A 120719-nucleotide genomic window follows, 5' to 3' on the forward strand; every position below is an offset into this window, starting at 1 on the left:
AAATGCTTTTTATATTTCATCTTCTCTTTGTTATTTGATCTTCTTGCACGCTGATTTTTTAGACTATTATCAAGATGTGGCGATACACGAAGCGCAGTCGCGATAACGATCGAAAACGGTCCGATGAATTATAGTTGCTTAACGAATTAATTCCGCTGGTAATAATTATTGATAGCAAAGAAACCGATGGAGAGGAGGAGGAGATTCTTAACTGCAGGAGATACAGGTGTACAGTTAAAAACAATCGAGGAACTTGTTGCGAACGCATATCGAGGGTCATATCTACGAGATACTATCGGCCGATCGAGCTCGATAAATCTTTCGCGACGCCAATGCACGCCGCTATAAAGCACCGATGCTAACGAGAAGTTGCAATTCGTTCAAAACACAACAAGTAATTGCCAACTTTACCGATGAGCATTTGTGCTTATACTTATATGGTAAATTCTTTTAATAGTAGTAAATAAAAACTCACATTCTAGTGCTTCCCGCCAGAATGCATCATGGCGCGAATCTACCTGCAATTAGTTACGACGACAATGGTCTTTTGTTCGGTTGCACGATGCGTGTTACTTTCTTTCCGTACTTCACACGATTTTTACGAAGATATTTGTGCTTATCTACTTTTTTAACAACTCTGGTCTGAGGTGTGAATAGTTACACGATCGCTCGATTTATGACAATAAAAAAGGACGTGGCAAAAATGGAAACGTGGAAGACGAGAATAAGAGGGCACTTCCGGTGGCGCAAGAAATATCAATAGTCTTGAAACGTGGATGTTTTTGTAAGAGCCTATACAAACGCGTCTGCCACGCCACGCATCGCTTGCGTCGAGATAATAAACTAATCGTTCTATTTATTTTATTTTTAAACTCACGATGGAATTATTGCTACTTGCAACATAAGATTATCTTTAGCATACAATAAGTATTAAACGATGAATACTGAAGCTTATTAATAGAATAGTTTTGTGATCTCTGCGAAATGGAACAAGAAACGAAAGTATTCATATAGCAGAGAAATATAGAAATATAAATCATTTTCTACATTATTTCACATATTCAAATATACCTATGTAACTGTATACTACATATAGTGCTATAGGAATAAATATACTCGAGTTAAAATAAAGTTAATTACTTCTATAACTGCAACAATCTGTATATTATACACTTACATACGTTTGAATATAAAATATTTAATGATACAGAAAATATTCCAATTGTTCGAATACTTTGTGTTTACTGTATACACTTGCACTAAATATCTTACAATCTCTATATACCAAGCCTAATGAAATTTCAAAATGTTTCATGCAACACATATAATGTATTAATAAAAGGTATCTACAAGTGTTCGAGTACTTTCGTCAATGATTGTACATAACCACGAACGTACACATAGTATCGTACAATTGTAACGTATAGCATCGTGCAATTGTATCGCGAACGAAACGAAACTTCTGGAACGAAGTTTCTAACCAGACCAGGGTTTGGCTTTTGTCGCGAACGCGAACGGATCCGTGCTTTGACGGAGAAACTCGCTCGCTTTGGCTGGAAAAGAATGCGAATCGCAGGGGTGGTAGTTGGGATCCGAGCGAGGAATTGACGGCTAATTTTCGCTAAAAAGCGTTGAATAGTGGTAGGTCGCAGCGGGAGCAGGGCTTCGAAGAATGGAGGAACACTGGAATGGGGAGAAACGGAAGGAACAGAGGGAAATAGGGAAACGGTTGAATATCGGGGAAACGGTTATGCGTTTAATGAAAAACCGTGTGGCTGCATCGCGTGCACGTTCCCCTGTACTCGCATTATCTTACAAGTTTATTCATCCGGCGGTAGCGAAGAAAACAGTACGCGTTCCCGGTTTAATTCGCAGTATCGCGGCCGCGCTGCATTCAGATTGGCTAATTAATCAAGCTAATAATTAAAAACGTGTGCGTGCCGCGCGCGCCCGAGTCACCCGCCAACTTTTCCATTCGTGTTTGCCAACGAATTGTTTCACGCGGTCCCATAATTCCTACAGTGATCATTTTGTTCTGAAAACTATTATACTTGAATGCTATTCTCGTTGAACAACTTTATTTTCGAACTATACTGTATGTAGCTTTAAAAATGTTTCCAAAGTATCGGTATGTGATAAAGTTTAGGAATGTTTAGATTATTTCATGTTCCGCGGTCCTATGATTTAAAAGACAGAGTATTATAATTTATGCAAATTGTTTCGGCTCACCTGTCGATAAAACCATCTCCGTCGCCGTCGCATGCTTGGAACAGCTTCCTGACGCGTTCCTCGTCGCAGATGGAGCCTGCTTCACTTTCAGCATCCGCGGTTTGTGACATCTTCACTTTTCCTCTTGTTTATCCATTGTAACTAACTATTGGCGCACTATCCAGCTGCTTCGTGTCCATCTTTCTTCAACTGCTTTTCCCTGTCACGTTCAAAAGGTGATGGTCACCTCTATACCGCTGTTCAATTTTCCTTCTAGGAGCCCCGTTACATACTTCAGAACTCGATTCACGCATCGATCACGCACCGATGGTCCGAAGTTCTCGATAACGTTCTCAGGTTCCTGAACTTGCGTCAAATACGTAGGACCAACACGGTGGATCGTTAAGTCACGTGTTGCATCGCGATCTCTCGTTAATCGATCCTGAGATGTAAACTCGAGCTGTCGACCGCCTCCGCGATTACGTTCAGGGAAAAGGTCTACGAACCTCGGTGGAAGCAACAGCTATTTTTAGACCGCTTAAAATACGTAGATTCCCTTGTTCCACAAGATTTTGTTGATACATAGTGCATAAACAGATCGACTAGATAAGCCATTCTCTCGCGAATGTATTTTCAGCGCACGAATTTTACGGAGATTTTACAACGCGAAATCGTGTGGGCGTTCGTCTTGTCACTGGATCGTCAAAAAGGGTGAGACAGTTGCGTTTTTTCCGGTGTGGCTGTGCACGCACGAGAACCTGTGTCCGCCGTTTCCAGTGTCACCGAGTCACTAACCCTAACCTCAAAACCGGACCCGAGACTCACCCACCCTCGCGAGCCGTACAGCGGCAATAAAAACTATCGATTGAGCGTTCCGCGGTCAAAAAACTTTGACATCTCGCGCCATCTTGAAATTTTCGAGCACGACGAAAACAAAGATGGCGGTCGCCGAACCGGGAGCCGGCAAGCGGAATGTTCTAGTTCCGTCGTCAGATGTCGTCACTAGAGGCGCCAAATTTATCGCTCCTAAATACGTAAGTCGTATGAAATATTGAAAATAAATTATCTTTATTATCAGTATCGTTGAACAAAAATACAACTAAAATGTTTTGTACATATAATGGTAACTTAAGTATATAAGTTGTGGATATTAATACGTATTCGTAGGATAATTTTGTTTAAGATTTTAGCTTCTCAGCCAGGGTAGGCACAAGTTTTTTGAGTTTGCCAGCGTCGTGACTGAATGCCCACATTATACATCGAGTATGTTCTTCGCTTGGAAAACCACAAAGTTCTTCGTCTGTCTCGAACCATTGAATATTCTTTTCTTTGATTCGGTCTACTAGACTTCGTAAATTCTTATTCCTTTCTATGTCCCAAGTAACACTCGAGTCTGGTACTTGAACGTTCCTCAGTTTCTTGTAATCTCCCTCCACTTCCTCATACGCTCTGTAGGATATACCGAAGAATGTTGCAATATATATTTTTACCATAAATAATATTCTATTCCCTAATAATAACGATATAGCATATATTAATAATAATTAGATTACGGATATTTACGCATATCCATATTTTTATGAATATAATGGAATTTGGAATTGTTTTATCTATTAAATATTGTAAAAAGTACTGTACCTTCTATACTTCTTATACATTTCTTTATATTATACGCATTCTGTGTATTTTTGCACCTTTTCCCATAAACACGTACAAATCCGTAGTCTAACAATAATTATACATGTATATATATAGATGATAAAAAATGTACTTACTTAAGAAATCCATTGTCTTCGATTTTGTATCTGTCGGCCAACGGCTTGAAGGCTTGCACCAAGTCAATGGGTAAATAATTGAAGTTCTCCTTAGCTCGGCCATTCACGTTATAATCCGTGATCCAATTCTCGAACACTTCCACGGCTTCCTTCATGTTCTTGATCTTTTGCTCGTCCTTTGTGCACGATATCACCCGCTCAGCTCTTTTCACCAGGCCAGTGATCGCATGATACTGATAACTTACGTCCCTGCCCTCCAACGATTCTATACTCAGCAAAGCTTTCTCCTTATCTTTGAAACTGAGTCCGCTTTCCTCCTTTTCAGTCTTCTCTTCTTCAGATGAATGTTTCGCTACCTTTTTTTTCGGTTCGTTGTCCTCCTCCTCTTCGTTGCTGGACGAACTGCTGTATCTTCTTTTCACGCTTTTACCCTTGTCGTCTTTATCAACCTCCATGTCTTCGTTATTCTCAGATGGAAATTTTTCTTCCACCTGGGTCATGAGTTTCTTCAACTTGGTCGGCTCTGGACTATAGCCCAGCAGAATGCACCGAACGTGTTCCTTGGTTGGGAGTCCCCGGAAGAGACCCACATCGGTCTCGTACCATTGCATGTGCTTCTGTTTGATCTTATCGATGATCTCCTTCAACCTTCGATTCCTTTCGATGTCCCAAGTGGTCTCTCCGCTTGGAATTTTAACAGCACGCAGACCTTTGTAATCGCCTTTCTCCTTCTTGTACGCGCTGAAAATTCGGAAACACGTGAAATACAGAAATAGATCTATACCGAATACCTAGATATTGAATGAATCAAAAAAATATTGAAGTAAACGCAAGTAAATGATCACGTGTAACATTGACATTAAATTAAGGAAACACACCAATGACCTCTTTCTTGGATCATACTTGGTCACAATAATTTACTTTACTGTACTTAATGTTAAAACATACACATATTTTATCTTTGCTTAATATGATATGGTTTTTGATAAAATTGATCATTAATTATTTTCACCGCGTTAAATGTAAAACGCTAAACAATCTAGAAGATACTTTAAAAATAAGCGTTCTATTGCAACGGTGCCAGTAATAAACAAGAAGGTAGTAAACAACGTAATAAAACTGAAAACTGCTAATATTCGGTACCTTGAGTTACACCTAGATTCTGGTGTAATTGAATTGGTGTAAAATCAATTGGAATTGGTTTAAACAAAGCTACACCGAATCAAATTAACTTTCGAGAACTAATTCGTATTGCGCTAAGTGAAAAAATAATCGGTCATTGAATTTGAAAAGACTCGCTGAAAGAACTATACTTGCGAAGAAAATGTTGATATTTACTTGTAGAATTCCTCCTCCAGAACATCGTACTCTTTGGCAAGATTCCTGAAGCCTTTTATAGTCTCGATTGGCAAATAAGCAAGGTTTTCTTTGCTGCGATTGTTCTCCTTGTAATCAGTCAACCAATCCTCGAACACTTTCAAAGCCTCGCGAAGATTGGCCAGCTTCTCCTCGTCTCTGGTGATCTGCAGCGTCCGTTTCGAGCGACTCACGAAACTAGAGATCACGTGGTACTGATAACTGATATCACGACCTTCCAAAGCCTTCAGCGTGTCCAAGGCCTTCTGCTTGTCCTTGAAGCCCATCGCAGACTCTTCCGGTTCCGTGGATTTGCTTCGGCCCATTGCTGAAAATCAACACGTTCATCGTCCTCTATATACGTACGTATAATCGAGCGAGATCGCGTGCAACGCGTGGCAGGCACGTGAGACGCGACGCAAATTCACGCGATCGATTGAACGGTATGGCCAATCATTAGGTATGGCAAACAGAGGCGGAGAAACACTCGACGAGAGTGTGACGCCAGCATGTCAGTTTTATCGTTGACGTAATTATTGGTTTATGGAAGGATCGATACAAGCCGGACTATGGTCGAAATTGTATATTTGTGCAAACTGCAATTTGAACGCCGCGCTTTTTTGTCGATCCAAATAGCAGCGTCGAAATAGCACCGCTTAAAAAATAGCTGGCATATCGTCCAGACTATTCGATAAAAAACAACGCGATGAGAAAACTTCGCGGTTTTCGTCGATCCAAATAACAAGGTGGAAACAGCGACGGTTAGAGAATAGATCACGTGTGATCGATAGTATCAGATAAAAGATAACGAGATAAGAAAACTTCGACAGACACTTACCAAAACTATGCAGGCGATATCAATTTCCTTTGGTGTGCAATTAATCTGATCGGATCAATGACACTGTTCCTAACACGACGATAGACCGTATCGCGTAGTAGTTGCAAGAAACCGAATGGACTTTTAGATTCTAACGTTGAAACTGCGCGACTGACAGTGGCAGACAGATTTACCGGGACCCGGCTTTGGTCGGCGATGTTCACCAACGATACAACTGCTCACGGATGAACAAGGATAGACGATTTGAGAGTCGGCGGAAAAGAGAGGGGCCGACATAAACATATCTACTATGTGTCACAGCCCGAAATACGCAGCCGACCTCAGTCCGTAGTCTTTGGTTTGCGTCACTAACTGCTAATACAACGGCGAAAAGAAGGATCGACATGGAAAGTCTCTGCGCACGATCACGTACGATTCGTCTGTGTGTAACTCATGCTCGCATAACCGTTTACACTCGTACTAATTCGCATATCGAGCATTCCACCGCATTTACTTTTAGTAAGACGACGGTGATTTCTTGCGCATCTTTCTCGATAATACAGGAAAATAAACTTGCTAATGACGCTGTTTAGGAACCTTGGATACATAGACTGCGTTTTTACGTTTCGATAGATTTATTTGGTATTTACAGAAGTTACAGTATCCTGGTGAACTACTCGGACACGCGCAATGTAACAACGATCACAAGCGATTGGATCTGCCGAGCTAAAGGGTTCTTAGTCGATCCGAACCATCATACATACGCCTTCGAATTTCGCTATTTACAAGATTCGTGGTACGCGCGATTCGAGTCTCGATTCTGAAATACGTTTGTCAATGGTCGCGTAATGAGTCGATATTGAGCGTCTATTTTTAGGAAACTCAGTTCTATTTTTCTCCGATATTGCTATTAATTCTTGATTAATTTAAGACATCGTGACATATTGTTACCAAATTTTGTCTGACCATATAACACGTACATCGATAGATCGTTTTAGGCATTGATTCTTATAAATTCAAATTACAGTGTCTTATACCGAAATATGCATATTTATACCGAAATATGTATATGTATACCTTACGAAAGATGTATCGTACACACAGTTTCATTTTCATCTTTCCTTTAACAAGAAATTCGATAAGTTTTCGTTAGTCAACCGATGGAAAATTTGTGCTTCAAGAGGTTGAACTAAGATATAGTATGAGTTATTGCGTATATACGTATATACGTATAGCGTAACTATTGCTACTAATTGTTGTTTAAATTAAGACATTTAGCAACATTGTAAGTAATTCTTGTTTAAATTAAGACATCGTGCGTTATTGCTACCTATCCTTGTTTAAATTAACATCGTACAACATTATCATCCGCTTAAGTCAAGTTATTGTGCGATGTTGCAACTAATTTCTGTATAAATTAAGACACTGTACGACCATGGACGAACGCTGCTTGACATTCAAACCGTGCGTTCCATTAACACCTACACGTTATACTTAAGCCACCTATACAATCGTATAACGTGTAAGCACGTAGTACGGGGTAATCTATGACTAGAGATTTTCTCGAGAGTCAATTCTCGATGCGTATGACTTTCCGTCTTCCGATAAAGTTGAGACTGTTGAGAGAGATTCAGCAGACGCAGCTGCCTACGCCGAGGCAGGCGTACGAAGTTTGCTCGATCTTCGAGCTGGTGGTGGTAGCGTCTAGCAAGGTTGGTTGGGAAAGCGTTGGAGCAGCCGGTAATTGCGTTCTCTGCACGCCATCGTACAAAATCGATGACGCTTCTCGTTCTCTGCCGATACCTTCTGTTTCCTGTGCGTACGGAATTCTCGCGAGTTCTTGGCTCCTCGATTCTGTCGGAGCATCGTGGGACGACAAGCGACCGTAGTTTAGGAAGGTCTCTGTGTAGCTCGAGGGCGGATGGTGGTGACTTCCGTTGTACTCATGCGAGTAATGGGAATGGTATCTGTTCGATGGTGCCTTGAAACCCTCGTTGCCACCGAGGTACTGGTGCAGGTGATGCAAACTGGATGGCCCATACACTGTTGATCGCAAATCCAATTTTACAGATTGATCGTTGTTTGCAATCTTTATCACTACAATGTGTTTGTTTAAATCCCAATAGAGACTTTTTTTCTTTTTCATTAATTCTAAAAGGTTATCGCGTATAATAACATACATTGCTATTTCATGTAATGTCTTGTACAATTAGGAAACTGTGTATAGTATGATAGTGCGTCACGTTTCATCCGTAGGTGAATGGACTAAGAATTGTTTAATTAACTGCTTAGTGTCTAGAACTCTGTAATTGAACCAACGTAATATGTGTGTCAGTTCCAACGAATGTGATATGCCTTTTGGTATACTATCTTTCGAATGAACTGTGTTGCGCATCTACGTGTTGCTAGTTGCTTGCAAAAAGATGACCACATCATTGACAGATATAATTTAAAGCGTATATTAGATGGCGATCTGCTTGCAAACTGTTCGCGATAGTAGTGTAAACTCGATATTAATTACGATGTATATATATTGAGCTACCGACCTGCTGCGGTATTCGAGTACATGGCAAGAACTGCATCACCGTAGCCACTGGTGGGATGTTTTGCTAAATCAGAAACATCGTTCGTAGATGAGATCTTGCTGGATATCGATTGACTTCGAACGCCGTTTTGTACTTCGCTGGGGAGACCAGCCGATCCTGCGGAGCCGTATGCCATGTTGAAAAGTGCTTCCGGATCGCACACGAACTTATACACGTATCTCTCTCCAGCCACCTTTTGCATTATCCCTTTCTCGTAATAGTACCTCAATGATCTGCTTAATTTATCGTAATTCATTGCCGGTCGATTCTTTTGAACTCCCCATCTTCGAGCTACCTGAAGAAAATGAAATATATCACTTTACCGTTTGATGCTTAAGCGAGACGTCCTTTGTGACTAGACTGTTGATATTTTTACCTCAAAAAATTGATAAAAAACCGAACGATGTAAAATTGTGCAGAATTCACACATAGGAAATACTGAAGAAAGAAGAAAGTGAATATCGAATACCGAGGAAAATACTCGAAAGAAAAATACACGTTACGTCTAATAGACAAATAAATCTAAATACACTTAGGTTTCATATTTTTTGGGCAATGATCGTAAAAATATAAATTGAGGAGCATTAAATTTGTAATAGCAATGCAATCTACCTCTTCCGGTTCGATTAGCTTGAATTCCATTCCACGACCAGTCCACGCAATGCAAGGTGCGTTCGCAGGATCGTCCAACAAGGTGACTAAAAACTGCCACAATTGAAGAGAACCTCTTCGTTGTTGTTGATAGCCAACAGACATTTCGCTCCAAGGTGACACTCCCGTCGCCGAAGATGGCCTCTTGCTACTATACTCTGTGTTCCACGAGCTAGGAGATCCTTTCTTTTGATAACAATTACTCTGTCTCTCCCACGATGGATTCCTGCCTTCTAATTGAACTCCCAGCTCGGTCCATGTGGGCGTCACGCTTCTCTTACCGTACACTTCCGAGCTCCAATTCTCTTGTCGCGGAAAGAAAGCTTCGCCAGGAGCTGGAATCGTCGATTGCCATTGAGAAGCTGCGGAGGAAGTGCTGGCTGGCCGACTAGGCGATGGCGAACCTCTGGCGTTTCTCGTTCCGCTTCCGTATTGCTGCTGTTGCTGGTAGACCATGCTGTTGCCTGCGGGAATTTGCATCATCGAGTTGAAGAGATTTTCAGGTTTCCGTATTCCAAAATTTCTCATTCTCGTTTTGGAAAACAAAAAACAAGGGTTTTCATGTTTTAGGAAAATGTTTAACATTTAACTCGTTAAGTTGAAAGAGAAATATATTACTATAATTTATATCGATAGATGTTCATACGGAAATATATTAATTTATATGTTAACTGATGGGATTTTAAGGTATTCTAATGAAAATTTAAATTTTGATTTGTAGTTTATAATGATAGGATTCAACCTAATCGAAGATTAGTGAAATTCCGCATTATGTGTACGTTTCTGTATGTGAGGTATTCCAGGATGCCACAGTAGCAATCGAGAGTTCATATGGTATCGCAACGAGTAATCGTATATACGAGTAACAATTTTTTCATATTTTCATCTTCGATATATCCTTTAACGTTAGAAAGATACAATTATTATATCGAGGATGAATGAACAGTTTATAATTTCGTCGTTTCGTTCGTCTGAACGACAGTTCATCGAAACACGCTGACAATATCCAGCGTAAACATAGTCTACGGTAGAAGAAGAACGGACAAGGACGAAATGGACAAGAGAAATTTCTCGGATGCACGAGAAAGAACGAAACGCAAGCAACGTATTAGCGATTGCACTCACGCGCGGTTGCCGGTGAAGTGCTCGTCACACAAATATCGGCAGGAAATTGGTTGATATTCAAAGCCCACGGGGTTGTCGGGATGGCGGAGCTCGCGGATAGCGGCACCGCCTGAAATACCGCGTAGAGCTCGCGCGATATGTATATTAATCGGGTGCTCTCCTCACAGGGAGCATCCACCACCGCCGGCATCCCGCTGATGCCGTGGTCCCTCGAGCCGAAAAAGCTATTCTCGAACCATAATCCGGTTACGTTCCAAGTCGTGTACCGGGAATATTGAAAAATTGAGAAGCCCCTTGCCGATACCGAGCCGGAACGCGACGCTGTCAGCCGTGATGCAGTCCATCTTTTTGCTCGTCGATTAAAAAACCTGTAACTTCGTTCGTTCGTGGAAAAAGAAACGTACTAACTTCGCAGGATGTGCAACGTATGTACATGGAATATTCTATTCGATAGGGCTTGCGGTTGGAAATCAAGGTATACACCGTGTACCCGATATTAATGGGAAATCTCAGTCATCGAGGTGAAATTAAGAGGAGGAAGGGCCGGGAAAGTTAATCGTGTCGGCAAGTTAGCTTTAGCTTCCTAGCTGGCAAACGTCGGTCGGATCCCGATCTCGTGTAGACGAGACAGACAGGAATCGCGGGGAGGAGGGTTGAAAGCTACGGGCCAATCTGGCACTCTCTCTCTCCGAAGAGGGGCGAAAGGGGTTGACCTCAACGTGCAAGCGAGGGCAGAGGCTTTGCGGGTAGTTTTAGATTAAAATTAATCGCGAGCTGATGAAACCGGTGGCGATGTACCAAACAGGAAAAGGGTTGAAGCCAGGACTGGTCAGGGGCGGCGCGCAGAAGGGTTGCACGGAAAAGAGGACGGCCTCCACTCGTCCACTCTCAGACGAGGAGCTTCGGTTCTTTTCTCTCTTTCCCTTCTTCCCTCTCTCATTTACTCTCGCCATCTCTTGTTTCCCTTCCACTCTCTCGCTCATCCTCCCTCTTCTCTTCTCATTTTCTTCTCCATCCCTGTCTTTATCCTGCTATCTCTGTCTCCCTGAACCCCGAATTCCGGAGTAGAGGCTGGTTAATAATGCAAGGTCCATTTTCCACCCACCTGACGCGCTGAAATGACCTTCTTTGCTTTCTGCTCATTCACAGGAGGCAGATTCTGCCGATCCTGGGATCGAATCGATTCGCAACGACTGTTTATTCATGCATATCGTTTACGTTTAACTCTAAGTTGTTGAATACAGCAGTATAGAATACAGGAGGACCGATTGTAATCCTCGTGAGCCGGGTACTGGCATTAATTAGCGAAATGGTGACCAATCTGCCTCACCCATTAACAGGTTATTACTATTCCACCCGCTATATTGGTCAACGACTGGTCGATTTAGTGGACTAGGGAGACAGAAACGTTTAACATGCTCCCTTGGCAGTCTGCATAAGCGATCATCGGTCGTTTCGTTGAAATTTTCAAAAAATTGTACTTTTTTAAAGATTAAATTTAATTAGAGGGAACAAGCGACGATTGTGAAACGAGTTTCGTCAATGGAAACTGATCATTTTATTATCAGATTTCCGACGTACGTAATACCGTTTCAGGAATTAAATTCATTGAAGAGGAGCACGCGTTTCACGAGTGAGAACGCACTGAAACTATACGTGTCAGGGTGTATCAATATCGATAGGTATGGTCTTATTATTAACCTAAACTGCGTGTAAATAATTGAAACGGCTTAATGGGAGGGAGAATTACGCGAAGAGACGTAGTAGAAGCATAATTCCCGGGTGACTTGGAAGTAAATGGGTATACGCGCACGGTGTCGGCCAACGAATATAGCAGCGGAGTTCCTAAAGGATTCGTTTGGTGTACGTGCGTGAATAAAGGAAGACTAATCGGTCTGATTACAAAGCATGAGCTTGCAAACCCTTCGTCGGCTCTACCTTTTACGTTATACGTGTAGATTGCATAGCCTCGAAGACTATTAAGCAATGCTCTATAAATCTAGCGTGAAACTTCCCTTTGAAAGCTTCGAGAATTTTATCAAGCTGATCACTGAGCCTCGAAGAGTATTTTTCATTGAAAAATCTGCAATATCAACTGTATCCTGAATGCAAGAGAAAGCTTTCGCGACTTGCAATCTCCCTCGGGAGAGAATTCTATGCTCTTTCCTTCGTTTAGCAGCTTTCGCTGGATTCTACGAAGCGCTTCTCCGTAGCTTTCGAGTTGAAAGCATTCTTCAATTATTCACTTACGTATACTTAGTCACGCGTGAGCGAGTCCAGTGTACCAGCGACGAACTTCGTCAGGGATTATTAAGGAATTTCGCATTAAAACGTCGCTGAAAATTTATTAGCCGGCTTCCGTACGAATCGTTTGACCCAGAATCAAAATCGTTCCCTCTAGACTCTACGCGAAATCAATCCGTCGTGACTCTCAAATTAAATATAACAACAAAGTATGACGAGATACGATCGATATGATCGTGCTAATGCAATTTCGAAATGATTCGTATAACACAGATAATAGAATCACGAAAGATGTCTACGTACAAGTGGTCGAATACTTTTGCATTACGTCAAATAAATTAAATCATTGTTACACATACACGATCGTTTATATGTATACCGAGTGACAATTAATTTATTATTACACCGTATGGAAGAATACCTTTGTATTCGTGATAAGGCAAAACGTTTGCAATCTACTTAAATCACTCGTGCGCTCATCGTTTGTAATTTAGGGAAAAAATTCAAGCTGTTTAATAAAATAACAAAGACGTTAGAGCAGTGCACGCATGCTGGAGAAAATATGAGCTGTAATGAAGACAAATCGTAAGTTATTAACACGTTTGTCTGTAAAACGTTAGTAACTCTTGTTCGAACATTTTGCTATTTGATTTCTTCGATTTTTCTAAAAAACCAAGAAATATCGGAAGTTTTGAATGGTCCTAATTGGATGAACAGGAATTGTAATGATAATGAAGAGGGAGATAAAATATAAGACGATGAATTTCGGGTCGCCAAGGCGCTCTAAAAACAGAGACCGGAAGAGCAACTCGAGCTAGAGCTCGATTAATGGATGGAACACCGAGTACTTCCCTCGTGCTCCAGTTATTTATGGGATCTATAGGGTAGTAAAGCGCCACGTGGATCTATTGTCAAGAGATTTGTCACGGTGCACGTTCGAAAAGAGGGTATCATCGGTTCGGAAATCTCGTTGTTCCAAACAGCTCCTGAGAGCGAGCTAAGAATATTATCTATCGAATTGTACGTTCCATTTGTCCAACAAATCATAGATTTCTTACTATTTCGAGTGTCCTGAGCTGTTGATGTGGGGATGCTCGTCACGGAAATCGGCTCCCCATATCCTCTGTCCGCTGGTTCTTCCTTCACCGCTACGTTCTTCGTGGCCTCGCTTGTCCTCGAGCTCATCTTAGTATTTCTATACACGAACAAATACAAACGACTCTAGATTTTCAATTCATAAACAATTTACGCATCAATTTCTTAATTTTTGTAAATGGAAATATTGCGAATATCTATGCGAGTACGTATCTTCATAGATGATCAAAAAATAACTATGGATAACTAGAGATAAGAAAAGAAACGTAACCCAAGTAGAAAATTGTTTTATACGTTGGATATCATAGTGTATTTCGGGTATTTTATATAGATACATTAAGCTAGGCCAGATATTAGAATATCTTCCGTATAAGAATAACGTGTGTATTTGGTGCAAGTTTTTTTACTTTCGTTACTTTTATTACGCGTTTATTCGCTTGTTTCGTACATTTTATATACAACGTAAAGTCTTAAACAATTAAAAATTTCTCAATTTCATGAGAAACGTGCAGCGAATAGATGTTTTAATATTTACGAATGGCAGTGTGTCTTTGCATACTACGTATACACGCTGCATGCATTTCCGTGCTTTCAGATTGCCCATAGATGCAGAAGAAACAGCAGGTTATTTGAAATTTCCATTGCTGGATATATTTGTCCTCCTTACCCGAAGCAATTACTGCGATTCTCCGGATCGAGATCGAGGAACGTGCTACCTTGCGACATTGGCGTTTGATACTGTGAGTAATTAGTATCATCGATTCTTCTGCAATTCGCTGATTCCTGTTTGACATTGGCGTCTGTAAAAACCAGTGTACCGTATACTGTAACATTTTAGCGATCGAACGCTGAACATTAGTCAAAGACGATCGATATCGTCGTTTCTTAAAATTATCCTTTACATTGTTTGTTGCTCTATCTTTAAACAAAACAGACAATCAGCGCTATATAACGCGGTATAACGTGTTAAAATTCTAGTTACACTTCGAAAGTGAAAGTTAAGTTACACGTTGAATTTTTATATACGTCGATCGGTATCAACGTTAAATTTTATCCTACGAAATTGCAAGAATGCGAAGCTGTACATTAGCCAGAAGCAGCAAGGGTGAATAGACATTTAGATGCAAAAAATGTCTTTGGGGAGGGATAGAGTCGCGGATGTACAGACGAACGGTCAATGATTTTAACGATCGAACGAGGATCGTTTCTTGGGACGAAGATCGGCAGGGCGAGGATATAAAAGCGCGTGTCGTTGCGGAAGCGAAGGCGCATCGTTGCAACGGCACGTGGGGATAGATTCGCTTCCTAATGGGGCTGCCGACGATTTTACGCGGCCGGGGGTGCGCCCTCGATAAATCAAACAGGCTCTGGCCGTGGGAAGCATAAGTCAGAGGCCTCGGGCAATCATTGTATTTGCAAACATCGGAAGTTTACTCGCTGAGAGAACAGCCGCGCCGACCCTACGGTACGAAAAAATCGTACGGTTTCACGTGGAACTTATGAACATCTCGTTTCGCGGCGGAAAACAATGTTTACACGACTAGAAACGATGTTGGATAACAGCCAGTTTCAATCGAAGAGTATAAAGATGCAAAACACACGAGAAGATAATTTTTGTTAATTTTCTCATATTTCTGTCATTCGATAGCTGAAAGAAATTAGTGGTATTTTAATGTGGAATATTCGAAGAAGGGAAAGTAGTATGACAAATTCGAAAATATCTCTTGAAAATACAGAGACTCGCGAAAGTATCGCAATACTTGTTGACGCTTTTACGAGCATATTGTACGTGCTGTACAAATTTCTCCATTTCGAAGTCTCATCGATACTGTCACGAGACTCGATTAGTATAACCGTATTGATAACGTCTAGAACAAATTCGAGAATATACATAGGAGTTACAAGATGACACAAGAACATATTTAACCACAGGACCAAACGCAAAGATAGCTTCTACGTGCAACTGGTTGGCAACGTATCGAATTTAAAAACTGCTCTACAAAAGAGTTTTTACAATCGTATTTTTCACCCGTAGTCTTCGATCGGATAACTACAAAACAATTGTATTTTTCAGCCTGATCTTTTTTCCATAAAGTAATCAACACTCCATGTATCCCGGTTTATGACGATTATTCACTCTGTTCCGAATGAAGCTAAATCTATCGTTTAACGATAACAACGTGAACAACCTCATCTCATTTAACGATGTATATTGACCCAGAGAGAGAGAGAGAAAGAGAGAGAGAGAGAGAGAGAGAAAGAGAGAGAGAGAGAGAGAGAGAAAGAAACACGGACAGTCTTTTTTCCAACTTTACACTGATACAACGGGCGTAACAACATCCGGTAAACAAAGCCTGGAATAAAAGTTTATTGGCAAATCTGAACCCGCCCATCGGCCTGTGTACCTCGAACAGGGTTCCCTCTGATTGTTTGCATACGTATTACGTGTGCAAATGAACGAGCTGAATCTCGCGCGAGTCCAGCAACGGATAAAATTAACAGGTGAAGAGCAAATTTGATGTACGGCATCGTACGGGAGGCTGCCAGGTTGCAATTGTGCAAATTACGGTGGAAATTGAACGAGTCGAGTTGGCAAGTGTATCGAGCACGATATAGAGAACGATATAACGATCGTGTGCAATACGAAATTTTCTTTATCGAGTTAACACACGAACGATAGGAGAACACGCGTATGCATGCAAGTATATAGACATTATCCGCCATTCCCCCTGGCCGTTTGCTCGCCGATTCGACGCGTCTCGAAATATTTGCCAGATTTTCCAACGCGTACACATACGGATAGAGCCTGGGAATTTTCTTAAGAATTTCGCGATAACCGAACGAATCGGATCGTTCCGAGAAACTTAACGAAAATTTCGAAGTGATATATTTTTATTAGAAATTTATGAAACTAAAACTATGTGGCTTCGTGGCGGATGTTCGAAAAGTTATTTTCCACCGCGAATTATTTAAGGTAGTTTTCACAGATGCCTGGGTTATTGAATTTTCTATCATTGGACCGCGGTTTTTTTATGAAAAAGTGCATAGAATATTCAGAATAGAATACTTGTTGTAGTAATTAACAAACGAAACGTGTGCCTATTTCAGTTCCATTCTTTTTTCGTTATGTCCGTAGAAATGTGAAATTGCTTGAAAATCCAAGGTACACTTTTCGCGAATAAATTTCATAAAGACCAAAAACGCAACGAACTTCCGAGCAACCCAATAAGATGAAGAGGAAGCTCCTTTTTTTACGTACGATATTAAAACAGCTTTGATAAACGGCGCGGTTGTGTAGAGAGACGCTAATCAGCCAGAGGTTGAAGAAAGGGGAGAAAAGAAGCCTTTAAGACTTAATATAAAGTGCTTCCTCGTGTAATGCGATATCGATAATCGACGGCAGTTTTCTGCTCACTCTATCTTGCTGCTTTAAAAACACTGGCCTCGGGCGATTTATCGGCTTTTTTTAATATCCTCGTCAATATTGCCCCTCCGAAAAAATTTCATTGTCAACGAACGAAGATTGCAAGATCTTCAATATGATTTTCAAGATATTTTGTAATAATTAGACTGCGGATTTTTATGCATTTACCTTAACTAATTAAGCATTTATATATTTGCATATCTTCCTATAGAAACTTATACACGCATAGGTAAGAGCGAAACAAACGATGGTACAATTTTTCAACAAAATTTATAATAAAATATTATACACTACTGGAAAGTTATTTATTTCCAGACTTCCAAACAGGTGAGATAAGGAAAACTCTTTCAAGCTTATGTTGTGATTAATTCAAGCAATAATCTTTAATTGAAATTGCTGGAAACATCGGTTAATCGCGTTTAAAACATTTTATTCTATAAGAAGATGATAGGTACGATGCGTTACTTTTGATCATTCGTTTCTCATTGATTTATATATTTTATCGCGTATCCTTCCTACAAATCGGTTAAAATATTCAGATTCTTAGCGGGGGCAGTATGGAAAATATATAAAATATGCAGATTAGGGTACTCGTTATAATATTCAATGGGTGAAATTTCTGCTTATGTTGCATTCACAAAAATTTGTCTCTACATAAATATCCTCAGTCGAGTAATAATGTTTCGGTACTGTATGATTAGAGGTTTGTCATAAACGCGAGTCGCGAAATCGCAAGAGTCGCGAAATCGCAAATTCGTAGTTTCCTATTCGCGTAAATTGTATCGAGCTACTTTCTAAATTGACACTTGAATTGCATATGCGATACATTTCCGTGCAGCTTCCGTTTCGATCGAGATTGACTTCCTTCGTGTTACGCGGTTCGTCAAGCATTTGACACGATTGGAACATAGCACGTAATTAGGTGAATCTCGGGAAATCGCGAGTTGCCTCGGCTGATCGAAGATGTTAGAGGAATAAATTTCTGCCACACTAACTTGTCATCCGATGGAACTCTGGCACGTACTGCTCGCTGTCCTCCGTTTCGCAGCTGCTGCCTGTAACATAATAATTTACAAATTTATCGTTAAGAAACGATCGTTCGCGTGAGAAAATCGCTAGAACTGCAAATGAAATAGCGTTATTCGATACTAAATTGCTGCATAAATTCTGTCAGCCTGTTCGTTCGTACGGAACAGTTCCCCGAGTCAAACACTTAGACTGCACGTCGTTTCTTTAAAAAGTAATTTCCAAATTATCCGAGATACTTTCTCAGCAAATATTAATTATCAGTTTTAAAATTCAAAAATTCTTAGAACGGAGCCGTTAATAGCTTATTTACAGATTTTACAGATTATTTTATTTACAGATTTTTATTTACAGATTTTTAAAAATAATTTATGTATTAAAAAATTGACTGAGTCATTGGCAAATAACAAAATATAGCGTGAATGTATCTCTTGAACTGCTTTTCCTCGAATAATATCACGGAATCAATGATTGATAATAATTAATACTCTGGCGGATAAAACTTGAATTCAAACTAATATTAATAGGAGAGAAAGATCATCGTAAGATGTAAAATAATGGTTCGCTAGGTTCGCCTGGTGGGTAGCCAGTCGCTCCACTGACAGTGGCAGAAGGTCCCCTCGTTATCGTGATTATTACACTGCATCCATCGTGCATTACATTCCAGTTTGTCAAAGTAATCAAAATTAATGTTCCGAATAGTCAGGCCACTGCGTGTAATCATCTTCGTGGAAGATTTACGAACTGTTCGATAAATGGATAGTTTCCCGGTTCATTTTGCAAGGAATAACGTTTATAAGAATTTTACCGTGGGTTTTTAGTTTACGGAAACTCTGGGCTGTTCTACTGAAAGGAAAGTGGAACGGAAGCCGAGTATTTCAAAGCGGCTGTACTCGTCTTTGCTCTTGTAATTCAATCAAGTTAATGGAACCTATTATAACGATTTCTCTGCGAATGAAAAGATATAATAATTTTTATATTTTTAGGGCAATATTAAATGATATTGATCGATTTGATGGTAAAATAAAAAATAAATTCGCCCGAACAGGGACTCGAACCCTGGACCCTCAGATTAAAAGTCTGATGCTCTACCGACTGAGCTATCCAGGCAGTTGATACTTCAACCCTTCGCAATTTTAGAAAACATTATTTTTATTTATAGTAGGATTTTTCGGCTTTTATATTTCTGATAGAAGTTATTTATAACAAAACTTACCATCTTGAAGCCATGGCTCTTGTCTGTATTCCTGTGTGGGGTATATTTCATTCTCTGAAATCAAGTTTTACATTGATTTTTTAAGTGACTTCTTTTTTAAAACGTAACAGTATTATTGCAAATTCTTCATTTTCCAAGAGCAATGAAATTTTGATTTTATACATTAATATTTTACTTGAATAAATAGAATGTTTAAAATATTCTACTAATTTCTTATCTACAGCGTTACAAAGATAGCCTACGTTTATATAGGTCAATCGATAAGAAATTACGAAAAGAATGCTATATTGTTATTCTATACTGACAGAGATGCGACAAGATCTAAACGTTATCTTTCTTATTTCATACATTTACTTTACGAGCCAAGCAAGGAATTACTTGGTGGTATAATGATTTATGGTTACTCGGGGATAATTATCCCAGCCTGAAATTAATGCCTCACATATTCTACCGTATTACTTCGTCAAATCCAATGAACGTCCATTATCGTCAAAAATAATACGAGCATGTTAGATGATAATTATTCGAACGATGTACGATGCTCGAAACATCGAAAGAATTGCTTGCCCTGTCACTTTGATTTTTATTCTCGGTACTTATATTTGTATTTTTCTTTACAATTGTGTAAAAACATATTTTTATTACAATATGGTACGAACACCATATCCATTAAGCCTATAAAATTTCTTTATTTCTATTTATTTTTGACTCACAAGGAAAGGTCACGATTGATTCCGCCCCGATTTGGATGAAACTTTATAAGTTTGATATAAATAGTCAAAATAATAGATAATATATAATAATAATAGATATAATAATAGCCAAAAATAATAGATACTTTCTTTTTAACTGCAGTAACACAGGTTGGAGGGGTGTGAAATTACCCGTCGAAATTCGACCCCTGAAGAGCTAATTCAGAAACCGTTACAGATAAAAGAAAATCTATCTTCCGAACCTCCACCGAGACTTTCACCCAGACTCTTGACCAGCCCTTCTTCGTCGGATATATCCGAATTTGTTGTTGCGTTTTCTAAGATACATACATTATGCCTTTATTAAAGGTTTAAACTTTTGTATTGTTGCTAGTTGACGTCAGAAAGATGAATCGTTCCAGAGGATACTGGATAATATAGGAATTGCAAAATATAAAATTACCTTTTAGTCATCCTTCCGGAAGGGTAATCAAACGAGTTAAGCGTATATTCTTTGGGGTGTAAAACGATTTCTGGATAATTATGTCATGATGAAACACGATGTCTGAGCTGTAATAAGATTCGGCGAAAGAGCCATAAGACGGAACAAAGACTGAATGTTGGGGGATGAATCAGTAGCAAAAACAACCCCTTTCAATGCAGGCATGTACATAAGAATGCGGCAGAGATGTATGTTACGTGGGGTCTGTTTAATGGGCCTCTAGGATTCGCCACGGGTAGCCACTTGTCAGTAACCTTGTTTTGTTCATAATCACAATCCAGTCTGACGAATCGAATTTACTTGGCTTCATAGTTCGTGGGTAATAACGCGTTTTGTCGCGAGTTGTAATAACGATGCGTACGACCCAAAATTTGAGAAACCTATCGAGAAATGGTAGACTCGAGATTGGATACTTATAGACGAAAAATAATATCGTTAAGATATATTCAGCCACTTGGAAATTTTAAGACATCTATCTTTAATAAATCTTTGCTATTTTTGTCGTAGATTCTGAATTTTAAATTGCTATATATTATATATAACATATTTTCTTTGTTATAAAAAATGTCCTTTTCTGTCTCCCTCTTTATTACGTTTGAGATAAATCGAGTTACGACAAGGATGGTTTCGTAGATGACGTAAATTTTTATCCGTATCGATTGCCTTATTTAGATACAGACTATTGACGGCATCGGCAAGTTAATTACTCATTCTCTTTCTTTTATTTGTTGATATCGTTTTTCCATATCCGTAAGAAGAAGTAAAATAAATTTTATAAGTTTGCGTCGTATTTTAAGTCACTCTAATAGCTATCGTCAACGGAATATTCCTGTCGCAATTCTGCTTCCATTTCTCGCGAGGAGAAGAACCGTTCGAGTCTCGAAAACGAGAGGAGAAAGCTAGAAGGTTCGTTCTTTCGTGTCGACGTTTCAATATATTTCTTCGCGACGAATCGTCGCCGAAAAGTGGATGGGGAGGCTGGGTAGGGCGTAACGTGATTACGATAGAGAAATTGCAGCATTATAGGCAGTGATTGAGTTAGGTGGAGGCGGACCATCCTGACTGGTGGTTCACACCACGGCATGCCAATGTTAGATATAAAGTGTCAATCACTGTGCCCAGACGCTGCTAGGGTGGTTACGAATCCTATGGGGGTACGACTGGCTCCAACTACCCCATGGGGCTCTTTGCGGCGATAACACGTTGCTTATTGAATTCGTCCTGAGGCTTCCCGTCGTGGTGTCACGTTTCTAGGTCAAGGCTGCAAGTAAAACTGCCGACACCGGAGGGATTAATTGACCGATGGTGCAAATTTCACTCGTCCTCTTCATTAGGTCATCGAGCAAATTGATACGACTCTGTGGTCATACGTTTCTATTAATTTCAAATCTTAATTCACATTTTCGCGATCAATTAGAAATTTATAGAAGCGTATACGAAACCGTGCGTAATTATTATGTAAGATAGTCGGTGTAGATAGTCATGTTATCGCACAACGAAGTAATTTTCTGTATTTGTTAAGAGAACAAGATCGACCTTATGGCCACAGCTTTTTTTCTTTCTGCCCCAACGTAAGCATGAGAAAATTAGTGATAACTAGACTGGAAATTTTTTCCATATATTTACACGAAATTTAAAGGTGCACAGAATGCATATTATACAGAAATACTATATATAAAGCATGCAGAATAGAGTGCCCGCTATAGTTTCTAATACGTAAAACAAATTTCTATCTAAATCGAAACTATAAAAATGTAAATTTGTATAAAAATTCTCAGTCCAGTCGTAACTATATTTTCCTCCAAAACGTTAAGTCGTAGTAACACAGAACAAAGAACGTCGATTCATTACAATTCCTATGTTAATCGATCTGTATTGCCCTGACAAACAAAGTCTAGAAATCGTCAGCCCCTTGAAATACTTTCTACCGTTTCGTGCGGCCTTAAAACGTAATTGCACCGTAGAAAATAATATCATCCCTGATCCGACTATATAAAGATATTGACTCGACTGCCTGTCGGTGACAGGCTCTCTTCGGGGGGTGGTTCCCCCTTCGCCCCGTTGTACACAGTTCGCGAACATCCTGCACGTGCTTCGGGCCGCGCTACGCTTTCTTGCTTGCGTGGATCTCTTTCGTGTACAGTGTACGTGTACGTGTTTGCACGAAGACGCAGTCGAGACTCCATGTCAAGACGGAGGCCCGGTGTTCCCGAGCAACATCGTATCAAAGAGCTTCAAAATCGTCGAGCGGGGGATGGTGACCCGTACGGACCGCCCTCGACTTTCTCGTCTCTCGATTTCGTTCAGGAAAAGTCTCATTGAATAATTCGAAACTGATCGAAATATCGAACGACTTCCATTCGCTATAGCGTTTGATGTCTTCTCTATGTTTCATGCGTTTTGATATGGTAGGTGGAAACGATATATAGTAAGATAGTAAAATCGGTTAGTAGTAAAAGTTTACAAGTTTCGATAATCGAGACAAGATAAATAAGACAGATAGATAGAAGATAGATTCATTAGAACACATATTCATTACATTGGGTAAGTTTTATCTGAAATGAAGTGACAGATTTATAATAAAGTAACTAGGAAATATAAAAGCAGTGAATTCGTATTAAATATCGTACTTGTGACCGGCAAGTATAATGTTAACTCAATTCTTCGTTTGCAGTATATCTAACGAAAGTCTTCTTAAAAGAGGAGGATGGTTTTCTATCTGATTTATACATAGAATATGAATTGATACCTTCTCGTTTCTAACTTTTAAAAATTCGATGTAGTCGTAGAAAATACGTACGGCTCTGGGTACGGTTAGATCAATTAGTGACCCTACTTAGTGCTTTACTTTACGACCTTGCTATATCGCTCCCACCTAAAATACATGTTCTACTTACCAGGGTGCAGCTTCTCCTCGGTACTTGGTTGTGTCACGGAGTAGTTACTGGGACAGTATCCTGTGGTAACTGTTTGAAGTGGTTCGTTCAGCCTGTTGAATTCTTCGTTTGGCTGGAAAGATAGATGTCTGTGTTAAAATAGCGCTTTGTAGTAGCAAACGTTCGTTTCTATACGAAGCAGTATTAATCGGGTATTTTTCCTGTGATCCTTAAATATTCTCTTCGTTCAATTTCCAGTGGATATTATTTCATTCTTTGTTAAACTGTAAAACGAAGACGGCGATCTTTATGTACGTACGTACTTGACTTCAATCGTAGTTTAATATTTCCACATTTTATCGTAGAAAGCCAGCGTTCTGCATTTTAATTTCATCATTTCAAATATCGGGAGTCGGGAGTGAAAAGTCTTTCTCGTTTGCGAGCGTTCTATCGGGCGAGGAAAAAAGACGAAGACAATCAACGCAGAACTGATGTAAAATTGCAAGAAGAAAGGAAAGAGAACGAAGCGATTTGGAGCAGAAAGGAATAGCGAGGAACGAGATTTTAAGTAAAGTAGTGTATAGCAGGCACAATGAGAAAGAGGAAGAGAGAGAGTGAGAACGTGCGAGAGAAGAGGCAAGGAGGACATCCGGTGAACGATTGGATGGTTTCCTCCTTGCGGAGCAATCTAGTGGTAAAGCCGGTTACCGGTTTTGGAAATTCCAATAACGCCGTGTCGCCGTCTGCTTTTCCTTTATAAAGTTTCACTGCGGTCTCTCAGCCGATCGCTTACACTTTAAAATCGAAAGACATCGTACTTGATTTTAAGAAAACTTCAAACATGCTCAGTATCCTCTTCAATCTTCTTATTAACTTTGTTGCAGCCCTCGGATTTCTCTGTCTCGATCTTACTCTTGTTTCAACAAATAAAGGGACTTTCAACGTCTTAAGACAATTTTTAATATGAGATTAAAATAAGAAATCATGTACATCGATTTTTTCATATTTTAATCAAATTTAGAAGATATAAATTTAGGAATGAAAAACTTGATTGAGTGGGAAATGATTTGAAGAACGTAATAGAGTTAACAGGATACCTTTTTAGATACCTTCCCGTTAATTTTTGAAATATATCTAATCGCATAAATTCACGATAAAAATATATCGTTGACGATAAACGTAATAATAAAATAATCACTTTATTGCTAAATTATCCATCATTTTTCTTTTATAGTTAATTCGACAGGATATTATCATTTATAGAGACGTAATCAACTTCCTCTTTCACAGTTTCATAGGTTAGTCTTACGTTCATTGCCTCGTCCCTTGGATTTTCCTCTGATTGCAATTAATAGTCATTTATAATTAGTCGCCGTGATGGTTCAGCACTTGTAATCCACAAGCTGTGCCCTCTAATATAAATTTTAATTACATTCCCCGATATTACGTTCAATCTTTAATCCCGCCAACCCGATATCAAATGATATTTAGCGGCACGACAGCGTTAAATAAGGGATAAAGAATGTATCGTGCGGTTTTATGCGTAGCCCACCCTTTCTTATCAAATTTGACCAAATTTTCTTGTTCGAAAAGTTCGTAACATATTTGACAGTGAATTGCATTCTGCATTGAATTTGATTGTATCAGAAAATGAATATTTATCAGAAATTTTTGCCAAGTACGTGGATATGATATAATTATTTGGACGCTAATTGGAATATTACACTATAGCATAATATCATAATTATTTGATTCGTATTCTTATAAAATTTTTTCTAATATCTATTTGGAGAAGTCTACTTGATCCATAACATCAAAAGAAACAGGTCATATATTATTCCATGAAATGTTGCTTCTGTTTTTCTTTATATAAAACCTACGTTTATTATTAATAATTAATAAAAAAATTTCTCCACAGCAAAAAACATTCTAAAAAAAACATCCTAAAAAATTGAATCCTTTTTATTTTATAATCTTTCCGAACAATTCAATATATTTGCACATTCTCGATCTTCGTCTTATTTTGAGTCATAAAATTTCCCTATCTTGACAATGTGCGCGTTTTACAGATCCTCCAATGCTACTTTAGCCGATCAGGGGTTAATCGAGTGCATTCACGATGCAATGACTCGTAAGGAAAACGCGCAAACACGGTCGCGTGTCGTTTAACTTTTTCCGTAGGTTCACCTTTCTTCGCCATTCCTCCCCCTGACCTTTCCCATCGGGAACGCGTCTCCGTGTAAAAGACGCGCTTGTAAGTGGATCGTTTGGGGTACGTGTGTCATGTACGAACAAACGCACTCGTACGTTTGTATCTAGTGAAAACGAGATACCCATGAATCGTGGGGAACGCCCCATCGTTCCTGATGATGCTGCGAGGGGTCGTCACCCCAATTCCCTTCGTACACCACCCTCGTAATTGCGCACTTCGGTTCGGTTTATAATAAAGTCATCGAGCAGACAACACGTTCCAAACGGACTCCCCTTTCTATCAGCGGATCTTGTCGATTTCGTTCATCGATTTGTGTAAAAACCGAAAAGGCTCTTATGAGATTTGATACACCGGTTTGGACGAGGATCGTTGGATTAAGACGTGAAACTTTCATTTGATGAAGTACAGAGTGTATTCTTCGGACGTAGCAAGGATGAAAGTAAGATTTTCACTTCATTAAAGATCGTCCAATTTCAACAAAGAGTCGTCGTCCAATTTGATCAATTAGGAGAAGCGAAAGGCGTTGCCACTTTGACGAGAAAACCTCGCCCTTTTTTCTTTCCGTCGCTTTCTTCGACGAGGGTGCGAAGACAATGATGGTTTCGAAGGACAGAATACGAACAATACCGTGGATGACAGCGGGACTCGCAATTACAATGTGTCGCCGACGGAGTCTATCTACTAATTGCTCTCTCGATACACGCATTGACTTTCCGGTTTTCCTAAGAAAAAAACAATTCATCCATGTATCTTTGTACTTCTCAATGCAATCCACGAATATTATCCATAATATTATACAATGCCGTGGTTTATGGTTGTAATGTTAGGCTACGGTTACACTGCATGTGTATCCTGATGAACTATCGTCCCGGCGAATGAAACATCTGACATTTAGTTGCTCTAACGTAATTGCCCGAATAACAATTCGGCAGAATACGCATCCGCTGTAATCATAGTCTCATACAATCCCAGAATACTATCTTCGTATTCTTTGAAAGAACAAAAGTATCTTGTATCATCGTTAAACCGCGGTTTTATGGGAAATTAGAAAATGCAAAATTACACAGAACACATATAATACGAAAAAAAATATCCAAAGAGCAGTGCCGTCTATGATATTTGGTAGATAAATCAATTTTCTACCAAGATCCTACTTTTTAACTGATATTCTCAAAAATATGAATTTGCATTAGAATCCGCAATCTAATCATCATCGAAACGTCCCAGGTAAATTCACATGGTGGTAAACGCGCCCCGTCGAAGAAGAGGCTTTTAATCATGGGAAACTCGAGTGTCAGCATATGTTGCTGATACAGAGGAGTAAATTAAGCGGCGGATCCGTGCAGCGGGGCTGGTGTGTGGGAATCGAGTGATTTTTAGAATCAACAAACATAAATCAAGTGTTTCCGCGAGCGAGTGCTTCACGTCGTCTCTCCCTTCGTTCTTACGAAGGGTGTCCGACGACCACCCACGGCTCACCGGTGTCATAGTCACGGTGGTAGCCCCGTGCACGGGGGTATCCCGCACCGGAGAGACCAGGAGGGTTGAATGGTGGCGACAATTACGTGTTTAGGGGGCACAAAGGGGTGGCACCCGTGGGACGAACCATCGGAGCGTGGTGGCGCGTGCCAAGGCAATTCGACACTCGAGGATCATCGCGCGAGTACGATGCATTATGCGTTCATTGACTTTGACTATGCTCACTGTCCACGCTTACGACTCCATTGTATCGCCATGGGGAGAAAACCGGAAATGGGAGTCACGTTGATCAAGTTGTTGTCTATCTGGTCGACTTTTTAACTTTTACGATGGACAAACACTAACTGTATCTCGTAATTATTGGGTTGTTTATGGTGTTGTTTGAATATGTAATGATGGATACAACAGAGCGATGAAACGTTGATGGGCTTGAAGTATACTTCGGTAACAGAAGAGTTTCACGTATAAAATAGATCGTTAATAATTATCATTATTCCTACACTTGGCAAGGGAAGTATCGTTTCTTCTTAGACATAGAAGAGCAATTATTGCGTTGTTTGATTGAAGTAGCACCTGCCTGTGTATATCTGCCAGTCAGACACGCGGGTCTTAAGATTACCAGTGTAATTATTGTATTGTATGATATAAATAGTATTCGTCCGTGTGGGTCAGATACGCTCATGTCTTAAAGTTATCAATGCGATTATTGCACTGTTTAATCGAAGTTGTATTTGCCTGTGTAGGTTAAATACGCGTATTTATTATTATGTAATGAACGTTTCCAAATTCTTATGTATAGTGAAAGTATGGAACAATAAGGTAGTACCATTGTATATTTTTTATCTTACCAGCCTAGCCAAATCTGTAGTCGTGGCTGGTACTTCTTGATCCTGATTCATACTTGTTACCCAACTCTTCTTCTGATTCCTTTTTGTCGAAGAAAAACGTTCGTCACCAGATTCCACGAAAATGACACGGGTAAAAGTATTGATAAACGAACAGATCACACGAACTGTCGCGTAATTTTAAAGTCACGTTGCTGCACCGTCAAGATCAAAGATAGGACTGAGACGAGTGATTTGATCTCGCTGAACAGTGAAAAGACAGGGTATATGCATCGGGGGTTGTGTCTACGGTACGTCTACGCCCACAACGTGGTATAGAAATCAGCCCTGCGCGAGCTACTCGAGCGACTAGGGGTTGCTTCCAACCCCTGCTTGGTAGGCGGGGCCTCGAAATCATTGGTAACCTTCTCTTATACCAGGAAGCTTTGTGCTTCGATAACACCTACGAGAACACCTCTCTTCGTTGAGATTCTTTGCTTTCGTAACTCCGTGATATTGCATGTTCTGAATGGCATTTCTGTGGCGACCGACTTTTACAAAAGGATTTGAACTTCTTTTTAATAAGTGAATTCTTGGTTGAAATTAAATTATCAGGTTTTCAAGTATTTCAAAAATGTATGATATATTAAAAGTTTCTATGAGAGGGATGATTTTGATGAGTGTTGAATTGAATATGTTAGAATGTTATGTGGGAAAGTAATGACAAATTTAATTTTTTCTGATTTTGCAATACTTTATTGCACTATTGCCAGAACTTGTACATGTTGTATGATAATTTAGGAATCCTTCTGAATATTTTCCTTTAGCTGATAAGCCTTCATTGGAAAATTCATTCTTAATTGATTAGCTTTAATCAAATGATTTTGTGTGAATAGTGCACATATTAGAACGTAATATCAATAGATAAGAAAATATAAATAGAAAAGGAAGATAAAGAATTATCACATGATATACATACATACTAAAATTTCCGTATCCTAGATATCCTAGTTTATGTTAAAACCATTACATGGGATTTTGTTTCTCTCGTTCTGAAATACCGACCCTGAAAAAGATCAGTGTATTTCTTACGCTCTCTGTAATTTGCTATGGCCTCCTACGACGAATATAGGAATTACATAATATGCATTTACTAAATACAGGATAGACCAGACATTATGTATATTTATATATCATTGCAGGACACGAAAATCATTACATGTCACGTCGATCTTGTACCTCGTTTGTGTCGTGACACATGTTCTGCAATACCGACCATTCAGAGGTTTTATTACGCCCTCTACGATCTATAACGTTGTATAGAATGTAATTAATCCGTTTGAACAGGCTCCATTTACTTAAACAAAATTTTAATTAGTGCTTGGTTAAGAAAACTTTTGATGATTGAATTCATTTATCCATGAACTACTATTGTATGAGCGAGAACTCGTATATATTATAGTAAGAAGAATTGTAATCTTATTATATGAAGTATTTGCCCCGCGTTCAATATTTCAATTTCTCGTGCCAATTTCGATCGAAAAGAAACTGCACCGCCTCGACCAATCAGAAGTTAGTTAGTCGAATATTTGGCGGGATAAAGCATCAGTTTAGTGTCGGAAAGCATGGCGTTTGCATGTATCATCCCGTTCGAAGTGCGATATTCACCAGGTAGTAATTCTTCACTTTTTATAAACTACTATCAGGTTTATTTAATTAATATACGTTTATTTAATAATTTGTCGTCAGACAGTACTATATCAAAATGAAGTAGTTTCTTAAATTCGTCTTATTCGTGTTTCGTTGGTTTCCTACTTGACTGTCAAGATCACCAATAGCTAGCATTGTAACCTTTCGCAGAAATATAATTTGAGTTTAGATATTGCTTTATATTAATATGTGGTTGTTTCTTTTGTACAAATCATTCATTAATTGTGAATGATAATTCATAAATTGTCTGTTGAAAATTTTATTTATTTTATTTATAGTGGTCTTGCTCTACTTTCATAATTTTTTCTCTTTTCTCTCATCCCTCTTCTCATTTCCCTTTTCCCTTTCTCTTGCCCTTTACTCCTTGTTCTTGACATTTCTCCTTCCTGACTTTTCCCTGTCATAATATAATTTTTCGATAAAAATATTATTCTATTTCGATCTAAAATTTATCATCCTTAGGCTTTCTATATATTAATTCATTTTTATATATTATATTAAATTTCTAAGTGCAGGTATCTCTATGTTTTAAATTTATACATTTAGTTCGTTGAAATTATGTTAGGCCACAGGTGTTTAATAGAAAGTAAACATGTGCATCTGATCTTTCAGTTTGTTTTTCTTTCGAATATATTATGCTACTGAATTGCTACCGAAAACATCTCTCTCCAGAAATTGGACGTGCTCGTTCTCGATTTACTGACGAGATCCCCTCCCTTCCCATTCCTCGACTTTGAAATTCGTAGGGCAAACTGCGGTGAAGGGCGTCAGTTTAATGTTGAAAATCGGAGTGATTAGATGTGTGTTCATCACTCCGCGACAAGTGTCAATATCCTTCTTACGTAATATTTTCATTCACATTTTCATCGCTTAAATCGACGCTGTTGTTAACTTCGTATAATTAACGTACGTTTTTATTTAATAATTCATTACAATCTAGTATTTAATTATCTTTTTTCTTTGTTTACTTTCTGTTTGTCCCCTTTGTTGATAGATCATATAATAAACTTTCGAGGTAATTTGATCTTTATCATTGTTTTATTTCCATATAATTTATTCGTTTTATTGGATTCTCTGTGATAAGATTGTCATTTTGTCTTTTTTAAATAATTTCTATACATTCTAGAAAGAACGTTAGCATAGATAGGTTTGAACGCGTTCTGCGCATCGAATATTTTTCGTACTGCGCAGCTTTATTTAATGTCGTGAAAAGTACGCCATATTTTGTTATTACAAAGTCACGTACGAAGCATGTCGAATAAGTGTATATATGTATTTCAAATAGTAATGCCGGACATTTAGTTTGGCGGGCAATTTTTATAAATCACTCGTGAAATATTTATAATTACGTAACAGTGTAGTAGGAAATACTTTGTAATGCTCAAAAATATTTGAAATATATTAAATATATATTTTTTGTTATAATCTTAATATAATATCTTTTTATCTGTGGTCAATGAATAATAATTAGTTTTTTATTTTTGAAAAGCAGTATTTTCATGAAGACTCGATAGAAGAAAGGAGAGAAATATGTAAAATAGCCCTAAAGTACCACCGTTATCCCTTAATAAAGTTCTTTCCCAGAAAATTTTTGTGATCACGCGCAATGCGGTCGGAAGAATCAGTGTTTGATGCGGTATGTGTATAATTTTTAATATTTGTTAGAGCATAATGTCTCTCATTAAAGTCAACGGTAATGCTCAGGCGCGAAAATAGAGTCAGCGTGTTCGCCGATTGTTATTTAAACGAACGCGTTGATAGTCTTTTATTTTTCTTTTTTTTTTGTACATTTCTTTTTTTAAATATTCGCTTTCGGTGCTAGAGTCGCAGGTCTCATAAGAAGATAAAGCCTCTCCTGGAGCTCAAGAATGTAAGTACTTTCTTATATTGTACCCTATTTTAATATTCGTATTTTATTTAAACTGTTATTAAACTGAAATAAAATTTTTGCTATTATTAAAATTTAAACTTTAAATAGACTCTTATTTTTCACTATCCTAAACTTTATAAGCAAAAATTACTTTATTTTCGAGAACAAATTATAATATTTCACATGTTTTGTTTCAGGTTTTTCAACTTCCACTTTTTTCAGATTTTCGGGAAGGATGTAGTGGTGCTTCAAAACTAAGCATGTAAGAATTTTTACATATTTTACTATTAAATGATTATTATTTAATTGTGATATTACGTTAACTATTATTAATTAAAAAATAAGATATGATTTTAAATTTTATATTAGAATTACTAGCTTTTATAGAGTTTTATATTTTATTATTTGAAATGCTTTGAACAATAAGCATTGTTTTTTTCAAAACAAATTATTATAATCCATATCTTGTTAAAGGTTTTTCACTCCTTCCTCTTCTTTCTGTTGCCTGGAATGGATGTTGTGGTGCTTTAAAAGCCAAAAATGTAAGTAACCTTGTATTGTATTTCATTTAATTTTATTCCTCTATTATGAATTAGAAAACATGATTTGAACATTTTTAAAAAAGCTTTTATTATTTAAAACTTTCCACATAAGAAACAATGTCTTTGAAAATTAATGGTAATATTCTCTGCTTTGTTTGTTTGTTTCCAAAGATAAGTTAAGTTTTGATAAAGGAATCGCCTGAGGTTATTTATATTAATATTTCATTGAGACTATGTTTATTATTATACATTGAATTTATTACTATTTGTATTATTATTCTAATAATATTATTTATTTATATATATTATATTTTATATAGCTATACTTTATATTTCATATAACTTATACGTTATTTTTTATTTTGCGATTAGAAAGACTCGAGCCTAGATTTAAGTTTCAGCGGGCATTGCGCCCGAAGAAAGAAGGAAGAGGCTATGAGCCGAAGAGGCCCGGCAAACTGCCGTTCAAGAGGGCAACTACCAATACCTCTTCATCCTCTGGGTCATCCAGAGCATGGAAAGTTATTCTCGTTACTACTTTGTCACTATGCTTGCTTTTAGTATTTGTAGTAGTAGTAGTAGCTCTTTTTTTTTGGCTGATGTATATATCGGTCCATCATCACATTGGGCAAATCGCGGTTTCTTTTTATTAGTGTTGCGAGAGATTAATTACGGCTTGAATTAGGGTTACGAAATAATATCGCGGCTTTCTATTAGTATCGCGAGAGACTGATTATGGTTCGAATTAGAGTTGCGAAAAAATTATAATCCTGTTTGTTTTAGTGTTGCGAATTATGACATCACGATAGTCCTTAGCAATCTTTATCATGAATTGTCAGAATTTCTTAGAGAGTAGTATGTACATATTAAAGTCTTTCTTGTTTCCTTTAAAGTTTCTTCCTTTATTCAAAGTTGTATGTAGAAATATTAACATTTCATTAATTTTATAGTATTGCAGTTTGTAGCAACATAATATTTGAAATATCTTTTTTTCATATATGTATACATATTAATTTAATTTTTGATTTAAGAATTAGTGTTGCGATTGTCTATCGCGATTGTTTTAATTGCTTTTATAAGTAGAGTTGCGCTGATGAACGATCGCGTTTTTTGAAGTAGTGTTGCGTCTATATCATGCTCAATTTTTTTCCACTGGACTGTGGAAGCAGATTCCTGTTTTTGGATGGTAGTCTTCCATGTGGCTGCCTGTATATTCTTCGTCATTTTATGGTAAAATTTATTTTTAATTCCAACTATAGCTAATGTAATTTTCTTTAATGAGTTACTAAAGAATTCATTAGGTGCTCTCTTGAGCTTATACGTTTAATCAATGAAGAGCTTTTCTAGTTACTGGTTCCATTGCGTTCGAAGATTGAGTTGAATATAATTTTTCTGTTTGTTGTAGCAAATTCGGGTACGTATCTCAGAAAGTGAGACGCGAAGTCTACATGATATGTAGTACATATATTTGCATAATGTCGAATCTATCTTTTGCTTTAATAAACCTCTATATATGTATTTTAGTCAATGTTGCAATTTAAAGATACCACGAGCGGCATCTCCCGGTGTCTTTTGATCTTGGTACGATAATGTTTCACAAGTTCACTCATGGATTCCGCTACTTGCTATGCGAATATTTTTACACATGCGTAGAATCATGAATCATAAGAAAATTTAGATCAGACTATCAGATTTTCATAAACACTTCTTTATCTCATGCGTTTAACTTTTTACTTAAACCAATGATTATAAGCTACTGATTGGAACTAAAATAGTTCTACGCATTGCATAATATAAGAATGTATTGGGTTAGGATAAATTCATGATACTGTGGAAGATTGTTATTTCTATTGTAATATAGCTATTAATGATGTTATGACCACTGGAAGAGTTCCATTATTATATCAAGTATTGCATCTCTGTAAGTTATAACAGTGTATGACTTTCTAAACCTTCGTCGATTGATAATTTTTATATTTATTTTTGTTGGCAATGACCTTTGAGTTGTGACTATGGTAGTGAAGTTTTTATTCAAATATATTTATAATGTTATTGTTGCATTGTGGTTGTAGTTCATTATAAAATTAACTAGAGACTTTATTTAAATGAATTATCTCTGTTCTCTATATAGTATGACAAATTGGATATATGATAAATAGATGATAGTATATGAAACAGCTCTGACAAATTTGAAGTGCGTTTGTTCTATTACTACCTCGTGTGACAAAGTTTCTTGGAAGGTTATTTCTTTGTAGTGCTAAATAATTTTAAAAGCATAAAGTAGAAAAAATATACTTACATAAACATTTTTCTCTTATCAGTTTTGTAAATGATTTGGGTATTAATTCCCAAAAAATATCAATGAGATATGCAGCATCAAATTAAACAGAGGAACCCACAATCCTTACTGCATAAGTGTTATAATTATAGTGGATTTAATAGTGTCATAAAATTACAAGATGTCTGCAGTAGAAACGCCACATTTCATACGTACCATCGAATGGGAAATGATGGATAAGACCAAATTTTTCCCATTGAGCATGCTCTCATCATTTTCTGTGCGTTGCTGTCTATATCCCTTAACAGTAATTAAAACCCGCTTACAAGTTCAGAAACATAACAACATGTACAATGGTAAATTTTTAAATACAATTTAATTAAAATGATAAAGTATTAAATATCAACATCTTCCAGGAATGCTAGATGCTTGCAGAAAGATTTACAAGGTAGAAGGTATAGGTGGTCTGTATAGAGGATTTTGGATAAGTTCTATACAAACTGTATCTGGTGTATTTTATGTATCTACTTACGAAGGAATGCGTCATATACTTGGACAGAACAATGTTATAGGTAATATAGACTCACGAGTAAAAGCACTAATTGCTGGTGGAGCTGCTAGTTTGGTAGGACAGACAATAGTAGTTCCCTTTGATGTTCTAAGTCAGCACTTAATGGTTCTGGGGATCAATTATAATAAACATGGAAGATATATAGATCAGGTAAATGCGAGGATAAAAATATGAATATTCATTTATTTTATTTTTTATCTTTCACATGTCATTTACAGATGGGTATAAATCCATTGGGTTTAATTCTTGAGCCAGGAAAATCCCGGACTCAAATTTCGACAGATATTATCAGGTTAATTTATCGGAGAGATGGCTATAGAGGTTTTTATAGAGGATATGTTGCATCATTGTGCGCTTATGTTCCCAATAGTGCTCTTTGGTGGGGCTTATATACATCATACCAGGGTAATTGCTTTAAAATGATAGCATGAAAAATAAATTGAATTTAGATAATAACTTTTTTCATTTTTGTCGATAGATGAGCTTATAAAATTGTTCCCAGAGTGGGTCTCTCACTTGTTTATTCAAGCTCTTGCTGGTACATTAGGAGGATTTACCACAACAATTATTACAAATCCTTTAGATATCGTACGGGCAAGGTTACAAGTACAAAGATTAGATAGTATGTTTAATACATTCAAAGTTTTATGGATGGAAGAAAGATTGCAAATGTTCACAAAGGGACTTTCCGCGCGCCTTGTACAGTCTGCTTGTTTTAGTTTTTCAATAATTCTAGGATATGAAACTATTAAAAGATTCAGCATAATCGAAGAGTACAAAGGTTACATTAGATGGTGAATTTATTCTTTAAAACTTGTAATAGTTGTTTTCTTGTCATGCATTTTTCGACAAACTCTGCTGTATTTTAAGCAAAAGCAACTGAGATACGCACCAAAGAGAAAAGAACAAGATCATTAATGATCTTAGCGATTTATAAACTATATTCATAATAGTACATTTTAATGCAATGTAATTGCAATCGTGGTTAATAGGTATGATGAAAACACGACGAAATGTTTATTTTAAATAATAAAAGTAATTATAAATTTTAACGAGAATATAATTACGTGTTAATCGTATTTGCAATATCTTTCCTAGTGTTTATATATCATCCAGAGCTTCCCAACATCTTTAAAAGAATAGGAATGTATTTTGTATTATTTTTTTTTTTCATACATCATACAACGTATGAATTTTGTAGTTTAGTAAGTGTCAGACATATTGTTGTGATAAAATATAAAGAGAGTATGTTTCTATAACATAAAATTAAATATGTGAAATAAATAAATTTGTTAGCTACGTCGAATTGTACGTGTATCCTGTTGTTCATCATTTATTTTATTAATTCATGATAAAGGATAGGTAAAAAGAGAATAATATCTTTCTCATTTCCATTTTATTATAAAGGACAGCATATTGATAGACACATTTTTTTCGAAGGTACTTAAGTGGTCTTGATAATGTGACTCTTGTATATGAACTGATACTTTTCGAGTATGCACGTTATCTATCTCTTAAAAATTAAATATGACGACGATTCATCACATTCTCTATATTATGTGTACAGGCCAGGGAATTCTTAGTCTATACAATATAATGCGTAATGCATACGCATTCACATTCGTTCAATCTCTTCGTTCATGCTTATATGTATGATGATTTGGTAATAGTTTGTGAAATGCAAGTTTTTATAGTGTACTATTAAACGTAGTATCCAGTTTCTGAATAACAAAAGTTGCGTGTACATATAGAAATACTTTGTGAAAACAGTGTTTTCCAACGAAAGTATTACGGATTAATTAAGAATTTGCTATTATTTCATGCATTTTTAACACAGCAAGAATATGTATATGCTTGAATCAATGACGTGAGTTTTACAAGTAGAAAGTTACGAATAGCGTTTGAATTTGACGCTCAAATTTCTAATATATACAAAGCGCCCTCTATTCAAGGCTGTGAAAAACACTTTTAGAGCGGGATTTACGATTTTCTTTTCTGATTATTTGTTCCATCTTTTTCTTTTTTATTAAATTTTCGAGCTTCAACGAACTTACAGTACAGTATGTACAATGACTAGACTTGTTAAGACGCCAACCAATTACGCGCTATTTTCTTCGTGCGAACGAATTTTCTAAAATGAAAGGGATTATGTTAGCAGACGTTCTTATACCGTGATTTTGAAAGTTTATAAATGAAAATAAGTATAATATAAAATGTTGCTTCGAAAACGGAACTTAATGGATTTACAAGAAAACAGCATAATCACTATTGGATGGTACAAGACTAGACTAGTTTTCGTTGGTTTGAAATCCGAGGTAAAACATTTGTTTATTTTAACATTAACACCTTTTTAATCTTTTCTTTCTTCTATTGTATCGTACAATATTCAGATTTTTAGTTTTACATGCAAAGAGTTAATATGTCACAGCTAAAACAAGCAGATGACATAACTTTTCATGAATAGCGAATGTTCGATCTGATTTTCTTCGTAGTTTCTTTTTTTTTCTTTAGTGAGATAGGATTATTGAATTAATATTGAATATATTTTTTACCCGAGAAAACGTTTGTATATATTCCTACCGATACACGCATTGTTACAGTTTCTCATACATTATATACGTTTCACATAAGTTGATGTCACAATGTTCTAATATTTACAATTGCACGATAATCGTTTTATGTACAACAACAAATGCCTATGTTAAGATAATCTTTGTAAAATAAATAATCGCTCTGCAAAAATATCCGCCAGTGAAAGTAGAAGTATCTATCTATCGAATAAAGATTGTCCGATACGATGTATTACGTTGAATAGATTTTATGAATGGAGGAAACGACTTTGGAGTATTTAAATTAACAATATGTATACAGAGCTTAATTCGATCAATTAATCTCCAACCGAATCAAACTATTTATTTTTACTTTTTGAAATTGGCGATCAACGTTTGTGAATTTGAAATCGTGCTTTTTTAAAACATTAACCAGACTATAACTTTGTTATTTTATTCATCGATTAAGTTACATTGGCCTTGGTATCAGTTTAGTTTCGCAGAATCCTGTTCGTCAATTCGAGGAAAATACTTTTCGATTTTGCCAGTCTTGTGTCGGTCGAGGAAACTTTAAATTAACTTTCGTTCAATCTAGACAGTGGTTACCACACCGAATCCATTCGAGTATGTGTATTTAGCGATCAACGTTACTGGAAGAGCGGTACAGTAGGTACGCGCATATTGAATTTTCGCAGGTGAATACAATTTTTTCCGAGGGAACGCTGTTAATTTTTCGCAAGTATTCTATTTTTTTCACGTGTTCCCTTTGTTTTCTCTTTGTTGATCGACAGGCAGCTTCGAGCGGTAATATTCGTTCCTCGTTATTTTAACTTTGTGCATACTTTTCGTTCATACAGTCGCCTGTCAATGCACCGACACGAGAGATCGCCGGTCCCTGGAAATTCAAAGTATATCAATCTCATATTACGTTAAACGTTTCCAAACGTTCAATCGTCAGTCTTCTAAACGCGCAACGCACACAGGAACAAAGTGTATTATCGTGTATTTTCTATCTCGAAATTCGGCTCACGATCTCCAGGGAACGGTAACGGATTTAATTGTATCGAAAGAAAACGGTATACGATTTGCTTGGTGCATTGAGATGGAGGAATCGAGGAATCGAGGAAAGATACGCTAAACTCGCCGTGTAACCAACAGCGCATCGCCGCTGCTCGATTTACGATTCCGTGTACGGAGGTTCGTTAAAAGGCTACAAAGTATCGAAGGTATCCGAACGTAAAAACGGTAACGAGCCATCTGACTCGATATACGGTACTGTCCTTCCCCGCAATTCAATTTTCACCAGATCTTTCGCCGGAGGTACAAAACGCGAGATTACTGTTGCTTTTTCTATACAGGAAATTGTTGCGGGTCGCGCGTCACGCTTCTTCGTGGTCCACATTTCGTCACCGATGAAGCTCGACGATAAGGAGGAACGGAAACACGTCGCTTATCCTTATATCCTTATCCACGACGAGATCCACGGTTTGTTCTGTCGGAAGCACACACGGGGGCCGGTGAACGGTCGTTTTGGTTTTCCTCGTCTCTTGGCTCGATTCTACTTTTGAAACGAGTACTTCCGAGACAAAATGATGAAAAAATCTATCCATAAGCGAACCTACAATCACGTGTCCCGGAAACGGATGGCGCGTTCTCGTCGAGGCCCAGACCGGGCCCCCGTGTGTCGTCACATCCCGCCGCTGGGTAGTATAGTTCCAGCACCACCATCGCTGCTTTGACTAACGCTACTGTAGCTGACGCGGCTCGCCTCGCCGCTGGTATTCGCTCCGGAAACGTACTGTAATCAGAACAATTATATTCTCAAAAAATATATGTCGTTGCTGAGAGATACGTTCACCGTGTGCTCGGTGCGCGTATGTACAATTGAGAGGTAGAATTGGATCGTGATCGAGTTAGCCTTAATCCGGTGTTAGATTAGAAAAGGTGCCGTATTTTCTCTGCCCTCTAAAGCCTGGGAAATATCCACTTCCTCTCCCTTTAAATCCGATCTTTACATTACGCTAGCCCGTAAAGTATGTTTGTAGTGGTTGAGAGTACCTACGAGACTTACATAGAAATCATGGAGAATATTGTTTATACCACACAGAGCTTGTAAATTAGCTGGTTTAGGAAAGGAGGATGTAGGTCAATCGGTTTCGGATGCGCGTTTCCGTCGCTTGGATGTTTCAGTTGGAGGAAACAGGGGAAAATGGACTCTAGAAGAGAGTAAAAAATGAAATCGAACAATGGCGCAACGAATGTGCCGGTTAATGCTTCTCGTGCATTAGGACGAATTATCTTGCATCGTTCGTGTAACTCGCGAACGCTATTGATGCATACAAGCCCGCATTGCCTGCTTTCCGTAATCCGTTGTGTTTGTTTTATCGGCCAGTTATACGCTCTATCTCTTCATCGGTTTTTATATATGCTCCGTATCATAGATGGCCTTTCCTTTACGTTGGAATTAGAAAAGTGTTGGTTTCCTATGCTGGAAAAAGGGCAGATCGAATTTTCTTCTCGTTGTTTGCTGAAAAGAGCGTTGAGAACAACTTTATCCGGTATTTTTATGAAACTCGAACTTCCACCTTTCTCAGCTTTTACGCATCGATCGTTTTCCTCTTCACTTTTCCTCTTGGAATGCATCCAATTCTCGTAAGAACGAAACGTTATCTACAGAACGTATTTATCACTGCCAAGTTTCTCTTTGATATTCGAAAAGAATCGTTCTTCTTAAAACAGATTATTCTTTTGTCGCTCGATGCTTCAGGACAGAGTTCTGTTTTAATCTCGAAGAGAAACTCGCGATCGTCGTCGAATCGATAGATTTCCACGGAGGATGTAGCAGCCTTCGTTTCTTTTTTAAAGGTCACAACGGATCAACGGAGAAAGGTTTCCGGTTCACGCTCACGCTCAATGTAGTCGCGCCTTTGCGTCGAATCCGGAGAGGAGAGAGTCCGGATGAATCGCGAATAGGCGGTTCGATAGAGCAGCACATGACAATGAAACGATTTTCGATGGCTCTGGTGCCCATAAACCAAATAACTCAATACCCGAGCCGAAGCGGTGGGCCATGGAAAAATTGTCACCGCAAATACCGTATCGACTAGCAGGCAGATTTCGCGGATGAAACATTGCGCTGAATTTACCGCTGGTTTTGTCCCAATAGGGGTGTCTTTAAGTGAATTAATCGCTCAATTTTCCACAAATTCAGTTAGCTTTTACGCCTCGCTTATATACACTGTTGTTCATGGGTATTAAACTCTTGGCTAAATTCATGGCTGTGTAATAAATTCGTCGCCACTCGATATTTCCTTTTGACGATACAAAAATGTTGCATGCGCTAGTTGCAATGAACAACATAGGACAGATATAATGAATTGTTTGTAATTGCGTCATTTAGTAAGAACAATGAAAAACGAACGTTATGAGTGTTTGCTGCTATAAAACAGATTTTATTCATGACACAGCAGAAATATCGGATTTACCAAATGTATTTCAGATTATTGGAACATTTGTTGTATTAATAATATCGGAATATATTCATTATTCCAATATTTGTAGGACGTTTTCACGACTAGTCATTGCATAATGTAAAAAATGTAAAAATACACATATTGGCATCTTTTGATAGAAGAACAAAAGTTTTGGAGTAATTCAACAAGTGAGTTATTTAACCTGCTTGTAAATAAATAAAAAAAATTCCTTTTTTCAGTCTAAATTTAACACATTTGATCATCCCAGTTATAACAGGGACTAAGAATTTGACAGCGAAAAAAGAAACGTTCTTCTCTCGTAGAATTGAAAATATAATAAAAAAATCAACTTTTTGATTGAATTATACCTGATGTACAAATACTCAAAACGTTCATACTTGTCTTTAAGTCCAATTTGTTATCCGCTTGAGTTTATTGTATGAAAAACACGATAAGTCACGTTTTCTATTGACTTTCCTTTTTCTACTATTTATAAAGCGAGTTTTAAAATCCATTATGCTCTCAATCAATCATACGTTATCAAAATTGTCTTTCCTGGGTTTAGAGGTAACCATATATTTTTCCGTCCTCTTCAAAAATGTCAACCATCAAAATCTTAATCAAAATCAACAAAGATGTACATATTATGTTTTCATCCTGTTATCTTCACATGTAATATCGTGTTCTCTAGTTATAGTGCCTTGATCTTGAAGATTTTGAGGGAAATTTGTATGAATTTATAAATCTTGAGAAAAATTTGTGTGAATTTGAAGATCTTGAGGAAGATTTATAAGAATTTGAAGATCCCCATGACTTGTTAGTAGTTTCTTTGAGGTGCACTCATTTTACTCATTTTACGAGGTGCACTGTTGCCTTTAGATTCTGTTTCTTGAGAACAGTCGAGCTGGCAGTTGTCTACCGAAGAGAGGATAATTGGAATCTCAGCGCGACACAAGAAATTCATCTTCGCAATGATGTTTCATTCGTTTGATCTCGAGGGGTGACTAGCGTGTCAACGCAAAAGTTTCCTCGTTTATCTTATCAAACCTTGAAATCTCCGGAGGATTGACCGGATCGGTTTCCTGTTTCTTCTCAGCTTTTTCTCTGGGTTTTATAGTTCCGTCTTTCATCCCCTGGCGGTTTAACGAAACTAAAAGTATCTAGGTCAACTTCCACCCAGATCTGGTTACAATCGGTCGCGGGATCGTTTCTGTGTTTTTTTTTTCGCGATACTTTCCTCTGCTAACGTATTTTATCGGTATAACTAGTAGTAAAGCTCGACTTTTTTGTGCGTCTTTTTACGTTGGTCACGATCGATCGCGTTACTGAACTTGAGGAAGGCGTATGGACGGCAATCGGTTTATTAAATCGTTTAGTCAACGAATATCGAATCTCAGGGTTTGTTGTGATTGTTCTTTCATTTTGAAGGGATAGTAACACGGAAAAAAAGGAGAAAAATTTACAAATATGAACACGAGTGGGAATGTATAAAAAAAAGCTTTTTCAAATGGTGTGCTAACGGTGTTACATGTTCCTGTCCATTTCCCTTTCGCGTACACGAATAGAAATCGAGATTTCGCGTGATTGAATTTATAGTCGAAAGCGAGAGGGAGACAATCAAAAACCTGGCCTGTAGGTGTTAAATCGTACAAAATGCAACGTCACGAATTTTCGCCGCCTCTCGACGGTTCATTTTCGTGATTACAATGCCGCGTCGAATCTCGACCGAGCCAAGTTGTCGTCGTTGACTTCGTGCTTATTTCCGGACAATGCAATTCGATTAAAAGCGCGTTTCGTGCCTACATCAGCTCGCGAGGAGCTCTCCGAGTTCTATCTCGTCATTGTACATATCTTGTCTTTATTTCTCTATCGTGTCGGTCTCAGGGAAATTAGTTAATTAACGGCAGACGGATCGATGATTCAAGCACGAGAACGTCGAAGCACGAAACGTTTGACCAAGAGTTTTCGAAAAAGTATGCAAGTCGATATTTAAACCGGTACAATAAAGGAATTTAATTAAAGTCAAACGTCCTGGCCTCGATAATTCTACTCGTATTCCGACGCCCGTTACGACACGCGTTACGGGAAAAATTCATCGTGAATAATGGGGAAACGTAATTAAAATGCGGCAAACATGTGTTTTAATTAGCCAATCGAAGCAACATGACCGAAATATGATTCGTCGAGGTTCAATCGATGGGAAAAGGAGAGGGACAAATACATCGATGTCGAAGAATTTCGTGACACGTTAATTAGAGTAGCAGTGGTAGTTGGAGTAGTTACGAGTAGCCAGGCTAGGCCCGTCTAATTCTGAACGAGAGATTTAAACTTTTCTCGATTTTCTATTTCTATTGAGTTCGCGTGAAATGATTTCAAGTCGTGGTTTCCTAGTCATCGTTGAATTTATATTACGATAGACATTTACACTTTGACTAATATACAGTACAACTGACTAATTTTCAAATTAATTTCAAAGATCAATATAATCGCGACACTCATGCCACATCACAGTGATAATGTAATTTTACATTTCCTATAACACGATATGGACATAAGAGATTCCTAGGACAAAGTGTTCAAATACTAATGTTACTATATACAATATACATATTTATATGTATAAGCGTAACCGGACATACGCGCGAGCGATTTACAATCGTGAATTCCGCTAGAAATATGTATATATATTTATATTGTATCACAGCGTAGACACCGTGACTGACCAACGTTCAACACGATAAACCTCCTTTTGGCTATTGGAATAAATCACCCCTTTTCTACCTGAAAATCGAGCAAAGCGTTATTCTATTTTTCGTTTCCGTTAAATTGCCATGTTCTGTGTCGCAAGTTCCTTCGAGCGAACTTTGCTGGCCGACGGCGATAATCCCAGTAGCGACGCCTCGTTTCCTTTTTTTCTCTCCGGGATGGCAATAAAAATCGCGAGAGGAAAGATATCGACGCGAAAATACGACAGGCCGTAAAGTCGACGTTGAACAAGATGTCCAGGGCAATCGGGCGTCGAGCGATTGATGAGGATCCGTAGATCGCCTCGGTGATTTATTATTCTTTTTCTAAATTGTTATTTGGAAAATGGCGATCTCGAGGGTTATGGAGTGGGCCGGCAAGGGATGGACAGCTCCGCCCGTTTCCGACATTTATATCTCTTCCGGCGACAGACACCGCTCGTAATTCATGTCCCCTTGCTTTTCGGGACTTTCATGCCGACATTCGCAGTTCGTACCGTTATACATTCCTTGAACCCTCGTTCATGAGAAACGGCACAGCCGTGTCACGTTTGCCTGACATATTGTAAAGTTTCCCAGGGAATTGAGCTAATTCACTGACCCGAGATGCGCCAATCTCGCGGTTAAACCGAACTAGATGGCTATCGGTTTCGATGTTTTCGGAAACTAGTCAGCAGGATTAACTCGTTCGTTTAGATCGTGTTCCTCTCTGAAAGTAGTTTAACCTCTTCAGCACGTCGCTTACTTCGTCACGTACTGTCACTTACTATCGACGGTAATCGTAATGCGTATTTCAAGTGATTGGAGTAATGATAATTATTTAAATTGAGATATTGCGCAAGAAGCGATAAACTAATGGAGACAAAGCTGGAAAGACGACTAGGGTACTCACTGGTCTCTATTGCTTATCGTCGCGCGTTGCTGTACATATTGTTTTATTCGTACACGTGATATTTTCGGCCAATAATCATGATTATCTTTGCGATTGTGTCGAATCTACCGGAAATAACCAATCAGATCCGCATTTCTTTGACTAGTCATCTTTTTAGCTCTCTCTTTCTCTCTCTCTCTCTCTCTCTCTCTCTCTCTCTATTACGTTTATAACGAAGTGCTCAGGGCGATTAAAGAGGACGTAAAACAGTCGAGAGATGTTAGAAAGCTGTTGTGTTTATGTATGTTTTTGGTGATTATTGATTCTAATACAATAGAAAGAAGTGAAACTCGACTTGCGACTTTTGTTCTCAGCAGCTAATACAGGGTCAACCTGCAGCTGTAAGTTTCCCAACTGGAAAGTTGGACGAGTCGCAGGAACACGCGGTGCCGCGTTTCGTCGACGTTTTATGGAGGTATGTAAAATCTCGAGAGAGAGAATGGGTGTATGCAAGCTGGTGCTGCGCGTCTAACGAAATAAGATAAGGGCGAATTTCACAAGGGTGGCTTGAAGCTCCGGGAACGTTCGCTCGCAAAATGAAGTAGCGCAGATGAATCGTAAACGCGATCGTGATTGCACCCAGAAAACAGGATTAATGCGGCGAATAGATGCGTTCGAGTTTCAAAGTGGTTTGCAAGTGTAATGTATTGGCTCAGCTTGAAGGAACTGATCGTTTTCATTATAGTAGCTGGCGCGTGGTAAAATTCATCAAAAAATATAAAAACGATTTTTTAAAATATTCCGTACGCTTCTTATTCAGATCGAGGATACCATCGATCGTGCAGGCTGTTGCAGTTTTATCGTTTATTTATACATATTTTCATTTGCTTTCCTGGCTTATTTTGTTTATATTCTATTACGTTTATTTATATATTTTCGTTGAATGAAGGTTTCAGCATATATCCGTTGAGTTTTCGTCGGTGAATTACTAAAATCACTGGATTTATTCGAAAATGGCAATTCTAATTCTTGTTAATGCTATTTATTTCTCGGTGTAGTATGATACGAGCATTTCATTTGATCCGATTACACGCTGTAACGCAATTGCACGTTAATCGAACATGTGCGCCGCATCCAGCTCGGAATTTTCTTTTCGATCCATCATGGAAAAAACGTTCGATCCTACGGCAAATTCCAAGCCAGGAGGAGACGGTCCTTACTCTATTACTTCGGGCAGATCGATTACATTACATCGTGCGGGTAATTTAATTTAGCTGCATTGATAAATGAACGGCTGCGATCGCGAGACTTGAAGCGAATTAGGTGATTGATTTCGAATTGTTACGCGTTGTCTGCCAGCGAACAGTAATACGCTTGCTGCAAATTGGATGATAAATTAAATGAATCGCGTCATGCGCGAAGGGTGCGCCAATCCTTTCAGAGGGTCGCATTAATTGTCGGCCATTTGGACTTTCTTTCGTCCGCGGCCAAGCATGTTCCGCGCATAGAAAATTTATGTACGCGTATTTTCGTGGCAGAGAAGTTGCGCGACATTCGTTGCATCGATTGCAGGAACGCCGCTTCATCATTGTTCACTAGCCAGATGTTATTCCCTTGCGAGCAATGTGATATTTCTCCTATTTTCTTTCCGCATCTTTTTTTTTGCGTTTTTATTTTTTCATCATATCACAATTTCCGCTCGAAGCACAAAAACTCTAAATAATGTCCCTGTAATTTTTATCAATGTCCTCGTGCCAGTTGCGCTTTTCGACTCTCTCGCCAAAAATTGTTCAAATGTATGGCATGAATCTTCCGAGGAAAAGGGGTAAAACTTTGTGAGATGTCTTTCTACTCGGGATAATCGTAATCAGGGGTGCACAGATGTCTCGAAACGTACATAGATTGGAGGTGCTACGTGTACCTAAGCATACCAAACACGTGCACTGTCGTCGCATACGGTGCTACTGGTGCAAGTGCTCGTATACGTGTAGCAGATGTGATGTATGTGTGTGTGTGCGTGCGTGTCAGTGATCGATAAATCCATTCACTAATCAACATACCGAGACTATGTTATATGGGATGGTGACAGAGTCCTTCGTCGATAATCTCTGTACCAAGTGTCTCCGGGCGATTACTGGGTTAGGATTTGTCTCAGGGAGGACGATGCTTCGATGGTAACGAATGGAAGGACAAGGAGGAAGCTAGAAAGGTTTCGAGGAGGTGTCCAACAATTGACGACAATCCACACCGCGGCGATATCCCATCGTTAAATGTAGGTTTGCTCGCACGAACTCTCTCGGCTGCTTCGCACGTGGTGGAGCGAATAAGCGGAGTAGTACCTTCCCGATGCGAATCTCTGAAAAAACATTAATACACTCGACTCCGTGTCCATCCGTACCCTTTCATCTTGCAGCCTTCTCCTTGCCTCAGTAGCATACTCGTTCTGCGCTATACATTGAACAGGATTAATCGATCAGAGTCGACGAAGTTATAGTCGATCTAAAATCCTAGGCTGTTGTAACTCAATATGCGCAGACCCTTTGTTTCGAATAAACGGTGCATATTTACGTAGGAGAGAGGCACGATTAATAGGTTTTCTGTGAATTCGAGATTCGTCTAACGCGATATAAAGGTAAACGATGTAGATAAAGTTTTCACGAACGGCTTTCGAGGAAACCACTAGTCAGGAAACGGGTGTACACGAAGTAACTAGTAAAGGAATTATATCAGGAATAGAACATTGTTGCGTATACCTAATCGAAGTGGCTTCGAAGCTTGGAAGTTTTCGACCTGATATCACGACTTGAACTCGCGCAAACTACATATTTGTTCAACCGTACCAGCGGAAGCGCCACACGAAATGCGGCATGATATTATATGGAAATCGAACGCAAACAGTAAATTTAACTGGTGAAAATTACGTTTACGTGTCACGTGAACGAGCATCGGCATTTTTCCTTTCCTTTCTGCGCCGTCTGACTACTTGCAACTTTTTCCACTTAATAAACAAGAAAAGTTCCGCCCGCAGACTGTGAACACGATGCGTCGTGGGGATGGATGAAGTTTCGTGAAGTAAAGAGAACCAATATGTTTCGACGATAGTATCGAACAACTTCATCTTTTTCATCTTGTATTCGCATTTTTTCCTACGCATCGGACTCGGCCAGCGAGCCTTCCATATTTCCCTTGACAGTTCGAAACGCATTTATATTCGGTGTTGATAGATACGTTTACAGAGATATTCACTTGAATTCCGTTTCAAAAGCGAGGCCTGTCGTTCATATGGAAAATCCACGAAATAGCTCGCATGATTTTAGGAAAGAAGAGGTGGCTTCAGCTAGTTCATTCAATAAGTTCGTGCTTCGATAAGTTCATGCTATGATAATTCTTATGAATACAGAACGATGAACGATCAAGATGACCAATCCAAAGACTAGTGAATAAGCATTTCAAAGATTAAGTGAACTGTATGAAGATTGCGAGTTAGAAACGCGATGAGCCTCGTTTTTCGTTTTTTATAGAAAGCTAACGTTGAAATTCGATAACGTTGCCAATCAATTCCACGTTAAAATTATTTTCACATTTGATTTTGGAATTAAATACGTGTTACGTCACCTTAATATATTTGCAGTATATTACTAAAGTATTATTATATACGTAGATTTAATATTAATTAAGTTGAACTAATAACAGTTAAATGTAAGATTGTTTGCTTCTTACAAAACATTGTGAATTTGTTATCTATTTCCAAAGGATTTATAACCGTTAATAAACGAATAAATAAATAATATTAAAATGAGAATGGTATCAAATTTAGAAGTTTTTAGGTAATGAAGACATGAAAAGCGCGTACTTACTGAACGATCTAATACAAAAAGAACCGTTTATTCAAAGCAGAACGTAGACGTTCTTAAACTTGTTGGTAGGTTAAGCCGACGGCGTTATCAGAGAAGACTTCAGAGGAATCTTCTCGAGATGAAAACTTTAGTAATCGAAATAATAAATTTCTTCCTCTTGGCGAGCTTTCAAAACCGCGTTATGCGATTATATAACTCGATACAGCCCTTTACCGCATTCCCTTGACCGCTTTATACTTGGCTTGAAACCATTCTCTCGCCTTGGCGTTGCTTATTGTCCTAATAAATCCTGCGAATTGGTTTGCAACACAGTCTCGAAGGGTTCGACATTTGTCTTCGCCTGTTGCTCCCTCGAGCCTGAACGTGCCGGGAAAATGGTACAAAAGCAAGCCTAATTTCTTCTGGAACTCGAAGCAAACTTACAGAGGTTGTTTCCATCTTTGGAAAAATCACGGTCTCCGTGCCTTCACGGAGATGAATGATTCATCACGATATGCTGTGATATCGTGACATAGTTTAGAAGGTCTGAAATTAAGCATTCATAGAAAATTCATTGATATCGATCAGCGAGAAGGAAGCTCGTATTACTCGACGATCTCTATCTTCGAAGTTAGTCCACCTAGCTTAATGGATCGCGCAGATGAGAGAGCTGGATGTTTTTGTCATGGTTCCGGAATAGCAGATGGAATGATAACGAGATTTTGCTCGTGGAAAGGACAGACTATCTTAGTCGAGCGTTATGTATCGACTTTGAGAAGAAATCTAATCGTTCCGACATTCTGTAGCTTCGTACAAATTACAGGTGAAGACAACAGAGCGAATGGCTATCTAGATTGTATGTACAAAATGTTTGCAGACCTGGTGGAACTTTGAACGATGTTCTTCTTAATAAGTGAGAGAGTAATCGTGGCCATGTAATAGCTGGCTTTGAAATAACTGACTTCCTCTTTTTCTGCTCATGTCAAGAGGGAGGGCGCTTTCGCTGAGTCGAATACGAATACAACTGACCGGTCATTGCATTTTCCGAGATAAAACCGAGGAACGTGACTCGGTGGCAATTTATGGTATCCTCCAACAGGGTTGTTTTCCGTAGATGGGGGTTTCGGGCCGGTAGAAAACGGGAACAACGAACTGGCCGAACGGGCACATATTTTGTACGCGCAAATCGTACACAATTTGTACGAGAGGTATGAATATTTCATACTCACTTGACTTGGTTTACATCTGAATGCCGGCTGATATCGCCGCCTTACTCGCCCCGGGCAGCAAGCACACAGGATCCTCACGAATGCTCTGCAAAAGAAAAGAAGTGCGTGGCTGAGTCAGATAATCATTATTTCGAACGTTACAGTTTTGTCTTCCTCATTTTTAATCCACCGTGATATCCTTTATAAGTATTTAAATACTTCGAAATTTCTGGAAAGAAGGATAGTGTACAAGATGTTTTCTTTATCTCGCTATGCTGGATTATCTCGTGCGGCATTGAATTTATCAAAAAGCTGTTTTCTTGAAAAGTTGTTTGGCGTAAAGAGGGGCATCATATGGTGCAAATTGTTTTTTTACAAGTCGAGTGATGGCGTGGAAATTTCAAAGTCGAATCACTTTTCGAATAGTACCACATGTGTTTGATTTCGATTTCAAACTTCGATATAGAACAGCCTCGGAGAAGATAGACTAGAAAACATTAGATTATCTTGAAATGTAATGGCCGAGAAGTTCAAAGTAGGCATCCTCGTTGATCCAAGGAAATACACGTCCAATAATACGACCTCGAAAGTTGATCACGTCATGGTGCGCGTTTTTAACGTTATGATTGCATGACTGAAATGTTGTTTCGAATATCGCTGGCGCGCTGCAAGTATTTGCATAGGCTCTATTGCATCGTGGATGCGACATGCGACTGCTACGCAAACAGAGGAATTTCATTTTCGACTGGGAAAATAGTCTTGCTCCAGGGACCGGTCCTCCGACTCGTTACATCTACATCGACGGGAGATAAATTTTGTTTCGTGGACAAAATGAGTCTTCACCATGTATGTTGATCAAAGTTCGTTATCGTTTCACGGTGTATTGTGTAATAAGTTCACGGTCGCTTTGGCGATTGGTATCTGACAGAGAACATGGAGTCCTTGATTATCTTGCTTGCTCACGAGTGAACCACTCACAAAGAGCAGTACAGCCTTTGTCCTCGTGGAAACTTCACAGGAATGTCGCTCTCTCGGTCGTGCCTTCGCCGTTTTACCGTGCTTCTCTTCGTTTTTACTTTCTTACATCTCACGTGGCCCATCGTCGTACCTCAAACCTATTCCGACGTGTACGAAAAGAAAAATAAACCAGGTCATCGAAGATTGATCATCGAAAGTCTGTTAGACGAGGAGAATCAACGAGAAGAATTTTTAACGTCGATACCTTGCATCAACAGTTTCTTGGAAAAGTACGTACACAGACCAGATAGAATCTCTTTCGTAGCAATAGATAACGAAGAAAGTATCCAGAACATAGTTCAGTCGTTCGTGAGAAGTCTTTACAATTATTCCGCATTCTTCAAACACACTGTAGACCTGGACTTCGAGACACACGAATCCGCCTTGAGCACGATCGTCCTGATGCAGAACGCTAACAGTCTCGAGGACAATCATTACATACTCGAACCTTGCGATCGCGCTTGTCCTTTTATTACGATATTAATAAGCTCGTTTCAAGACGAAGAAAGCTTCCTCGAGCACGCTGACGTTGTAATGCAATCGATGTGGTCCCGAAGAATCGCTACTGTCGTCATCCTAGCAAAAGTTGGTGATTCTGTCCTCGCTGCTGGTAGCCTCACTTTTCAACCCGGTAAAATATGCACCGTATCTCCTCCAGTTATCTTGGACAGATGTGAAGGAAATTCTTGGAGTAAATTGAAACACATCAGTGCGCCGAAGACGAACGGTTGTGTTTTGAAGGTAGCCTACTTCGAACAGTCTCCATATGTGATAGTTGGAAATGATTCAAAGCGTTTATCGGGGTTCGAGGGAGCATTGACAGAGGAAGCGTTAAGAGGCCAGGAAATCGAGCGAGAAAAAGTCGTGTGGAACGATAATACCAGCTATGCGGAACAGGTGCAAATGTACATCTATAACGATATTAACGCCGACTTCGTTATTGGACGTATTCTACAGCAGTCTTACGAGGATATAGATTACTCGAGCTCGTATGACACGTCGAAAGTGGTGTGGCTAGTCCCAAAGGTTCCTAACGTGTCACTGAAAGGACTGGTTCAGCCATTTCAGCAGTACGTCTGGGCAGCAGTAGGAGGATCTATACTATTGGGTTGCGTCGTCAAAATCTTCTTATTTCGTGATCTCTCCTTTTTAGATATATTTGCTCTGATAATTGGAGTCTCCACTGCGCGTCAGCCCACCAGACTTTCAACTAAAATTCACTTCCTCGCGTGGTGCATCTTCGGTTTATTTCTCACGCAACTTTACGTGGATTCTTTGGCCGATCAACTGATCAATATGTCCGACCTGAAGCTCGAAACGATGAAAGAGCTGATCTCATCGTCGTTTCAAATCGGCGGGACAGCGGCATTCGCGAGATTGTTCGAAATATTTGACCAGGATGAAATTGTTGAAAGTGTACGAAAAAAATTTGTGATATTTGATCAAGATGCGTACCTAAAGCAATATTACGATCTTTTGGACGGAACGAATTCCTCTTTTGCGTTGGTCATAGTGTTAAATTCTTCACGCAGTGATGCCATCGAGACGACACAGGCGTACACCATAACCACAGATGTGATATGCAGTTTTCCTCTGGCTTTGGCTACCTGGAAGGGATCCCCGTATTTGGAACACCTCAACGAAGAGATCAACAAATACATCGATTTTGGAATATTAGATTTTCTGATCCAGAGTGCTTTAGAAAAGAACTTGCGCGCTATGTTATCGCAAACTGCACAGGACGAAGAATACAAAACAGAACTTCACTTGCAGCAATTCGTTCCAGCATTTTTATTAGTCGCCATTGGGTTCTCCAGTGGTTTCTTGTTCATCATTCTCGAAGTCGTGCTCTATCCTTCCAAGCTTCTTCAGTAATCTCGAAAGATGCGACAAAAAGAAGTTCCGACAGTTTGGAATCTCAATATTAAATTATATATTTATCGATAGACGTTCATTTGATATGGGAAATTGTGAAATCGAGCACCAGTCAAATTGTCATCGATCGCAAAAAGTGTCGAGTGGGTGGATATCGTTCTACCGTGGATTATCGGCTTTCGCTTTTTAAATTATAGATGGATATTGGGCTGCGGCTGGATGGGCGCGCAAATTAGATATAATCCTCTTGCTGAATCTATCAAAATAGACAATTTACGTCATAGATTTATGTCTTAGTTTTAATCGCGCAATACGTAGACGTCACAAGCGGTTAGTGTTTTTCAATTCTTTTTAAGTTGCGATACCCTTTCATGATAATTAAATATCCTCTCTCTCTCCTATCCAAGAAAAGCATTTTTATGATTAATTTTACATCTATGTGTAGCCATAGTATACGTTTGACAGTGTGGCCTAATACTTGCACAAATAGTAATTGCAGAAAAAGATGTGGAACGCATTATTTTGTTAGATTTGATGGTTGTGGTGTTAAAATATACAATTTAATTTCAAACTTTTGTATGTATGTTTGCATTCTGAAATAATCTTCGATAATAAAGGTTTGAAGTTTCCGTTTAATTCCTACGTGCACGAAGTTTCAGTTTTCTTGCGATCTTTTCAAAGAATAGCAAAGGAAGTCGGAGATTTCCCGGAAGAATGTGTCAATACTAAACTTCATCCCTTATCCAACTCCGAAAATAATCCTCGTACAGTCATTTGGTTCATTCCTGATCGGATCGAATCATTCTTTTCGTAATCGAAGGAGAGTTAACGGTCCTAACAGGAGACGAACTGTCGCGTATCGTAAGGTGAATTTCTTCGATCGATTAGCTACAATTTATATGGATAAAAGCGGATCATAAAGATCTCAAATGACGATTGAACGTATTACGTTCTTAGTTGGTGGTATTTCAGGCAAAATCCGCGAGGGGGTAACGTAATTACCGTATTATTCTCAACGATCCACGCGGAATTTCGAGCTGTTAGTTTTAATTTTACAGGCTATAAAGTTTGGCTATTTCGTTGGATTATACTGTCGATTGTATAATATGTGGTTAAGGTTATATTGCATCATATTTTTATATCATCAACTTTGTGCATCAATTCCATTCCAGCTAATGTTATTCTCGAATTCTTATTACTAGTAGAATGTTGTGACAACTTGGAATTGAAAGCTGTTTTCATTTGAGAAATGTATTGGAATATTCGATCTGTCTTTATATAGCGTTCTATCGTGTGTTGAAAATTTAAATGAACCAAAACGTACAGAATTTATATAACATGTCAGAATACAGGAAATACAAGTTATAATATTTAGAGGATAAAGGAAATTTCTTTAGTGATTATTCATAACAATCTAAATTTAAACAAGCATCCGCAATATATGAATAAACGAACACGATATCAACGTCGCAAATGTATGATACTTTAAGATTAATTTATATGTAATTTTCAACTTTGAAATTACTTAATAAAATATATTATATTATCAACAAACTACGTATCTCTATGTAATTATGGGAAATTAAGGGATGCAAAAATGACTAAGCTGGGTATAACATACAAAAATACATGAAATATCCAAAGTATAGTACTCTTTATAACGTCCAGTGAATAAAATAAATTTCTATTTAGGTTCCATTTCTACAGTCTGTTATATTTTATTTAATATAGTAATATATGTACATACGTGCATGAATATATAAAGACACTTTATACAAAGAAGGAAACATGATCTTGATGGACGTTTTGCCCCAATTCGTCATTGTAACGAACGTGTTAACAAATCTTAATAAATCCTTTAAACATCACAGTAGATATAAATCGTATGAATGCATGGCAGCAAAGATTTGCATTTCGTTCTTATATCACGATTATCAGCTTTTCGAAGGAATTTGTTCGTCGCGTCTGGCAGCGTCAAGCTCATCCTTGCGAAACTAAAAATCCGCTTACGTGACTCGTACGCTTATTCCAAACATGCAGTCGACGGAATATCGCGCCGACTATCCTTGACGTTTCATCTCCTGTTTTCGCATCGCACTTGGATTTTCGGGATGATCGTCGTTCATGCTATCTAATCGTTCGGTACACGTTTAAATCTTAATTTGTTCTTTCCTTGAAATTGAAAGAAGCTCTCGAGGCTCTGAGACACACAAGTCGGGAAGGCAACTGAATCAGGCGAAAAGTGAGTCGTCAGAATGGGAGTCTTAGTTTTTTGCAATTGATGCCTTCATGGATGAATGTTAGTATCGGCTTGTTTCTTATCGTAGACACTAGAAATTGTTGACCCTTATTACTTGAAAGCACTAACGAGCCTCTAAATTGCTGCCATTGAACGTCTTTTTCAGGCCTCTGCAATTTCGTTCAGCTTAATAAATCTCGTTTACGTACGTTTCTTTTACGTTACGGTACGTTTTCTTTTGGATGAATTTTTCGTTTCGTGAAACACGAATTTATTTTTCATTTATTGTTTATTCGACGATAAGTCGAGATACAAATTATGTCTTATAATGCAGTCCCTGGCTATCAAATTGGAACTGGCCAGCTGCGATACTGTGTCATAAATGACAAACTGTCGTTGCCTAAAATATTCGAGGAGTGAAAAAAGGTAAAAAATTTGACATGCTCCAAGACAAAGTTCGACGTTTTTTGTTTTGAGTTTTCGTCGCAAATTTCTTTCGAAAGATAATCCGTCGATGTATTTACGGTCGAGCCAAGGAACAGAATTTCGTACTCGATCCGGTTTCCTTTTATTCTCTTTTTATTTCTTATCTAGAGCGGCGAAGGGATAGATTATGTATTCGCGTGATCCCATTACTCCAGCCGCCTATAACCGAAAGGAAAACTGTTTTCGTGCTCGGAGGGAAATGCAATGAAACTTCATTTCGGTGCTAGATTATCGTGTTATCGTTGTTTGCCGAGAACTTGCTACGTGTTGCGAGAAAAAAGAACGATCCTCGGTTTTGGTTGGATTTTTGCTTCCAAACAACGAGTTTATAATAATTATCGACAACCATGTTTGGTACGCGATATTGATTCAGTAAATTTCTTCAATCTGTGGCATTGCATTTATACGATTGGTCTGAACAGGATATGATATTTTCCGATTGACGTCGACTCCTATTGTTTGCAACTAGGCGGCACATAATGAAACGATGCTGTCGTAAAAGCGACGCACGACAATTTGTCGGCTACGTATGCGCATAACAAACGCCGAACATAAATGGTACAGGGTATTTGTTTCATTTCTCTATTTATGACGGAAATTGATTGTAAAGCGCGATCGTATAATATTGGGTTGGCAACTAAGTGATTGCGGATTTTGTCATTACCACCTAATGACAAAATCCGCAATCACTTAATTGCCAACCCAATACATAAAAATTGGAATTCAGAAGTCGTAGTATAGTATATCAATACTTAATGTTGTGTGCGAAAATTTCGATGTGTTTTTAACAATATATTTATTCTATTAGTATATTTCGTGTATTGCAGATTTATTATTTGTTACGTACTTTCGCGAACTGCTGTTTGACGAATACCGTTCTCAGTTGGAAATCAATCAAAGGAAGGAATTTGACAGTGGTCAATAGGAGGAATGTCGTTTTCCGATAAAAGGGATAGAAAATTTGTACTCGACGAAATATCTATTGAAGCAAGAATTTATCGAATCGTCTGTGCAAATATCGTGCACTAGTGTGGTTATGTATTCCTTATTTATGCAAATATTTATGCTGTACTCTAGTCATGTGCTCTTTGTGTGTAGAAATATTATCGATGCTTGTGCAGCTAAAATGGAGCTTGCACGAGGTTTCAAGTGCTTAATAAATGAAAAAGTATATGCTGCGAAACAGTAATCATCGAAACGAAGCAAAGAGCATTGGGATTCACCGCCCACGAACAGCAAACGCGCAGTGAGCATTTGTTTATTCCTTAATTAAATTATCGTAAACGAGAGACTCGAAGGAAATGTAATTTGTAGACGCGGCTTCTTTATGCGATCGCTATTACGGGATTGCCAAGCGGCCATGAAAATTCATCTGGTCCGTGAAAATCTTGTTAAGGGCGAGCGACGAATTTGGATCGCGCCAGTCGATAACTTTATATTCTGGCTGCCAGCGTCCCCTCTGAATGCTTATGTCATCTCTCTTCCTATATATATATATATATATACATAAAAATACACATACACGTATTTACACATGTACATGCACATAGACGTGTACATATATGTGACCATATTTCTTTTCTTTTTACGGCAGCATATTGAAATGCAGGGCAATACGGTGCATCGATTTTCGCGTCGTTGGTTGCATGTGGCCTACGAGAAACATATCCACTCACGATAGACCGTGTCTCAAAAGGACCCTTTAAATCGGTTCTCGCGGCGTTTTGCCGAGAATCGTTTACCTCTTGACAGGCACGAAGCACAGAGAAGGCAGGAACAAGGGGTAGAAACGTGCCTTGCGTTTCACGAGTATCCACCGTCTTCCCTCGTTTCCCACTTTGGACGGTTCGTTCGTCGTGATCCTGGCTTCGTCTGCTAGAATCACCGACTTCAACCCACCATAATATCATTCGTATAAAATTGAAAACTTTAGACGTGGTTTGAGATTTTGTGCGAACGAGGAAATCGCATCTGCTACTTGCGCCGTTTCTTCCACTGCAGCAAGCTCTTCGAGAAATAGTTGCGTAATTGGCGTCGAGGATAGCTACGTGGAATCATTTCTGAGAGACTTTCTTCTTTCGAGATATACCTACATATATATTTATATTTTCATTCATATTATAATATTGTAATATTGGTACATTTGTCAGTCTCATATGACACGTGATAATCGATTGTCAGGGAAGTAAGTAATTGGTTACAATTTTTCAATTTTCGGAATTGTCAAGGTGCCTGAATCTGCGTTATAAAGTCGCTAATGTATTATATAGTATATATGGAATCGAACAACGAGAAATACGAATAATACGAATAATAATATGAATGTAAAAATTAAGGAGAATAGTTATCAAAAGACGCAATAAACGTTTCAATAATTTGCCAGATTTACTGAAATTTTCGCAAGTATTGCAGTACTTACTTATGAATGGAGGTGAATATATTTTATGAAACTACTCGGGTTGCGCGGGAAACATGTTAATTCGATAAAAGAAAAAGCGGCTGTAGACACAAGGTATAACGATGGGATTCTTGTACCGCATTATAAACGATAAGTAGAGTGCTCGTTAAATTCTATTTGTGTTCTCGACGATACTCGAACCTACGGAGAAATTCTTGCAAAAAAACGGAAAGCAGGTGCAACGACGTAAAAACTAAAGCAGAAGAAACATATTGGTTTCATCGAGAAAACACGAGCAGGAAATTTTGTGCGACGGCGTGTAAAGCATTCTCTCTTGTTCTGTATTTTTGCAAGCGCTTGACATTGGAAAAACATTACTAATTTCTCTTACACAGAGTTACACCTTAATTTCTCAAGTTTAATCGAACTTTATTTATTATTTATCCATTCTAGAACAATTTCTCAAAATCGTAAGCGTCACAAATAGACTGCAGATGTTTACCCATTTTTATGAACGTAATTAAAGAATTGGGAGTCGAATAGAAATTCGTTCTACAATAGACAATATCCATTCTGCGAATGTTTGCACTTTGAAATTTCCCAAAGATATAAAAATATCCGCGATTTAATCGTAAAATGAAATCTTTTAGAATGTAAAAGTCAGTTTTCGAGGATTTCCGTTCTTTTTCTAGAAAATCCGGTAGTTTAATAGAATTCGGCCTGGAAACTTTGCTAATTAACTCTTTAATGCTCGATCTCTTTTCACGATTGCACCGGGTCGTTGTGTTGGAGAGTTCTTTTCGAATCGCAATCGTTTGATTACGAATCGTGAAGAAGTTGCAGCTCCGATTTATGGGCTGAGAACATCAGCTTCTTTCTTCCCTTCGAAGCACGAAACGAGAGAAATCTTTATAAAACAATTCAATGCTCTGTGTATTATTCATTCCGATTTGATTTTAATCGATAAGTTGTTGAGCTGCTACGTATCGGAAACTGATCTTAGCGGGGCAGCTTGCATTATTCAAGTACGATTTTAATCGTTATTCGAGATCTTGAATTTGAAGGAGAATAGAGGGGAAAATATTTAACATTTACGATGAACGAACGTTTGTAAAGCAAATTCAATGAAAACGAACATTGACATTATATTACGGTTTATGTAAATTATTCGTTGGATAATAGTCTCTTCAAACTGACACGGTGTATTAATTCAATCTTTATTCTTCGTCGAAGTTGCACATCGTTTCGAATAAACATTAGTCGATGCGTTATTTACTTTTAACGTGCTGGTTATCAATGATGCTTCTTATGATTTCTGGGCTTTATATTTTGCAATATTATATCACAGTTTATTTGGAGATTTCCACAAATTAAATATACTTTAATCAGCAGAACACAAATTATAAAAAAATGATGTAGTAGTATGAAAAAAATTCAACAGTAGTGAAATAAATTTGAATAAAAACAACTGAATCGGTGAGTTGAAATGTAGCACGTGTCCAAAAACGACACTTTGAAACGTTTGATAAAGTAGGTTTAGCTAAATTCGTTCCTAACTTTCTCTGAAATTAATTTCAATTATCAACACATTTTGATGTGAACCTAGTAATGCCTACCCGGATAAACCTTCAAATATATCCAATTATAATTAAATCCTTTTCATACATTTCCGATAGTAGAAATAAAATTACATCGAAAACTTGATTTTACCGTTACAATTTCTTCGATCGATTCCTTTCCTTCGAAAGAAGAAAAACGATAGAACTCCCCAGTGAACCTAATAGTTGTTTCAGACACGATCACGAGCTAGAAATTATTGGCTTGTACTTCCACGTAATTACGCAAAAAATCTTTCGTGCATTTTATGACGTAAAGGTGCCCAGATTATTATTAATAAATTTTTATTATTATTAAGCAGAAGCAATTTGTAATCTGTCTCTGTTTTTAACGCGAAACAAACGGGAGATTAATAAAACGAAGCGAGGTCGGGGACTATCGTAAAAGGGGATTTATCAATGCCTGGGTTTACGTGCTGTTGGCCAGGAAGTCGGGCTATATAGAAGACGACGTCTTTAGGGGAAGTTTCTATGTTTCCTCTGCACTCTCTGAACTGTTGATTAATGTTACCCCTTGCACTTTCTCTTCCGATTCCTTTTTGTTTCCCTGTCCATGTATTCATTTGTTTCCACGAGCTCCAACTCGTAGTAATCCGCAACTACTCTACGAACAATTGTTGAAGTATGCCATTGACCTTCACCTCCACTAATCAACCAAGAACGCTTTCATCGAATTGCCAATTTAGTATAGCAAGTCCATATCCCAGATGGAGAACTTCTCCCTCCTTGATCATTCTATTTATATCTATGCAGCTCGCTGCACACGAGAATTAAGATCACTGACATCGTGTCATTTTTTTAATACCTTTACTTTATTGCCACGATTATTCTCAATGATGTATAGCTTGGGTCGAGACAGCGAGATCGTAAATTAAAGAATCATTCTCAAGGATTGACATGGACTTGATCTTACCGTAATTAAGACCGTCTTTACACTGCATCGGTTTCTAGAGCTTCGTATAATAAACGAATGACGCCTATAAATGGTGCCGTGAAAGAGAAACAACGCACCAAAATTTCAGACCAGTTCAATTTCAGACCAATTATTAACTTAGCAAATAAATCTTTTGAGCAGGATTTTCGAAGATGGAAAGAGAATAGATAGTAAAAATCCCATATATGCCGTTGAATTTTTGTTATTAATTAAATTTGTAAACACCTAATTATATTCAATTAACGAATTCAATTTTACGTACATTTCTGACCCATTTTACAATCTGGTTATACCTTGACTCGGACTATACGAATGGTACATCCGTGAAGAAAGATCGAATCCCGTTCAAGATGCCAGCAAAGTCCCATCAAGGATGAAAGGCCTGGTCCGTTAACGAAACAGGAACCGAACGTGATTTCCGGTCATTGTTGCCGCTAGAGGGGACGGTTGTAGCGAGGGTCGAAACGAACAAGCGGAAGATTCTCCTCTGATTGGGCTGACGCTCGTAAATGAGCTATCGGAGTTTACGTTCTAATGACAGCGAAACGTGCGCCGAATGCATTTCTGTTTGGCAATCGGGTCAGCGTGCGCGACATGCCAAACCGGAAATCGATGGCCGTTCAACAACGGCGCGGCGTCGGGGTGAATTTGCACGCGGGGAATCGGCGAAACGCCAATTGCCGAGGCAGATCCACGTTAAAAAGTTTATCGCGGCCTGCTACCGTCCGATACGCGACCGGAAATGCACTCATGACGCTCGTACTCGTTCAAACGAACGGCATTAAACGATCAATCGCGTTACCCACCGGCGCCCCAGATCAAACACGAAAGAAGTCGTGCGCTTTTTCGATATCGTTTCGGAAACTGCATGATTCGAGCTTAGTGGTCGACGATTGATGGCTTTAGTTACAATGGAAGTCAAGATTTTGAGAACTTCTGTTTGGTCACACGTATTTCTACTTAAAGATATCATTTATTTTGTCGAGTAATTAAGTTTCCCGTGATTTGGTAAAGGGTAATGAATTTCTTATAATAATAAATTTAGGAATTTTATGGAAAGTAGCCGTGAACTGACCCGTACGATTACGGTAGTGAGTCCTGCAATCGTAAGAAATTATCGGGAAATATTTGATCTCGACGAAGTGGTATAGAGAATAATATTTAGAATCAGGTACGGGGTGATTCTTCGTGAAAAACTAAGAGAGAAACATAGAATAATAGAATAAAATTCTGTGAAAATCCACTGCGTGCATACACTGTTGTCCATAAGTATTAGGACACTTCTTGTCACATATTTGATGCATTCGGGCGATGCTGTAAAAAGTGGTGGGTCGATAAGTCAATAGAGGAACGAGCGAAAAATCGTGCACCGCAAGCGTGATCAAACAGAATCATCGGGTGGCTTTCTCAGAGCATCGCATTCGCGGGCACATCACGTTAAATTACTAAATGGGGAAAAAGGCTTGGAGCAACTAATACCTCTGATAAACTGTCGAGGCAATCTAGAAAGGGCAAGAAATCTCATTATTGCTGGAATCCTAAAACGTCATCGTAAGACAAGAAGAGCTTCGTTTGACGTCATCGGTGTTGCCCACAGAATAGAATGCCCAGAAAGTTCGTCTTCTTCCATCGGTTTTCCTATCTTTGTAGTCTCCTTTTATGTGTGACGTAAAATGATAGATTTCCTTTTTCCTTCTCCTCTATCGGCGACGCTTGATAGTTCATAATTATCCAATAGCTAGAACGTGGTGCATAAACGTACCGCAAGGATTAACGTGACGTCTCTAATCCATCATCGTCGCAGTTGCAGCTACTGCATCGTGGTCGACGACGTCAGTATGTGACGTCAAAGACGGCAACACGTGGTGAACGCGAGGCAGTGTGTACGCGAATGCGGATGAGTCAACGAGACTCAACGACGAAACGACAGAGAAAAGATGGGGACTCGTGGCAAAACAGTTGCGTGGCTCGCTCGATTTATATCTGGCTTTGGATACGAGGTGGAGAATCGTCTACGGAGAGCTTTCTCTCTGATGGTCTTTGGAGGTTTGCAGACGTCTCGGCGCCAAACGTCCCGACGTCGGGGCAAGGCCTTGGCGACCGGTGACCGTGTCTTTTCTCGGCGAATTTACGCCACGCTCTAGTTTCCGTACGGTCAATGACGAATGAAAATACCAATGGGGTTGAATGGCTGGGGACAAGATTGCAGTTAACGCGTTCTCCTTCTATCTATTCTCCTCTCTAAAACTATATCCGTAATTGTGCAATCGTTAAATGGAAGACTAAGCTGCTGTTGCAGGGATGTACAGTGACGGAAAGAAGAAAATTTCAGTTTTGTACTCTCTGAATGCCGGCAACGATAATCTATTTTAGTGTGTAATTCACTCATTATTCTTTTCGAATATAATTCCACTTTGTAAAATTATGGTATCCTTTGGTACCATTTATCTCTTAAACTAGTTTGTCCCATCACAAACTTTAACTTTTCCTTTTTCCCCCCTATTCATCTTTTATCGTTTTTCTTTCCTCTTTGTTGTTACTTGTTTATTCTGTGTCTTCTTACGACTTTGTATGCCATACTTTGTATACTAAAATGGGTATTTAATCCGCTTGATAAATTAAATTAAAACATGAAATTAACTTGAAAAATGAAATGAAATGAAATTTCTTTTCGTACGCTACTGTAAATGCTTCGCGCCCGATTTTATAGCATTTGGTAAGATTAACTTTTCTCGACTTTCTAGGAATCTCGACAGATAGTCATTCGCAACACTTTACTAACACACGTTGCTCCTTCTGCGTTTCTAGCGAGGATAATTTATTGGTTATCACGCATGGTCGACGATGAATTAAACGTTTAATATGGTTACTCGGTGGACCAGAGATAGATTTCATCCTTTTCATGCCGGTCAAAGATCCGAGGATCATCCACCACAGACAAATTCCTTCAGAATAACCGCGCGAGAAAGGAAGATATTGATAACGTGTCAGAGGCGGTCAGAGCAAAATGCAAATTTGACTTTTCGCGCGATAACAAAGGGATCGTTAACAGAAAGCCGATCTACACTCGTTCCGTGCCTCTGCTCATCTTTTTTCCGTTCTTTCTTTTGCCTTTCTCGGATCATTTGCGACGCGGCGAATCGTAATTTACTTTAATGCACGGCTTTGAGCCGTAATTCACCCAGGGCCAAGAGTTTCTAACCCATTCTTCCACGTTACTCGAGTAAACCATGGTTCGCGGATCCAAATTGCCCTCCATTCCCCGTCTGAATTTTGCTTGACGACCGATCAACTTTATACCGAGATAATTTGTTACACGAAAGAATTATTATTCTCTTCCGCTTTCATAAGGCTACGGCTTCTTTGACCAGATATGTAGAAGAGTAGATTTTGTTGCAATTCACGCCTTCGTATAAATGGATAAGCAGTTACGGTCGCTGGCAATCGAAAGAGCATCATGCGAAACATTCGATGTTTTTTGTCTTTTAATTCTCATGTATGCAGATGTATTTTATGTTGATTACTTCCTAAATTCTGTTTGCGTATTGTTATTCTATCGAACTATGGTTAATTGCTGAAACGTCAATAATTTGTGTTTTTCTTTTGTCTTTATTATAGCTCATATTCATTTCAATAAACTTCGCGTATACTTGCGTTAGAAACGTTTACATTCTCATTACTTTGGGAAACATTTTAAGGCTTAACTGTCCGTAATCCGATTCTATGTATATTTCCCTACCTTTCCTCAAACGATCGTTAAAATGTTCCTTTAACGCCATATGACATTTGCATATCACATGTGCCGGTGATTGTGAAAGTGGCCTAAGTCATACATTTTTCGTTTTGAGTTATTTGTAGTTTTGTGTATGACGCAATTGAATTCTATTTAACGATGCAACAAACAAGTCAGTCCAAAGGTTTAGTTTCTGCTATTTTGCAATAATGGTTTCAGATTATTGCAATAAATGCAACGAAAAATAGGCGATGCACTTAGTTTGTTTGGATTCCTTACTTTTAGGATACTTTCATAACCATCAGTATACATGTAACAATTACGTACATATATTTGAGTAATAAAGAAAATATTTTTCTTTTTACGTCTACAATGAACTAGCTGTACGAATACTTTTGTTTCCCGCTGTGTAACGATCGTAAAGGACAAAATCATTGCAGTTTGATTTATTCGTAATTTTATATATGTATATGCATTTTAAAATGCATCTTGTCTTGTCGGATACTTTCGAACGATATAGGTACATACGACAGACCATAATTCAAGAAGTGAAATTTCTGCATGTGATCCTAATGGCCAGGAACTACGAGTTATTCAATAAAAAAAATAACAATAATATATAGCGTCTTATTATGTGCTCGTCAAATATCAAAATTAAAAGCTTGCTTTCACATTCATGTTTTCACGTTCATCGCCATGAGATACTGCTTTGTGACTTCAAAGCGACAATTGCACAAACGCGCGCGTCGCTCTGACAAACAAACGCGCGCACGAGAATTTAGTAATACTAAAGGTGAAAATTTGCGTAGAATTGGACACGCGTTGGATTTATTTAATTTACAACAACGCAGAAACCACGGAATACGTTGAATTCCCCTGGAAATTGCTGCTCGACCGCTACAACGGAGCAGGGGGTCGCGTTAAATGAAACCGCCGCTCTACTAAATATCGAATTGGCCGTATAAAAGCGAAACGCCTCGTTGATATCGTTTCTTTCTAGTTGATTCTCCACGGAAGTTGTATATATATAGTTTTATTTCGAGTTGTTTCGTTATCTTTGAAACATATTACGCGGTACGTGTCCGTTTGACAAGTTATTTCCTATGTTTCTTGGATGCAAGTTATCAAACTTTGCCCCCAAGGCGCAAGCGGTCTGAAACGCACTGTACCATGACCTAGTGCAAGAGATATTACTAGGAAGCAACAAGCATAAAACAACTTATGAAAGACTCTCCGGCTCGTTCTTGGAAGCGTACACTTTACTAAAAGATTTACTCGATGGAGCAACTAATCAAAGTTTCTTCAATTTAAGTTGTTTTTACTTTCGACGCCTGGACCCGTTTGCAATAATTTATCAGCTAATAAAGAGTTATTGAGTTACAAGTTATAGGTTATACGTACTTTTTATACGACTTTGCAGCAACAGAAACAACCCATAGATGGCACGAAACATAAAAGGAAAGTAATATAATGCTACGGAATTACTAATTTTTAAAAAAATTTCCAGCTTGTCAATTGAGAAAGATTGGAAGGAAGCAGGATTAGAAATTAATTATTATTAAATTGATTATTGAAATTTATTATATTATTAAATTATAATAAATTATGTATCTTTATACATGACAGGCAGCAATAATTTTAGTCGTTCGATTATCAGAAAACTTGGATTCTCCGGTATGCCCCAAAATTGATTAATATTGTTAATCGAGATCTTATTATATTTGTACAGTAGACATCTCTTGTTCATATAACAGAATATTCAAATACTAGAACGTTCGGATATTGGGACATTCAGATAATCGAGGTTCGGGTACTGTACAGATAATTTGTAAAATGTCAGTAATATCAATTCAATCGCAAGAGGACTTGGCTAGAGGAACAGCCATTATACGTAAATTTTCATCTGTCATTCAACGATTCAATCTTCGCAAAAATTAAACCTTCTTGAATTCGCCAAATTTTGTGACGACAGAGTAACACGCTCATAAGGAAGACGCATCACTGATGAATTATTCATCTTGAAAGCTACATCTCCATCCCGCTTTTGAGGAGAGTGGTAAAGCGGAACACGGATGAAAAATTTTCAGATTTTCGGATGTGGCCTCGCTTAGATTTTCGGCTTCCCCAACTCCTGCAGAATTAATCTCTGATCACTCTGTAATGCTCCCTTTGTGCAAGTAACCTTTAACTTTTGCGGTGGTCGTTTCTTACCATTAGATATAGCAACGTATACGTGTAGTCACGAAACGTTCACAGAAGTTTACGGTAAATTTTCAGACCCTAGGGAACACGGAGAAATTTAAACTATCCTCGTGTATATTTCAGGGACTATTCACTCTGTTTGGCAGAAACCCGACCAGTGCAAGTATTTTTAACTGTTTCTGCACGTGTCTGATTCTGTCATTGATTTGAAACTTTCAAACGTTATAACTGACCGGCAGCATCTCGCTACTCCATTCAATATACCGAATCATCCCCACGGTCTAATTTTGATTTCACAGCGTGACCTCTCTCTTGGATTTCACATTAAGGGCGTATTCTAATATAGAGTATCATTTTTCAGATCTACTTTACGATTTCTTTCTAAATAGATCGTAGAAGCTTTTGGTGCCAGATTTTGTACATGTATTTACCTATGGTTGAAGAATATTCACCATTTTCTTTGAATAAAAATAGTTACAGTTACGCGAATCTTGACGCGTTTCTTGAATTGTAGTCGATATCGTGTCTCATTTCATTCTTTTTATTTCGGTGTATAAAATCGATTACTTTATACCCAGACTTAATTTGATTGAGACACAACAAAGTGGAATTTAATTTAGTTTAATTTAACCGACGGAGTATGATCCAATTGCGGTAAAATGTCCAATATAAATCGAATTGCAAAGGGTTAAAAGATTTTTGCTTGCCATCCTACTTATCTAAATTGAGAAAAGCAAAAGAATTTTTAATTAGTATAAGTATAGTTATGTAATTCTGTTACATAGCTTCAAGTTGTGGACTAGAATATCCCCTTAAGAGGCCGTTTCCTTTAACTTCTATAGCTTCATTAACTTCAGTAATGTGAAGAAATCCTTTTAAAGACATGGTTTCGAAAACTTGTGTTTTAGGAAAAGTATAAAAGGAAAAACAACGTTTTGAAAGTTCTACGCCAGAACAGTTCTTTAAAATTCCGTTTCATTCACGCGTTCTCGTCTTTCGTTTATTCGAATGGCCCCTTCCCGTCCTTCTGCATTCTCGTCTAAATACTCGCCATTCTCCAGCGTACCGTCAACATTTCTAATATCAGCAAATATGAAGAGTGTATGCGGGTCATTCTCCTTAAATAAACGCTTGGCAAATTCACGGATCGTTCCTCTTAAAAAACAAGGAGGTGTCGAGATCCAAGACTCAACGATTAATTCGCGATTGGCTGGAATGGTGCGATTAACTCGCATAAGCGGAAGTTGGGAAACGGTAGTTCACCATCTGGTAATAAACCGCTCGGAAGCTGCTAGGAAACTCTCGATAGTTCGCGAAACTTCTGAATGATCTTCGATTATCCGTCGTCGCGTTCCTCAGGCGAGTCAGCTGGATGATGGTCGCGATGCCTGATCCCATAAATCAATCTGCAGTACCTCGAGGAAACGATTTCTCGCTCTTTTTCTCCATTACGGTACACTGAGATAGACCGAAGGGTCAAGTGGAAATAAGGTAGAATTAGATCGAGGCTGAGGAATAGAGGAAGAGGTATGCATAAGCAGAAACCGAGTGTAAAGTTTTCCTAAAGAAATAGGAATAGTCTGGGCAAATGGAAAAGGGAAAGAACAGGGAATCGTTGTGAAGAACACCTAGAAGCTCTAGCCGAATCGCTGCGAGGTATGTAGTTGTATTTTCTTAGCAAGGCATCCTGCAGTCCCACAGTAGTTAAACTTTTAATTGAACGCCAAAGGAAGCGTGTAATTTGGAAGCAGGCCGCCCTACAGATCGCTCGGTCGATCGGCGAACGAGCTGCTGTCTGTATAGATACCTGGACTAGTCAAACAAAACGATATCGGTGGAATTGATTTAACTGATGTCCCTGAATATGTATTGGATTTGATCCTGCCATTAAGCGTTACGAGGACCTTTTCATGGCGGAGAGGGGGCTGTAGGGATCAACGGTACGCCCGACATTCGCGTTAAATCCGACGTGTAATTCCTGCGTGCAGCCGCTAATGGATTCGAAGTAACCGTTTGGCCTAATTATCATTGATCGCAGTCACAGCCAGTCACCGATCTCCGATCCCCGAATTCTTGCACTCGAATGGGAACTAACTATTCATGATTTTCCTATTGATCAGCCTTGGTGACCGTATGCCACCGTTTAGTCGACGATGTTTGCCACGATTATGTAAACTGGTTAACAACGAACAATTCGGGACATGGAAAATGGTCGCGAATAGGCGTAGACCGAGCCACAAATACGAATCCAAGGGGCACCCGGGACTTATTTACGGGAACGAATCGACCGTGATTCGAGCATCCTCGGAGCTTTTCAGCTTCTCTATCCCACGATTAAAAGGCTCGAACAAGTTGCTGTCCCTTTTTAAAATGGCTTGGCTTTTCATCCAGCCCCGCGACTACTTTCGAGCACGATCGATTCGTTATTAATAACCATTTGCCACTGGTGACATCGAGGCTATTCAGTTTTCGACCTCGAGAAGCCGATCCACCTTGCCCTGCACACCATGGAGAAACCCCGGAGACTATCGATTTTGCATTTACCCACCGACAAGCAGCCGTGAAGCGTGATAATCACACGTGCGATTGCTACACGTAGGATTGGCCAACGTTGCTGTTGTCCCTGTGATTGTTATTCTCTTTCTATCCCTCTGTCTCTCTCTCTCTCTCTCTCTCTGCCTCTCTCTCGTCCTTCGTTTCCTAACATTGCAACGTTTGTTCCGGGGTACACGATTTACGCTTTATCGTGTCACCGACTTTAAACTATGTTAGCGATTATTCGCGCATCTGTCGTCTTCGAAGCGATTTCCATCGATTTCAGCTGTCTCCGATTTTCTTTCGTTTTTTGGGGCACTGTCCTTTTACATGGCGATATTTTTAAGCGTTTTTGTTGGTGTTTGATTGATCAGGTACATGGATCGAAGTATTCGAGTTTCAATGCTCTCATCCCTATTAATCAAGACACTTGTCTTCGAATAATTTGAAACATTTTATCAACATAAATTCATTATTTTACTTCATCGGTAATGTGTTTGCAACTCTCATGAAAATTTAAGGTGCTTTTAGATATCCTTCGATTTGAAAGAAACAGCGGTTGCTATATTGACCTTAGGTCCTGTCTCTAAACCAAGTTATCTTTCTCTGAACTTTGTATTCGTATTGTAATTAACGTTTTTCACATCAACATTAATTAATCGTGTTCTGTATAAATTTCCCTTGTAGCTTAACTCTGGTTAAGAGTTACAATACAAATACAAATTGTTATAACGTTTTTATTGTGTTTATAATTATAATTCACATCGTAATTCCTTGGATGCCATTTCTCATTAAGCGTCTTGTATGACTTTATACAGCTTTATAGCTTTATACAGATTTATAGCTTAACCATCGTTCATTCTTATATATACATTGTTGCAATAACAGTATTTCGGTGTCGTTAGTCTTGAGGGCTATCCAATTTACGCTAGTTTCGCGGCTAGTACGCCGCTCTTTCCGAATGCAAGCACGTTACCGGCACGCATAGGAGAATGTATGCGTCCACTTTGTCAGGGAAGGCGTAATAAGTGGACTCGGGAGGACAAGTTACACACCTACGTATATCGCTAATTCTATTTACATAACGTCCCTTACGTAACACGAATTACTCGTGAAACGACGGCACTAATTCTCTACGCGTTTCTCGCGTGAATATGAGTCATGGCAAACTGTACGTGTGCCCCGAAATTAAAATTAACCCGAGTTTGCTCGCTTCGAATTCACCGTTGACTGAGGTGACGTGGAAAAATCGTACATCACGAGAACAAGTTAAATATCGCGCCCTGGTTCGGTATAGAATGAGCGTACTGATTGAAATCTACCTTCGAGCCAGCTTGCTCGCTATCGGATGCATTATGTACGAGAACTCGTAGTGGATTCGTAACGAGAGACGTGCGATCCATCAGCCACGTGTCACCGAGATTTCGCTTAACGTGTTATCGAAAAGTGAATTCTTCGATCGTAGCGCGTCATGAAAATACACTAGGGTTATTCCGTTAATTGAAAGTTCCTGACGCGGAGAAATTGCGAGTATCAAGTCGTTGTAGTCTTGCGTTTCTAAAGATAATAGTAATCAGACGGTGCGATATCTGTTCCTCGTCTTTAGTCATAAAATACCTTGTTCAAAGTAATCAGAGAAACCCTAATATGAGAATGCATCACTTAGGCAAATCTATTAACAGTGGAATTACCAACGGCTAAAGTTTGAAACTTTTACCAAGAAAGTTATAGTGCAAGGAATAAGACAAAGTTTATAATGCAGTAATAAGTGTAAGTTTCGATTCATATATTTCACGAAAAACTATCTAAACCCTTAAAAATACACCGTTGTAAATCTATACAATTACTACGAAGAATTACGAATCGATCGTTTTGATCACTTTCGTAGTTCTAGGCTCAGAAAAAGAAAAAAGAAGTAAGATAGATATTATTCATAGGGTAAAGATTTTCATTAGAACAACGATTTAAGTAACGTACGGACACTAAAAATGGATATAAAAATGACAGCGACACGGAAAGCGAAATTCATACGGCACTCGTACATCCCCATTTTTTAAAATGATTATGAATTGTTGATTTTTTGCATCTTTGAAATTGATAAATTTCGTGTTCTCTGTAGCAAAGTATTTTCTTCTCATCTGAGAGGGAACAGAACACTTTTCATCATCCACGTCAAATATTTCTTCCTTGAAAATGACCAAACTATTTTCTACGCGTATGAGATGATTTAGAGTCTTTTCCGTAAACATACGATATTTGCTGTTATTATCGTTGTATTTCTTTTCTGAAGCTCATATAGTATGTATTTCCTAGTTGCTCATTTTTCCTCCGTCGCTGTTTTAAACTCACAATTCAGAGATCTCATGCAGTCATTGTCAGAACTTGTTTGCAGATAATTCTGAAACATGAAGCCCGACTAATCCCGCTATGTATCTTATCGTTCTTAGTTCAAATTTTCGTTAACATGACGTTTTAAGCTGTATATTTCATTATCGCCAGACATACGATTTTTTGCTTTTTTTTCAAAAGCTCCTTATTCTCTCTACGGAATTCCGTTGCGTTTTCTTTAAATTTATACTTTTGCAACGTTTTCGCACATCTTTATATTTTCTCAATGTTCCATCTGTTTTACTTTGCAACAATTTATTTTCCTGTTATAAACAGAATCGAAATCACAGCACACGTGACACTCACCGTGAAAGCGTTAAAACATAACGCGAAGAATTTCTCGGTTAATCTAATCGGAGCAGAGAAAACCGAAGGAATTTAAAGAACGATCACGATAAAAAAGAAAATCGAATCCTCAAGTTGATATTTCCAAGTAAATATCTCTGACGATATGCGTACGGCAAACTCGCTCATTGTCAGTCCAATTAGTTGCTTCTCGTTCATTGTCAGTCAAGTTAAATAGTTCCTTTTCTCTTGGATCGGGAGATTAGGAAAATCAGCTCGTATGAAATTTCGTTTAACTCTGTGTGCCCGAGACTTTGATATGTTTAATCTAATTCGAGCAGAAAGAGAGAGAGAGAGAGAGAGAGAAAGAACGAAGATTAAATCAGTCCCGACCTCTTCTCCGGTTTCTCCAAAAGAATTTGTTCCCGATAGCGGAGCTTGAAATTGCGAGTAGTCGAGATAAATGGATGTTAATTCGGCCCGGATTATTATTATTTATCCAATCGTGGCTCAATTTATTGGTGTCTGACACGAAAGGAGAAATCGCTCTGGGAAATCCCGGGTTTACAAAGTTGCTATTAAGTCAGCAACGCGTTTAAGACGACGAAATTTTTTATAGGTCTCCGAGAATCTTCATCGAGGGCAAAGAAGCTACCGGAAGAGCTCTCTATACGGCTTCGAAGTCGCCTGGACTCGTTTCACGGGAATGAATAAAAGTAATTTGCTAAAGAGCTTCGGTTCTATCCATCTGCAACCTTGGAGCCCACGGTTCTCTCCCCTTCTGTGCCTATCCTGTAAAAACACCATTTATGAGTCGTCCTGTATGCGGGGTGCTTCCGCAATCACGATATTTACAGTCCGTGACCATTGAATTAAGCCCACGATTTCATTTTTCCAGCTACAGTGTGTAACATACACGCGTACTATGCGAGATAAATGGCAAGAAGTCCTTGGTTGTCGGCTATAAATATTGGAACACATACCGATTACGTTTATTAGAAGACTCTAACAAATTTTATTTTTCTTAATATTTGAAATTATAGGGCGCATGTGGCTGCGAATAAAATAACTGATTTAGAATAAAATAGCTAAAAAACAGCAGCGAATAGCATTCAATTTATTCGTCTATTTATTTATTAGTCTAAATATCAATAAGTGTTCTAATACTTATGGTCGGCAGTGCATGTAGCAATTACTTGATTCGTAAATTACCGAATGCAAAAATTGGAAAATTTTGAAAGAAATTGAAAGGTAGCAGAATGATGACTTAATTGCCACCTAATTTCACGTGAACTACGCTACGTATTTCGTAAAGATACGCTCATAATTTATTTAAAATATCAGGAACAAAGATCCATAATTGGAAACTTACATCTGGTATACTGGGCAGATATGCAACATCGTTTTCTTCGAAAACGAAACCTCGCACGAAAAAACGTTTTGTTCTAAATACTCGACTTATTTTTTCATGAGAAATCATCCCTTGTTTTACCGCGATTAGGGGAACAGCCAGTACGTGTGTACGAGCAGAGAAACACTCGCGTAACATTCAGAAGTGCTTATCTTCGTATCTGTTTTCCAGAGAAAAGGATTCTTGAAGAATGCTGAATTCCCTTTTTAAAGTCGAACCACAATCCCGATAGGTATCTTTTTCCTTCCCTCTCTCTTTATCTGTTCAAGAAATTATGCCCTCGCCGTGGTCTCGTCCTCTATCGCCCACTGATTTCGCATCCTCCAATTGAAATTCTTCCTCGGACGTCCCCATTCACTTTGGATACGAAAAGAACGCGATCCCTTCGTACAAGAGTCGTTTGAGTTGATCGTAAAGTGCGACCTTTGATACGGTAAATGAGAGAGATCGATAGCAGCGTGAAGCCGAACGTTCTTGTCGAGTTTGTTTAATGCTAGCAAAATTAATCGAGTCGAGACAGGGCTTTAAGAAATTTGTGGTTTTGTTTAATTAACGTAGTGGAAGCGTATTTTTACTATGATTATATATAATCATTGGTAATACGATTTAGTGATAAAAAAGCAGTTTGTTCCTAGGGGATTACCTTTGCACTGAGAGACGTACAGTATTGTCTGAAAGTATACAGCAGAACTTCATTTACCTGAACTTACTGTGGCAGCAGTTTATGTAATAGAAATTTATCAGTTTCTGTATTACGTATCTTATATTTTTCATTTATACAATAGAAGTTCAAGCGCAAATAATTAAAATAGATTATAAATCAATAATTATAATTGATTAAAAAGCATTAAACTTCTATTCCTGTAAATGAATGAAGCTGAGATAAACGGATTTCTCGAAGTCTGCCTAAATTAATACTAATAATTCAAACTAACAAAAACAGTTTGAAACTAATTTAGCCATCGAATCGCGTGGACGTTAAATTGATCGAATATATGAGATTTGAAAAAGTTTACGCGCAGTTAAAATTAATTGATATAACGAATATAATATTAATGAATTTGATAAAACTAATTTCATACAAGATAATAATTTTAACATATCATAATAAATAATCTATATTTCATATGACATATGTTTCTTAATTCCACAAGAAGGTAAAGAGGATAGGATTTTTAATCGTGATTTTCCATTAATTCATAGCTGTCACTAAAAGCCATGTATTAATACAAATCGAACGGTGTCGATATATTTATGGTCGATATTATTTTCCCCCCTTGATTAATTCTACCTCGTATGATCTCATTTACTCCATGAGAGGACAAAGTTACACGCACCCCTACGTTTTTCATTCCCTCGAGCTATTTCGAAGCGCTACAGACAAATGAACTTAATTATTTTTCACTTCTTCTATTCACCAACGAATTTTCATGGAGGTTCATCGACAGTTCTGATAGCTTCGATTAATTCCAAAAGTTGCAAAGGAAGATCCTCTCTGATCGTGTCGTCCAATCTCGGAGACACCCCGTACGTCATATCGGATGAACTCAACGAATAGACGGATTATCGCTGGTCGATGTGAAAATGTAAACTGAAAGGTGATGCTCGATGAAGACGCGTCGTTACGCGTAACGACGAGCCTGTTAATTGGGCCTCTGCAAGAGGAACTAAGGAAAAGAGGAGAAGCTGTAGTTACATCTTCGAGAAAAAGATAATAAGCTGCTACCCTTGTTACAGGATTCTCGGAACTTGCGTATTACGAATGCTGCAATTAAAAAAGTCCGGTATGTAGTTACCAGAGATAAACCGCTTACGGCGAAGTTACCTTAATTACCAGGGAATCTCGTAAATTTTCGCCGCTCGAGTTATTTCTGCTGCTCTGATGAATTTCGTTATTCAAAATGGCGCAGTCTAGGGTAACTTTGACGCGCTTCTTACATTTGAATAATCATACAGAGGGGGAGAACGTGGTAGCCTGTTTCAGCCGCTTATTTACCAAATCGATCCAACTCCACTGAACAAAAGATTCAATCAAGCACTCTGGTGCTAAAATTTGAAGAAGTGGAGTAATCATTTCGGCTTGTGTACGGTACATTTATCGAAGAGGGATACGGTAAACTATAATCGAGGCTAAAAGTAAGTAAAAGTAGGGGAAGTATGTATATAGGTATCGATGAAGTTTAATCGAACCGGTGCTAATGTTACATACTGAAATTTTATTCATTATATATCCTTCTAGTAGCTAGATTATTTGATAAATAATTGAAATTAGTATCTACATTTTTGTGTAAATACGACATATATAATGAAACTTCGTCGATGCCTATTTTTACTACCTATCCATGTACGTCCCATCCACTTATATATGTGTACTGTAAGAGAAGGCACAATTGCGAACCGTTTCGTTCGTCTAGATATCGAAGGTACGAGATATAGGTTCTACATTATGGTAGTGTATTTGTTTTCGAATGGTCTATTAAATACGCTGGGGATGTTTATCGCTTTTCAGACATAGGATACCTTGTATGTGTCCAACTTTGGGAATAATTTACCTCGCGAATATACGAGCGTATTGCAACGGGGGTTGGGGCTAACTTGGCGAACTATAGGCAATGTATCAGTTTTCCTGCCACCGATGAAATCAATAACGGCTCGCCTCTTCGATAAAATTTCAAACCGGCACGCGCTTTCTTCTCCATTAAGAAGCTTTTCAAAGGAATGGCGGAAGTTGCAGAGCTCTTCGAACAGTGACGTTCTCTTCGAAACGCGCTTCAATCCCTGTCAGTGAAATATCACTGAATAGATTCCTTTGTTATTAGTTTTATTCTTCTCGCTTCCTTGTCCGTACGCAGGCCGTACAGACGTACGTTCTTAGTCTGGTTATTCTCGGATCCTCTCATGAAATATCTTTCCGGCAGTGCTTTTGTCCCCGCGAACGCGTTATTAAAAGTTTAACAAGTTCTTTGCACGTGGCGATGACTCGTTTTCCGTGAAATCACCACCGACATCCTCCATTATGTCGAGCTCTTTGATCCTATCCTTCAGGGTGGCATCGAATTATAACGTACTGTTGCAGCGAATAAAATTAGGCTAATTGAAGCGTAACATTAGTTGGTCCACCTTATTTTCATTTGATCGTATATCAGGTTGTGCCAAAAGTTTCTTTCGTTTTCATATGAAAATAACGGATGCACAACGTTTGTTGTTTTATATTATTTTATTGAGATATGTATGATCCATTTTGTTCTATTGCTATAAATTTTCTTCTATTGCTAGAAAATAGATCATACGTAATTCAATGAAATGATATAAAACAAAAAATGTTGTGCATCCATTATTTCCTTATAAAACGAAAGAAACTTTTGGGACAATCTAATACATTTTCCTTTATTTTCATTTTTATTGTTTGTTTATTCGCATCCTTTTGATTCGTTGATTTACATTTATTGGTTCGTTGGTTTACATTTATTGGTTCGTTGGTTTACATTGTTTGATTCGTTTATTTATGTGTTACATTTTTTTAAATCATTTTCAATTCAATCGTAGCTTTTCGTCGTTAAAGAATGTTTTAATTTTGTGACGGTATAAAAAGATCGTTATTGATCTATATGATTTCTCGTTTCAATCTCGCGTACAGAGATTTTGTTAAAATATTAGAGGTCGCTTTGTTTGCTGAAATTTAACATAAAAATTCGAGTTTCTTTTAATTGGAAATGTTTTGTTATTGCTTGTTTGTGCATATTCTTCGGTTCATTTATTTATTTGTCACGGCAAACATGGCTAATTTAAATATAAAATTAATTAATCCTTTGTTTATGTATTTTTGTTTCGTTTAATCGCAGTTTTCGATTCACTAGCTTCTTTATTCATTGGTTTTATATTTTTTGTAAGGCAAATACAGCTAAAATACAATTTAATTATGATATTTAAACAATATACCCAACTTATTCTCGGCACAATTATTTTCATTTTACTATTTGTTCATATATTTTTGATTCGTTTATTCAAAGTTTTTTGGTTCATTCGTTTACGTTCTTTGCTTGATCGATTTACGTTCTTTAATTGATCGATTTACGTTCTTTAATTGATCGATTTACATTTTTTGGTTGGTCGATTTACATTTTCTCACTAATTTGTTCTACACCTTTCGATTATTTAATATTTTTCAATGTACCTATCAACATTTCCTATTTCTTACGGGCCAAAATATAATAGAATATTCAATGCGTATCAAGATGCTTTAACGTGCTCTGCTTAATTAATACGCGATTAATGCGAACTGCGTTTCGCGAGTACCGTTTCGTAGAATATCAAATGGTATTCGAGTTTGCGATAACTAGTTATGCCGACCGTTTTTGCTATATGAAATTTAACGAGAGTCAGTATTCGTGGGGAACAGTGGAAAGTTTTGGGCGAACTAAAAAAATTTATACGGCTGCGATCACCCCCCATTGAGCAACTTTCCGATTCGTATCTAACTCGTAAAGACTTGGTTGCTTGCAAGGTATTTTCCTTTTTGCGAAATTGGTATCAGTCACCAGGATATCTATTCGTTTGAAAGCAATGGACGGAAGCAAGGAAACCGACGATCCGTAGTGAAAGTTTTCGCGTTCATTGCATTTTACGCGAACAACGCACTGTCGGTACAGTTACTCGAACTTTTGTTCTCGACCCTTTGAAACGTCCACGTGGAAACGTGCTACCCGAGAAAAGTCGTCGTCGTCGTCGTTTGTCGTTAAAGGAGAAAAAATATATAGTTACCGTGGACGTTTCGAGTCTCACGTTCTTCGTGAAAACGGAGCGAGTAGATGAAATCGTAAACGTAATTCGCCGTGGAAAAATGATTCTGTTCCTCGAGAGAAAGAGAAAAAAAAGGGAGACGGCGTTACTCCGCACGACAGCTGTATCCTTAAACCATGGTGCGAGAAAAGTAATTTAATTTCCTATTTCGGCTTTTCTTTGGCGCGATGTTCAGGCTCCGTTGTATTTTTCCTAGAACAGTGATTTACACGGTCCAGGCACCATGTATAATATGCGCAGACATGCAAAATAGATGGAAATGCAGGTATTTTTGCTCGCGAAGGATCCTGCTGTTTCAACCGTTTATCCCTGCCAAGTTATGTGCCGTGTTTCGTTGAATCGGCTTGTTCATCCTCGAATAACACGCACATATTGTTCATCGATATTTCTCACCGTTGTAAACTACCCACATATCACCGTGGATTCCGTGAAAGATGCAGCGACGAGGAAAATTAGCTATCCTCGGCTCGACGGCCGCTGGATGTCGAAACCTTGACTTAATGCGGACTTGTTCGCGTGACTGAATTTATTACGCTTGCCTACAATTAGAGGCGTTATTCCGCAGGGGTACGAGCAAAGAATTCCGGCCTCTGTTGCGGAAGAGGAGGAAAGTAAGCGGAACGATGTGCCCGTGGAAGATTGCGAGGAAAGAACGAGGCATAAACTCCGTGAAATCGATACTCGCCGCATTGGAAGTTCGTATCATCTGATCCGAGGCCAGGCAATATCAATTGCACGGATGGAAATTCTCACGTAGACGCACGTGTTTACGGACGTAATTTAAGGGATGGTTGCATCGTTCGCCGTCCCATCCTAGATAAGTAGTGTTGGCCCGATAGTTTCTGCCTCGACAGTATTGCTTCTCTATCGAGGATTACCGAAACGTGTTAAACGGTTGGTCGGTTTCTAAACTATGATCGACTCTTTTGCAATTTCTAATCCACGGTAGATTTCCGTGCTTCCCAAACGATCCCATCGTGTGTTTCCTTCGTGGTATCTCGTAAAGTTTCTTGTTGCCCCGCAACACGCGCTCGAGAGCGTAAAAAGGAGGAAAGAGAGCCTTAAGCGTGTCTATTTTTCAACTTGAAGCATGTGCGGTTCTTTGGGCGATTTTAATAGGAGAGCTTTTTTCAAGCTCGCAAGGACACGAATTCTGGTGCCGTACAAAGGAGCACCCGGGGGAAAAACGTCTCGTTGCTTCGTTTGCAGTTAGTCTTGCTGCCTTTCCACGGTGCAAATTTGTTATTTCTGCGATTGCCTGTCCGACGCTTGATTGTCGTTTATTGGATTTGAGTAATTTTAGAAACAAGCGCAACGAGGTTCGCGCGAGACCAAGACCGGGTTGTCCCTAAAATTCTCTCAGGGAATTGTATTAATCCCGCGGTGACCCACGAAATTTCATTTCGAATTAAATACATCTTTACGGGCTTGCCGAGACCCAGGCGTTACGAGCGACGCTTTACGTCACGTTAAATTTCTCATTGAGAGAGAAACATAATTTTCGAATGGTTAATATCGCTATATTTTTAACATCGTTTTATCTTTTGTCGTTCGTTTTACTAGAGAAGAGCGCTAATTCATCTCGAAGTGGCGCGGTGTTCCGAGTGCTCTTAATTGTCTGCCAGCTGTACTCATTAATCAACAATAACAGTCAAACGTGTATCGACTCGGTGTAATTCGTTTTTAAACAAGTCATCAATTTACGCTAACAAACCTGTTCAACGTTTTCTCTCCTTTTTATTCCCTGGTGTTTTTTTGCACAATAGCCTACAAATTTAAAGGTACGAGAGACACCATGTACTAGATCTGCTCCATCGATATTGAAAACAACTAAAAACATCTAAAGGTTGAACATATGTTGTCGATCACAGGTATTAATTAATTAATTAATTAATTGATATTTAATATATTTGATTCACTACTTTAATCTTGTATTTATTTTATTACAAACGAGTTATTTTATTCGCAACATATGTGTCTTGTAATATAAAATATCAAATAACATATAATTTGTCGGAGTTCTCCGATGAATGTAACCGGTAGGCGTATTAATATCTATAGATGGCATTGTGTATTTGAAGTTGAAAAGTATAGAGAAACATTGGCAAAAGCCTGTACAGCATCACATTTACTTCTAATTTCTTGTAATTAGCAGATAGATTGCAAATAAACTTGGCAAAGGGTGAAAAAGAATTCTTAAACGAATCAACTCTTATTACATTCGAACCTTTGGAATTTGGCGCCAAGTTAATTTCACGGGCGACCAATATTTGCATAGAATTTCTCACGCATTTCCTTTTTTCCGTTTATCTTCCCTCGTAAGGATATCTCGCGTTTTCATGATAGACGCTATCGAGTTTTTGTTTCCCCAGTGTCTCTCGATGTAACGAAAAGAATTGTGACATGCTTGACGAGCAATTAAACGAGCTTCGTGATGTCGTCTGATACCACCGGCTACGTCGTCTCGTTCCACCGCCACGGAATTGATATTTCGCATAAATCACCCCTAAGACTTTACACTGCTGCTTCTGGTGGCTATAACATCTGGGTACACGATCTACGGCCAGCGTACAAGTAGGGAAATATTCCCTCGTAAATTTTACTAATTGTATCATGAAGCAGTTTATGGTTATTTTTCTTCTATTATTTACGATTTAAAGAATACATCTGTTTCATTTTGGAGCATTATGAATATACGTATAATAGAGGGCTTTGAAATTGTTATTTCAAGTAAATTTAAGTAACTGTATCATGAAGAGTTTTATCTCGATTTTTCACGACGTTTTTATTTTGAATAATACCAGTTAAATAAAAGATTTTCCACATTTATACCGAGTCTCAAAATACAGTGGAAAATGTAAAAAAAAAAAACATTTTTGAAATAATTTCATTTAGAAATACATAATTATACATACAACATAATACCGAGTCAACAGAATAAAAGAAATTTGAAGAATTATGATTTACAATTAGAAAAAATCCAGAATTTATGATAATTGTTTCCATGTTTTCACAACTAATTACTACCACCTGTTTGGTTCTTTACTACAAAACAAAGGTACTTTCATGAAATCCTGCATTTAAAAATTACTAGAATGAAAGTCAGAGATAATAGAAAATGAGGGGAAATATATATAAAAGAGTAACGCCATTAATTATGTTCTTGTATTTCATGTTCCAAATATGGAAGCAAATTATGAGAAGAGCAGAATGATAACTTTTATCAAATATACCAATAATTCGATAACGTACATACGGGCAAGCAATTATCGTAACTTGTTTTCTCGTCGCAAGCCAAATATCTATCCTTTTTTAACATTTCATTGCTTTAGAGTTTTAATTATATATTTCTAAGTAAAAAGATTAAGTAAAAAGTAAGATCTTTTGTCGTGCTGTTATTTCGTACAGTTTTGTCCCAATGTGCAAGTAAGCTTGTTCTGTCATATAAAGCGTTTCACTTACCTCGGATTCTCGAATGTCTTATGGTTAGCTATACTTTTGGCGATATAAAAAATTGTGTCATGAGTTATGTCAAAGTTAGTCTTCATTCATGAGGCATAAACGCAAAAAACACTGTCTTGTATCGCTTGTCTCTTAGCGTTCCTTAATACATTTTTCTGCGGGATAAAACCATGTATCGAGTGGTGTATAAAAAGATACGCAATTTTACTTAAAAGAATGTTGATGAGATTGAAAACTCATGGAAATGACGTGAAAAAAATCGGGAATCATACTGGCCGTCACTCTGGATCGGTTAACTTTATCCTGGCACAACCCCTGCATCGGTGAAGCTGACCAATATTAAGAAATCCACGAACAAACCACCCGATATATTCGCTTCTGTCTCTCGGAAACTTACTCGCGCATCTCATCGAAGATAAATTCTTTGTTTTATACCGGATGACACTTGGATCGTGACTTTGCGTTTCTTCCTATTCGCCACTTCCGTCTTGGCGGTTCTCCTGCGATATAAATCTTTTTTACTACCTTCATTCTGAATAGATATTCACGATGGTTTGTACGGAATAGCAAGCAGTTCGAGTCGCATAAGAAAGGGGTTGTTTCCGGAAGTTTGTTCAGTGAAACGAAAATTATGTCTCCGTAAGGGAAATGTCAGGATGACAGTGGACGGACTCGTTCGCATGTCGATGAACCGGCTAACAGTGAATGCGCGTTATGTACCTGGACTACACTCGCAAGAACGCAGAGGACAGACCGCGGCGATAACAATGTGACCCCGTTTAGATATAATGGCGGGCTTCGTAAGTTAGACCGGTAGACACAGTGCTATATTTTCGTTATAACGCGCCACCAGGAGTTTTGCACCACCCTTCTAAATCGTCGATTGCACCGTCGGCTAATGGTCGACAAAGTATCGTTATCGCTTCGTATTTTACAATAAATCGGTCAAATATGCATTGAGGGTGTTGCCCACCAGCCAATACAACGTATGAACATCATCAGGCAAATATTGGCACATTCATAACTACCTATCTATTCAACAGAAGATCGAAACAATAACGTTCAGTAGTGCGTCAATGTTATTTGCTGACCACTTGAATATTAAAAGGGGAAATTTTGTATGTTATACAATGACGAACAAAAGAAAGTTTATAAAATAAGAAGTATAAGGAGATACGAGTAAATGTAATATACATATAACATAAAATAGGGACGATCAATATTTACGCTACCAATATCGTAAAAAGTTTTTAGTACAAAAGTTACTAAAATTTGTAGCGCGTCGATGTTAAAGTTTCTTTTATCCATATGTATATCCGCGACCATACGTGTAGATAATTAAACATTTAGCTACAGGCGAATATTTCAATTTCCCGAACAAAGAGGCGATCCGTTTTCATTCGTTATTTTGATTCTATCGACCTGTTCTTTCTTACATCTACGTCTTAGCGCGTGTAATTTATTCATGAATATGATAAAAGATAACGTATGAAAAGATAACGTCTTTTAAGGCTTTAATGCGAAAGAAACTTGACTTGACTAAGAAATATCGGTTTCTAATGCTCAGATAGCCCGAAAAATAAATGTGCCATGATTTTAATTCATGACGCATAAAAACTCCATTAATATTTTCGACAAATTCTACTAATTTTTCGTTGTCCATATTTTATTACTGTCGCGTCACCAACAATAAATCTCGTTGTCAATGTATGAATAGCATGTAAGTGGAATACGACCGTAGCTTGATTGGTAAATCATTTATGCCGTTGCCGAGACGGTATATTCTATTAAAATACGTATCATCAGCTTGTTGGCAATACAACGAGAAAAGCGAATTTTTCAGAATGTTCGAAGCAGAGAATTGTTAATAACTCGAACTATTTAGCGACGAACTGGGTTTCGAGGATCTCTAATTAAATATTGTTTACGTATATTCGTTGCTATTCAGAAAATGGTTAAAACAGCTTTTGAATTGTAAAATGTATCCTGTTACGTACAATAATTTCATTAAATGAAATAGGTGGTGATATTACTCGGCTTGGGATATAGTTGATATATAGAGTTAATTTGAGATGTTCGGGAATTTCATTGATTAACTTCATAAACTGAAAAGTATAGAAATTTATATTTATTTATTTCGTCAACTTCTTATGATAAACCAACTTCTGGAAGTAAATCATTTGTTTTTAAAAAATCGAATATTAAACATCTATTTATATGATTAATAAATTAATGAAATTAATGAATTAATAAAAGAGTGGAGTTCGTTAGTTTGGTTTTTGAGAGACTTGTATATATCGCTCATGCATTTTAGTGTTACATACGGCTGTCTTTACCTCGATCATCACTCCACAAGCGTCGAAAGTAATTCCCTTAACTTCTACGCGCGCAAAGCTGAAAATGAGCTAGAAAATTATTCGACAACTCGGATAGAGAAGAAAATCACGCCATACGCGCGAGAATAGTGTTTTTTTTTCGCGAAAATAGCAGAAAGAAGCAAGAAGAAGCTCGAGATTGAGACAAATACAGGCCGGTACGCTCCATCGAGTTAATGTTCTTTCTGCGCCACCCTTTGCTACTTTTCTTCTCGCTCCGTTTCCAGTTGCTTTCATCTCACCTTTTTCGCCCCTCTGTTTCACTTATACTCTCCGTTTTTCCCGTCACGCAGGTATCACCGTTATTTATCCTCCGAACGTTGTCATCATTTTTCACCGACCATATTATACCAGCGCGTTACCTAACCTTGCTATACGTTCGTATTTTCGGGCAAAACGACTTTTTGAAAAATCAGTTGGAGGATGTCTCGTTTCCGCGCTCGAAACCGGAAAGAGATTGATGGGACCGAACTGCGGGGGATAGATCGATCTCACGATACGCCGGTGTATGTTTAGTTTCCCGGTGAGGGGGTGGCGAGGGGGGATGAAAAGCGAACATTCCGCTTTAACGATACGCCGCCTGTAAGTAGGATTTAATTAAAGGGACAACGGTAGCCGTTAGAATGGTGTAGATTCTTTCGTGTTCGCGCGATTCATTCCTGTCAGAGTTTCCGCGTTCCATTTTAAACCCCTGCTGCACCTCGCGAACGCGTGCGGCAACGCGTAATTAAATCGCGTTATTTGCATACCTTCCGTTTTCTCCTGAAACTTTGTCGCCAATTATTCAGCGTATTCATTTGCGAACTCGGGAACGACTGATATAGCGGAAGTTACGCTCGGTGATTTGTCACCGTGCAGTTTAGATGCATTCAAACAAAATGTACATTTTCCCGTTCGCTAACAACTCCGTTAGCCCACGTGCCATTTTCACCCGGTTAGAAAAATGGAAAAGTATTTGCTGTTCGATCGTACAGAAACAGCGTTATCGAGAATCGATTTGTCAACGCCAATGGTCGAATTGAATCGACTGTATTATACTTGGAATAATTTTTAAAAGGATCTATACCCTTCGTACGAAAATTTGTATCTTACGGCTGTTTCGGTAAAATTGATTATCGATACGGGCTCGTGTTCAACTCATGTCGTTCTAAGATTGCCGTATTTTACCCGAGATGAATTCAATAGGACCCAAGTGACCTCCGTTCCGACAATTATTAGCCACCGGACGGTTCCAACTCCCTCGCGTGCGTCTAGGATATTTTTCCGACCAAACCGTCACTTTCTGAGAAATATTTCATCTTTATCGTATTTTAAGTCGTTTTTCCGATTCACTCGCAGTCTATATTTAAGCAGACTTTTATTCGTATAGCCCGAATTTTGGAAATATAGTACACATCGCGTAATTTACTTAAAAGAGATAGGACACGACCATTCTTCCACTCAGTACCGGATTTCAAGTAAACATGCTATTTGCGTGTCAACTCGTGTTGAAGAACACGACTTGTTTGGCCAAACGAAACGCATTTACGTCCTATTTGCGCCTTAGCGGTTCGTCTCTCTTTGCTCGTTAATTCACCGTCGCGATCCGTAACTGTCTGGCGTAGTTACAAGCCCATTAACGTTGGTTGTGGCATCGAGATGCGTTTACCGATGTCTCGCCAACCAGTTAGCAGTGGGATACCACTTTACTGATAAGTAAACTTACTCTATCTCGAGGACAGAGCTTCCAAAATCAGAACCGATAGTTCCTCGTATTTCTACGGAAATGAAATTTCATGCAAAATCTTCAGTGGATAGAATAAATCTTAGACAACAAGAGGCTTACCTACGAAAGTCTCTGCTCCAGCAGGCGTATATAACCGGATTCATACCGCTGTTGATCCAACCCAACCATGTGACCGCGGCGAATACGATTTTCTCTTGCCATATGCACTGCGAGCAAAAGCCTGACCAGAGATTGACGACGAAGAACGGCAGCCAACAGATGATGAAGACACCCATCACGATGCCCAAAGTCTTGGCTGCCTTTTTCTCCTTGGCGAACTTGGCCAGCTTGCGCGACAAAGAGAAATTGTTTCCCCGATGCTGCTTATTGATCCTTGTCGAGGGCACTCTGGTTAAACAGTTGTTGTGCATGGTTGTCAGAGGCTCTTCGAGATCCTGAAGATCTTCGGGCGTGCTCGAAGCGGTGCGAAACAGGTGCCTGGCGTCGGTATTTGTTCCGCCTCCTCGATGTATCCTCAGAGTGAGCTCCAATTCACCCGAGGCCATTATAACTTGTTTGGTGCCGAGCTTGAGGCTCTTGGTCTGGAACACGGCAGCCCGGTAGATCTTGTAATAGGTGAACACCATCACGAACAGAGGTAAGTAGAAACTGATGGTCGACGAGAAGATCAGATAACCCAGGTGCTCGGTGAACGGACACTTGTCCTCTGGCACTTCCTCCGTGCGTACAGCCCTCCACCACGCGATGGCTGGAAAGGAGATCGCGCTCGAGCAGACCCACACGATGGCTATCAGAATAGCGGCACGTTTCCTGCTCATTTTGCTCGGATAGGTGAACGGATCGGTGATTGCCCAGTAACGATCCAAGCTGATAACGCAGAGATTTAAGATCGACGCGGTCGAGAAGAGGACGTCCAGCGAACGCCAGACGTCGCACCAGTCCGTGGTGAACAGCCAACGGTTCTCCAGCACCTCGTAAATCGCGCTGAACGGCATCACCACTAGTCCGACCAAACAGTCCGCAAACGCCAATGACGTGACGAAATAATTGGTCGCCGTGTGGAGATACCTCTCCCTCACCACCGCCAGAATAACCAGCGTGTTACCGAACACGGTGGCGACCGAGAACAGGAACAGGAGTATCGCTAGACCGGCCCTATCGGTGGCAAGGTTCCAGAGATCTTCGTAGGTACGGTTCTGGGGCGGAAAACTCGCGTTGTAAAAACTTCGATTCAATTGATTACTCGATACGTTTGCCTCTTCTTCCGATCCGAGCAGGTAGACCGCGCTTTCGTTCATTTTTCGTGGCACGCGCAGCCAGCTTCGCGCGCTCATTCAATCAGAGACCCGGTCCTATCAGGTCGTCGATCCGTCGACGCCGCGTTTTCTCCTCCCGATTTTCGTCTTATCTTTCATTTTTTAAATCTAACAAGAGATCCGTTGATGTATACACGGATATCTACGATGTCTATCCTCCTTCAATTGTCTTCTTCGCGAGTTTCTTTGCGTTGATTATCCGTGTTTCCTTAGTCCGTTTCAGGAATACGATAGTAGTTGTTGGGATTCGAACGATTTCGACGTGGAAGGTTTCGTCGCTTCGACTAGACGGCTTTAACGAGTCGTCGCATCTTTCAGAGGATCTGAAACAGGCGAAGGAAGATTGGTAAGAAAGCTCGTGGTTGGTTAGTATGTAAGAGACTGAAGACATAAAGCTGCGTTTCTCCGGTATCATCGGAAAGCTGTCGGTTTTTATTGCAATTGCGTCGCGAAGCAAACGCTCCAGCATTTTCCTTCGCTTCTACGTAAAATCTTACGATTTTCTCGCTAGTTGAATCGAAAAAAATTCTGCAGCATTGATATTGTATATCGTATGAGTAGTACGAGTATATGCGATTGCTCATTAGAGAAGTTAATATCGAAATCGTGTGTGTAGAAAGTACGGATATGTGTGTGCAGAAAGCAGGTTAAGTATGGTAATTAACCAATGCTTTATTGAATATTATGATGATAATTAATGGCAAATACGGGGATTATACGATTTTACGATTATTGTACAGCTTTAACGACTCAAGAGACTTAATGAGGCTCAATGAGAGTGTTTAAGCTATTAATTGATACAAACTGCATCGAGAAAAATAACTGTTGAAATACAAGTTTCCGAACAAGTTCCACAATTCTTATCAAGGAGAATGTATATCGGAGCAACCAAGCTTCCAATATCCAAAAGATATTCCATATATAAATTATGAAATTCTTGTTATAACAAGAATACTGAAGTCAACAGCAACAATATTGAAAATATTTCCGTAACGCGTTGTATATGTAAAACGAAAACGAAAGTAATCCGTCGTACGATTAATTAATAATAATAACTCTCTTTGTGTCAACTAGCGAAAGGAAAAATCATCTTATGTTTCGTTCCTATTTCCTTCAGGCTCGAAATACAGAAGTGCGGTCTGCGTAATTGTCGATCATTTTGCGACGGTGTTCACAAGAACGTTTCGTTGCTACGAACGATTTAGCAATTTTTCGCCGACGTGCAGTATCCCGGCTCTATATTTAGTTAGGGGGAAAGTGTCATAAAGAGGCATGCGAGAGAGAGAGAGAGAGAGAGAGAGAGAGAGAGAGAGAAAGAGAGAGAGGAGAGGGAGAGAGCAGGTGGCGAACAGAGAGGTTTGTGATTTCGTGGCCAGACCGGAGGCTGGAAACAGGGCCGAGCTTTCATCCGTGACCTGGGAGAATGTTTACCGCTACTTGATCAAAGGGGTTTCGATCGTCGAACGATCGACGCTGGGATGTAGCGTGGCCTCCGGTCCGGAGCCTCGGATTTTGTCTCGTTCACACCCTTCCTACGTCATCGTAGCCGTCGAATCCGTAGTCGTAACACGTGTCAGGGCCGATAAACCTTGCAACGTCGTCGCGTATCGAATACCGGTCGAGCTCTGCCCGTTTACACCGAAAACGAACCGACCTCGTTTATTCTTGACTTTCAACGTTCCCAGGGCTAGCCGAATGCCACTTTGTCAAATTAGTCGCTTAATTTTCGAAGCCCTTGAATTTTCACGTACAGGGTGATGCAAGAGTAAACGAATGTTAACATTTTGGTAGCCGAGAAAGATCTTAAGAAAGACCACGAAATCGAACTGACCGGAAAAGTAATTATGCGATACGCCAAAAGATACGAACAGAGACTAGTCAATCACGTAGACTCCTACTCAAAAGTTTTAACATACTTTTTATTTTTAATGGAATTTTTTCCTTGTAAATTACACGCATAGTCCAATAAAAATATTGCTCGCATATTAGCAAAGTGTAATTTCTTTACCGTATAAATGGCATTTCTTCGTGTCTTTACTACGTACTTCATTTTTTACTGTAGTAATGTCTCTTTACACGAAAGCGTAGGTTTTATGTCACATAGTCTGTACAGTGTACCTTAACATGTTGAGAGAATGATATGGACTTTTGTATGGTTCAGTCTTTTTGGAGTACCTTTAGCTAGTTTCTTAAACAAAGAAACGTGAGTTACTGCGAACATAATGCTTCAGTGGTACATGAAATGTCCGTATGGCGATGAAGTTAGATGCAGCAGAAGCCACCGATGATAGCCATTTTTAATCTTTACTACGCGAGTACAAAATATCGTTTCCACCAAATTTTTTGTAGACTTGTTAAAGTTTTAGTTTCGTTACTATTAATATATATAATCATTTTACTTATTTCGTTCGCGGACGAAACCGCGGACCACGGAGCCAAACCTGGCACTTTGAGTTCATCGTGAGTAGACGTACTAATTTTACACGAAGATTTGTTGGATACAGTTTGACTTTGAAGGAAATACGATCGAGCTTATGATTTCTGACACGTGTATGCCCCGAATCGGACTACTTGGAGAGTACTTGGCGGAACTTTGCCTACCATTGGCGTCTACGAGATTAGGGTATTAAATCGACCGAGTGTGTGCTTGAATAGATGCCTTGCGGTTTGTTCCGGTACTGCACTATGAATCGATCAGATCTTCCACAGTTACTGTTCTTGTCTGTTACCAGTTCTGTCCGTTTAACTCTTCGCCAACTGTTCGATAATCCCGATAAAATTGCAATGTTTAACGTCTTATGTGTTTCGGCTACCTATTCAGAGAACTGCATTCAGGGCAAGATGACGTTGCAGGGAAATAGATCGTTAGGTTTGAAATATAGGTTAATTGAAGAGTGTTTCGATGCTATGTTTAGCAGTACTTTATCGTATTTATCGATGAGATCGTTTTACGATATTCGGTAGTTCAATGATTTTGATTTCAAGGGTCTTGTCCTTATGCGCTTTAATAAGACGATTTATTATAGAAAGACAAATAGGACGACAAGCAATTGGGTTAAAATAAAAGTAATTAGCGACTGTGAATACTTTGGCATTTTAACCAAATTTTCCTTCGTATATTTAAAAGTTTCAAAAGCGCATATTTCGGGGGAGAGCGCATAGCAATCGCGGGAGAAACTTCACCCTCCTTTATCCCATTCGCGCCGCACGTATCAAGCAAATTCGCGGAGAATTTAAATCGATCGATGCACGCGTCGCTGCGAAATTCCTATCGTCGGCGGAGCTAACTAATTAAATAGCGATTAGAATGCCAGGGAAATTTGCTCGTCGTTCCATAAGCAATTCGGATCTATCGATCAGTGTTGCAACAATCGCGAAACATTTCCCTCAAAACATACAACGTCGGAGTAATTCTCATAGCGTGACATTACAATCAAAACAGTTCTACTTTGGAAGATAACTTCGGTTTCGAGTTGCTGGCGCGTCTAGGTTTACGAACGATATCCTGTCCGGGGAATGAGAGGTTAGAGGCAACGCGGTGTCGTCTCGGGGAACAAAGCGATGGCGCGCGAAAGGAATGCGTTATTTCGTCGCAATTCTATGCCAATCGGTCGGACAGTGTCCCGTGTTAGGCAATTCGGCCTTGTCTTTTGCAAAGGATATTCCCGATGCTTGGCAGAGGCCAGCGATGGCTTTGTTCGAATGTCAAAGATATCCCATTATCCTGGATTCGTGCGGACAGAGTGCATGGTTCGCGACGATATCGCACCCTGTTGTTGTCCATGGAGCCATTAACGTTCGAGTCGTCCGTGGTGTTTGACCTGACCGATTCGAATTTATCGCTTAGTCGTGATAAATGGAAGCTGGATCAGGCATCAGTCAATTTTTACCAATCGTTGAACGAATGGGAATCGGTTTGACGCGAAAGAAAGGGGGACGACGACAAGAGTATGGAGACAGAGATGTGTTTTGACTGGGACAAATTAGAAACCGTTATCTTCCGACTCTTTCCATCAGTTTCATCTTCTTTCGATTCCAGATGGAGGAACTACGTCCGTAGCACGATCGCAATTTATCAACCCAGAAACCTGTTTAACCGGTGAAATTATAGCGAAGGTGCAGGTCTGACGTTCCACGATAAACGCGATCTTTTATCGCCTTTATAGATTTAAAGGATAAGCGTGATCGATTAGCCTTGTAGCTGGAATAGAAGGCGCTTTCGTTAAGGGAGCTCGGCTCTCCTCCACTAGACGTAAACGCTGACGTCGCTTCCGATCCATTAGAACGTTCTTCTCTCTCTCTCTTTTTTTTCCTTTGATTCTGTTTGAACTAACTCGAACGCGTTTTTCCACGAAGAGCTCAAGCAAAATGAATAAGTGCCTGAATTGAAAATGCTAGAGTAACGTGGTAGCGCGAGAACAAACAGCCAGGCGAGCAACTTTCAATTCCAGCTGCATTAGCGTTGTCGCTGACACGCTAATCGAGCTTTCCTTGCTCGGTTCACGGTTCTGCTAGCAACCATTCTTACGACTTCGCTCGAATCTCGCCACTGATAAATCGCGATCCTAGTAGGATATCATTTCCGAGATATGAAACGTTAACGGCGTTATTAAAGCGGTGCAGATGAAATTGTAGTTAAACTGTAAAGTTTCAAATGCATACGATTATTACCTACTCGTTGCATTTGTAACCCGTTAAGAGCTAACGTCGCGTTAACGTAACGTTTTATTTGCAATTCTGTTTAACCAATTTAGATCGCAATGGAGTCTCATTATATAATTAGATGTTATTATTATTATTATTATTATTATTATTATTATTATTATTATTATTATAGAAATAGTACCATTGTTATATACGTGTACGTACTTCATAGTATTTTCGTTATTATTTCTTTCACCTAGGTTCTACCATTTTTTCCGAAAAGTGAAGAAATTGAAAAATTTATAACGTTATGATAAACTATATACGTATATCGTTTGATCCTTAATAGATTAATAATAAATAAAAATAATAAATTCCCCATTGTTTTACATTTTCGATTTCTAAGGTAGAATCAAATTCCAACTGAAATAGGAGGTGTTTTCATTAAGAGAAGCTCAGCTTTCCTCCATTAGACGTAAAAGCTGACGTCGCTTTTGCTTTAACTATAATCTGTTCTAGAATCAGATAAGGAAGAAAATTACAGTTAGCAATTACAGAAGAATTACAAATAACGTTAATGCAAATATCAAAGTGTAGAGAAGATACCAAGAACGAATTTTGTCATATATACGTTAGAAAAATATAGAAGAAAGGAATTGAATTTTCCTTTGGATTCGATTCATCATATCGAATATAGCGTAAGATACGGCGAGTCAAGATCGGTCCTATTGGCAATAGAAGACTTTATCGTAAAGTAAATATTACACCTGTAAATATTACCCGAAGTACATTTTTCACCTGTACGGAGTCAGTTTGTGTTGTACGAAACAGATAGTGATTTTTGTTGCACCGAATGCAAACATTTTCCTGAGTGCAAATACAATCCGAACTCGCAACTATGCAGCGAGAATCTGTAAACAGGCGTGGTCGCGCGGAACTTTAACGTTCACCGCTTGGATTTGCCTCTTGATTTTATCCATCCGGGGTAACGCGTGAAGAATGCAAGCAAATTAACAGGGAAGTCCCATTGACCGTGCCATTTGCAATTCATTTCGTCTAGCTGTACGAATTCCGATTGGTAATTGAGTTTAACGATTGATAGCGATTCGATTCAATTCGATTTGCAGCTCCGATAACCGAGCCCAAGACGCGGAAAATGAAGTTGGAGTCGCGAAACTTTTGCGACAAGCTGGTATTTTGCGCGAATGAAAAGTCAGAAATGGGAATTTAATTTCGGGACGGTGACTGGGGAATCCTTTTCTCGATATCGAGAGACCGTCTGAGAAAAAGATAGTGGGAAACAGGGGGTAAGATCCGATCGGGCGAAAAAGAACAATCGACGTCTCAACGAGATCTTCGCTCAGTCTTGATATCAAACTGACTATTCCGTCGGATATTGTCGGATACGTAGGTGTCGAACGTGAAATCGAGCGTAACAGAGTCTGATCTCCCCATATAACTATCATTTTGCGTATGTGTCTCGGCGAATATCTCGAAAGGGGGGAACACTATTTCACGCAATCGTGAAGTAAATGTAAAACTCGCGAGTAATGTCGGAAATTCAATTACATGGGATATTTCGTTCAGATCGTATTGACTTTTCTTCGGTCACGCAACGACAATGTCGACGACGACGACACGGTTCCGCTTCAGTGGATGATTTAGGAACACGGGGGATGAATCGACTCCGAGTATTTTTCTCGTCTTCCATCGCGTTCGTTTCGATCGTGTCGATTTCCTTTTCACGAAATTCCAGCATCGTCCGACTAACTGTTTTACTACTCTTGACCACTACATTAAGAAATTCAGTGATTAGCTGCAGTGTATTTTAGAATAAATTTCTATCGAATATTTCAATATCGCATCAAATGATTAAAGAAAAAAAAAGACGAGATTCCTATTACATATGACCGTAATTCGATGTTCGATTTAAGTTCATTTACTGATTGTCATATCAGATTACCGATATTGATTATCATATTAGGAATTTTAGTCATTCACTGAAAAATACGCATTTTGTAGTCAATTTCTATCGAAAAACACTTTAATACGGTGAAAACTAATTATCAAATAGTCTCCGATTTAAATTTATTTAGCCGTTCCGTGGAACAGTGACTTTCGAATCTGAATAACGCGGTTCTTGCAGCGCAGTGACACTTTTGTCGCATGAAAATATCGATTCTCCCTAAACATTGTCGAAAAGTTGGCAAGAAACCTTTCCGACGAAGCGTATTGTACGCGCGTCCGCACGACCGATGACTTTTAATTTGCCGTGTAATTACGCGACCGCTTTTTGTCGGATTTCCCGAACAATAGCGATATGTTTTGCGTGGATATAAATCTAATTTCGCGCGAGAAGCTGCTGGTATAACCCCTTTCCCGAACGTCCATAATTTTCGTGGAAGTTGCGCAGCGGTTGGCGATCACTTTTTTACAGGAAAAACGATTGCAACCAGAAGACAATTGGTTACCGTTACACGGACACCGTTACAGCGACGGTGGATCTCCCTTGAGGGTAAAATGGTGTGCGTTCGATTCGATTTTCCACGCGGCACAGGGGTGGCTGTGCTTCTTCGAATGAAAGATAATTTCATTGTTAGCATCCGGCTAAAAAATAAGAAAAAGGAAAAATGAGAGGGAGAGCATGGACCGAGGGAACAATGTCGTTGTTGCAACACAAATGCAATTACGGGTTGCAGCGAAACGAATTTATCGAGGACGCGGAGTGATTGGCGTCACGGTCTAATAAACTTCGACAGTGCGGATGATTTTCCAGCGAGCTCGTAACGTATTCGTCTTGTTGATTCCTGTTGTTCAATTTCTACTCGGTATTTTTTTACCTTGAGTGTACTCGAAGAAAACGATTTACGACGAATCACGGAGGTAGTCGAAAACTTACCACGGAATTTGCTCACGAATATATTACGTGCATAACACGAAATTTTTTAGAAATTTCTTTAGCACTGCAATGAGACACGGCTACCGTGATTATAAAAGTCAAATTTGAAACTGTTTATTAGTTAGAAGATTATTAGTGGAATCACACACTTTGCGAAGATCATCGAGGTATTTGAACAGACAATTATTTACTATATCGATAAGACACAATATAGTGAGACCATCTTTAACTGAATGATTAAGACTATTATTCATGCTGTATAGTGATTTTCCATTAAAAGAATATAAAAATTATATACAAGTATAAATATCTTGCAACTTCTATATGCATTCCAAATTTTATCAATTTCAGTCGTTCAATTTTGTCATTTAATCAGTCCATTAACTATATCAAAAAAGAAGAAATTTGTTTTTAAATAATACGCACTTGTTAAGAGTATCTACAAGGAGGAAAGAAATTCGATGTATTTTATCAAATCATAAATCTGCTATTACAGCAGAGAGAAAAATTATAATCTAATTAATTATGGAAATAGAGGGATGATGCAAACATCAAGATTGAAATACGTTCTCAAAATCTTAACCTACGCAACCATGGTTTTTAGTCCGCCAATTGCTGACTCTACTTAACGTTTCACCGTAAAACTTGACTATATCGCTTGCTTCAAGCATACCAACTTCTTCTACCTGCTTCTCTCGAAATATTTAACGTGTCTTTTAACGTAAAAGCCACGATAGTTGAAAAATATATATATAAAAAAAAAAAAAAAAAAAATAGCGGTAGCGAAATAGCGAAATAAAAGAGTCAAAGAGAACCTATCCGATTTCTCCTGGCAGAAATTGGTTGTCTCCATGCTCGGTCACGTTTATTCTTTGAATCGTTCCACGTTATTTTTCGTTATTTTTGTGTTAAATCACGCGTGAGCCAGAGAATACTGGTCAATGAGCGTGACATATGACCATTATTTTAATTGTGTCACACGCCTGAATGAGACACTGTCGAGGAACCTTTGCTTGTCACGTTCTAAACGTTTAAAGCTTTTCGCCTCGCTGATTTAAGGTCTCGATACATCGAATATCGTTACATGCGTGAGCGTAATTCAGGAAAGGAGGAGAAAAGTTCAAGCGACAATTGAAACGTGTGATCTTAGTGAAAATCAATGGGATGACATTTTTTGAGAGAAGCGAGCGAAACGAAGATACTTGAAAATTAAGTTATATATTGAAGTTGTTCTTTCTCAAGTCTTTGGCTCTTTACTTTCTCAACTTCCTGCAAAATTAATGAACCGAGCTTGGGGTAGACTTCCTTGGGGTAGACCTTGCATAAGAAATTACCCGATCATCGATACGCGTATTAACAGCCTGAAACTCCAGGACATTCTCAAAGTGCAGTCGTTTTTGTTCACGGAAATAGAACGGGGTTTTAGGAATTTATGAACTACGAAAATTGGTCGATTTCGGATTACGTATTTGGAATTGCATGTACATTACTATTCATTAGTATTCGGAAGCTTTAGTCGATTTGTAGCAACAGTACACGAGTATGACAGTAGAGTATACGAGTTAATGAGAAAGTTACGATGGAAAATAATATCTGGCATCTTCTTTTGGACCGAAGAAATAATAAATTTCATGACTTTAGAAAAACCTTTCTTACGTATCTAATTTATATTTTAGACGTTAAATAATCTGGAGATGAAGAACAGTTCGTAACTCATTTCATTCCTGCGCGTGTTAATATCTTATTGTACGTCTGTTGGTCTCTTAAAATCAAGTTTATCGGCTGGTATAAAATAAAATAACAGTGCAGAACTTAATCAACAGATTGCGGATATTTGCGTAAACTAACATTTTCGTTAACATAATTAAAAAGGTGGAATCCAACCAGAGATTTGTTTCACTCATTAGATATTATGACACGTACTTTACTTTCGAAACTTAATGTATTTTTGCGTATCATGTACATTTTCGCATCTCCAAATTTTTCATAAACGCAGCCTTTCAACGATTACCAATCGTTATCTATCGACGGTACCTCTTGTCATTTTATAATTAAAACAGATCATCTTAGAAATAAGCAACCGTCCTTACTTATGAACGGGAGTGTACGTGTCGTTTGCGTCATAGTTTAGTCGCAAACGTAGTGCGTTCAGTGGAATCGAAACACGAAGATCTATCTACCGATGGTGCCCGTACCAATTCTGTGAATCTTGATGTTGCATAGAATTCGCGGTATACGTCCTTCGTGGCGCACCACGTTCATCGATAGCATATGAAACGAGTTATCCGACGCCAACATCGTCGTCTATCTAAACGACAGCCTTTTCGCATAATGCGAGCAAGAGATGTCTGCAGAGACTGTAGCACAAATACGATTAGATAACGAGGATAAAATCTGAAATTCGACTAGGAAAGGCCAAAAATATGGCACACAGAGAATCGTATACGTAAAATTCGGAATCGTGCTGACGAACAGCGTTTCTTGCAGAGTATCGGCAAAATCCGCTAATTAAAATAGTCATTACCGATTGGTTCTGACATGTGCAAAAATTCGAGACGAGATATTTCCAGCGATATTACTGATGGAGCATCGTAGATGGACTGTGGGAAATATTCTCGCGAAATGGTACGAGTACGGTAAACGATAAACGATAGAACTATCTTCGTTCAACGACAGGGGCAACTTATATTAATTTGAAACTTTTGTTTATTCGTATATATTGGCTCACAAAACTACTCGAACACCTGTAAGTACTTTCTATTAATTGTATTATCGGTATTATAGGAAACAGTATGAAATTTCATTAGCATTGTAGTGAGACTCGACTATCATAATTACATTATAATAAATCTGAATATATATATAGAAATTACAAGATATTTAGTACAAGTGTATATTTCGTGATATATTCTGTGAAAATCTCATTGAGAAATTCTGAAAATTGTCAATTACAGCCCAAATTGCACGATCAGTGTTTCGTTGAAACACATTTGCCTTTCCCATTTTTCTCGAAACTCAATTTCGAAGTCCATTGACCCGATAACTAACAATTTTCAATAATTTTTCAGTCGTATACACGTAGCTCATAAAACTATCTTCGACAAGCTATTTTTTTATCTTTTTGTTTTCCGCGTTTTATTCACTAAAAAAAGGTGGTACTTTGTACGTAAAATGTCACTTTCTCGTTTCAGATAGCTTAATTCTGTCACTTTTTTTTAAACATAAAAATACCCTCGACATGCATTGACGTATGCAATATTTTTTATTAATATTCCATTCTTTTTTTTAAATCGAACAGCCAAAATCGGCGAATCAAAATCATATCGATGGTGCAACTATACCTATAAGCGTTGTACTGATCCGTGAGAATCAATTTATTTATTAATTTATGAATTGGACAATTTTTTTGATAATTAAATAGTATGCTTTTTGTGATAAAGAATGAAATCTATTTACTGAGTAGTTGTTCCGGGATAAATTTCTAAAAAATATTCGTATCTTCGCGCGTTCAAAACACGCCTTTAAAAATACATAATCTTTAACACACTGGTAGTTCAAGTCTCATTCGATTTAATAGATTTGTCATAAAACGTGATCATATGTGCGTGTAAATGCTTCAAATTCAGCTACATATGTATATTAAATCGACCTGCCGAAATTACTTAGAGTTGATTAAAACACGTGTTCAGGACAGCATGAGAAATTGGTGGAAACGTGAATCAATGGCTGACGACCTTCTCTAATTGAACGACGTTGCTTGAAACAAGGTATTCTTGCCTCTTTCTCAATAGATCAAAGATAGTGGCGTGGTCAATAGAACGTTTCGCCTCGTCGAGATAAATTGGAACCTGGGAAGAAGATCGCTCGTAATTTGTAGCCAGAGAAGTATTGTTTCCCCGCGAGAGATTCATCCAAAGTATAAAAAAAGTTTACACTTCAAACTTACAATCCTATCGACTCTCCTTTATATCCGTTCTTTCTCTTTTCATCGCTGTTTATTCGTCCATCTGTTTTATACGACAGCTTTTCAGCCTGATAAGTTAGGGGACGCTGAGAACCAACATGTGTAATTGTCGATACGTTACGTTCATCTCGTAAATCGTGTGAATAGATGTTACGAATTCTTGTATCATTATCTTGTAATGAACGTAAACTCGTTAATTGTTTCCTCGTAAGTTTACATCAATCGTTACATTTTATATAAAGATGCGCTAATAATTATTGCACGTCTATATAATTGAGATGGGGAGTTTCTAGAAATTCTCGATCGAGAGAGGGTTGTTAAGTTTCAAAGTTCGAAGTTGGATCTTGCCTTAAGTTCTGTTTAAAAGTACGTCGAGGAAAACTCGAGAACGTCCCAAAAGGATTGGCCGCCCGGTGGCTGTTTCCACTGTATATCTATAGCTTGTATTTGTCTTCCACTTTGCTCGAGGATGAAGTTCCACGAAGAAGGAGATGCATCTATGATGCCTATACCAAAATCATGGAAATAGCGGGAAACGCCGTGCTGGCTATAGAAGCAAAAGGAGAATTGAATTGGAATACGTTCTCGAGAAATTCTCCGGGAAACGAAATCAGTCGGAGTAGGAACGCAATCGTCGCGCTGAGAAAGCGGATTCACGAGAGGGATGAAGTCGAATGCGCGGTCTGCGATGGTCGTTTAATCGATATGGAACCACACCAGTCGAAGAAGCTCGAATAAATTAGGGAAAGAAGCGTTGATCGTCGAAGCGTGAATCGGATAACTGGAATGGTAAAAGGCGCGGTCAAAGGCAGTTCCTCGAAGACGCCACTGCTCTTTCGCAAAAAGTGTCACGAATAATTTGTAACAATTACTGCGGCAACTATGAATCCAAACGCGTCGTTCCGTTCCAGCTTTCGTGCGCTTTCAGCTGATTTTGGAAAGAAGCCAGCGTGTTCCCCGACGTCTTACTATGAATGTAACTAGCAGCGAGTTGAAATCTACTAAGAAAATCTTCCTTTTTCCTCGGCCAGCGTCTTACTCCGTCTAGTAATGACGGAGAATTAAACAGATAGCACGGCGGTAAGTGTTTCGTATTACATTCGTGCGCGTCGAAAATATCGATTCGGACGATTCTACCGATATTATTTTTGTCCGTCGTGCCGCGCGAAATCGTTAATTCCTAATCCGAAATACGTTTCGGCGAGTTAGGAGGACGTTTCGAACACTCGAGCAGAAATACTTCTCGCGGAATTTCGTGCAAGCTAAAATTTTATGCTGCCTCGTGATACTGCAGCGGTACTTTATATAGAACGTCGCTGTCGATCGTACACGATCCTTTCTGAAAGAGATTCAGTCGAAGAAATGTCTGAAGAGTGGCACGTTGTAAATGTACCAGAGTCCAGAGTAATAAAATAGGATGAAAGAAATAGGATCGATGAGAGAGTAACCCATAGAACTTGTCGAGATCTGAGACTTTTGTTCCTTTGTCGGATACCAAAAGCGAGTTTTATAAAAGGAATCGTCTTCGCTCGATGCGAAGCAAAGAGGAATCGATTGGCTCGCGAGATTCTAAGCAAACAATTACACGATCAGGTCGCTAACGAGTTTCTCAAAATATCACCTGTTGCGTTTCGCGGCCTTCCGAAGACAGCGGCTCGCGAAACGAAGAAAAATTTGCCGACCTCGAGATTAGATAAAGCGCGCTAGTAAAAAAAAAACCACGTGAAAATTTACGCTGGCGAATTTATCGATAATCGATGTCGCCATAGATGCTACGAGAAACGAGAAAATCCGTGTCGTCTATTTTTATTTCCGGCCCTTTAATTGAATTGCCGCGCCGCGCCCCGTGCATCCAAGCTTATTCCGGAATCGTATCTCACGACCGTATCGTGACGCCTTCGTGAAAACACGGATGAACCACTGCTGTGAACTTTTAATAGGCAACATCTTTTTACGACGATGGTGGTATCTCCGAGTACCTGGAACGGGTCTAATCGTTTCGAAAATTGAACCGTATTTCGCTTCGGACAGCAGATAGAGGTGGAAGTTGATTAAAGCTTGAAATATACAGTGCAATTCATAAGTGCACTACCGACCACGAGTATTTGGGCACTTGGAAATTATCGCAAGTAAGAGAGAGCCTCGTCAACTCTGTCTGCTACTTTGAAATATCTTCGTAATTTCAAACATATGAACGTATTTCGCAATGAAAGTGAATAATATGATGAACAAAGACAAATATCTGACGGATAGTAAGTTTTAAGGTAAGCGTATCATACTGTTTATTTTGAATAAAGCTTCGGTATTTCGTGTAAATTAGAAACTTTACATCAGCTTGTATTCTTTCCATTAGTATTTTATGCGTCACCTTTCTTTTTTCTTTGTTATATAGAATATTAAGTTAAACGATACACGATCATATCGTTGTGCTGTCACCTACGTTCGTCCAATTTTGAAGCAAACGTAATAACTGTCTCAAGATTTTTGAGCAAGGATGTGGGTCGTTGTTTCTATCCTTAGAATTGACAACTTTACCGAACAATTCCAGCACAAAATATTGGGTACTCCGTCTAAAAATACAAAATTGTTTTATATTTACACCGCCACTCGCGAAGAAATCGTTTCTACTAGCTGAAATCATTCTAATTTTCTAACTATATCACGTTTTATCAAAAATGAACAAACACCACATGCTTCCGAACAACAGCGTGGCTCACGTGTCGATAAGGCCGTATTGAAAATTGGCTTTTACCGCTGGAAAAATTAAAAGGTTCGAAAGGGTGGCTCGTAAACGTAGGTCACACGATGCCCACTCGAAAATACTGTTCGTTTAACCTTTTACAGAGTGAAAACCAGTATGATCAGGCGGAACGCTCACGTGCGACGATATCTTCCACGATTATAAATCTCAATCGCCATTGCCTTCGAGAGATAATGCGGTCCAACCGCGGGGATTCTGGCGCCGCCGCGCCGGTACGAATGTTCATGCCTAACCAAACGTATGATGCAGCCACCCGATCAGATTTCGGGATAATTTTAATTAAAACGTAATTGTCTATGCGGAAGCTTAAACCTGAATGAGCCCAACACAACAGTTATACACGGGCCAGCAACTATTTCCATTTACGAACATATCCCGCAATCCCTGCGGAATATCGGGGTGAACGTGCAAAATCGTAGCCACGTTGTACCGCAATGTGTTTCTTCGATGCAAATATTGTACGACGCCGCTCGACGCTATTGCAACGACGGAAAGAATCGATCGATCGAAACCTGCCGATACGACATTTCCACCTTTGTCATGGCACTGTTGTCCGGATAATCCATATTCATTCGCGCTAACAAGCTGACAGGACGTTGTATATATCTAAAACATTCGCTTCGATAAAGTCTCGGTAGTAGGTAGCAAAGTACGCTCGGTAGAAATAGATAAGTGTAAGAGGTAATATAGATAGCGTAGAAAATGGTAGCTGTCGTTGGAAGAACGTCCCTCATCGATCAACCTCGGCCCTTCCTCCGATCTTGATACCAGTGACAAGTTAAAGAATCGACGGAGAAAAATCTGAACACTTGAGAAAGAACTTTTCAAAAGCGGGTAGTCGTCTGGATCGTTATCGGTATAGTGACTGCTAAAAGCATTTGTTTGTATAGATTTTTATTTATTATAACACGTTACATTGGTATTACGATACACAGGTTATTCGGATACATCAGCCTTACTTTCGGCAACTATAATTGAAATATTCCAAGTAGCACGCTAATTAATTAGGTCTAAGTATATTAAATTTCGTATCGCGTAGTAGTGATTTTCCATGTTTGAAAAAATTCATATCTAGAATAAAAATGAGATGCAGAAGCTGATAAAGAAAAAACGCTTCATCGGAAAATAAGGATATGTGCAGATATTCCTTGTATGTTTGTATATTTGGCCACTGTATATGTAGTGAGTGGTGCATTACGCAGATGTAAAGTAGATACAAAATGACAGCTACATGGTTGCATGAACGTGGTTTTAATTAGGTCGTCCTTTAATCAGAAACTTGTGTAATCAAAAAAATTAAAAATTAATAGATACAAATCGATATTAGTTAATTTTAGTCCTTGTAAATGTATTTTCATTTATTAGAATATTTACAGGGAAATGAGGTAAACCCCATGAATCATTATGAAGTAATTAAATATACCCTTAAACAATTATTATTATTTGGTTTGTAATCTTCGCTTGAAAACTTCATTGTCGTAGTAAAATATATAATATTCGCTGCTTTAATTAATTTCGATAGTAGCATTGGATTTTCAGTTATACGTGCTATATTTCTTCTGCTATAATCTATCATGTTTCATAAGTGGTTATTTTATCGAATCCTGTTAACGATTCCATAACGAATCGTTATCTTGTACAAATGTAATCGAATACAACATTCCACCCGATTAATTATTTCACTAACAATATTCACCATCGTTTCTTATTGCCATACTTACTAAACTGTTATCGTTTACAATAAATTTCGACAAATTAGTAGTTTCCATTATCGTCGTATCCATTGCAATCGACCAATTATCCTTCTGTCAAATTAACGAAATCGAATTGCTCCTTTGCCACAATTCTACCAATTTTTTGCTTCTTATAATATTCCGCACGGGTCGAAACGGAACGAACAAAAAGTGATCCGAGAAGTGACCCGAATCGGCGGCCACATCTGTTTCGTGCCCTGTGGGCGAATGAAATCTCGATGGAGGGGATTGAAAAGAATCGGGTTAACAACCAGACACACAATATCGTAGTTGCTTTTCTTCCCCGACATGTACAAGTTGTTGACGTACGTGTTATTTACGGTCGGTCCTTTAGCGCGCAGCTAGCTGGCTATTTGCAGACGATCGTCGTTTAGTAGTGATTATCGTTGGCATCTACCCTTGGACGCTCGATATCGTTGCTGCAAGCGACGAAGAAGGCCTTCGTTGAACTTGATCCTTACGGATGAACGAGATTCATCGTGATCGATACGCGGCAAATGGTCAGAAAAACTCGATACCTTAGCGCGACTAGCATTTTTCCACGCGTCGAAAAATTTCTCTTTCGTCCATCGTGCTAGAGGACGCCGCTTCCTAACAGGAAATACGATTTGTTTGCATCGAATGTCCTCGGATAAGAGTCATTAATCTTCTAAGAATATCCAGTATTTGCGATCTCGCAGTATCTTGCTCGCATGATCTTTACCATTTCCTTACTTTTTTTCTGCTTCTCCCCTCGCACTCTGTGTTTTATACTTGGCACAAGGTTGAGGATGTTTTACTTAAAATAGAGGTAAAAAAATAATAGAATGTTACTTTAGAAATATTTTCGTTTTGTTTTCATTGTAGAAATAACGTAGTGAATGTTATAACTTTGTTAGTATTTTAGTTAACTCTTTGGAATAAAAAAGCAAATAATTTGGATTTTAATATTCATTTGAATTTTAAATATCCTCTTTTGCATACATTCGCGCCGTGAACAATATGGACGCGAATTATTTTACAACATTTACTCCGAATTGCTCTAATTCCAATTAACCTTGAATAATGTGTCTGAGCTTACGTGTATGACACACTGCGAAGAAATCGGTATTTCTGGCACGCGCTAGTACGATAGAATCAGAAATTATTCGAGATGTCATTTTGGTAAACATTTATGCAAATACAAAATACCAAACAAAGTAAAAAATTCATTTACCTGATAACTAAACGACATAATAGAATAATTTTTACAAAATTCACTTGCTTGTTCAAGTAAAATAACGCGTAACCGTCACAAGATAATATCTAATCAAATAATATCGTACATTATTCAAATAATCATTTCTCAAATATTTTATTCAGATAATACCCAAACATGACATTTAAATATACCTTACGATACCATTTTCTTCTGATATCCAATAAAATTTATTTCAAACAAAGATTTCGTATGTTTTACTTCCTCTCTGTAGAAAGTTTGAGCAGTAAATTTACTCGTAGGTATAAAACTATATATTTCTCGTAATCCACGGCCGAATTTTTACGTCGAGAATCCTATTCGATCCATTCGCGACCATAGTGAAAACTATATTCGCGGAAATCGCCTAACTCCACTGATCTCCATGAAAATTACGAGCTTGGAACTGAGGATAATTGAAAGATCCTGCTGGAATTACTCGCTCCGTAGTCAATCCCGTTTTTGATCTACTGTTTCGGCTTAGTCCTTCGCCGTGTAACTCGCGTATTTCCTTTTCTGCTTTCGGCCAAACCCGACCATAAATCCTTCCTGGGCCAAACAAGAAGCTCTAGTCCGCGATTTTGTCGCGTATGCGAACGATATACGAGCCCCGATAAATCCTTTTAGCCGTGTGCTCCAACCTATTATCGGCGCGTCGAAGAAATCCACGTTGGTATCTCGAGGATTCTCCTATCGCTTTAGCCGACGCCATTGAAGCGTCACGCCGTCAGCCAAATTATATAAATCATGGTCTTTTAGATACTGTTATTGTCTGTCAGTATTTATTACTTCAAACAATTAAGTTGTGTGATAAATAGAACGCGGATTTTTATGCATTTCACGGAGATTTGAGGATGCAAAAATTCACAGAATGTATAAGCACATATAACAATAATAATAAACTAGTTCTTAGTTGTCTTGGCATACAGTACATACACTAATTTTATAGCGAAACTTTATAGGCTTTTTTATTGGGATAAAAGTGTCTTTTATGTGAATGTTTTATGAATGTTTCTTAGACTCGTAAATAATTTTTTTTGACAAATTTTTTACTATACAAATACATTTTTTTTGGTCGTGTACGCTACGATTCTAAAATGCGATTTTTGACTTGTAGATATCGGATGCTCGGACACCGTTTCGTCTTTGTCTTCAATTAGACTTTAATCTATTATAGCTTATCCTTCGTCCGTTTGCGATCGGCAATGAGCATCCTGGAAGGCGTAGCTCGCCGTACGTCGCGAGTTAAAACTTTGGTTTACGACCGGCTCGCCCTCACCAAGTTACCAACACTCCAGCCATCCCTTTTCGTTTCCTACGAGAAGGTAACGAACGGTCAGCGTTCAGCGATTGAAGCGTTTTCGTTTGTCTCGAAAAATCCATGCCCTTCGATCCCTTAAACTTACATGAAAGGTAAGTTGAACCAATACGGTGGCGATGAAGTCTATCGACTACGAAGAAATATTGCGACTAAGTCTCGGACTTAAAGCTCGGTTCGCTTCACGACGCAAGCCTCTTAGGCGAATCTTTAGAGTCCGCTCGGAGAGAGCAAACTTTGAAACCTGTAGTCTAATATCAATAAGAAGATGGGAAGCTGCCCAACTCGAAGGCATATCGGCACGATTTCTAGATCATAAAGTCAATGCAGACTCGCTCGGACATTATCCACGGAAAAAAAAATCTCTGACAAGAACTCCCCGTAATCGTTGTGGACATCCTCGAGAGATTGATAATCCGCTTATTGTAGCCGATGGGGGAGACGACTCGTGTCGACGCTTTTTACTAACGGTGGCCTCCTGCCGGGGTGAACAACACATAGGATTACGCGTCGGAAATGGCGTAATCTCAGCGGTAAAAACAGGGGTGACACGGGTCATCGTAAAAATATATTAGAACAGCGATTATCCATATTAATGGGAGAATAACTTAGTCTGGCAAATTGATAATGACGTTGGTGATGGGATGTTAGTGACGGGATCAAGTTCAATATGCACTTGTAAATCTGAATCGAATCCTAATGAACAAGCTTCATTTCGTAGGGTTGGGATATTACTCGGAACGTGTAATGGTTCGTTCGTTGCATCTAATTGAGAAATATTCGACGATCTTCGCAAATTGTTTTTGAACCTAAGAATGAGGATCGACGGATTATCGAAGGGGAAACAATTTATACGTAATTGGAGTTCATATAATAGAAGTTCAATCTCTGCTGCTTCCTATTATTTTTTCGTTTAGAGATGCTCGCATCCAAATAAGCGAATTCGACTCGCAAAAGCTCAATCAATCGAACAAGAACTAAAATTTCATTTCGATAAGTGGAGTTCGGGTAAATGGAGTTCGACTTGCAAGTTTCGGAAATCTACTTACAAGCACTTCGACGTTGGAATGAATCGAAACTTTTACGAGTATGTACGCGTAATCGAGTCATAAGAACGATAAAGGCACCTTGTTTTATTTTATTTTATCGTTTACATTTACAACTATTTAGAAACAATGTTTGACGTAGGATATTTTATATTTACAAAATCACAATAGCGGTTTTCGATGATAACCAAGAAGAATGACCTTAAGGGAATGAAGAATTTCTGTTAATATGCTCATAACGTCTCGAATCTATTCGACCAACATATTCCATTCTACTTGAGAGTATTTTTTTCAGTTTTCAAAATACTCATAAAAGCGACTTAGATCTTAGTACTGCTTCGTTTTATCGAAATACTCACAGAGTATTCTAATCCTAGTTCTAATCTAGCAGCTACGTGCCACGTACTTGAGCTCATCGTTAAATGACGCGTCTGATGGATTATTTGCTCGACGGACAAACGAAAGCCGGGGCCCTAAGATAAATCGGAACGCTACGTCTGACCAGTGCCGGCCTATTTCTACTGTGAGTACTTGGTGTACCGCTGTTCGGTTCAGTTGAATAACTCATGGGCCATTAGCGGTTAGAGATGAAAAATTGTATCAGAGATGCTCCCGTGGAATTGGTAGTAATGGCAAACACATGGACGAGCTGGTATATACGCGTGTCGCAATGCAGCAACCATCAGTAATTACAGAATGTATTATTTAACAATGTAGATTTATTACGCGATCGATTCACTCTTGATTAAAAGCGTTTTGTTTATACTTTTAGCCATTTATTTTTAACATTTTGTGTTTAGTATTTAAAATAGCGTGATATAAAATAGCATGGAAAATACGTGTACGGAGAAAAACCCGAGACATTGGTTTGTCGACGATCTTGCAGCACGTCGGGGCTGCGAGGCCAAGATCTCGGTGACCGAGGTAAACAGGTCTCCATTAGAGATGTAAGATCGCACGCACACCAATTGCTGGCGTTAACCATGAAGCGTGTACGCAATTACTTACACGTTAGAAGCCGCGCTTTTTATAAACGACCTTTCTTCCCCTCGCTCGGCGCACAGAGGTCGTGTGGAAGCCGTGGCCGACGTTGGAAAAAATATTCGCCCAGGTAATGAAGTAGGTGTACGCTCGTCACGCAAGTCGCGTACCTTCGCGCCAGCAAACCGTGCCAAAGTATCGGTTTATGAGAAGATTTATCGAGGCTTTTCTCACCACTCGCTGCTAACCTAACGAATTTACACATTTTTTTCTCGAATTCATCAAGCATCCCTAGCTCTTGCTACACTTGTTTACACGTTTGTAAGCTATCGTGCGGATTTCACCACGCGTAGGATTAAAATAATCGATTCTAGATCTTTAACCCTTTAACGCCCTTAAGTCGTTATTTAAAAGTGTTCTATTTTGTTATTTTAAAATCCACGATGCTGATATTAAACTGACCTATAACTTATTTGCCATTTCAACGTATGTTCCATGCTATTATTGGATTTTATTAAACGAAAAAGCTAAATGCAGTCAGTTTTTATAGTTGATCGATAGAAGTAATTAATGTCGTAGTGAACCGACAAGAGCATAAACCTGTAAAACATAATCGGTCGTTGCATTTCAGGGTAAAAAAGAAAAAAAGAGAAAAAAGAAAAGACACATGATGACGACATGGAATATTCGTTTTAGAGAGAATGCTCGTTTAATTTAAACGTCTACTCGTCAGAATTGAAGCGGAAGAACGCTATTGAAAGAAGTTAGTTAAATTACGTATCAATCAGATTTTGGTAGAGTTATGAGCGATAATGTAGTATTCTTCCAACTAAATAAGTCGATCCAACTATAAATTATACGACACGCGTCAACAATTGTGATTCGCCATTGTAGTAACCGAAATGCGTTCGAAATTAAGGAAAATCATCGAAAGAAATGCTTTTCTAAACACATTGACATCAAAGGCGCCATGTTTCTATCTAAATTTCTGGACAAATATTTGAAAAGGGATCTCAATCCATGTATCGTCCTTTAGGAACGATAAAACGTACGTATCGGCGACGCGTAGTCGTAGGGAGAAGAAAAAAGAAAAGGGAAAGTGTTCGGAAAATGTTGGCGTAGAGACCTAATTCCTATTCTGGCTGCGTGTCAACCAGAGAGATCTTATCGGAATTCTCCCATAGGATACGGATAAAAGCGGGAAAAAATACAAGCGAGGAGAAAGTGAGATACCGAGTCAGAAATTCGACTGCATTTGCATGCAAAAGTTTCTCGTGAGCTGTCACGCGCTGTCATACGATGATATATATTTCCTCCCCTGTGTGTGTCATTCCGGATAAATTAGAAAAGGGTTGCTTCGTTTCTATCGTGTTACACGTTACGCGTTATTAATATGTTAATCGCGTGTAACACGTTTCAGGAAAAAATAGCAGCAGCCAGATGACCAGAAAATAAAAAAGAAAACAAGGTGTAGGAAGAATCAGTGGGTGGATGTCTACGAGAAGTTCCGAATGTGTTTTATATGATCTCGAACAATTTCTAGGGTAAAACGTGCGATAAAACTGGACGTATACGTGCTTTTATCTGGATCGCAACGAGAAGGGGTTGAACTCAATGCATTTATTCATCGCGGCGAGATCGATACGCAAAATGGTTAAACGTGTGTTATCGATGCGTATGGGACACTATAAAACAGGCGCGGGGTCAGTGCCGCTTGTTTACCCTTAACCGTGCGTATAGCCAAGGAATTTATTGCGACGTTTATGTCTCCCCTCGTACATCAGATTTTAACTGCGTTTTCTTAGAAGCCTCAAGGGTTTCTGTCTGCCCCGTGTTTATCGGCTTATCTAGACATGTTTGCTCCCTCGCCATATTCCATAAAACGTGCTTTTTGTTTTTCTCTTCTCTTTAATATTTCCCCGTACGATCACCTCTTCTCTAGCCGATTCTATGTTGTAACGTTGAACCATCGATCGCTATCCGTTGAACAAATACGATTAATGGTCGATGCTGTTCTTGGCACGGCCAGATCGTTAATCTCAGATAGAATAGAGAGGCCAAAGCCCGCGATCTCGTGCCGTCGAAAGACTTCCATGGGCGATTATGATGGCGTTGGAAACTGGTAAAGTTATTGCTTTCCCTCCACCGTTTCTTGAAAACGACGTTCGTCGACCATTCGTCGATCGTTTCTAAGTCTAGCGTAACCGATATCTCGAAGAGAAATAGCGAGAAAAGACACTGGGATCGTGCTGCGAGCGAGATAGTTCCGCTGCAAACGATAAAGGGTTTCAAAATGGTTTCGTTAAGAGCCACGTGTTTTCCTGTATCCGCGTTGATCTCTCGATGTACGCTCCCATGGAATTTTCATGAGGATCGAGAACGGATTCAATCAACTAAACGTGCTCCCTCGGAGCTCGATTTTATCCATCGAACATCTTTTCTCTGTCCGTTTCCTCTTCCCGTATTGCCACCAGACGGAATAATTTATTTGACGAGTTTTCGGCCATCGAATCGATCCACGGTTCAGACGCAACTTGGAAAAGGCGCCATACTATTCAATTGGCCAAAAGAATAGCCGAAAGAATGGTGCGGGTAAGCCGAAAGAAATCCCTCCGTTGTCGAGTTTTCCTCGAACGATACGTCGAAAGGAATCCCGAGATTAATTTAGCCGAGAAAACTTATAAAACACATGGACTTATGAAACCGTTTCCGTTCAAAGCTTCCAACGTGTGTACTTTGTCCCGTTGTTCCGTGATACGAGCCAGCTTGTGTAAGCCCTGTTTCACCGCTCATGTTAAAAGCTGCCCGTTCTGCGAACACGATCCACGCGAACCCTCTTGCTTTCACATTGTCGAATTATTCGTTATAAACATTTTACGTGAAGCAAACTGGAACCAGAATTTTTCTCCCTGCAGTGCGCTATACAGTTAATACACACAGCGAAACACTTTTCAAAACATATAAAAGGAGTAGCGATGGGACTAAGTTTCATATGTATTTATAAATCTGAACCAAATCGATGGTTCGTTTCATAGGGTTCGAACAGTACTCACGACGTGTATCTAATGGTTCGTTCATTCGTTAAACTTGCAAAGTACATATTCGGCCTCCACAAGCTGTTTTTGAACCTCAGAATCAGTATAGGAATGTACTTTGATATTAGAATAAATCGAAATTCTTAGAAATACATGTAGATATTAATGGAGTTATGAGAATCAGAAAAGTACTATATATCCTATAAATTGTACAATAGTTTATCGTTTGTACTTACAACTATGTAGTAAACTAAATTATATTAACGGATCTCTCTTTGACAACCAATTAAAATGACCTTAATAGAATGGAGAATTTTCGCTAAGTTGCTCATTCAGTTTCAAATCTATTCGACCAATATTCGATTCTACGAAGTGCTCACAGTGCTCACAGAATACTTGAAAGTCTTGTTCCTTTTTCTCTTTTAATTTTTATGATATTAACAGAGAATTTTAACGTAGTCGGCTAATGTTAAAATCTACTTGCGACGTACTTGAGCCCATCGCTAGTAACGACGGTTCTTTGTGTCCTTTCGTCGAAATGTCCGCGTAAATATTTCATAAAAACGCGCTTAGTAAATGCGTTTAGTAAAAATGTACGATAATGTAACTCTGAGGAGGCAAATTTTCAAACTCGCAACTAAAGAATACTTAGAACGTCTAACCCATGGAAAAAGGTACTTTGAAAAGTTTCAATGCGCTACAGGACTTGGCTTAAGCGTCTTTTCAAGGTAAGAGGAGATATTACAACGTTCTCTGCGTAATCCGACCGGCATAAAATTTCATGGTACCGCGATACGCGTTAGAAGAACCCGCGCTAAACTGCGCGTTCATTACTATGAATCCGTGTTATAGTAACAGAGCTGGCTAAGAATCAACGATTACTGGCTGTTAAGGGAACTGTTGAGGACAACGAGGGATCTACGAGCTGCTCAATTACGGCCGGTGCCAATTGAAAGATTGCCGGCTGATTGGTCAGCCGTTCCATGTAAACCGGAAGTCATGCAGTGTCAGTGGCCAGCCATCGGTTCGTCGTCGAGTGCCTTTTCTCTCGCCGCTGTACTGGTGGCCAGCTTCCGTTTCCGTTTCGATTTAGGCGAACGATTTAAAGTCGATCTCCGCATGCTGCAACTGTTGGGAAACTGTTGAATGAAGCACGCTTGGTTTTTCTCTCGACTAATGAAATACGATTCCCGATAAAGGGAATAACAGAATCGATCCAACGCAACGTTTGGTAACTTCGTTGGATATAGGGTGTCTGATACATCATAGTACATAGAATCGACAAGGTGAAAAAATAAATTGAAGAAATAAATCGAAAGTGTAGATGATATAAAATGGCGTTTTGTTTTCACACGACGCTTCCTTTCCAGGAAAATTAGGCGTTGCGAATTTATAAATTTATCGAGTACACACGAACTCGATAAATAAACGACTGAACAGGGCTGAACAATGCGTAGTCGAAAGGTTATCATACGTGTGAAGTTTGTAACACGATTTTTTTTTTTATTTTAAACCATGTTCGAGAACGTTGAATTCGAAAATTCGTCGAGAATGCATTCCATTTTCGTGAGAACGTGGCCCTGACCGAAGAAAATATTATTTTATATCTTTTACTTATTTTCACATACCGAATAACATCCTGCCAATTGTTCATTCGTATTCAGCCAGGAATTAAGTTCATCTCTTTCATCTTTTTCAAACACGACTTTCTTAAAAACGAACCATCGTATGGAAACATTCTATTCTATATTTCCAATTCCCTCCTCTCCTCTTGCCGATCATAACATGATTATTGCGACACCCTGTAGTCCTCTGTTTATCACGTGTGCATTTTATCGAGTTCCCATACATTCTGCTTGTTTCTTCGATAGCAAAACGACAGTGAAAGGAAGGATAGGAAAAACGAGGGAGTAAAAGCACAAGTGGCTGCAGTTCCCCTCGTGTCAGTGGAGATAGGAATTTCAAGTTGCGCACCGGAGAATCGTCCGTAAATCTGAACACGTTCCTGCGACCCGATTTTAAAGGGCGCTTATTCCAGAGATGATTATTGAAAGAACTCTCGAGGCAAAGTCAGTGAAACCTGGATTTTATTCAACTTTGCCCGAGCCTGATTTTGCGATGTTTCATGGAACGGAGGCAGATTGAATGTCGAATTTGTATATCTTTTCGATGCTTTTTATTACCCCAAATAGGAGAGTCTTTGATGAAAGAGCGAGATCGGTGAAAAAGCGTGTACAGTAAAGAGATAGGGTGGTATAGGGGCAAGGGAAATCCTGCTCTCTATAACTCACCGCCATTCGTTGCCATATGATCGTATTAGTACAGTAGCTTGGAAAAGTATTCGAACATTTAGCACAGAATTCTTGCTGGTATACACTACGTGCATCGTATAGAACTTTTTGAAATTTCCTTATCACTGCAACGAGACAAGGCTGTTCGCGATTATGATAGTATAATTTGGAAGCAACCCGAAAATGTACGTAAAAATTACATGTACATACTTGATAGAAGATTAGTATACAGCATGGATAGTAGTTTTAAACATACACCGAGTTCTAAAGATAGTTACATTAATATGGTGGATAATTAGCTATTGAAATATTTGATCTTCTCAAAGTATGTGTTTCAAACAGGTATCTTGTAATTTCTATATACATTTTCAAATTTGTTTGGAATTTTATCAATACAAATACCGTAATCATGACTCGTGATGCAATGCTTATGAGATTTCAAAATGTTGTGTAGAATATACGCGTAAAAAATGTATATGAGCGCGCGAATGCCTTCGTTAGCCATAACATACGCATCATATCTCAATTTTGGATAAGAACAATATTGCGATCGATTAGGCGTTTCCTTGATAACCCTTCATATCAGACCAGCAAGTATATACGTTTCCAGATTTGTTTCAAAATTATCTCGTGTAATACATATTCATGAAAATATTCTCTACTAGTGTTCGAATATTTTCGTACGACACTGTATATGTGACACTTCCGGCCAAAACGCGTACTTATTTTCATGATTGTATTAACTCTAGCAGAAATAATCAATCAGACCCGCATTCCTTTGCCTAGCCATGCCGTCATCTCTGCAAATACAGCCGCGTGAGGGAAATCGTACCGTTTAGTGTCAGACACGCCGTGCGCTCGATTCGGAACTTTGCTCCTCTGTAATTTTTCACGATGCTCGAAAAATTGTTTCGAACGGAAGTTGCACGGATTAACAGAAGCTCGGGAATTATATGGAAATATAACCGCAGTTTTAACTTTGGGAAGTTTGTAGCTGCAATTTCAGGGAAACGACACAAAGGGAACGAAGAGGGAATACGTGATTTATTTCGTTGACGCGCGTTTCCAATTTCACGGCGAACGATGTATTCGAGCTTATCGTTTCCAAGGATGATTCCAAAGTTAATTTAAAATTTTCTCTGCTTTCAATTTCGGTCTTACGTTTCTCATGCTGCACGCACAAATTATCCCCCGCTGTCTTATGCTAATGCGGCCGAGGAATAAACTCTCGAAACGGGATCCTTAGGAATATTAAACGGAAGATTAGAACGATAAATCAACCGAGTCATTGGGAAGTGAACGTTCTCCCGTCTCGAGAGCGCAAACCAGAATGAATCATACGATTTCGTTAATTGACAGTCACGCCAAACTGGTAACTGACTGGAGAGCTGAAATTATTACGACGCTACTCGTCGTCGGATTCGCGAGATGATCCTCGTTAATTCACCTGACGCGAGATGAATTATTTGGACGAGAAGTCAGGATTTTTATCCGCGCTCCATCCCGCGCCGTCATATTTCATCGTTTCTCGACACCCGCAGGAAGTAGAAGGGTGGCGAATCAAGTAACCCAAGAACACTGGTTACGCAGTCGCACCGGCATGTTTATTAACAGCAATTATCCTCAATTACGCGTAGTTAATTGAAAGTGCCATTACGATCTGGTTGCTCCCAGCGAAATTGGTACATTGTATTAAAAACATTCTCTTAAATATTCCTTTGAGAAAGCAACGAAAGAGTACAGGGTGAACCATAAATACATGTCTATATTTCAGGGGGTGAATTTACACGTTAAAATAAGTCAAAAGCGTCTTATGGACATATGAATGGAATTGATATATTTGGCCGACGAAGAATTTCCGTCGCGAATATCTCATACGGGTATATGAATCTTCATAGAGGATGAAAAAAAAGCGAAACGCGTCAATGTTGATTATTAACAGTTCGAAAAACGGCCGCCTGGATAGCATAAATCTACGGTGACTCAAATTTTGGTTCTCCCTCGGTGGCGTGTTTGCTCCATGCAACGAGCTGCGTGTATGTAGTACGCTTTATCGGGCGTCGAATGAGCCACAGGACCTTGTAAACTCGGGATCTCCGGCACTACGAGGCATCGGGACCGGCTAATCTCGCTGTTTGCCAGCCAGAAAATTTCACCATCCCAGAGATGAGCGGAAATTTTGCTATGAATTTGCAGGTTCTACGGATACATTTGCACTGTGAGAACTGTTTCAACATTTACGTTATATGAGTACGTATATATAATATACGAGTAGAATCTCGTTTATAAGCATCAGGACATTAGGCTTCATATGAGATATGTTAATTATGATTTAGCATTAAAAATGTATAAAAATACGCTGCACAAAAGGAAGTCACTGTTACGAACGATTTTATCGTATCGGACAAACAAACCGAACTAAAGGATTTTATAAAGTCGAAAAATTGATATGATATATTCGTACGATTTTATAATAAAAATTGGCTTTGAAACTGTCGCTAAAAAAATGAAGATTGTATTAAAGGAATACATTTGCAATACTTGCGAGAGAAACACGATGCATTAAGAATTATACGTATTAGTTGCCACAGACTCGTAATATAAACCTTGTTGAGAAAATTTTGTACGAATCAGAAGCGACATTCGGAGAAGTTTAATAAACAAGAGTTAAATAAGGAAAAATACGATAGAAAGATTAATAATACGACTGCCAGAGTTGATTAACTGAGTGTTTCACGAGAGAGGATCAACGAAAGGCAGCACACGGAAAATTTCGCGTATCGAACGTCGTCATATGTCACGAAATTATTAATATTTATTTCCTATAAAAAGTTGAGAGTATGTATCTTCCCTGCTTGGTACTAGAAATGGTAGAAACCTTGACGACAAAGAAGTGATTAATCTTCAAATTGTTAATTCCGAATTCTTCGCCATTTTATTACATTGTCATCGAGATAAAATAATGATCCAGAAACATAGTGGATATAAATGAGAAGAAATTTTAACGTACTACAGATAAGCATGAGATTTTTATAACATCGAATATATGAATTCTTTATGTATCTTAAGATTCCATAATCTTTACCTATGTTTTCGTAAGATTTCAAGCAAGATAAGGATTTTAAAAAATTTCAATAATTCCCAACTATTTCTCGGGTTGATCTTACATTTTGCAAGAGGTCTAATATTTAGAAACGGTGGTGAATATTTACAGCAAATTCCGTTGAGAAATTATTGTTGAATGGACGTTTGTGCACGAGATTCCCTTAACCCGATTGGCGCTACGCCCACGATATTAGACTGATCCAAGCTAATGGAACCACGAAAACGATTTTCCCTATCGCTTCGTTATCAACGCTATCGTCGCAAAAAATCTGGAACGTCACCCTCAAGAGCACTCGTCGGTATGAAGCGTAAAAGATAGCATTCCTCTGTTTGGAGCGGCGAGCTTCTCCTCTCTCACGTGATTCACAGGCTTCGCGTTTCCTATCGGTTCCCCAATTCTTGGATAAAAGCCCCTGTCTCCTTTGCATAATGCAGTACAGGACCGAGACCACCGATAAAGATAGAATTATGCAAAGAAATAAAGTTGTTTATCCAATATAATCTAGCCCGGAGATAATACATCGCGATCGAACAGAGAACATGTCATTTAGCGTTAAATCGTGTTTCGCTAATCAACACGGTGTGATCTATGTAGTTTAACTCCGTATGATTTTCTACCCTTTCAATGGCGTGGAATAGGGTGCGAATTCTCATTGAAATTCATCGGCAAGGGTTTCGACCAAAGCGAAACGAGCCATCGTTGGGGAAAAATGTCGTCGCGCCGCAAAGGGTTAACGGCACGCGAATAATTCAGAGACTCCCTTGAACGATTCGCGTGAACCTCTGATCGAGGATAATCACGCAACGACAACGATCCGCGACGCACGAGAACGTGCAATAAATGTTATCGCAAAGTATCGGAAACCGAAAGTGAGAGAGCGTAAAGGAGAGAACCGGCTGAGAAAAAAAGATATTCTTACCTGACGTTAGAATCCCATGCACGCGTTTACAGCTTCGCTCAGCGTACAGAGCCTTCCGTGTGGTAGCCAGCAGCCGTTACTTCTGCCACACGGATTTATCGTTCCTTAGGGTCCAATTAAGAGACTCACAATTAAACCCGAAAATAATTCAGTCCAGGCTAATCGGTCCTCCCATCCGTGGATACGTTCAATTTGGAACAGTTTACTTAGCACAGAGAAAACGCTAGCACTGCAGTCACCGTAAATGGATGATCCTTAATTAACACGTGAAACCGGCTGCATACATCCGCGTTCCGGTTTACTCTTCTCCCATGGTCGATCATTCACCAGAATAACGCGATAAACGAGAAACTGAATCAGCGTCTTGATTCGGCGATTAAATACACCATGTATAAACCCGTATAAGCCCCGTAAGGGATCGTTCCTCGGAGAGACAAGCGGAAAGAGCTTCACCACGAACAGAACGAAGCTTCTTTCTCTTCCGTGATATCGATCGTAGCCAATCGATGCCTCCACGTTCGAAACAGTTTCGTGCTTCTCCCTCGATATTTTCCTTGTTCAGCGTCTCGTGCGTTTTCCCTTCCTCTTCCCGACCGGTTCGTTGAACGATGCGTCGCGAACGTTTGTCCCCCCTTTAACAAACGTCGAATATTATGGAACGTGCGTGTTCGATCGGACGAACAACGAAACGACGAGCAGGGGATGGAAGGTGAAAAGGACGATTCTCTTTCATGGGAGGTGGGGGCGGGAATAAGAATGCGTTCTCGATATAAAGGCGCGCCAGGGACTTGTTTCGAACGGAAACGAACGAGGGACGGAAGGAAATGTCCGGATTATCCGTCGACAAGATTCAGCTGGAAAATTCAGAGCGCGCGCGTCTGTTTCGGGTCTCGATCGGTCGCGCGCGCGACTCGCACGAGCAACGCTCCTACGCGTCGTTCCACGCCGGCAATCTTCGAAAGATAATTGACGTAAAGCTCGGGGAGAGGCAATTTTAGCCGCGTACAGGGGATTCCTTCGGGTAAATAGGATCCCACGAAAGGATGGCGGCGACGTTTACCCTTTTCAAGCTTAAGAAAGCTGATTCTCCGGGCGGTCGTTCCACAAAGCCCAGGTCCCGGCTTGGGAATCGAGGAAACAGAGTTTCTCGTTAACGAAGTTTAGCTATTTTGACGGCAAGCGGCGATACCGGTCGGTTTCGAATTGATCTGTTTTTTCTTTCTTTTAGTTTCTTTCGAACGCATCGTAGGCGGGTTAATTGGATGGCTAGCAAGAGTTTCCTCCTTCTCCCCCTCTCCCCCCTCCCCCTCCCCCTCTCCTCCCCGAATTTCCGAACGATTCGTTTCATCAACTTATACCAGATCTATGTTCAATTCGATCCGGCGTTTACCTCTTCGATAGAAACTCCACCGGAAGAATCTTCGATCCATTTATTGGCTTCGCCTCTGAACAAATCCTCCGACCCTCTTCGCAAGCGGAACGCCTCGTATAACGAGAAAACAACGGAATTTCGCGGGCAAGTGGAAAACTTTTAATTAATCGAGGTTCGATCGCCGTTTACCGATAGATCGACCGGAATACAAGATACGTGTCCCTGTGTAAAACGAGCCTCGAGTTCTCGTTAAAATCGCCGGGGACAGCTATCAGACACCGTTGTACACTGACAGAAACTTTAATTCCTTCAAAGACCGAAGTATAAGTAGCTAACGAACCGCCAACCGCCGGTGACTCGTTAACGATTAATACTTAATGAACAGCCGTGGTCGTGTCCTCGAGTAACGTACCCTCGTCGACTCGAAACTCGCACGCGCGCGGGCTAATTTCCACCAATCTACCGGAAGAGTAAATTTACGTCTCGACAAACCGATTAACTACGATTCCAACAGATCGTCGTATGCAATTTGCAAGACGATGTTGATAACGGTCTATTTGTTTGCAATTAACGAAGTGGCACTAACATTCACAACGGGCTCGTAACGAAAGGGTCGATCCGTTGGATGGCTAATTAACTTCGAAGGTTGCTCACTTCGTATCGGAGAAGTTGCAAACCTGATAGCTTCCTTCCAGAAACACTTCTCCGGTAAGTCTTCCTACTTGCAACTTCCTCTGGAACAAAGGCATCTATCGCGCTTCAGCAGAAACGAGTGTCTTTCGAAAGTTTCTTCTCCTCTTCGAGGGGAACACTGAATCGGAACGTCGAACGAAACACGAAGACACGTGTATAGACATTAGCACTTCGAAGACGCGTTAATTACCGTGTAACTGTGGCACACGGTGGTTCCGGTGACTCAAAGTTGTCTTGCTCTGTACGATACGCACTTACGGTGGCCCTACGCTTCGCTGAATCTCGTCGACGAACGGAACGTCAGGATCGTCGTGCTCGTCGTCGTGATCCTTTCGTTGCCGTCGTCATTGTCGGGGGGCCCGTACGAGCGATAGAGGATCATGATACCAAGAGACAACTTCCGGAGATACGGATGAACGCGCGATACAGGAACTCCTTCGAAAACTACTCTTCACAGGTATACTTTCACGGTTAATTGTAGTAAGAAACAAAAATGTAAAAGAATCAATGGAGAAACATAGAGACAGAGAGGGAGAGGGAAAGAAAGAGAGAGCTGGCCACTCGCGATTCTCGTCCTCGAGGGCGCCGGGACGTGTTTCGCGGTTTGAGAGGAGCGGACTGGTGCCGCCGCGTGGCCCCAAACCTCTGTTCCCGTAGCGCGTGCGCTCCGCATTCAACGGCACCCTCGCCGCGACGCCCTTCCGATGCTCACGCACTTCTACCTACGTCCAGCCACTGTGCACAATCGTTGTGCACCGTTCGCAACTGCACGCATCCGCTTCGCACACGCTCTTATCATTCGATTTATCTAGCAACGACGTTTAAAATTCCGGATTCGGCGAGTTCAGGATGGTCAATGGATTTTTCTCGATTTCAAGGGAGAATTGTTTCGATAGACGGAGGATAATAGCAGTGGTTGCATAAAGCATGAAGCTTCGAAGCAAATTGAAGCTGTCGCGACAGTCTGTGGCGGGAATCAAGAGCTAAAGCTTAAAGTATGTCTGGCAGAGATAGCGGGTATTTCGCCGAGAATGCTGGTCTTGCGGTCTTCCCCCAGCTCCACAGCGACCCAACGTGACGCGTGTTTCCCCGACTAGCAAATTAGAAAATCAAATGCGATGATTCCGGATTCCCGACTACGAGGCGAAAGTGGGCGATGCATCGGAATATAGAAGAAGGTTGAAAGATCTGGCGAAAATGCGGCACGTATGACGTCTTGTTTGCAGGAGATACGTCTTGCGAGTTGCTGTACGATCGCCAGTCGTTACTTTGGCCCAGTTTCCACATATTTTGGAGTCGATAAGAGGGTCTTGTGCTTTGATGAATGGACGGCGGATGAATTGGGGCATAGCTTTGAGTGAATCTCGCCGAATGAGGAAGGTGACATCGCTTGATGATTAATTCTAGCTTCGTTAAAAATGAACACACGTCGACTTGCAGCCGAACAAAAACGTTCAGTTTACTTTAACTTCGCTTTATGTAGAGGGCAAGAAAGGAAGGCTGTAAGAAAGGTGAATCATTTGCTTGGTTAACCTACGTTCGCGTTTATTACATTTAATTTCAGCTTTGTTAGGGAAAAACACGCGAAAGATTGTGGCGGAACGAAATTTTTCGTTTTTGGTTTTTCGTTTTTCTTTTTCGTTTCATGTATAAACCGAGAAATGAAAGCTGTACGAAAGGTGAATCATTTGTTCAGTTAAACCACGTTTGAGTTTATTACATTTAATTCTAGCTTCGTTAAGGAAAAACACGTAACAAATTCTTTTCACTCGTTTTATTTTATATAGAGGCCAAGGGAAACATAGGACTAAAATATGTGTATCGCTTATTTAATTAGCCCACATATAGTTCGCTATAATTGTTACACTATATCTACGCCTAGTTTTATCAAGGATGTACACACGTCGATGGACGCACAAAAATGTTAGTTTCTCTTTGGTTTTATGTATCTAGACGAAAGGCCAAGAAAAGTATAGGCAAGACGGATCATTTGCTCAGTTAACCCATGTTCATGTTCGCTATACAATTATGAAGCGCCTACTGCTTTACGACAACTATTACGATCATTTTACGTCATCGTTATCCTTTACGCGGCTATTTGCCTCGTTAGAAGATCGCAGAAAAAAATTTATGGAGCGCGTCGAGGGATATCGAAACCGAAAC

At 39.0% G+C, this 120719-nt stretch overlaps 4 protein-coding genes and 1 non-coding gene across 9 annotated transcripts; 1 reads left to right on the top strand and 4 right to left on the bottom strand.

Annotated features, from left to right (window-relative positions):
* Nucleotides 1-3257: 3257 nt before the first annotated feature.
* LOC117205621 lies at nucleotides 3258-6502 on the bottom strand. The gene is made up of 4 exons (XM_033444231.1): nucleotides 6178-6502; nucleotides 5322-5667; nucleotides 3984-4724; nucleotides 3258-3657 (listed from the first exon to the last, which is right to left on the bottom strand). Exons 2-4 carry the CDS (start codon nucleotides 5663-5665, stop codon nucleotides 3387-3389), a joined length of 1356 nt encoding a protein of 451 aa, XP_033300122.1. The 5' UTR covers nucleotides 5666-5667; nucleotides 6178-6502; the 3' UTR covers nucleotides 3258-3386.
* A 474-nt stretch (nucleotides 6503-6976) lies between these two features.
* Nucleotides 6977-28381, bottom strand: LOC117205622 (ETS translocation variant 1). The gene is made up of 9 exons (XM_033444232.1): nucleotides 28132-28381; nucleotides 23614-23725; nucleotides 19523-19576; nucleotides 18276-18335; nucleotides 14524-14656; nucleotides 13820-13956; nucleotides 9354-9856; nucleotides 8703-9036; nucleotides 6977-8199 (listed from the first exon to the last, which is right to left on the bottom strand). The coding sequence occupies exons 1-9, from the start codon at nucleotides 28180-28182 to the stop codon at nucleotides 7787-7789; spliced, it is 1797 nt and encodes a 598-aa protein (XP_033300123.1). The 5' UTR covers nucleotides 28183-28381; the 3' UTR covers nucleotides 6977-7786.
* On the bottom strand, nucleotides 19344-19416 carry Trnak-uuu. The gene has a single exon. It is a non-coding gene; the product is annotated as a tRNA-Lys (tRNA).
* Nucleotides 28382-33888: 5507 nt separating the features above from the next.
* Nucleotides 33889-36157, top strand: LOC117205588 (solute carrier family 25 member 44). Of its 3 annotated transcripts, XM_033444157.1 has the most exons (6): nucleotides 33889-34150; nucleotides 34361-34469; nucleotides 34551-34863; nucleotides 34924-35228; nucleotides 35297-35483; nucleotides 35557-35876. In XM_033444157.1, exons 3-6 carry the CDS (start codon nucleotides 34689-34691, stop codon nucleotides 35874-35876), a joined length of 987 nt encoding a protein of 328 aa, XP_033300048.1. In that variant the 5' UTR covers nucleotides 33889-34150; nucleotides 34361-34469; nucleotides 34551-34688. The 3 variants fall into 3 exon arrangements, with proteins under 3 accessions (XP_033300048.1, XP_033300046.1, XP_033300047.1); XM_033444155.1 differs by lacking the exon at nucleotides 34361-34469 and having other exon boundaries at nucleotides 33890-34150; nucleotides 35557-36157; XM_033444156.1 differs by lacking the exon at nucleotides 33889-34150 and having other exon boundaries at nucleotides 34231-34469.
* A 1862-nt stretch (nucleotides 36158-38019) lies between these two features.
* LOC117205587 (dopamine receptor 2) lies at nucleotides 38020-118645 on the bottom strand. Of its 3 annotated transcripts, none has more exons than XR_004487258.1 (6): nucleotides 118541-118645; nucleotides 116492-117123; nucleotides 85341-86880; nucleotides 49781-49865; nucleotides 46776-47071; nucleotides 38020-39425 (listed from the first exon to the last, which is right to left on the bottom strand). XR_004487258.1 is itself a non-coding variant. In XM_033444153.1 (6 exons), the coding sequence occupies exons 4-6, from the start codon at nucleotides 86573-86575 to the stop codon at nucleotides 39315-39317; spliced, it is 1431 nt and encodes a 476-aa protein (XP_033300044.1). In that variant the 5' UTR covers nucleotides 86576-86880; nucleotides 93673-93808; nucleotides 116492-117123; nucleotides 118541-118645; the 3' UTR covers nucleotides 38020-39314. The 3 variants fall into 3 exon arrangements, 2 of the variants coding, with proteins under 2 accessions (XP_033300044.1, XP_033300043.1); XM_033444153.1 differs by lacking the exon at nucleotides 46776-47071 and adding an exon at nucleotides 93673-93808; XM_033444152.1 differs by lacking the exon at nucleotides 46776-47071.
* Nucleotides 118646-120719: the final 2074 nt, after the last annotated feature.

The sequence above is a fragment of the Bombus bifarius genome, unplaced genomic scaffold (genome assembly GCF_011952205.1).
Source record: "Bombus bifarius isolate JDL3187 unplaced genomic scaffold, Bbif_JDL3187 scf7180000007992, whole genome shotgun sequence".
NCBI classification, from domain to species: domain Eukaryota; kingdom Metazoa; phylum Arthropoda; class Insecta; order Hymenoptera; family Apidae; genus Bombus; species Bombus bifarius.

Excerpts from the sequence above, each read along its gene's own strand:
- LOC117205622 (XM_033444232.1), bottom strand. The coding sequence starts at position 28,182 with ATGAATCAGGATCAAGAAGTACCAGCCACGACTACAGATTTGGCTAGG. Across the intron at positions 14,657-18,275 it reads AGAGTTCCATCGGATGACAA|ACGCCAATGTCAAACAGGAA; the intron begins GTTAGTGTGGCA and ends TGGTTTTTACAG. Across the intron at positions 13,957-14,523 it reads AATCGCAGTAATTGCTTCGG|AAATACTAAGATGAGCTCGA; the intron begins GTAAGGAGGACA and ends GTTCGTGTATAG.
- LOC117205621 (XM_033444231.1), bottom strand. The coding sequence starts at position 5,665 with ATGGGCCGAAGCAAATCCACGGAACCGGAAGAGTCTGCGATGGGCTTC. Across the intron at positions 4,725-5,321 it reads CTGGAGGAGGAATTCTACAA|CGCGTACAAGAAGGAGAAAG; the intron begins GTAAATATCAAC and ends CCGAATTTTCAG. Across the intron at positions 3,658-3,983 it reads GAAGACAATGGATTTCTTAA|AGCGTATGAGGAAGTGGAGG; the intron begins GTAAGTACATTT and ends TATATCCTACAG.
- LOC117205588 (XM_033444157.1), top strand. The coding sequence starts at position 34,689 with ATGTCTGCAGTAGAAACGCCACATTTCATACGTACCATCGAATGGGAA. Across the intron at positions 34,864-34,923 it reads ACATAACAACATGTACAATG|GAATGCTAGATGCTTGCAGA; the intron begins GTAAATTTTTAA and ends AACATCTTCCAG. Across the intron at positions 35,229-35,296 it reads ATGGAAGATATATAGATCAG|ATGGGTATAAATCCATTGGG; the intron begins GTAAATGCGAGG and ends TGTCATTTACAG.
- LOC117205587 (XM_033444152.1), bottom strand. The coding sequence starts at position 86,575 with ATGAGCGCGCGAAGCTGGCTGCGCGTGCCACGAAAAATGAACGAAAGC. Across the intron at positions 49,866-85,340 it reads TGGAGCAGAGACTTTCGTAG|AGCATTCGTGAGGATCCTGT; the intron begins GTAAGCCTCTTG and ends TTTCTTTTGCAG. Across the intron at positions 39,426-49,780 it reads TCAGATGTAAACCAAGTCAA|TACGTTTCCGGAGCGAATAC; the intron begins GTGAGTATGAAA and ends TTCTGATTACAG.